At 37.3% G+C, this 121566-nt stretch overlaps 7 protein-coding genes across 10 annotated transcripts; 4 read left to right on the top strand and 3 right to left on the bottom strand.

The window, feature by feature from the left end:
• Nucleotides 1-4403: 4403 nt before the first annotated feature.
• Nucleotides 4404-8720, top strand: LOC125275223 (transcription factor Sox-10-like). Its single transcript, XM_048201999.1, is given in 5 exon segments — nt 4404-4844; nt 4847-5006; nt 5998-6260; nt 6705-6769; nt 6772-8720. Coding segments are annotated over 5 exon segments (1458 nt in total). The 5' UTR covers nt 4404-4567; the 3' UTR covers nt 7465-8720.
• A 6779-nt stretch (nt 8721-15499) lies between these two features.
• On the bottom strand, nt 15500-34009 carry LOC125275212 (GTPase IMAP family member 8-like). Of its 2 annotated transcripts, none has more exons than XM_048201979.1 (7): nt 33908-34009; nt 33588-33623; nt 29072-29107; nt 28176-28901; nt 26937-26978; nt 26230-26835; nt 15500-16744 (listed from the first exon to the last, which is right to left on the bottom strand). In XM_048201979.1, the coding sequence occupies exons 1-7, from the start codon at nt 33921-33923 to the stop codon at nt 15510-15512; spliced, it is 2697 nt and encodes an 898-aa protein (XP_048057936.1). In that variant the 5' UTR covers nt 33924-34009; the 3' UTR covers nt 15500-15509. The 2 variants fall into 2 exon arrangements, with proteins under 2 accessions (XP_048057936.1, XP_048057944.1); XM_048201987.1 differs by having other exon boundaries at nt 15500-16741.
• Nucleotides 34010-36328: 2319 nt separating this feature from the next.
• On the bottom strand, nt 36329-38802 carry LOC125275209 (DNA-directed RNA polymerases I, II, and III subunit RPABC2). Its single transcript, XM_048201964.1, has 5 exons — nt 38616-38802; nt 38297-38366; nt 37749-37879; nt 37257-37328; nt 36329-36660 (listed from the first exon to the last, which is right to left on the bottom strand). The coding sequence occupies exons 1-5, from the start codon at nt 38633-38635 to the stop codon at nt 36570-36572; spliced, it is 384 nt and encodes a 127-aa protein (XP_048057921.1). The 5' UTR covers nt 38636-38802; the 3' UTR covers nt 36329-36569.
• Nucleotides 38803-45482: 6680 nt separating this feature from the next.
• Nucleotides 45483-51354, top strand: LOC125250186 (verrucotoxin subunit beta-like). Its single transcript, XM_048162639.1, has 2 exons — nt 45483-45576; nt 49115-51354. The coding sequence occupies exons 1-2, from the start codon at nt 45540-45542 to the stop codon at nt 50803-50805; spliced, it is 1728 nt and encodes a 575-aa protein (XP_048018596.1). The 5' UTR covers nt 45483-45539; the 3' UTR covers nt 50806-51354.
• Nucleotides 51355-55793: 4439 nt separating this feature from the next.
• LOC125275198 (GTPase IMAP family member 8-like) lies at nt 55794-68540 on the top strand. Of its 3 annotated transcripts, XM_048201950.1 has the most exons (5): nt 55794-55845; nt 58155-58245; nt 58492-59079; nt 59161-59228; nt 68323-68459. In XM_048201950.1, the coding sequence occupies exons 2-5, from the start codon at nt 58224-58226 to the stop codon at nt 68347-68349; spliced, it is 705 nt and encodes a 234-aa protein (XP_048057907.1). In that variant the 5' UTR covers nt 55794-55845; nt 58155-58223; the 3' UTR covers nt 68350-68459. The 3 variants fall into 3 exon arrangements, with proteins under 3 accessions (XP_048057907.1, XP_048057887.1, XP_048057897.1); XM_048201930.1 differs by lacking the exon at nt 59161-59228 and having other exon boundaries at nt 68323-68540; XM_048201940.1 differs by lacking the exon at nt 68323-68459 and having other exon boundaries at nt 59161-59358.
• Nucleotides 68521-74607, top strand: LOC125270721 (glutamic acid-rich protein-like). Its single transcript, XM_048194651.1, has 3 exons — nt 68521-69599; nt 72320-73975; nt 74093-74607. Exons 1-3 carry the CDS (start codon nt 68582-68584, stop codon nt 74605-74607), a joined length of 3189 nt encoding a protein of 1062 aa, XP_048050608.1. The 5' UTR covers nt 68521-68581.
• Nucleotides 74608-87773: 13166 nt separating this feature from the next.
• LOC125275193 (DLA class I histocompatibility antigen, A9/A9 alpha chain-like) lies at nt 87774-102963 on the bottom strand. Its single transcript, XM_048201917.1, has 8 exons — nt 102581-102963; nt 92374-92607; nt 91458-91736; nt 90677-90970; nt 89894-90007; nt 89283-89300; nt 88956-89022; nt 87774-88872 (listed from the first exon to the last, which is right to left on the bottom strand). Exons 1-7 carry the CDS (start codon nt 102630-102632, stop codon nt 88973-88975), a joined length of 1041 nt encoding a protein of 346 aa, XP_048057874.1. The 5' UTR covers nt 102633-102963; the 3' UTR covers nt 87774-88872; nt 88956-88972.
• Nucleotides 102964-121566: the final 18603 nt, after the last annotated feature.

The following is a 121566-nucleotide window of genomic DNA, read 5'->3' as shown; positions in this document are numbered from 1 at the left end:
ATGACTGGCTTAAAATGAACTAAAAATCAGACACAATTTTTAGAGGCAACATTAATAATCAAAACGTGAAAATGTATTAATAAGAAATTTAATAAATGTTTATTGTTTAATTATCCATTAAATGTAATAAATGTTAATTTATTAAACATTAATACATGTTCATTCCCAACATATTTTGGGTTCATTTTAAGCAACCAATACAATCATTTTTAAACAATAATTGAGTCAAATAAAACTACCCAGCAGGTTGGGCAAACATTTAACCCAATCGTTGAGTTTGTCCATCTTGGGTTGTTTTTAACCCAGTATTTTTATAGAGTGTAAAATAAAGGGTTTTTTCCTCAGTGATGCCACAGAAGAACCATTTTTGGTTCCCCAAAGAACATTTCAGTCATCAGTTCCAATAAGAACCATTTTTTCTTAATGTGGAGAACATTTTAATATTCTAAAGAACGTTTAGAACCTTTTTTTTTTCCCACAATAAAGAACTTTTTGTGGTTCCATGGATGTAAAAACGTTCTTCACTGAGCCATTTGTGCCAATGAAGAGCCTTTATTTTTAGGGAAAAGATGTTTAAATGTTCTTCACACTAAGAAAGAACTGTTCTTTGGGGAACCAAAAAGGACTATTATTTGGCATCGCATTGGAGCCTTTATTTTTTGTAGGTTCCATGTAGCTACCTATATTAGTACACGAATGTATGTATATAGTAAATTCCGTTTAATTGGGACATATTTTGCCTTTGAGATGAGGTGGAAAAAGTTTCCCAATTAACCTTAATTCACCTCTACATATTTTGAAGGGGTACCGCCCCCGGTGGCAGCTTACACATACATGAATTCGACGTACATGAAAATCATAATAGATCGGCTATTCTGCACAACCCTTGACCGCGCCACGCGCTGAAGTAAGAAGGAAGACGTTATTGCGCACAGCAGGTGCGCAGAATCCCGTCAGGCTATGGTGCGCGAGCTGCTGACGGGTCCGGTGGCGCGCGGCGGGGTGGAAGGACCTCTGATTCACCCTGAGGCACAACCAGGCCAACAAACAGGGCAGTGTGATCGGAAAGAGGTGAAAGAGAAACCCCCGGGACACGACGACACTAATGAACGACCACCTGTGAAAGTAGTTTAAAATCATGAAATTGCATCAAATATAGACGAACGTAATGGTATTGAAATGTTACAAATTAGTATAACTAATGTGAGATCTAGGCTACTTATACTATTGCAGTGCTTCCCAAACAACTTTGAGACAAAATATTTTTGACGTCTCCCTGAAATCTTTAGTTAATATTTCAATAATTTAACATGTTCAAGGTTCTCTGATGACGTTAATGCTCACGTGAGATGCAGATAAACAAATAAAATAGCTTAGTATTTTCCATAGGCCTAAGAGTTTTATTTTGATTGTTTTTTTTGTTTTTTTTTTTTCAATTAGTTATGTATTTTAATCTCACCTTTTTACGATGTAATCAGCTAGTAATTAACTCAGCCCCTTAATTGAAATACAAAATAATTAATGTGATCGCACATTATTGTATGTCAGAAAGTAAATATCTTGAAATAAACTGTCTGAATAATAAGGAATAAGATTAATAAAAATTTTAAAGTGACAGATAGATTCCACCTAGAATTTGGTTTATTATATAATGGCAAAGACATACAGAACTAAATCAAGAATATTAAGTTTTAAATATATAGATACATGTATATAAAAAAAAGTTTAAAATCACAAATAAAGGAGGCCGAATATTACTGCCGTTGATTTGCAGCAGAAATCGCCGCCCTCTGCAGAGAAACTTCAGGGCGAAATCCAGCAGCCAATCAGAGAAGGACCCGATGGGCCTCTGCTGCTCCTTTAAGAGATTTTTTTCCATGAATTGATTTTTTTCTCGCTCTTCACACAACGAGGCTCTTTAAGCCCCGGCGCGCGACACAGAGCAGGCATTCAGAGCGCGAGCGAGGGGGCTGAACCGACGGACTCTCGCGCTGGGCGGGCGACCTGCTTTCAGTGCAGTAAGACGCTTGACATTATTACCTCTCTCTGTCTATCACTTACTCTGTGTGCATGGGAATATACGGCATTGCAATGTCTAAACGGAGAAATTCTTCTACTTATTACTATTTTTGGAAACAATAAATATACATCGAATTGAACTTATTCGCTGTATACTCATTTGAATTCGTTTTCTGTTCGGTTCATGTCTGCTGTAGTTTGAGGGATAATTGTAAAAAAAGAAAGTTTCTCATCGAAATAGATTAAAATACACGCGATTATTTAAAAAACCTTTAAAACTAAGTTGGTGTCACGGGGTGTACATTTCGAGATTTGCGTTAATGTGTAGATCAGTGTTGGGTTAATCTGTCTTAATTTGGTAAAACGGCTTAATCTATCCTAATCGAAATATATACACTTCGATATTTTAGTAAAATTACGGCTGGATTTGAATACTTTGATTTGATACGTGTGCATAATCTTTGTCCAGTAGCCTATTTTATGTATTTGCAGTTATATTATCAATGTTTTTGTTTGTTTGTTTGTTTTGTTTTTATTCTGTTTTACTTGCGTGTTTGTGAGCAATAATTGCAATCTTTGGCCAAAATGCTCGTAATACAAGCACTTAAGTACAAAATCCTTTAAGTCTGTTATATTCCAACAATATTGAAAATTCTGAAGAAAACACGTTTATTGATCAAACGATTCCGTATAAACGAATCAAATCAATGGCGCTTTCAAATTAGTGGAAGTTCGAATCTAATTTTTTTGTCACATTTGTTTAATTGTGCCATTTAGGAAATGTTTTTGGCATGAGTGAATTAGGGGCAAATTATTGCCAAACCAGGCGTTATGATCCGCCCTACTCTAGCCAAAGACGAACTGAATCAAATTTGAGCAAATAAGTGGCGGAAATAAAACCGATCTGCAGTAAATAGTTGAGTGGTTGATAATAATGAACAGAAAGTTTCTTAAGTTCTCTTACTTTGTACGAGAAATGTGTTGAATGGAAAACAGCAAACTCAGAAGCGCAATTAGCCTGCTATGAAATGGACCGTGTTGCTAAAAACAAATTGCTTTATATTTTTGTCCCAACGAAACTACTTCATAGAAAAGTAAATAAGACACAAATGATTAAACATTTGTATTCCCGTGACCCTAACAAATGGGACTGAATATTAAATCATTCTGGTACTGTTGAAGTGAAGTCACCTGTGTCTTATCTTAATTAATACTGGTGTCGGATGGGTTGTTCTTCTGAGATTCGATCCGCAGTAATTCAAGCTCAGCTCTGGCTACAGACTTTTTGCCGTATATATAAATCAATATCTGGTGTTGATCTTCTGTAATTAGGCCTGTAGTAAGCCATATACGCAAAATGAATTATTTCGCGTATATTCACTGTGCCGGTTGCTTGAGTTTTCATAAACACACTGCTCTGACTTTCTGTATTTTCCTGCTGGTTATGAGTCGTCGCTTGTGCTTTCACCAACAAACACTGTGTAATTCAGCTGCCCACAGCAGCGCCGCTCCGTGTTTATCCAGCAGCAGGGCGGAATGAAGCCGGTATTATTCCAGCACTCTCTCTCCCGGGAGCTTGAACAAACCGCCAAACCTTCAACAGTAGCTTGTTAGCAGGAGTGAAGCTAAAATAACACACACGCAGACCGAGGCGAACTGACGCCACCGTATGATTGGCCTGGAAAAAAGACGAATTCTAAATAAAGTCAAAGCCTCAGTGTTTGTAGCCGTTTTTCCTGAACAGGTTTGTGTTGTTCGCGAGGCGTTTGAGTGAACAGCGAAGAGGTTGTGCGGTAGGGAACGTTCCCACAACTTTCAGTAATGTTTGGTAAATGTTAAAGTAAAATTTACAATAAATAACATATTTAGAACGTTCTCAGAATGTTCTTGGAACGTCTTTATGATGAACGTTCTCATAAAGTTAAGAAAATATTTTTCGAAAATCCTTGCTATTTGTATTTAATGAATGTTAACGTTGACATTCTTGGAATATTACAGATAATTATAAATTAAAAATATATTTTGAGTAAAACTAAGTTATAGGACAATGGCTACTAAAGTAACCTTTTACATAACGTTCTAATCTCGACAAGAAAGCTGGACGTTTAAGAAACATTGCAAATCACTGTTTCCACGTTTTTAGAACAATTTATTAGCTGGGATATAGCCTATTAAAACGTAAAAATAATAGCCTATTATTGAACACTGAGAAGAAATGCTTTACAGAAACATGCAAATGTAACACACAAACTCCAGACCACCAATAATATTGAATAAAATTACCTTTGTGTCTACTTTTTTTGCAGGTTTTTCAGCAGATCTATATCCAGAGGAAGACGGCGGATGGATTCATTCTGACAGAACAGAGCGCGCATGAAAAGAAACTTAAAGTTTCACTTGATGACCTATAATTAAAAAAAAAAAAAAAAAAAAAAAACACACTGGCAATTGTTTTAGAGAACATAAAATAGTTTTTAGAGAACAAAGAGGTCCTGTGAGGAAAAACTCACCTACCCAAGACACCTGTGGCCGAAGAGCGAGAGCATCGATGTCGGCGGAGGAGCACAGTATGTCGGAGGTGGAAATGAGTCCTGGGGTCTCGGATGACGGTCACTCTATGTCCCCCGGGCATTCGTCCGGAGCTCCCGGCGGGCCGGACTCCCCTCTTCCCGGTCAGCCGTCTCAGATTCCCGGCGTCGGTGATGATGGAGCCGGAGTCTCTGCAGGTGTTTCGGTGAAGTCCGACGACGACGACGACCGGTTTCCCATCGGCATCCGCGAGGCGGTTAGTCAGGTGCTCAACGGCTACGACTGGACTCTCGTGCCATGCCCGTGCGCGTGAACTCGGGCAGTAAGAGCAAGCCGCACGTGAAGCGGCCGATGAACGCGTTCATGGTGTGGGCGCAGGCCGCGCGCAGGAAACTGGCGGATCAATATCCGCACCTGCACAACGCCGAGCTCAGTAAAACACTTGGAAAACTCTGGAGGTGAGAGCAAAAAAATAATTTAACGTCTACTGGCGCCACCAGCTGTGCATATCAGATGCCATGGCACTACAAATTTGCCATGTCATGCTCTAATTAATATCATATAGTCACAAATAGGCCAAAGCTTTATTTATAGGCTACAGATTGAAGAAAAATCAGAATAATTGCATCTCCATTAAACCATGGCGATCAAACTGAGCATTTCCAATCATAAACCACTCAAGAAACAGCCACCATCAATTCATTACTGTAATTCTATTAGTTAATAATTGATGCTCCAGTTTAATGTGTTCTGCTGTAGATCTAGTCAAATCTGATGGCCACACCTCACTGTAACCTTCATATTAACTGCACACTGCTCACTCGGCCTCTGGCTTTGAGTTTCTCAAGGGCTTTAGCTGAGAATAATCATTCCTTCAACATGCCAGATTAGAGGGACAAATCCCTTCAGGAGCTGCTGTGGAAAAGACATGCTGTAAACAGCACCATTAACCTGAGCTAGTATGCCAACAGCAGCTATTACGTAGTGCATTTATCTAAAAAGGTTTATTTTCATGAGGGAGTGAGTGTTTGGTTCTGCTGGGTTTCTAGATGCTCAAATAAACTAATGAAAGCGTCTTGGTCTACAGATGACTGCATATATAACAGGTGGAGAATAAAACCGCAGAGTTGGTTCATACACCAGCTGGAAACTGATCGTCTGCTCGTGTTAAACTCTCAGAGGAGAAATCTGAGCCAGTCTCAGTATTTAACAGTTCAATAATCATAGTTCATTCGACACTTAACTTGATAAACTGCAGATATTCTCTAGATTTAAATAAGATTTTATTGTCATATTGATGGTATGTTTGTTATTTGTCCAGTGATTAGGTTACAGGACCTACTTCTCTCTATCTGTCACATTTGTTTCAGTATTAAATATTTTGGTATTTTACACATTTTGCATATCATATTGTGCAGAAGATTAAATTTTTTTGCATGTGTGTTTCAGGCTGCTGAACGAGACGGATAAGAGGCCGTTCATCGAGGAAGCTGAGCGTTTGAGGAAGCAGCATAAGAAAGACTATCCTGAGTACAAATACCAGCCACGTCGACGCAAGAACGGCAAACCTGGATCCAACTCTGAGGCCGACGCCCACTCCGAGGGCGAGGTCAGTCACAGCCAATCACATTACAAGAGCCTGCACCTGGAGGTGGCGCACGGCGGGGCCGCAGGGTCGCCATTGGCCGACGGACACCACCCTCACGCTACAGGTGAGTTACACCTGCCTACACTAAGAACTTATTTTGAAAGAAATTAATGTTTATTTAGAGAGGACAGGATTCATCTGAAGTCATTTATAAAGATTTCCATTTCAAATTGAACCTTCTATTCATCAGGGAATCCTTGATAAACCAAATTTTGTTAACACAAAAATATGAAGTACAACTGCATGTTTCAAATGTTTTTTGAGAAGCAATCAGCATTTTAGATTGATTTCTGAAGGATCATGTGACACTGAAGACTGCAAAAAATTCAGCATTGCCATCACAGGAATAAATTCCATTTTAAAGTATATGCACATGGAAAACATATTATATAATTTTTTTATAATAATATTTCACTATTTTTACTGCATATATTTGGTCAAATAAACGCGGTCTTCTTTCAAAAATGACCACAAATGTCCTCTAAAACTCTTCCATTTGTTCCCTCAGGTCAGAGTCACAGTCCTCCGACGCCCCCTACCACTCCTAAGACGGAACTGCAGGGGGGAAATCTGGGGAGGGGAAGCGTGAGGGCGGAGCCTCCAGGAGCGGTTTGGGGGTGGGAGCAGATGGAAGCTCCGCTTCCTCATCCGCCAGCGGTAAACCGCACATCGACTTCGGTAACGTGGACATTGGCGAGATCAGCCATGATGTAATGGCCAACATGGAGCCGTTCGACGTGAACGAGTTCGACCAGTACCTTCCACCCAACGGGCACCCGCAGGCGTCGGGCGGCGCAAGTGCCGGGTCTTCGGCTTCTCCGTATGCTTACGGCATCTCCAGCGCTCTGGCGGCCGCTAGTGGTCACTCAACCGCCTGGCTTTCCAAGCAACAGCTGCCGTCCCAGCAGCACTTGGGCTCGGATGGCGGGAAAACACAGATTAAGAGTGAGACGCACTTCTCCAGCGACGCGGCCGCTGCGGCTAGCGGGTCACACGTCACGTACACGCCTCTCAGCCTGCCGCACTACAGCTCCGCCTTCCCCTCACTGGCGTCACGTGCACAGTTCGCAGAATACGCCGAGCACCAGGCGTCCGGCTCGTACTACGCCCACTCCAGCCAAACCTCCGGCCTCTACTCCGCCTTCTCCTACATGGGCCCCTCGCAGAGGCCCCTGTACACAGCCATTCCGGATCCCGGTTCTGTGCCGCAGTCGCACAGCCCGACTCACTGGGAGCAGCCCGTCTACACCACCTTATCTCGACCGTGACATGCGTTACGGAGGTGACGCGATGCTCTCGTTTCATTTCCAGTCACTGAAGGTGACCGAAAATCATCAAAACACTCGCCTGCACCACAATCTACACAGACATAAATCTGCGAGAAAGGGTGTGTGGAGATCTGCAGGGAAAATATTCTCACGTTGCCTCTCAGGCTGATAAAATCCATCGCGACCCGTTTCACAGAGATCTGCTCGTCCGCCAATTTGACACAAGTGGTATTTCATGAGACTTATTACCAAAGTACTGAGACCAAAACATTAAAATGAGCAAAATGGGCGTAGTTTCTGAACTCTGTATGGTTTGGCAAACTTCTTCCAACACATTCACACAAACTTACACCTGATGTTATTACCTGTACATCCACATGTTTTTTTTTTTTTTTTGTATGTATGAATAATCTCTTTTTATTAACCAAAATAAGGCCATATTGTTTTTATCTTGGAAAAATAATGACGTGTTTTTATTGTTGTAATCTTTTCTATTGTTGTTACTCTTGTGTTGCCATAACTACACTGAAAAGTCTTCACCACTGTCTAGTGTTTGTTAATGACATTTGTGTTTTATGACTTTCAGCGTGTGTAAATATCAGTGCCAGGGCGCAATAAACGCGTCTTATTACTCCAAACACACAAACGGAGTACTGTAATGCAATATGTTTCCGTCACATCGGAATTAACGTGATTATGAGTTTCTGGTATAAAATTACCTTCTTTTTTTATTGTTTTAGCTAACACCGCTAGTGCCTCAGTCCATCGGAAACGGTTCGTAATCGCTGATAAATTCAAATTAAATCACGTGAACTCTTTTCAGGGCGCGAACTTTCAGCCGTTTGCCAATTCGATTTTTTGCCCAACATATACGAGTTTGAAATAGTGCCGATTTATATTTTGTGGAAATAATGTCCGTTTCAGAACATTACCCTTGGTTTTATTTCGTAAAGAGAGTCTAGTTAAAAGACGTTTAGTTGTTCACCGTTTTTCTCCCTTTGTTATAGTTTTCGCCCTTTTTATTAGAACTATTCTGAAACAACGGAAACAAACAACATTCTTGTTATATATTACAAAATATTATTTATATTTGTTGTTTTTGTTCGTTTTTTTATCAGTAGCGTTTTATTCTGACTTTGGAAACTTTTGTCGTGTAATTCTGTGGTGGGTAAAAGTGTTGTTGTTTTACTTTATCAGTGTAAATAGAAGAGAGCAGTGACTAACTTCCCTCACTCTAAATAAAGCTGCAGTCTGTACAAACGAGTCCTCGTCTTCATACACAATCACCTGATTATTAATCTTCCTCTTCTTCTGATCTGCTCTATACCAGATCTTAACATATCACCCACAATATATTCATTTTCTACACTCAATATATGATGAACAGCAGGGTAAATGATATCGGAATAAAGAAGTTGAGGGAACATTCTGGGAACGTTAGGCGAATGTTAGTGGAACGTTCTTTAGTTCTAAAAAAGAACATTATCTTTTTGTAAATAAAACTTTCCTGGTTAAAACTAACGTCATAAATGCATGTTTTGGGAACGTTCTGAGAACATTCTGGGAACCAAAATTCGCTAGCCGTACATTTGTTAAACTCCAGTACACACTGCATAAGATATTGTGATATAATAATGCAATATTTGACTATTTCCATACTTGGACATGTGACAACAATATAGCCTAGTATTAATGTTTAAAATATTCACTATGCTTATTATCCCTAAAGAAACCAGTATGTTTTTTTGATGTGTATCTGAGCTTGTAGGTTCATTCTGATTGGCTGAAACCATTATCATGACAGCGCACATCTCTACATCCTCTGCATTAATATATATGTGTGTGTGTGTGTGAATGCTGCCCTGCATATCTGCATGTGTGTGTGTGTGTGCTGAGAGCTGAAGCTGATTTCTAATTCCCCTGATTTAATCATCTGTGTGATACTTTGGTTAAACAAAGAGACTCATTCAGCTCCGGCTGAGCGAAGGGAGGGAGGGGGTCTGGCCTGCAGTTTCACTGGATACAAAGAGACTCACACACACACACACACACACACACACACACACACACACACTGCAGGTCTCACTGCAACAGGATTTGCACATTCCTAAACAGTGTGCATGAGAGAGAGAGAGAGACATCTGAAAACATGGTTAGTTTTCTGTCTCTGTATCACCATACGACTGTGTCTACACGTATCATGAGGGCAGGACTCATTTCCCATCAGCCACTGCGAATCTGTGGTCAGAAGTTTGTTTATTTATTTATTTTTTAATTATGATTGCAAACTTTACAAAGATGACAATAACATTATACAGTTTTGTATAGAGTACACAACATATATCAACAATATGTCTTCTGTCATCTGAACATACAGAACAGAAAAAAAAAACAGTAATTGCTGAAAGAGAAAGATCAAGAAGAGTAAAATAGTTAAAACATGAGGGTAAGATATTAATTTACATTTCAATTAGAGTGTGCAAATTAAAGTCATTACAAATTTAGGTTGTTATTCTCACTTTCTTATTACGGAGGATGAAATAGTGTTAAGGTACATTTTAAATTCTTTAAAATAATAATAATAATAATAATAATAATAATAATAATGGTTTGTTGTTGGTGAATTTACATTTATAGATATACAATTTGCCAAGGAAATAAATTAAATTTATAACAAAGCAAGCTTTGTTTTTAATAGGGTCAGAATCAAAATAAAATCTTTAAAAGTTAAACTTATATCTTGTTGGATATTATTTTTAATAAATGTTTCAATATTTTTCTATAGATGTTTAGTAGAAACATGACCAAAATTGACAGCTGACAGTCGACAAATGAGTTTCTGTGTGAACTTGGCAGAATGAGCATCTTGTATCAATATTTGTTTTATATTTAATCATAAAATATTTAACAGGGTAAAATGTATTTAATGTTTTGAAAGACACTTCTTTAACTTTATTAGTAAGAAAATATTTTTTTTGTAAGGACCAAATCTTATTCCAATTTAAATTTTTTAATAAATTATTCCAGTAAAAGATTGCAGGAGATATCAAGATAATATCTTCAAGAAACAATGATCTAACTTTATTGTTTCTACTATCCTTTATTTCTTTTTCTCTGTAAAAAACATATTTTGGAGTGTCTATTGGCTCAGGGAAAGTAGTGTTTATATTTGGAGGGTGAACGTAATTTTTAAAAAGCATACAGATAACCATTGGTATCGCTTCCATAACTATAGTAAATTCTTTGGCAGTAATATTGTATTCTGAAAGAAATTATGTGTAAGTCATTAGTAGACCTTTGTTGTTAAATAGCTGACAAACTAAAATAAACCATTATTAAACCATTGATCAAAAAATAAAGTTCTATTTTTGTATTAAATATTTTGATTGTTCCAAAGAAATAATTTATGGGGAGTGAAATTATGTTTATATATTAAAGCCCATGCCAAAAGTACCTGTTGGTGGAAATTTAAAAGTTTGATAGGAATTTTTGATAAGTTGTATTTGCACATCAATAAAAATTGTATACCTCCAATATATGAAAAAGCTTGTTTTGGGAAAATATTGCAGATGAAATTTTGATTTTTCAAATATTGATGAAGCCAATTTATTTTGAAAATGTAATTTAAAGAACTTAATCTGTGGTCAGAAGTGAATCTGTATACCAATAGACACCCAATTACTTGACAACTTGATTACTTGATATCATAACAACCAAAACATAATTATAACATTTATGACGTTTAAAAATGTAAATTATGGAGAAAAACTTAAAACTCTAGTTCTTCAGAAACAGGTCAAATGCAGATATGAGGAAGGACAACACCCATCAACTGCAGCAAAATTAATTTTTCATCTGCACACCCTCAAACACCACATGCTGTCTTCATTAATATAACCAAATACTCTCCATGTACATACATTACAGTATTTAGTTGTTTTCCTTGGTACTAGCTGGAGTGCCCAGAGTTACCACTAGAGGGCACTCCTTCCCTCACAATTGCCATGCTGTTATGAACTTCAATTCCCATTATCCTTTGTACTTACATTTGAAAGTATAGCTTGTGGAAGATTTTCCCCCATGCACCTGACTTAAGTTTACCTGGGTCAACTTCCAATCGACACACCTATACTTCTCCTAATCGACACTTAAATAATTTATACTACGTCTCATAATTGACGTCGACTGAGTCGGTCAAGGTCTTGACCCTTTTGAACACTATCACTTGGCAATAAGGTCTTTAGTGTTCCTTAACTTTCTGCTCAGAAATAACCAGACAATGCCTCAGAATATGCTTTAATCATGGCTGGAGGATCACAACCACAGAGAATCCCACCGGCAAAAACAATACAACAGTTTATATAGGAGAAAGGCAAAGCATTCTACAATATGATTGGTTCTTTGTATGTCAAACCCTTCTGTCAACCTAAAAAATTACCCTTACATACAGAGACAAAAGCATAAAAAGTCTATTCAATATCCATAATATTATCTGCAGTTCTGGTTGAATTGCATGATAAACTATTTTGTTTCTGGTATTTCAGAAACAAAAACTTGTGTTACATGAGAAAATCATCATTAGTTTTTGGAAATGAATCATACAAATATGTACAAAGATAAAAAAAACAAAAACATCACAATACAATCAGAACAAAGCATTATGTTTACAGTAGATTACAACATATCTTGTGTATCATCTCTAATTCCCTTTAAAAGACATGCTATTGCTATTTACATGGAGGAATATAGACAACCTCTGTCACACCACGGTCTGTCCAGCAGAGGGGGACAGAGAGCACAAGACCTTTTTTTTTTTTTTTTTTTTTTTTATTAAGTCATTTCAAATAACAAACAGGCATTAACATATTATCAATGATAGACATTAACAATAAGACCAAGCAGCATACTGTAAACAAGATAATAGTAACACAAACAAACAAACAAACAAAAAACTAAACAAACAAAAAAACAACAACAAACAAACATGAAAAGCAAATTCAAGGGAGTTAATCCATATATATTGCCAGTAATTTAGAAAGCTTTAAGGCACTCCTCATTTTTAGCTGTTTTAAGGATTTAAATAAAATTTTAAAGTCATTTTTAAATGCCTCAAAACATGGAGAAACTTTAACAAATCTACATTTGTGTAGGTAAAATTTGGCTACAATCAACACATTATTACACAAAAATTCAATGTCTTTGTTGTCCAAAAAGACACCAAATTTAACAATATGATAGTCAAAGGCAGGTATTACATTTTTTGTCTCCAACCACTCATACAATCTGTTCCAAAAAGAGTTAACAATCGTACAATTATAAAAAAGATGTTCCTGAGATTCAATATCTTTTCGACAAAATGTACACACATTGCAATCCAAATTAAACCTCATTCTTAGAAATTCGTTACATGGATAAATGTCGTTAATTGTTTTGAAATGTACTTCTTTCATTTTAGGAAACAAAGGAAATGACAAGTATCTGGTTCTAACTTTGATAGTGTCAATTTTGGAAAAACTTGGAGATAGATTTTTCCTTTCAACAGGAAGAGGAAAATACTCTTTTGTGATAAGTGATCTCAAAACCGTTGTTATTACATTTTTCATCCAAAAAATTATACTTGTCAATAAACAAATCCAAAGGTGTGGGTATTACAGAAGAATATTGTAATATACCTTTAATTAGATTTCTCAAAGCTACAGGAATAGCTTTGACAACTATAGAATATTGCCTATATGAACAATCCAAATTAAACTTTGTCTTAAGATTATCATAACTTAACATATTACCATCTTCATCCATTAAATGTATTACAGCCCAAACTCCTTTTTCCATCCAGTCTTTATAAAATAAAGATTTCCTCTTATGTAAAATACATCTGTTATTCCAAATTATAGCCTTATGTGGAGTAGAATTATGCTTGTATAGCATTTTCCAGTATAGTAACGCCTGCATATGAAAATTAGATCACTTAAAAGGCAGTTTTAATGGTTCAAATTCCCCTATACCCGTTGGAAAAGATGAAAAGGAAGACTAAACCATAAAGATTTTTCATCTTTTACAAATGTTTGTAGCCATCTTGACTTATAACTCCATTCATTGCCCCAAAATCAATTACATTCATCCCTCCTTCTTCAGCCAATTTTACAATCACCTTTTCGAATCATATGTTGCTTATTATTCCAAATAAAATTATAATTAATTCGGTTTATTTCTTAGCACCTTTCTGAAAACAAATTAACCTTGTGAACATGTGGCAGTCATTTCAAAGTGCCACACTTCCTGCTGGACCAACAGGTGGCGCTTTGACTGTAACTGAATATTGCCATGTAGATGTCTTCAGGCCTGGACTATTATCAAACATGTAAAGTTTGATGTGAAACATTAGCACTTAGCCAAGTGTTTCATGATTTAACTAATAATTTTACCTATACCACTTTTAAGTGTTTACTAGTATGGCCTTTGGCATATTGAAATGTGTTTCAGGTAGTGAATTACAGTGTAAAGCATACCATTTCCTGTTGCCAGCAGGTGGCGCTATGACTAACTGAATATGTCTTTAGGCCAGGACTCTTATCACACATGTGAAGTTTGGGGCAGATTTTCTCACTTTATATTTAAAAAAATCCCACTTCTTTCCACATGGACATTGAATGTCTGAGTTACAACAGCTTCATCGTTCATGGCATCGCAATTTAACATCATCATTAAGATCCATAGACTGACCAAATATGATGTTGATCTGCTCAAATCTCTACAAGGAGTTAATCACAGTGTAAAACATGTCATTTTCTGTTACCTATAGGTAGCGCTATTACTGGCTAAACAAAATAACTGAATACTGGCATGTAGATGTGATCAGATCAGGACTCTAATAAAACATGTGAAGTTTAGACCAGATCGGACATTGAGTTATAACATCTTCCTGTTTCATGGTGAAACATAAAATTTTGTCAGGCCACCACAGACACGCCCTTCAGCAAAAACTCTAGATCTATATAACTTTGCAAAGGCCTTTAAATTAGACTGACCAAATATGACATTGATCTGATTAAAGCTCTTGGAGGAGTTTGTTATAGTACGTCTGGAAATGGCAAAAATTGCACAAGTTTTGCAAAGTTAATTAAAAATATCTGACTTCCTGTCGTTTTTCAGATTATGCTTTTTTGTAGGTATTAGACTGTTAGATGTGTTTACCAAATTTCATACATGTACGTGAGACGTAGCATCTGGGGCACTTCGTTGAAGTTTTGTAGGTGGCGCAATTGAGCCATTTTGCCACACCTAATTCTGAAAACAATAACAGATGTAAACTTTCACCACTTCTGATGCATCTGCAGAGTTTCATGAGTTTTGAGCATGTTTAGGCCCTCAAAATGTGATTCCCTTTTCTTGGCGAAACATCAGACTTTGTCAGTCGCCACCTACACGTCCTTCAATGAAAACTCAAGATCTTTGCAATTTAACATCCCGAAGGCCTTAAGATTAGACTGACCAAATATGATGTGCTTCTTGTTAAATCTCTATGAGGATTTAATCACAGTGTAAAACATGTCATTTCCTGTTGCCCGCAGGCGGCGATATGACTATAACTGAATACTGACATGTACACACGCCCTTCAGCGAAAACTCAAGATCTTCGCAATTTAACGTCACTAAGGCCTTTAGATTAGACTGACCAAATATGATGTTGATCTGATTAAAGCTTTTGGAGGAATTTGTTAAAGTACAACATCTGAAAATGGCAAAAATGCCAAAATTTTGCAGAGAAAAACCTAAATATTTCACTTCCTGTTGGGTTTACAGATTTTGAACCCAGGGGCTGTTACATGTGTATACTGAATTTCATAACTGTACATGAAACGTAGTGCGAAGGCCATATCAGAAACTTTCACCACTTCTGACGTGTGTGCAAAGTTTCATGAGTTTTCAAGCATATTTAGGCCCTCAAAAATGCGATTAATTTCAGACAAGAATATTTGGCTGTGCAATTACAATAGGGTCCTCACACCATCAGTACTTATGTGCCTTCAAAAGATTTACCTGATTCAACCTTCAGTTTGACTTTGGGCTTGACGTTTAAATTTAATTTTGCCAAAGAACTGCACAATGTCTTCAACACCACCAACAGCTCCTCCAGCAGCTCCTCCAAGAATAGGAACATAGCGATTCCAGTCACGAGCTCGTTTGGCTGTATATGGTAGTTTCGCTTCAGCGTCTTCTAAAGCTTTATTCACTTCTTTCATAAGTTTTTCACTAAATTCACATTCTGCTTGTTCTCTAGCTTCACATTGAATTTTCTCCTGAAGTTTGTGCTTGTCCTTCTCATGTTTTTCTTCCAGGAGTTTAATGAAGCTCTGTTGCATTTCTCCTAAAGATTTTTCCTTTCTTTCATTCTCCTCTTCAATTTGTTTCTTGTGCTCCTCCAGTTTTCTCTTCATCTCGTCTCGAAGGGTTTCATTGGTCTCTTTCTTGATCTCCTCCTCTCTCTTTTTGAATTCCTCTTCAGTTCTTCTCAGTTCATTCTGCATCTCTTGTCTTTCTCTCTCTTTTTCTTTCTTCATGTGTTCCATTTCAGCTTCATATTTGGTTTTCAGCTCTTCTTCATTTCTCTTGATCTCTTCTTCTTTCTCTTTCATGATTCTCTCTTGTTCATCTTTGATGTTCTTCTCCACCTGCTGGAACATCACATTGGTGTAGAAACTCCCTCCATTTACTGTCAACATCCAGTCAATCTTATCCAGAAGATCAGAAACTTGTGTGTAATCTTTATTCTCCATGTTATTGAACACATGGTATCTGTCTCCAAACTGATGGACGAGGTTCTTTAAGCTGTCATTTCGTTGAACATAATCTTCAATTGTTGTTCCTCTAAGTTCATCTCCTCTGGTGAACAGTACTATGGTGTACATTCTGGATTTGTCTCCAAAAGTCTCCAGGATCATCTTCACTGCATCTTTCTCCTCTTGAGTGAATCGTCCCAGTTGAAGCACCAGCAGAAACACATGTGGACCAGGTGCTGCCATTGAGACGCACTTCACAATCTCCTTCCAGATCTCATCATTATCAACTCCAGTATCAAACAGTCCTGGAGTGTCAATCACAGTTATTCGTCTTCTGTTGAACTCAGATGTTTCTTTCTGACACTCTCTGGTCACTGAGGATGGATTAGGTATTGATTCAAACATGTCTCTTCTCAGTATGGTGTTTCCTGTTGCACTTTTCCCCACACCCGTCTTTCCCAGCAGCACAATCCTCAGATCTTCATCATGTCTTACACCTGCTAACCACAAAAGAAACTGTCATTACATTTACATTTAGTCATTTAGCAGACGCTTTTATCCAAAACGACTTAGAAATGAGAATAGTAGAAGCAATTTGGACCTACAAGGAACCACTTGGAAGGCGATCATTTGTTTATATAAAGCATATACATTTAATTTTTTTTTTTTTTAAATGACTGATCGTTTCGCTAGATAAGACCCTTATTCCTCGTCTGGTATTGTTTAAAGCCCTTTGAAGCTGCACTGAAACTGTAATTTTGACCTTCAACCGTTTGGAGGCCATTCAAGTCCACTATAAGGAGAAAATCCTGGAATGTTTTCATCAAAAACCTTAATTTCTTTTTAACTGAAGAAAGAAAGACATGGGCATCTTGGATGACATGGGGGTGAGTAAATTATCAGGAAAATTGTATATAATTTATATAAAATAGCGCCATCTTTTGACAAAAGTGGAGGGTTAGTTTAACTTACAGTCACCAAACTCGGTACATATTGTTTTCATTCTGCCAAACAACTTTCTCATTTACAGTCATTAGCTCTGACCAACAGGAAGTCAGATATTTTGGTTTGAATGTGGATTTTTTAAACCCTCTCTGTCCCTCTCTCACTCCTCCAGTCTTTGTGTGTGTGTGTCAAATTTATTAAAAATCCCTATTATCCCTATAAGTAAATTTCACTTCATTTTATAAAAGTGGCTGTTATGTTTACCCATTTTAAATGCCTATTGCCTGCTGTGCACAGTTGCCCTGAAGCCAGTATGGCTTTGCCACCAGGCTTTGGCCCGTCATCGCTGCTTGCAGCTATATATTTGTTTTTAATTTCTTTTATATGAAAATCACTTTGAATTAGTGCTGGGCAGTATACCGGTTCATATAGTATACCAGTTCAATTTCGAGACCGATATGAATTTTTCAAAAACCGCTATATGCAAATACCATGTAGAGCCAATGATTTCTGCGATGCAGAAAAATCACGGATGAAATCACGGAATCTAGTTACAAACGTTCTGTATAAAGCAGAACATCACAGAATTTAGCAATTTTTGGATGAATAAATCAAAAGTCGGGCTGTACAATGAATCAGATATTGATACAGACTAGTGTCTGTGAATATTAAAGCTAAAAATGACTGCTATTGAAATCTGAAGTCTGTATGAAAGAGCACCGCATTTTCATCTACTACTACACATACTGACCAGTGGCGGCTGGTGCAAAAATTTTTGGTGGGGCGCAATTTTTTTTTTTTTTAAAGAAATGCAGGAATGAATAGGCTAATTGTTAAATAATCATTTAACAAGTGATATAATAATGTATCATTACTGCTTATCTAAAAAATGGAAAATTCAGTATTTAAAGCATGCCATAGGGCTGGGATCTAAAAAGAATATATCTGTTTTTAATTAAAAAAATATATATTTCACATTCTGCCCAATATTGTCCTAGAAACAATGTTCATATTGAAGGCTATAAAAAACAAACATGAATGTAACTGTGTAGTATACGCTATATTATGTGCAAAAAAAAGGGGTCAAATCACATTAGGCCTAGGCTACATTCTAAAATTGTAACTTTACAATCTAAAAACAAAATGTTTTTAAAGCAGAAGTTAAATACACTAAACTAAAAATGAAAATAAATAAAAACAAAAGAAACTAATTATTATTATTTTGATTACCCTATTAACAGTCACTTTACACAGTTACTGCTATCATACAAATACACTTAGTTGTATTTTCGAAATTCTACATATGGCATAATTATGTTTTCCAACAAAAACAAATTTTCAACAACAAATATTTTTAGCAAAATGTATTTGACTCAGATTGAACGCCATCTGTTTGGCGCGCATGCTCGCGGCGGTGCTCGTTCACGGAAGTTTGTCTTGCTGAAGGCTCGTCCACGCCTGGCTGCAAAATGGAAATATTTTCTCGACTTTCTAACATTTGCAGATGGAGAATATACCTGTGAAATGTAAATATGCACTGAGGAAATTATTGGATGTCACTTCAGCTTAAAAAAAATATTAATAGAGGTCTGTTTGTTTCCACCAATTGCTGCACAGGTTAAGGTTACGTATGATGACGAAAGCACGTTAGTGCGAGCCCTCCCGGAACCCATAGAGATTGCATTGCAGTGCCTGCAGTTCGAAAAAAAAGTTCTTTGAATGGAAGTCTATGGGAGCAGTCGGGGCAAATCTCTGCCAGACTGAAATGCCCAAAAAGAGGCGGTACTCCACAGAGCGTGACTCGACGCTGATTGGACTATATCCAGAGGCAGAACAAACAGCCTAGCAGTGACAGCTAGCGTAACTCTGTGGTTGAATGTGATTGAAAAATCCGTCCCTTTCTCACTTTGGTGGTGCGTCGCCCTATAGGCGGATCTTTTGTGACGTCATTGTTTATGTTTGTCGCGTTGCATCATGGGAGTCGTGTGGCAAGAAACACCGCTAGATACCTGTAATTTGATTGTTTTGCACGTTTGGAGGAGGATTTAGAGAAGAGGATGGTTCACTCTTGCTGTGTGGTCGATTGTACGGCTCGTTGGGGGCCTGATAAAAAGTTTTTTCGAATTCCCTCCGAAAAGGATAGCGAAAAACGAAAAAAATGGTTGCGTGCAATTAGGCGATTGAACCTGGACGCTCCGAAGAAAGCCTGGATTCCTGCAGCTTCTGATCGAGTTTGTGAGGCACATTTTGTTCATGGTAAGTCTTAGTGACTATGTATTTATAGAAGATTAAATAAAAAATAAATAAAACTGAGTCAAATCAACCAAGTCATATGTTTTCGCGGACCAACGTTTTTTGTCATCCCAGATCTCATATGGGCTTTGAATAACTTCAATTTTGTCACCAATACAAATTTTGAGCTTCTCTCCAAACCTCCTCAGGAACGTCTTCAGATGTTAAAGTGCTTATATATTGTGGATTTCGCCCGCTAACTCTCTTGAAAGTGCTCGTCGCGTCTTTATAGCCCGCCATACTGTTTGTTTTGTTGCCACACAACCACTCGCGCATGCGTACAAAGATGTCAACAAAGATCCTCCTATTGCCCTAATGAAGAAACCGCTCCTGATACTGACGCACGCGTACTCGTGATGATTTCAGTGTCTGCTGTATCACTCACTAGGCTATACATGAACTTCATCTACAAAGCTGCTCTTAGTCATTTTATGAACATTTCACCATTTAATTTGATAAAACTATCGACATTTGTCTCATCATATACACAGGAAGTCAAACGTTGTCTTCTTCTTGATTTTTATGGTGGTTGGCAAACAACTTCAAGGTGCATTACCGCCACCTGCTGGTTAGGAGTGTGGACCAAGAACGCAAGGACCTTTATCTAACACCTTCTAAACACCTATAATTTTTTATCTAAATCAGACATTTTTAAATATAGTATTACAAAATCAATACGTGGGTACGGAACGTATTCAGACCCCCTAAATTTTTCACTCTTTGTTATATTGCAGCCATTTACTAAAATCATTTAAGTTCATTTTTTTTCCTCATTAATGTACACACAGGACCCCATATTGACAGAAAAACACAGAATTGTTGACATTTTTGCAGATTTATTTAAAAAAGAAAAACTGAAATATCACTTGGTCCTAAGTATTCAGACCCTTTGCTCAGTATTTAGTAGAAGCACCCTTTTGATCTAGTACAGCCATGAATCTTTTTGGGAAAGATGCAACAAGTTTTTCACACCTGGATTTGGGGATCCTCTTCCATTCCTCCTTGCAGATCATCTCCAGTTCTGTCAGGTTGGATGGTAAACGTTGGTGGACAGCCATTTTTAGGTCTCTCCAGAGATGCTCAATTTGGTTTAAGTCAGGGCTGGGCCATTCAAGAACAGTCACAGAGTTGTTGTGAAGCCACCCCTTCGTTATTTTAGCTGTGTGCTTAGGGTCACTGTCTTGTTGGAAGTTAAACCTTCAGCCCAGTCTGAGGTCCTGAGCACTCTGGAGAAGGTTTTCGTCCAGCATATCCCTGTACTTGCAACAGTCATCCTGTCCCTGCAGCTGAAAAACACCCCCACAGCATGATGCTGCCACCACCATGCTTCACTGTTGGGACTGTATTGGACAGGTGATGAGCAGTGCCTGGCTTTCATGTGTCTTGCACTGAGGAGAGGCTTCCGTCGGGCCACTCTGCCATAAAGCCCCGACTGGTGGAGGGCTGCAGTGATGGTTGACTTTCTACAACTTTCTCCCATCTCCCGACTGCATCTCTGGAGCTCAGCCACAGTGATCTTTTGGTTCTTCTTTACCTCTCTCACCGAGGCTCTTCTCCCCCGATAGCTCAGTTTGGCCGGACGGCCAGCTCTAGGAAGGGTTCTGGTCGTCCCAAACGTCTTCCATTTAAGGATTATGGAGGCCACTGTGCTCTTAGGAACCTTAAGTGCAACAGAATTTTTTTTGTAACTTTGGCCAGATCTGTGCCTTGCCACAATTCTGTCTCTGAGCTCTTCAGGCAGTTCATTTGACCTCATGATTCTCATTTGCTCTGACATGCACTGTGAGCTGTAAGGTCTTATATAGACAGGTGTGTGGCTTTCCTAATCAAGTCCAGTCAGTATAATCAAACACAGCTGGACTCAAATGAAGGTGTAGAACCATCTCAAGGATGATCAGAAGAAATGGACAGCACCTGAGTTAAATATATGAGTGTCACAGCAAAGGGTCTGAATACTTAGGACCATGTGATATTTCAGTTTTTCTTTTTTAATAAATCTGCAAAAATGTCAACAATTCTCTGTTTTTCTGTCAATATGGGGTGCTGTGTGTACATTAATGAGGAAAAAATTGAACTTATACTTAATTTTCTCAATATGCATTTTAAATGTAAGTTTCTCATCAAACCATACCCCCAAAAACTTAAAACAAGAAACTCTTTCTGTCTTGGGCATATAATTTGAATTTTATCCCACAGTTAACTCTCCGTTTTGAAAAATCACTGTTCTTGTTTTTTCAACAGAAAATCTAAAGGCAAGGCAAGTTTATTTGTATAGCACATTTCATACCCAATGATAATTAAAAGTGATTTACATAAAGAAGAATGATAAAAATAAAACATAAGGAATAACAATAAAAACAGAGAATTTTGCTATCTGGATAGAAGAGCTAGGAAGTCTTAGGGAGTTTTTTTTTTGTTGTTGTTGTCCATCAGAGTGGATCTAAACCTCACACGACAGGACCGCTGTCTAGCAACCTGTTAAGGCACTTAATACTGATAAACAAAGACACCTCAAACTGAGCCACACTTCCCTAATCCCCCTTCCGGAGATATCTTATCTATGCAGCACAGTTCAAATTTCCCCTTTGGAAATTTCCCTTTTGAAAGTGTCCTGACTGTAAACCAGAGATATCTTAACCATGCACCACAGCTCAAATTTCCCCATGGTTTGTCCCCTTATCCAAATTTACCAAATTTTAACCTAATCACAAATGCTTAATCATAATGATAAATAATAAGGGACTAATTATGCTTCCTTGTGGTGTACCGTTCCCTACAATCATGGTCTTAGAAAAGTTTTGCCCAACTTTGACTTGAATAGTTCTGCCAAATAGAAAATCCTTAATCCATCTTATCATTTTTCCATTAACTCCTGCTTTTCTTAATTATCAGACCTTCTCTCCACATCATATCATAAGCATTCTCAATGTCTAAAAATATAGCCACAACACTTTCTCTATTAATCTCTGCTCTCCTTATTTCATACTCTAAACATACTGTAGAATCCATTGTACTTCTTCCTTTCTAAATCCACTTTGATAATTTAAAATATACCCTTTTGTTTCCAAGTAATATGTTAATCTTTTATTAATCATTTTCTCCATAACCTTACAAATATGAGAAGTCAAAGCAATTGGTCTATAATCACTTGGACTGTTTCCTTCCTTCCCTGCTTTACGTATTGGTACTATTACAGCCTCTTTCCATTTGTTAGGTAATTTCCCACTCTCCCAAACCCTGTTATATAATTCCAGAAGTATATTTTTAGATTAATCACTTAAATTTAGACATCATTATATAGCATACCTGATCTTTACCTGGTGCAGATACTCTAGTGTTCCTTAAAGCACTATTTAATTAATTTATAGTAAAAGGTAAATTCAATGCATCATCCACATTTCCATAATCTAAATCTATATTAAAATCTCTGTGTTTAATATTGTTTCCTCTCGCCCTCTTTTCCCTTCTTCACTGATATTGTCTGAACTATGAATTTTGACAAATGTTTCCACAATCATTTCAGCCTTTTCTATCTCTGTAATTGCTGTACTCCCATTAATTGTTAATGTTAGATACCTATGCTCTCTTCTAATCCCGTTCATTTTCCTTACCATACCCCTTGACTTTATCAATATCCGTTTCTCTACCCACTGTATTACAGATCATCCTCCAATATTCTTTTTTTTTGCTGTTTTCACTGTTCTTCTAACACATGCTTGCTCCTTTCTGTACCTGATTAAGTCCCCAAAATTAAGTGTTCTTTTAAGTCTTTTAAATGCTTTGTTTCTCTCTTTGACTACTCTTCCACATTCTTCTGTCCACCATGGAATCCTCTTTTTCTTACTTCCTGTGCGCCTTGGAATTGACTGGACTGCAGCTTCAATTATAGCTCCACTAATACACTGATTTAACTCCTCTGTCTCTTGATTAATATTAATTACACCCATTATCCCCTCCCATACTTCTCTAAATTTATCCCGATCTGCTCTGTCAAAAACCCACCAAAGACTATAGAATAACACAAGACGTGTCACTCGTATTGTTTTGAATGGGAGAAAGTGAAACGCGCAATATGACGGAATAAGTCCCGCCTTCTAAAGCCCCGGGTATACTTCACTTTCCGTGCCCGGACACGTCACTCACGCAGTCACGTCCGCGCGTCTTTTAAAGTATACTACACCATGGATGCGCATGGATGACCGCGTTCGTCACATGCGCAGTACAGTTTTTTCGGAGGGCAGCACTGAGTCGTGTCATCAACGTGACATTCACTGGGCATAATTGGAGAAGAAAAGAAGTGCATCCTTTCCCATATTTTACTTATCCCCCTCCATGAACTTGCCGCCCTAAACTTGCATTGTACACTTTCAAACATGAATTGTACAAATGTGGTTACTTTCTAATCTCTTTGCACAAACGCTGGTCAAGTTCGCTGTCCATTGTCATATTTTTCTCTTTTTTCAAGTGTGTTGTTTTTAAACCAGTCTTTTCACACTCTTCTTTGACGGCTGAACACTGTGCTCAATACTGTGCGTATTGCAACCTAGTGGACTCTTCTATACTGTTTGCGCATGCGCTGTTGCACGCGGACTGTCCACGCGGTCTCGAAATTTGGCCTGCACATGGCCAGGGTGTGCGGCCAGCCGCAAGCCCTCCGCATGACGAAAATTACGTCATGCGGACGGTGCACGAACGCGGACGGCCGAAGTATACCTCGGTCTGCTGCAGTGACGCGACGACTTTACCAGTTGGCGATTAGCCCTTATTTAAGCCCCGGGTATACTTCGGCCGCATACCCTGGCCAAACACCAGTGCAGGACAAATTTCGAGACCGCGTGGACAGTCCGCGTGCAACAGCGCATGCGCAAGCAGTATAGAAGAGTCCACTAGGTGGCAATACGCAAAGTATTGAGCAATGTGGTCAGCCGTCGAAGTAGAGTGTGAAAAGACCGGTTTAAAAACACGCTTGAAAAAAGGAAAAAATACGACAATGGACGGCGAACTTGACCAGCGTTTGTGCGAAGAGATTAGAAAGTACCCACATTTGTACAATTCATGTTTGAAAGTGTACAAAGCAAGTATAGGGCGGCAAGTTCATGGAGGGAGATAAGTAAAAATATGGGAAAGGATGCACTTCTTTTCTTCTCCAATTATGCCCAGTCAATGTCACGTTGATGACACGACTCAGTGCTGCCCTCCGATGTCTGGTAGAGCATAGAAAAAAAACTGTACTGCGCATGTGATGAACGCGGTCCTCCGCGCGCAACCATGGTGTAGTATACTTTAAACGTGACTGCATGCGTGACGTGTCCGGGCGCGGAAAGTGAAGTATACCCGGGGCTTTAGAAGCACTGGTTTCTATACAAACAGTCAGACGCGCGCCTCTGAAATGAGGCACAGGAGACGCGCATTTACATCTGCGTATGCGCATTAGCTTGATCCAGCCTAAAAAATACAGTTTTTTTTTTTTTGTCTTGATTCGAGCGTTTGGAAAAAAAAATATGAGACTGTTGTTGTTAGATTTGATTGGTGATTACAAATATGAAATTTTTGCAGAATTTGATGTTTCCCCATTCAAAGAGCTGCATGATGCCCAGGATGCCCGAGAGGCGTTTCAAAGATGGCCGCCGAGTGAAATGACTTGTCTTAAAGGAACTTTGAACCCACCCTCCTGATCTATTTATCTCATTCATTTCTACTCTTGCCCCTACTTCAACAAAAATAAGATAATGGTCACTCCCCATCGTGCTTTCTTTCTTAACCTCCCACCAACATATCCCTGCTATTGACTCAGACACAAGTGAAATATCCACCGCTGTCTCCTTCCCATTTATAACATTTATTCTGGTACCATTTCCATTGTTACTACAAACTACATTTTTTATATCCATAAATTCTTCTATAACCTCTCCATTAATATCATTATAAGTATCCCACAATGTATTACGACCATTGAAATCTCCACAACAAATAACCTTACCCTTTAAGTGAATTAATAATTCCTCCAAAATCCCCAAGGTTAATCTCTGGCATGGATTATAATAATTTGCTATTTAAATATTACCCTCCTCTGTCCATACCTCCATTATAATAAATTCCAGTTCTTTCCCTCTAGCTGTTACCCTATACTGAATATCTTGTTTAATAAATATTGCACAACCTCCACTATTACCGTTGTCTCTGTCTCTCCGAATACTATCATAACCTGTAATTATAAAATCTAATGATGGTTTTAACCAAGTTTCCTGTATGCAAATTATATCTGGCTTTGCTTCTAACTCATTAATAAATCCTTTGAATTACTGTCCATTAGCTATTAAACTTCTAGCATTCCACTGAATAATAAGAATTAATAAAATATATGCAAGTAAGTGGCTGGTGAACTGGAGGAATAACAGAGTAAACTTTATAGTTACCATTGTGTGTGTCTGATATGATTAAGTCGGTAAATTATATTTGAATTCACTGTTATTGCTGCTTCCACTGATGTCTGACATCAGTGTGTATTTTATAAACTCCAAATGTATTGTTTTACTGGTACTTAAACCTTAAAAAAAACATTATTTGGCTGAAAACACTGCATAGCTGTGATATATGACAAGAGCTGAGCACGTCCGTCTCGTAGCCAGAGCGCGAAAGCACAGTTTGAATCTGGCAGTTATGTGACGTCGCTGAACGTTTGAAATCCCATATGTGGAACCGTACCGATCAAAGGGTTAATACAGCACACACTTTTATGAACTCATACCTGCTGTTGATTGAGTCTTCATCACATATTTTCTCAGTTCCTCTATTTCAGCTCTGTGTTTGTTTCTCTCCAGTTCTACTCGATCCTGAAGGTACATGAATGTTGTGTAGGAACTTCCTTTGTTCTCCTGTACCATATTCTCTACATCCTGCAGTAGATCTGGAACCTGTGAGCTGTTCTCCAGAACAAAATGATGACCTCCAAGTGTCTGGATAGATGTCTTAGTAACTGAAGTGTGAAGTATATTCAGATTGCTAATCATGCTCTCCTCTTGGATTATGAGAACCATGAGGTGTTTGTTGATTCTTGAGCTGAATATCTTCTGGATGTTCTCCATTTCTGCTTTGTCTTCATTATTAAGTGGACCAGCAGGAATAACTAGGAGGAAAACATGAACTCCAGGATCACAGCGAGACACACAGCGATGAGCGTGAGACATCGCTTCCTCCTCTGAGAGCCGATTGAGAGCTGGAAGCTCCACCAGACTGATCCGAAGTTTTTTCTTTTTTTCTTTTCTTATATAGTTGGATACAGAGGCCTTCAGTGTTTCATCACTTCCACACAGCACCATGTTCAGCCTCTGTTGTCTTGTGTCACTTACAACTCCTTAAACACAACAACAACAAAGTATTTTACTTGCTCTTTTTAAGAATCACATTTTATTATTTGTAGAATCAAATGGAAACTTCCATAGATTATGAACTTACCCCTTGGCTGATTTTGCTTTGGACTTTGTTCTGTGTAACCCACTGTTATTAAGAAAAGAAAGAAAAAATCTATTTAATGATCTTAAACTCATGGTATACAACACTGCAGTACAAATGTCATGATTCAGTACACAATAAGGCATCATGACTGAAACCTTCTTTTTACTCCTGTCCAATATCTATCGACAAGCATCTCATAGGAGCATAAGACCACACTAAAAATTAAAGGATTAGTTCACTTTCTAATTAAAATTTCCTGATAATTTACCAATGTTCATGTCTTTTCTATCTTCAGTCGAAAAGAAATTAAGGTTTTTGATGAAAACATTCCAGGATTTTTCTCCATATAGTGGACTTCAATGTTCTCCAAACAGTTGAAGGTCAAAATTACAGTTTCATTGCAGCTTCAAAGCGTTCTACATGATCCCAGATGAGGAATAAGGGTCTTATCTAGAGAAACCATTGCTTATTTTCTAAATAAATAAATAAATTATATACATTTTAACCATAAATACTAATCTTTGCTGGAATTCTAATAGAGAAGAAGAGTTAGTTCAAGATGAGCATTTATGGTTAAAATGTATATAATTTATTTATTTATTTAGAAAATGAGTGGTTTCTCTAGATAAGACTCTTATTCCTCGTCTGGTATCATTTAAAGCTCTTTGAAGCTGCACTGAAACTGTAATTTTGACCTTCAACAGTTTGGAGACCATTGAACTCCACTATAAGGAGAAAAATCAAAAAAAAAATCAAATCGAATGTTTTCATTAAAAACCTTAATTTCTTTTCAACTGATGAAAGAAAGACAGGAACATCTTGGATGACATGGGGGTGAGTAAATTATCAGGACATTTTGATTCGAAAGTGAACTAATCCTTTAAAATGACTGAAATTTAGCTGTCTATTTATATGACATGCTTTTACATTATTTAAACTGTGAGAAATTATAAGTATACTGTTTACATTACACTGCCAAAAATGAATTTTTTGTCTTGTTTCCAGTCCAAATGTATAAAAAGAAGCATTTTCAAGACAAGTAAAAAAAAAAATCTTGTTTTCAGAAAAATAATTCAAAACTAAGTGAGTTTTTGCTTAAATCAAGCAAAATAATCTTTTCAGTTTGCTTGTTTTAAAAAAAAAAAAAACTCTTTTGCTGTGTAAAAACATAATGTTTTTATGAAGATGTTCAATAACCTGGTAAAAAGGTTATGAATATGTTGTTTTGTTTTAACTTACAAAAGGCACTTAATGGCATAAAACGAGCAAATCTTTTTGATTTCTTCATCTCTGTATGAGTGTCTTGGTGTTGTTCATCATCCTTTGAATCAGGATCTTCCTTTGTTCTGGGAGAAGCAGAAGTTGTGTTCGGATCTTTATCCACTGATGATCCTTCTGCATAATCATAATCACACTTGAGAAATTCTTCACTGTTGTCTCTGAGTATCTTCTCTATCCATTGATCTATGTCAGACAGCCATTTCTCTGTCTCATTATTAAGTTGAACATGTCTTCCTTCACAATCTGTAGATAATCGAATTAATTCACTTTCCAACGTAACTTTCCAAGATGCCCGTTTACTACGTGTTGCTTCATCAGTCGTGATCAAGATGGTGCGTTTAATCGCGTCTTTACTGAATTCTTTCAGGACAATTTTCACTCTTTTCAGGTGCTTCTTAGTGAAGTCATTATACTGCAGTACGAGTATGAAGACATGAGGTCCTGGATCAGACAGAGACACACACTCTCTCACTGTCTGTGTGATCTGATCATCTGAGATGTTTGTCTGGAGCAACTGAGGACTGTTGATGATCATCACATGTCTGTCCTTCAATCTTCCTCTGAGTCTCTCTACAACATCTGGATGAGCTTCACTGTCAAACGCTGCTCGTCCCAACAGGAAGTTTCCCACACGACTGTTTTCTGACACGCTCTTCCCCAGAAGAACAATCCTCACATCACTCACTAAAACACACAACACACACAAAGACACACACACGTAATTTGTCAGTGTATGAGTTGTCTTGTTTAGCATTAATAGCATTGTATAGCTCAACAGATTTATCAGTACTGAAACAGACACAGCAAGAGTCACAGCTCTCACACTTTGATGTTAAATCATTTAATTGACTTACTGCTGGGGCGTTTCTTATCAAAGCTACCTCTGCGCACTGCAAGATACAAGAATACAAACTGTCAGTGAATCTGGCGGACATTATTGTGTGCACTACATGACTTTAAAAAGTTTCATAAAGATAATACTTCCCAGTATTCTAGGGGAATAGGGAGTGACACAGAAAGTTTTTGGAGAGACACTGAGGATTTCCCAACTTCCAGCTCCAGAGTTACACAAAACCAGACTTTGCAGATTTTGTTCAATTTGGCCTGTAAGGTTTATTATTATTATTGTTGTTAATATTTTATTATTTACTAATGAACGCAGTTGTAGAACCAAAGAAAAGAAAACATTACCTCAGGAGGATCCCAAGAAAAATAAAAAACAAATGTAACCTCTAACTGGAGTTGAAAACTACGCTAACAGACTTTTCAGAAAACTATCTTACCAGTAAGGATAGATCTTACTATCCTTACTCCCTTACTTATCACTCAAAAGGAGAAAAAAGGATGTAGGTGTCCACCTCCCTACATTACCTTCAAACTACAACAATATCCCAGATAACAGAATTTTGTTATAAGAACGTATATAAAGAATATTTATAATTCTCTAAATATTCAGTGTTGGTTCTGGGAATGTAAAAAATGTCCAGATTTCTTGATGTTAGAGGAATGTTTTTTAGAAGGTATGATGTTCCTCAAACGTTCTTTCAACTTAATTTTGATTTAAAATTCAACATTCTAGGATTTGTAACCCTCCAAGAACATAAAAATCCAGTTTCCTTAATGTTAATAGAATGTTATTAACCCTTTAAGACCTGAAGTCTTTTTTAGAGTTTTTTTTTCTTTTTTTTTTCTGAGCGACACACACAAAAGTAAAGACTCATAACTCTGAAACTGTAGCAAGGAGAGTCAAAAGGTAGGTATCATTTGATAGAACACTTTTTAAATTTTAGAAAATATAAATTACATTACATTTGTACATTTCCTTGCTGAGAAACAGCTGATACAATATATATATATATATATATATATATATATATATATATATATATTTTTTTTTTTTTTTTAATATTTTTTCTTTTTTTTTCATTTGACATGGAATAGGCTAACTCAGGAACGCAATAAGATCGGTTAAATCGGTAAGATCGGTTCTTTTTTGGTGATGCTCTCTTACAAGTGATCTGCATCTGGTTCAAATTTTGTGGTGATAGCATAAAGAATAGTTTAATAAATTGTTATTCATTTTTCCGCAGCCAGGTGGTGGTTTAGAGGCACCTCTCAGCAGTCGTTAGGAGTTTTTCAAAATGGTTAAATGCATTTAAAAGATGAGATTAAAATGATATCTATTTTGTTGGAAAACGAACATGGATGGGTCCAAGAACATTGGATACACACTTCATCCCAGAAGGATGAGAGACATGTTTTTAGCCAAGTATGTTAAATCATTCCGTGAGTAATATCTTGTGATCAACGCAATATATTATGTTGATTTTGGGTTCATTTTAATCTTGAGAATCTGCTTTAAATATTGATTTGATCATTTTTTATGATCTGTGCATTTTTCATGAAGTTATGAGCATGTGAAATATACATATTTGTTTTCAGTTAGCGGCTGTGCTATTTTTGTTGTAAACGCATATTACTCAGACTCATTAGAGGGTGAAAACAACGCAACAGAAACATGTTGGAGGCTTTATATGAAAGTTTAAAGTCTCTGGGTTTGTATGCAAAAAGAATTTTTGTGCTACCTATATGGATTCAATTTTTATTTGTTTTTAAAGAGAGACACGTAAATGGGAGCGCCAACGCTCCAGCCGGTCTGTTAGTTTGATGAAGTCCACTATAAGGCGAAAAATCCTGGAATGTTTTCATTAAAAACCTTAATTTCTTTTTGACTGAAGAAAGAAAGACATGAACATCTTGGATGACATGGAGGTGAGTAAATTATCAGGAAATTTTAATTTGAAAGTGAACTAATCCTTTAATGATTCTCTAAGGGAGTTCCCTTTCAAAAGCTAATCTCAAGCTGCGCTGAGTGCTGTGGGAATATGACCGAGTCGTAACCAGCAGTGAATGTGTGTAAAACAACATCAATGAAATTGACCTATATTTATACAGGTCACAACGCCAGTCTCTCCCTTTCTTTGAGGACCTCCATGACGAATTATCAAAGTCATGGAGAAAACCATACACCTCTTGTGTTTTTGTGCCCTCAACGTCAATTTATTCGACTATCGTGGTTGCTGAAGCACAGGGGTATACAATCATCATTTAAAAAACCTCCCCACCAAAAATATTCTTGTTGCGTTATAATATTAATATTGAACCACTGTACTATTGAACCGATTTAAATATGTTTTTAGTACATTAATGGATCTTGAGAGAGGAAATGTCATTGCTGGCTATGAAGGCCTCACAGAGCCATCGGATTTCAACTAAAATATCTTTATTTGTGTTCTGAAGATAAACGAAGGTCTTACGGGTGTGGAATGGCATGAGGGTAAGTATGACAGAATTTTCTTTTTTGAGTGAACTAACCCTTTAATGTAACTTCAGTTGAGTTGAAATGCAAGTTGCGTGATGTCTCCTCAGATAACTTTTCTGCATCCACTGTTGGTTATACACTTGTGTGTTTTTGGTTTTCTAGGTTTGTGCAAAGTTACACAATATCACTGAAAGCGGCATTCGTCAAGATTTCAGAGACTCTGTGTGACATTTTAAATGTTAATGATCTTCAGGTGAGTTGAAATTTGTCAACACTTACTACCGCCATCACCATTGCTTGCTTGTTTAACATTTTAATTTTTGCGTGACTTTGAAATTATATCAACATGAAATGTAGCGCCTCAGTGTACCTGTGAGGAGGACCCACAATTCTTCATGACTTGAAATGTGTGAATGAAATTCAGTGCATTAACAGAATTGCTAATATTGGTGAATAAAGTTGCAGTTACAATTGTACCCTCTATGCTTATTTCAGGAGGTGTTGGGAGAGCCAGACATGACTGATTCTGTCATTGTGGTCAACGAAAGCACAAGTCCATCAAGCACTGCAGTTGTGATAGAACATGATCTTCAGTTTTGGCATGTTCAGAAGCACTTGTTCACACAGTGCAGGGCTTTAAAAAGACTAATTTAAAAATCATCAATTATACATCTGAAAGTCCTGCAGAGGTGCCTGATCCTGTTCCTGGAGATTTCAGAGTTCAGCTAATTATTTTGCAATGTGTTAAACTGCAGAACTTTCTCCATTACCAATGTGTTTATTTAAAACAAGTTTAAGTTTGTCTATACTTATTACAGTCTGTATATAAGTAGCCTAACTACAAGTGTATTTTTTCCAAAATGTGGTAAATATTTTATTTACAGTACTGCAATTTGTATAACAACTGCTGTTATTTTATGTAATATAAGTACATTTACATTTATTCATTTAGCAGACGCTTTTATCCAAAGCGACTTACAAGTGAGGAATACAACAAGCGAGTCATCATGACGAGGCAAATAGACACAAGAAGTGCTCACAATACAAGTTTTAGGCAGTGCTCAGAGTATCATAAACTACAATATAGAGGGATTAGAGGAAGTGAAAGGATAGGTATAAGAAGTTTTTTTTTTTTTAAAGTACAATGTAAGTAATGTTATTTATGTATTATAGCTTATTTAATTAAAATGTAAGTAAACGTTTTCGCTGCGTATCAAATTTAAATGGAAAAATGACTGAACAGTAGGCCTAACCTAACCTACAGTAGATATATATAAACGGGGCCGGCCCGTGTCGGGCGCGCTGTGCGCATTAGTGACGACCCGATACCCGCTTGATTGCGGCAGTGTCGCGTCTGGCCCGGTTGATTCGTGAGTGCAGAAGCATCTGGCCCGATCGCAGAAGCGGGCCGAGGGGTAAGGCAAGAATCTAACAGGAGCTGGCCCGAATGTATTGTGCTACTTGGGCGTTGCCTGAGGCTATTAATATGTTTTGTTAGTTTGTTTGTTTTTTAAATAAAACGAAAAGAGGAGGAGTGGTGTTTTATAACACATTTCAATTTATTGTTGGATAAAATATCCATAAACGGAGAAGCCAGAGAGATCTGAGTGACGTTATCAAGCAGGCTACGCTGCTGTTCCATTTGCACAATCACCGGACATTATCAAATCCTGCCGTTCACAGGAATCAGTTCTCCTGAGACGAGCTTGCTAAGTCCGAACTACCATGGACACAAGTCTGAACTTGGTATTGAGAAACGCCTTTGGTTAAAACAGCTTTTATAATAGCAAACATTTAAAATAGCATTTTCTCACGATTTACAAATAGTTGGAAACATTTGGGATATTGTAAGCCTACGGAACAAAATATATAACGTTTGCCTGTTTTGGGATATTTTGCTGCAATAATCTTATAAACTGCAGCTTTAAAAAAAGCCAAATGTATCAATGAAATAATATAGGATAAATATGTCTGAGTAACATTCACAGCACTCAGGACTTTAAATAAAAAATACTTTTCTGTTCCTGCCAAACAATTGAGTGACTTACTGTTTGGGCGATTTAATTCAGGACTTTCTCTTCCCGCTACAAAACACAGAAGAACACAAACTGTTAAGGTGAATCATGAAAGATTCAGAATTCGCTGTGATTCCTGAACTCATAGTAATGACAGAAAACGGTACACGATTTTATGATTTTTACTATACTTTACATCTAAATTGTAGACTTATGTTTTATTTACTTTGCTACCTTTGAATGGCCACCTAAAGTATCTCCAGCGTTACATGATCAAAGTGAGACGCTTAGTTGCTTAAGACTATATTAATATGGATCATTAAAGACATTAACATATTTTATTCAAATCTTACCTGAACTGCACGCCATTTGTCACTGCGTTGGTGATATTTCCTAAATTGAAAGTACAAATACGATTGAAGTGCTCCGTTACACACTTAGGAAACTCAACTATGGCCCCTTGTGGAGACTTTAAGATTTTTTTTTTTTTTTTTGACTGATTAGGTGGAATAGTTTCTTTCCAATTCCATATATTAAATTATAATTTATTTTAGTGATTGTAATCAATTTCATTTTGTGGCTGTCTTGAGGTTTTCAGCTGATCTGCAGTGGGGGAGAGTGGGGTAAGATGAGCCAGTGGGTAAGTTAACTCACCCCCTGTATCTTGGCAACCATACCATTTTATTGTCATGTGACCATATATTTTGGAACCACCCATCCTTTCTGCCAGATTCTGAAAAGGAGAAGCACATGTGAAGAGTGGAAGTCCCTTATTTACTTTAAAAACTGTTTTTGGCTTGTCCAAGTAAGATTTTAACACAACAATGGCTGTTTCATCAAAGCAAATTTGTCCAGGTCTAAAAATGTTTTATGATGCATACTGGTGATTTAGAAACATATAAAACCATACAAGTCATTTAGCTAAATATTATTCTGAATTGGTAAGCTAGCTAGCTTTTCCTTAAATGGCAGCTATGGGGCAAAGTGAGCCAAATGCTGTGGGGTAAATTGAGCCAGTGTTTTAACTTACTCCACCATAAAGCACTGAATTTAAGTTAAATCTGAAGTATAAACTGGTGTCATTTCAATGTAATATTATGCAACTGGTTTAGTTTATCTTTATTTTCGAGTTTATTTGATAGGAACTGTGTACAAGTACAACAAATCCTTCTCTGATACGAACCAGAGGATGTTTAATCATATATATCTTTCCACCTGTAGTCTCTAATGGCCTAACATGGTCGACATTGCAGAAAAACTGCCATGTCAAGAACCTTTTGACTAAAATGTTTATTAGTTTCAGTGACATTTATTCATTCTTACTTAGTTTTAATTTTACTCAACAAACTCTCAGTTTAGTCTGTTTATGGTAAGGTTACATTTTTGATGTTCAACATATTGTTTCAGAAATGCAAACAATTAAAGATATTGAAATTTCAACTTCATTTGGTTGGTTTTATGTTGTTAAATTTAACTTTAAAAAATAAATATTTGTAAAATATTTTTACAAAGAATATTTGTAAAAGGAAATTTGATTATTAAATTGCTTTTTAGAATAAGTACATTAACTTTAAAATTTCACATGGATTTGATTCAGATTCAGTTAGATGGTCAATTTACACCCACTTACTGACTCGGCTCAACTTACCCCTAACCTGGGGTAAACTGTGCCAGAGGAACACTTTTTTTTTTTTTAAGAAGCCATATTTTTAGAACCCTTTGTCTTAGATTTATTCTGATCATTTAAAATGATAGAAAACATCCTGAAATTAACTTTAAATACTTTCATCGTACTTCTGCCTCGTTTCCCCAGTAAAAAATGGCTCATCTTAACCCACTCTTCCCTATATAGGCCCAATTTTTATGGGCTGGTATCTAGAGAAAAAAAATGCACAGATGGTTTATGTATTGATTTTTAAGATTATCTCAGCATAAAAATAATAATAATGAATGACTAATGCTACTACTGCACTTTCAACAAAATTGAACATTTGGAGTTCTTCTGCTTCAGACATCACATCAGAGAGTCAATAATAATAATAATAAACAGGAAGTAACACGACACAGCTGTGTTTGAGGTTTAATATGTGTCTCACCTGTAACTCACTCATAGAGGAACTCATGTTTGCATCAGCATTTCAGTCTCTCAGGAAATATCAGAAAACAGAAACCAAAGTGCTACTTTAAAACTGCAGGTATTTACTATGGTAAATCAGTCCAGTTAACCACATGAGAGTGCATAACAGATCTTTAAGGCATATTATATGGTTCATCCGGCTGTAGAATGCGATTGTCACTCTGGAATTACAGAAGTGTGTGTGAACAGAACCGGATTAAGCACTCAAAGGTGAATCGGCAACCAAATTAAGGTGTGTATGTGGCTATACAGGGTATAAATTATTGACATATATATATATATATATAAATCCACTCATGTTGATGAATACCAAACTTGTGTATAAAGGAATTGCTGATCTTTGCTGGTTAAATAGCTTAAACCTGTTCCTGATTCACAGATGTCTATTAATGATTGTCATTTCTGCAAAGAGTCTGAAACAAAAACAGCAACATTTAATTTAATGATTGCTTTCCTAAAAATGTCAAGTGCATCAAGATTAATTTCAATATCATAAAGACAGCGTGTTATATATTGAGTTCAAACTGTATTTAATCCATTTATAACCCTTCGTTTCAACTTCAAACAACGAAGCAATTCACTGTGAATCGACTGACATCACAGTATTTTCACAACAACAAAGAGAAACACACAGGGATATCATTAAGTACAAAAAGGTTTAATTATGCATGAATAAAACAGTCAAATAAACATTAAATAAGGATTCAGAGTCTGGGTGTTTATGGTGTGTTAGTGCTGCCCTCATGTGGACAAACACCAGAACTGCAGGATGAACCTCCACACTATAAACCAGAGCAGAGCAGATGTAAACACTGCTGTAACACACAGATCTGACTTCTGACAGCGATGATCACGTGATCAGAGTGAGTGTGTGGACGTCAGTCGGTGATGATGAGCTCGTCGCAGCCCCAGTCCTCGTAACTGCCGTCAGGAAGATACCGGCGGATGATGATGGGGATCTTCCTGCTCCTGATGAACACACATTGATAACAGCAAAATATTAGAACACAATTATTCTGAGAAATTTCTGTTTTTATCCATACAAGGGTGGAAGAATGATTAACAAGCTGCGAAAATGGTTTAACATGTTGATAGCTTGAATTAGTATGATTAAACATACTTGCCATGATTCGACATGTTGAAAGGACGATTTAACATGATGTTAGCATGCTTTAACAGATTGCTAGTATGATTCAGCACGTTGCTAACATGATTTAGCATGTTGCTAGCATTATTTAACATATTGCAAACATAATTTAAAACATTGCTAGTGTGATTTCACACACTGCCAACATCAATTAACATGTTGCTGCCACATATGAACGTTGAAAGCAAGATTATTATTGAAAGCAAGATTATTATTATAAGATTATTTTCATTTAACAGTAGATAGATATATATTGTGAGAGATGTACAGATGTTTTCAGCTGTTCTCATCCATGATCTCTCACCATGATCAACACATTTATTCATTCAGCTGATGCTTTTATACCACAAGTAATCAATGTTAAAAGGTCCTGGAGTGAGAAATGTTGAGAGTCACTGATAAAATGTGTGTGTCGTACTTGAGCTCTTTCATGGCGATCTGCAGCGGATCTGTCTCTCCTTCCAGCTCCACCATCACCGGCGCACACATCCTGTCACACAGGAAGTGATGTCACTGATCATCAATGCAGCATTAGCATAGCAAATCTCAGCTCTATCCACAAGTTTCCTTCCCTCTTGTAGTCATGCAGCAGCACTTTAGTGGAAGGCTAGTAAAGGGCAATTAAGAGCATGAAAACTGTTTATTGTATTGTGATATTATTAACTAATAATTGTACTAAACTGAAATGTTGTCCCTGAGCGCCGCAACGATATCTCTCATAAAGGTTTGCAACTTTAAAAAGTAAACAATGATCCGAAAGACACTTGGCCTCTTCGCTAATTAGCACATAAAATACCATTGGTATGCTATTTCCGCCACTTCACCGGAAGTTTCCCAGTGGAAACAGGTGGATAGTGCTCGATGTGATATATCAGAAATATCTCCTGTGAGGGGGTCAGAGGTCACTCACGCAATCTGCAGCGCTCGCGTACCCAGCACTCGCGCGCGCTCGTATTTGGTCATGTAAGGAGTGGTGATCCTCTTCTGATTGGCCTGCTGTCCTTCTCCCGCCGGCAGGATCTGGACGTTCTCCTGATCCTCCTGAACAAACAGAGACAAAACTGTCAGGACAGACTGGAACTGATCAGCAATCAACAGGGATAAATGAAAGAAACGATACTATTCTTGTTACAAATAGAAAAATTCACAGTGACAATGAACTGTTATACAACAGTGAGCATCAACCTGTCTAAGAGCAGTGCTTTTTAATGTGAATTTTACAATTTGAGTGTTATTAAGTGTGCATTAAAGTAATAAAAAACGGGAGTTTTTATACAAAAATATCACAGTGTAGTAAATGAAATCATAATGGTGCTTAAATAGATTACATGAATATGAATATGAAGACTTTATTCTACTACAACAGAATATAGTGTATTAGTTCGCCTATTATTATGTCTAGTCAGAACACAAAACTATCAGCAGGAATCAGTTTAAAAACAGCAGGTTTGTTCTCACATCCTCCGCATTCTCCAGATCATCCAGAGGCTCTTCATCTTCAACATCATCAAAATCTCCGTCATCAAAACTGAACAAACAAACATCGAAATGAATGAACAAACAAACACACGATCAATCTCACAGTGTGAGCTAATTTCCTAAAGGCTGTCCTGAATCATGATGAAGTAACTCGTGTCATTATACTTCCCAGTGTTAAACTTTCTGAGCTGTAAAACAGATAAACTACAGATTCATCATCATCTCATAGTGTTGTTTACCCTGACGAGCTTTAAACTAGTAAACATCTCAAAACGACTGTAACGCACTCGGAACTCACTTGTCTTCGTTGTCAGACATTATTAGTGTCTCGTATGTCGTAAAAACGATTAAATTCTTTGATATCTTCTGTTTATTGTGGCGTCTCGCGCCTGACCGTCTCGAAGCATGGAACGAACTTCCGGCTGTGCACCAGTTTCACAGTCCGTGCAGAAACACGAGCGCAATAACAGTGTCGTTCCCAAAATACACCCATCGCGTTTAAAAGCGAAAAACACTAAGTTGAACAGTTATAGAAATTGACAGTGAACCATTTGACACCTTTTAATTGCATGTATTACATACAATAGCATTTAATACATGTACGTTAAGCATAACTATAATGCGAACTTCTTCCGACACTTTTGTTTCAAATCAATGCCGCTACTAATTTAATCACATTTAAGTAGTTTCGACGAAGGGTTGAACAATGAGCTAGTATTTAACTGTAAGACTATGCTGATGTTACTGCAAACTTTTGTTTTTGCTGAAGAGCTACAGAAAGATAAGGTTTGCAGTTCACGTCATTGCAGATATTTTTAGGTGCATTTACTATTTAACCAGCAGATGGCGATAACCATCAGCATCTGTCTCAAATTACTTCATGAACGTCCTGTTTTGCAGCCTATACATGGGTTTCAAAGACGTCACTTCCGCTATGCCCGCCGCCATATTTGGGACCGGTCACAGCTGCGCGCCCTGTTTAAGTCTATGGTGACAGCAGCTACAACTACCAGAGGAAGGCCAACGAAACTTGATTTTGTGCAAATATAAGTTGTAATTTTATGTATATCTTGTATAAATATATATGAATTACTCTATATAGGATTGAGTTAATTAACCTTCTAGCAAAGCGCTTCAGTTTACGGGTGTTCATTTAGCGCGTGCAGCTCAAATAATACTGTTATCAAAATGAGATGATTTGAGAAAAAAATCTGTTATTCTTCGTGATCCTTATTAATCAAACTATGTGTTGATGAAAATAATACTAGAACAATATAAGAGCTAGTTATTAAAAATAATGCATTCATTTTCTAAAAGAAATATTAAAGTTTTAATATTACTGTGTAGTAACGTTTAAACATTTTAATGACTTAATCATTGCTGTTTGAGCTGCGCACGCTGAAGCTGAAGAGAATAAAAAACCCATAAACTGAAAGTTAATTAACTCAACGGAACACATCCTATATAAAATAATCCAGATATTAATACAAAATTAAAATAATATTACAACTAGTATTTGCACAAAATCACGCACAGATGAACTTGAAGTAACATCATTGAAACTCCGAAACACAGCAAATAAGCCCAAATAATTCACAACGTTATTTTACAAGTATATACGATTATAATATCATGTATAAGAAGACAGTCCCAATCATATTAATGTTTTGTCTTACTTGTTGAGCGCTCACGCTGAAGCTATGTGATCATCAGCTCTGTGGGTTGTTTACCTCAACGAAACACATCCTTTATGAGAATAATCAGATATTTATACTTAATAAAATTAATAAGTTTTATCTGTACAAAATGACCAGAATGCACAAGTGAAGTTTGAACAAGTTATGTAATCATTGTAATCAAACTCAGTCGACGCGCTCTTACCACAACAACACGCTGAAACAACAACATAGAGAATTCACAACATTTTATTACAATAGTGTTCTCGTTATAAATGTAAATTACATTCCCAGCAGTTATTAATGTTGTGCGTTGCTGTTTGGCTGCCAGTGGTGTGGTCCTTTCTGAATGAAGCCAATAATTGTGCCGATCTAACTACTTTGGGATCAAATAAATTTGTAGTTCTGACAACTGTTGAAACGGCTAACAGCACCATATGGGTCAATATATAATTGTGGGAGATTTTGAGTTTGAATAATTCTGGGAAAAAAATATATTTATTTACAAAATATTATTATCTTCCCTGATAAATCATCCCTGAAATATTTTGTTTTTAGTAATTGCCAAGCTCAGGCATAATTGATTTCAGATATTTAGTTTTAAAAACAAGAAGTTTACTCATTATTTGGTCAACTATGTTACGGACAAAACCTATAAGTTTTAACTTTATGTAAATGGCAGACATTTAAAAAAATCATTACTCTTGGAAGAATATGTGTCTATTTACCTACTTTTTCAATTAAAATACCCAATTAATTAAGAAAATACACATTTTGTTCAATTGAAACCCCAAATTTCAAGTACTGAAGTAACCAGTCTGTATATTTTGTTTCCAAACTGCTTGATTCATGATAATTTTCTTGATTAAATTATGCTGAGGTATATATTTGACAGCTACTCAGTTTCTAAATATTTACTTGGAGATTAAGGAACCATTGAAATACATATATTTTTTAAAAAAACATAATGGTAACTTAATTGACAGCCCAGTATCATAGTTGACAAAAGTAACATAGTTGACTGGACATGACAAAGTAGGATGATGTATTTAACAAACACAATCCTAAACTATATCAATTATTATATGTTAGCTAATCTTTTATTGCATTTAATCAAGACCTGTTGAATATTTCATGACATAAAGGAGAAATACAGACGCACATCAGTTTAAACTGTTTGTGTCAAAACTAAATTTCCTTCTCATTTAAACAGTCGGTGCCCCCAAAATGCTTAGTTCCTTTGGCATTGTGTAAGCACTGCAAGTCAAAATGTTTAGATGTTTTGTCACTATGGCAAATATCCCTCATGTCCACCTTTCAGTCTTAGTCCAGTCCTTCACTGACAATGGTTACTGTACAGTTTTTGTCTAGCTAACAGAATACAATTGTGTATAAAACTGAAAAAAGACAGGATTTTAGGGTAAGAGTAGCCTCCAAGGTTTGACATCATATATTGCACTCATACTGCCAAGGAAATTGTAACCATTATCATTCACACACATAAAGTAACTTCCATACATCAGAGTAAAAAGAAAATGTATACAGCATAATATACTGTAATATAAACACACAAACAAAAAATAATGAAAATTATATGCAGCCTACAGTGCTGTAAATAAAGCTGGAGTTTCACAACTAACAGTTCTTCACTGGTCGCTCGTTTCCTTCCAATGCCATTATTCTCTACAATAGCGTAAAAAAAGAAAACATCAAATCAGTCATACAGAAGAGTCATACACTACATTACAGACAATTACATAGGAATGTTCTACGTTCTCCACAAGTTCAGTACACTACTGGCCACCACTCCAGTGGTTCCAAACCTGAGGTACATGTACCCCTATGCAGAGGTACTACAGGGGGTATTTGACAGAAAGGGGAGGGGGAAATCATCAATGACTAGACTTACTGAAATGTTACAGTAAAACCCACAGTATTAGATTTACATGGGAGGCACTAATTGCAGCTCTTTGACCCTTTTTCTTATTGTATGTTATATTCTTCAAAATAAGGATTATAATGATAATTGCATCATACAGTAAGCTGCAGTTTTTAGGCAAAATGTTGAAGTCAGATAAGTCAAATACTTTCATACCTGGATTACCTGGATACACAAATGAGGTAAAGTGGGTACTGAAGCCAAACAAGTTTGGGAACAACTGCTTAATTGTAAAAAAGTTATAATGATGGACAACCAGTAACTGACTTACATGTTACATGTTAGTCAAGTTCTAGTTTCACCTGATTGTCAATTGCTGTAATAATTTATCAAATGTTCCAAGGATTCATATATGGTATTCATGGTATTATGTTCTTGACTAATTTTGACAATTGAACAAACTATTGTGCATGTGATGACTTATACAATGAAATGACGCTGACACGTTTTGGAGCAAACAACCATTAGACTGAGAATCGACAATCAGTTTAGATCATCAAGATCTATTCACTTGGAAATTGTGCTAAATGTAGGCTACCTGTACTTAATCATTCGCAAAGATGTACTGAGACATTGAGACATGTACTTAGACATTTGCAATTTGCAAAATGAATGAGAAATTCAATTCTGTTGTGAACAATTGCCAAGTGGTTTAGAGGTTTGTCCATGTAGTTTTGAGAATGTAATTTCTGTTTCAAGAAATGAGCCAAACCAATGGAGAAAAACTGTAAGATATGATTTGGCAATATCTTCCCACACATCTCTTTTTATTTCAACATGACGTGCTGTCACGTGCTGTGGGGCAGGAATCAACCTGAGCACATCTTTTCTGCAGCAGATAATCGTGGCATTTGCCTGAAAACAAGTTTACTTTTATAATATTTATTGCAAAGTATTTTATAGTTACTGTACAATTAGAATATTAAATGAACTCCTGAAAACTATAAGAACATGTCATGAATGTCAACTATGTTACTCTTGGTCAACTAAGTTACCTTTGCAGAGTAACATAGGTGACTGGTAACCTAGTTGACATTTTTGCTGTTTATAGGGATAAAATCAAAATGGTTGCCTAGCACCAGACACCACATGGCATTTTACGGAGAGGTTCTTCTAAATATTATATGTACAACTGAGTGGAATTGAAATTCAAAGTTATTTATGAATTCATTGTAGTAACATTGTTGACATATGATAAGTACACATTTGCCCTAAGCACTACTTTAGGTGAAATAACTGAAAATGTGGAGGGAGAACATACCTTGGAGTCTTGCTAGTTTTCTTTTCAGGAGGAAATGACATCATGTGGAGCAGGTCATGTGATTTGGAAAACACACTCTTCCTTGAGGGGTGTATTTGCTATGGGTAACTTAGATGACAGCGACTTCTCGGACATATATTCAATTTGTCAATTTCTATTGAAAATGTGACATATTGCCCAAAAAGACACATTGTTCACAATTACTTCAACTTAATGTAAATAATATAATTAAAACTGTTTTTAAATAAGTTTTTTAAATGTTTTTTTAGGTAATGAGATTGTGGTTGTAATTCATTTCGGACGGTTATTTAGTTGACATTTTAGGGATATCTAGTAAATTTTTTTAAATATATGATTATTTCCATAATAATTAACTATGAAATTTGTAAAGACAAGATCATGAAGAACACTGAAGACTTTTAAAATTTTATTTTAATAATCATGTTTGCGAGATAAATCTCATGGACATGAAAACTCCCTCAATTATATATTGACCCATATATCCAAGATATATTATAAACTTGTTGTGAACCTTCTGAGAGTGTTTTGTTGGCCTTCCTCTGCTAGTTGTAGCTGCTGTCACCATAGACTTAAACAGGGCGCGCAGCTGTGACCGGTCCCAAATATGGCGGCGATAAAATACAGTGACGTCACATGAAACCCATGTATAATAAATATTAGGCGACATATTATCATCGTTTACGCCTTAAAAACTTTATCTTAGTTAAGTGTAGGCTACTCTAAATCGATTTAAAAACTGAAATTTGAAGTGCATGTTCATTAATCTCATGAAGTATATCAATGATTTTAACTGCACAGGCAAATCTACTTAGATTTAAAAAATGTATGTCTGTCATGGTTTAAATGGGAGGAGTTTGAACCAAATTAAAAAGGCCTGTGAAAGACAATCTCAGCACAGGCTAAATCAAATGAGAAAGGTTGAAGCAACGTCTTGTACAAGACGTTGTAAAAGACAACTTAAAGTTGCGGCTAAACTAAAAAACTAAGAAGAACAGAGAAGGTAAGTGAACAATCATGCTAACAAAAAATGTAAACAATATATAAACAATAAAATAAGTATAGTATAATTATGAATATGTTAAACTATGTTATTTAACTAAACTATCAGTACATCTATACTGTAATATAGAAAAACATAGTTGTAAACTAGTTGTGTACTCAAAGTTTACTACACTCTAAAAATGCTGGGTTAAAATCAACCTAAGTAGGGTTGAAAATGGATAAATCCAGTGATTGGGTTAATGTTTGCCCAACCTGCTGAGTAGTTTTATTTAACCCAACTAGTGTTTAAAATGTATTGTATTGCTGGCTTAAAATGAACCCAAAGTATGTTGGAAATTATTAATATGTTTAATAAATGAACATTTATTAATAAGCTTAATAATAATTAAACAATAAACATTTATTAAACTGATTATTAATAAATGTTCACCTTTTGATTATTAATGTTACCTCTAGAAATTTTGGGTTCATTTTAAGCCAGCAATACAGTAAATTTTAAACAATAGTTGGGTTAAATAAAACTGCCCAGCAGGTTAGTCAAACATTTAACCCAACCGCTGGGTTTGTCTATTTTCAACCCAACTTGGGTTGTTTTTAACCCAGCATATTTTAGAGTGTACTGTTACATTAAGTATACTTTTATACAGTAAAAGTGGGCCAATTTAGCCCCAAGTAGTACTAAAATAGTACACTTGTACATTGATATCAGTATACTTACTACATAAAGTTTAAATGTACTTGATGTTTACTTAATAAAATAAACCTGGTGTACAATTATTTTTTGTAAGGGTAGGGCACATTTTACCTACACTTCCTTTGGCTTTGAGTTGTGAAATGGCTCCATTCAAACAACATACTAGTTTTCATTGTCTGAGATCTCAGAATTATCATATTGGTTTGAAATGAGCAGGTAGTTGCATTATATTTTACCTAAAAAATTAAACCTGATAAATAATAATAATAAAAAAAATCTGCCTATAATCTTAGTAAACCTGAAGACAAAAAAAAGTTGGAGAAAATCTCTGCAGGATAGCTGCCCTCCAGGACAGATGTATGATTTAATGTAATACAAGTTAAAATAAATAACAAACCAAACCATCTGATCACACCTCTTGTTATATGGTAAACAGCCAAAGAAACAGTTGGATTGTCAGCTGCTTTGTAGCTGTTGTTTAGCTGTTCTACCTGCTTTGTTTTGTTTTTTTGTTAAAAAAATAAATGCATTTGAATATTTTCCCTCCTCTGATGTTTGCCTTTAGTATGGGTTCAGTGGGAGCGAATGTGATTGAAACAGCAGCTCTTGGGAGACCCTTCCAGCTCGGGATGCTGTATGACTGCAGAAAAGATGCATTAATACCAGGTATATTTTTTTGAAAATATGTCAAAGTCAAGTTTATTTCTAGAGCACATTTAAAACAACAGAGGTATGTGCTTAATCAAATAAATATTTAAAACTGGGAACTAATAGCAAATAGTATATAAAAAACTTCATTTGTGCTTTTCCACTGAGTGGTACGACTAGGCTTGGCTCGCTTTACTTGACTCACCCTGCGTTCCATTTGGAAGGGCTCATCCCTATGCCCTAATCCAGGGCTGGGCAAACTCGGTCCTGGAGGGCCGCTGTCCCTGCAGAGTTTAGCTGCAACCCTGATAAAACTCACCTGCATGTAATCCTGAAGACCTTGATTAGCTGGTTCAGGTGTGTTTGATTAGGGTTGGAGCAAAACTCTCCAGGGACATCGGCCCTCCAGGACCGAGTTTGCCCAGCCCTGCCCTATTCCCTTCAGAGGGTTTACCCTCCGGAGTGAGAGCTTCGAAGGAATGAAGGGTGTAATGGACAAAAAAAACTAATTTTTTGGAATGCACTTCTGCGTCATCTTAACGACACAATCAAGGAGGAGTAGATTGTGCAAGCTGCTCCCCTTGTTTAAGGTTATATATTTATTTATTTTTGGTTTCCCGCACCATAATGTATATTGTATCTATGTATTTGAAACATTTTAATGGACTGATAAAGGGAGCTGTAAAGTATTTTTGTTGAAGTACAATGTCATTTTGACCATAATATCAAAATCACCTGTGATGTCTGAAGCCTCAGGCTTGTTCGACTTGAAGCAGTGCAGAATTTTTTTCCGACTTGAGACAAAGCAGATGCTACGTCAATGTGACATATGCCATCAAAGTACAGCAAGAATAGGCTTGTTTGAGACGCACCTAGCCTCAACTGAAGTTCAGCTGAGAGTAGGCGGCTGCAGTGAGGGGAGGAGTGAAAAAAGTGCAGGTAAGACGGACAGTTTTCTGTTCTCCTAGTGGATCAGAACCTACGAGATCAAAGGTGGATATCGCGGGATTCACACTCGTGCGTTGTGTTGCTGATAAACTGGATGTAATTTAAGTTCTGTTGCTTTTATATGAAAATAAACAAAATGAACAACACCCAAAGTACTTGTTATTTATTTCCATTCAAAAGATGTATGTATCACTCATTTTAACTTTAATTATAGATGTTTTTATATATATATTTTATAAATGATAACAATCACATAACTTACAGAGAGATCACACTGTCAGAGACTTTAGGAATATTCACACATAATTTATACATATAAAATCATGCTATTAGAGTTTTAAAATCAAACATTTAAAAGAGATCAATACATCACAGTTGTTCAAACCAATAAGCTTTAAGCTGTGTCGTCAGCAAGTCGTTTCCCATCGTGCTTTTGGTCAGCGCAGTCGGTGGAGAGCAACTGTGCTCGACTGCAGAATCTGAATCCGCGGTCTCAAAAATCGGGCTGCATGCAGATGGGGTGTTGGAAGTATAGTCTTTTAGCTTTTAGTATGAATATGTTAGCCATAGGGTTTTGAATAAGCTGGTGTTTTCCAAAACAATGGCAAAATTCGCATTTAGGAGATATAAGCATTCAAAACTTACAGTCTCTCACTTCCCCTGAAATGGATCACATATTTTCATGACAGCTTCTCATCAAATCTTCTGTCCAATTAAATGCTCTCTAGAAGTCCCGCCCCCTCTTACACAATAAACAGACACTGAAGACGGCTGAAATCGGTCATTTGTTCACACATTTACTTGTTTCCAAATGGTGAATGGCACATAGTGCACTATATAGAGCTGGGCTGTCCAACCCTGCTCCTGGAGAGCTACCATCCTGCAGATTTCAGCTCTAACTCCAATAAAACACACCTAAACCAGCTAATCAAGTTGTGCAGGGTTGTTACTCCCCTCGAGTTCAATTAAAGGCTCAGGTCGTTCTTGATTTTAACAGACATTTATTCGGACACAAGTCCTTAACATGTCTTGTACATTTTAGTCTTGCAGCCCTTTTATGTCCCAACAATGCCGTCAGAACTACGAAAGGAAATACGTAAAACTTAAATTAACCCTCTAAAAGTGGTGTTTTACACATACTAATAAACAAAAAATACATACAAAACGAATAAATAAAATGCACATTCAACACGTAAGAAAATACACTTAATTGACAAATTATACATTAACACACGGTCACATACGGCGGAGCAATTAACACGATAAAATACACATACCTCATTGGCCTCTCTAACTCAAGAGGAATAAACTTGGAGGGTTACAGTTTCTTCTTCTTAAACAAAAAGACAATATAACTTCTTAGCACTTCTAAAAAAATATCCTGATAGCAGCAATTAAATAATTCTTACTGCAGCAGCTGATGCTCCTGTGATCACAAACCACAACAGCCACATCCATGAGATCATTTAAATTGAGATGACTTTCATGTCATAGAATGTCATAAGTCAATTTCAAATGAGTGCAGAATATCATCAGGATTTTTCTCCATATAGTGGACTTCATTGGCCTCCAAATGGTTGAAGGTCAAAATTACAGTTTCAGTGCAGCTTCAAAGGGCTTTAAACGATACCAGACGAGGAATAAGGGACTTATCTAGTGAAACGATCTGTCATTTTTGAAAAAAAAAAAAGCAACTGTATTTTTCTTTATAAACACAAAATGTTGCCTTGAACATACTTCTGCTTTCCACAACACTTAAACTGTATGTTCTACAGCTTCCCTATTCTACTTACGGAAAAAAACAAAACTGGTGCCACTTAAGTAGAATAGGAAAGGAGTAGGACATACAGAGTAAGCGTTTTGAAGAATGCGGAAAGCGGAAGTATGTTCTAGGTGATATTTTGTCTTTATAAAGCATATACGGTTGTATTTTTTTTTCGATAATGATAGATTGTTAGATAACAAATGACATCAAAGTACCGCAAGAGCGATTCAAAAGCATAAGGAGTTATTTGCGCTCCAATCGCTTTTGTAGTACTTTGCTGATGCACCTCGAACAAGCCTAATCTCGCAAATCCAATGACGCTGGTCATTTCCAGTGTAATTGGATTTGGATTGGATTGGATTGGATTTCTGAGGTGGAAAACCCCCCAAAAGTGAGGCATACCAAGCCGTTCCATGCAATGGAACAGCAACATAAAGGTCCTTTAAGACAGAATTCAGCAAAAATGTTTGCCGTGATGATGCTTTTGAATCAAAACAAAAAGGAGAATTTGTTGAATAAAGTTATTTCTGTTTTGTTTTTGTGCAGAAGTAGAATTCTCATTGCTTTATAAAATCAAGGTTGAACCACTGTAGTCACTTTTCTCATTGGTGTAATAGGTCCTTTATTTGGTGCCTTGCTTTTTCGCATTAAGACCATGTACTGCTAGTTTAGGTACGGTTAAGTGTACAGCGATTTGGTTCTTTCAGATTTTTTTTTTTTTTCGGTCACATCAGGCTTGAAATAAACATGAATGTTTGTAGTTTTGCTGAAATTAATATTCATCAGCATTAGTTGCAGATATGAAATGTGATTGTAATTAATTCATATTTTTTTCTATTACAGGAATCAGACTTTGGAGTAAAGAACAGCTGGAGCAGAATATGTGCTCCTATACCCAAATAAATACAGATTTCAATGTCACAGCTTCAGACTCCATTCAGGACAAAACTAAATTACTGAATATTGAAGGTAGACTCAAACTTAGTATTTTAGGTGATCTCATTGATGTTAGTGGAGCAGGAAAGTATCTAAAAGACATCAAAAAGTCTTTCAAACAGCAGAGACTGACTCTACATTATCATTCAACCAGCAAGTTTGAAGAACTGACTGTGAATCATTTGCCTTCTGAAAATCTTCCTGAGGATGATAATGATATTGCCACACATGTAGTGACAGGAATAATGTATGGAGCAGATGCCAACTTTGTGTTTGACAGAGAAGTTTCTTCAAATGAGGATATAAAAACTGTAAAAGGAGAAGTAAAAGTGGCTCTTGAGAAACTACGAGGCATTTCAGTGGATGCAAATGCTGATCTAAATGTAAATCGTAATAAGGAATCTGCAGTCAAAAAATTCACGTGTACTTTTTATGGTGACTTCCAGCTACAGTCTAACCCAGCCTCTTTTGAAGATGCGATGAAGGTTTTAGCTGATCTTCCAAAACTGCTGAAAGAAAACCCACATCTGGCGGTTCCTCTGAGAGTTTGGCTTTATCCTCTGGACAAACTTCACTCAAGATCTTCAAAACTTCAGAAGGAGATCAGCATGGATCTAATCATGACGACTGAATCAGTGATTGAAAGTTTAAATACAGCAGAGATGAAATGCAGTGATCTTCTAGAAGACTCTCCTGCTCAGATGTTTGCTGAATTTCATGATAAAATTCAGCAAATGAAGCAAAACTGCTACACATATAAGTTGAGACTTGTGAAGAAACTCAGCTCTCTGCTGCCAGACATCCATGGAGAAGTGATGAAGGAAACCGTACTGTATGATCTTCTACAAGAACATGATGAATCTCCATTCAGAGAAAGTGACCTTTCAGAATGGTTGACAGAGAGAGAAAGAGAGTCTGGGATCATTAAATCAGTCCTCACATGGCTGGAGGCTTATGGGGCACAGGTGGAAGACAACATAGATGCCATTTTGATTAATCTAGAAGATGGGAATCTGGTCAGCTACACGTTCACATCATTGAACTGCTCAGATGTGCTTCTTCAACAACAAACTGCCTATCTGAGTCCTTCAACACAAGGAGAAACTGATCAGAAGAGCCCTAACATCAAGCAAAGGTCTTGGCTAACTCCTGAGATCCAAAAGATCATGAGGAGCAACTTGAAGATATTTAAGAACTTGATCAATTCAGACAGTTGTAAACAAGACAGGTTCATTGTGTCATCAAATGATATGGAGAATCATCCTGGTTCCTGCATTCTCATGTATGAAAGTGAATGTGATGAAGCTGTTTGCTTTACTCCTCCATCCAAACCAGCCTGTCCAATCACTGAAGAGGTCAAAGGTCAGAATGTGGTTCTGAAGGTTCCTCCATCAGGTCCTGCTACAGTGGAGCTCAGATTACTGTATAAAGCGAAGCAGGACACAGTCTGGACATCTGAACCTGTGCTGAAGGATCAACACACAGTTACTCTGACTGATCTGAGAGCAGGAACTGAGTATGAGATCAAATGTGCAGCGCTGGGGAAACTCAACTACACCATAGACAGTGACATGATCAGAGTCATCACAGAGGTATGATCAAATTTAAATGATTGATTAGAAATATATGCAGCTTTATGACAGTGAGTTTTGAATGCTTTAAAGATAATTTCTCCCTGTATTGCCAATTTCATGATTTAATTAGTTGTTAATTTAGAAATGTGCCTTTCAGCAAAGTACAAGGAAACAAGCTGTTAAAGATAAGTACAGGAAACAGTAATACGATAACTGTATAATCTGGGTTTTGTCTATTACACAGAGAGAAAACAAGGACATTGGAAGAAAACAAAAAATAGTGCATTTATTTGACATACTTCATCTTGAGGGTAGGCATAAACTGAGAGCTGCCTATGTTCTTCAGATAACTGAACATTCATTACAGTCCCATGAATCTTGTGCTGAAGAAGAGCTGATTCAGACTTTCCTACAAAAAATACTGATGATGAACTACAGAGCAAGATGCATTAAAACTAAAAAGAACAACAAGGAAGATCACACACAACAAACTGACAATTACCCTTCTGACGATGAGAGTGATATTTTTGATGAAATGTTTTTATCTAATGACAAAACAAGTCAATCTGATCTTATTCATCCAATGGATGTCCAGATGGCCGTGTTTCATTGTGCCGATAGTTTCCTGAAGCAGCTGATGGTCACTAAACTGTCCCAGTGTCAGTACGCTCTGCCTCTGCTTGTTTCTGATTCATTCACACAACAGATTGAGTTTCCACTCTGGACATTCAGACAAATCAACAAGAGCTGGAAGATCAGAACCCCCAACAATGAAACCATCAGTCGAACCCAGTCGATCTACAAGGCAGAAACTCCAATGGTGTTTTTCTTCAGGTTTGGTTCTGTGTCTTCATCCAAGTCTGAGCTGATGAACAGTCTGATCAATGAGAAACACAACATGTTCTTCCACAGGAACTGCCCCGGCAGCAGCAGAACCAGAGTCCTGATGGATGGAGTGGTGGAGATTGCCTGGTTCTGCCCCTCTGGATCAGATGATGATAAATTCACTGACTGTGTTGCGTTCTGTAATCTACACGGAGATGCAGGAGACCATGAGAAACAGCTGCAGATCCTCACTGAAGTGGCCTCAGTCAGTGTTGTTCTGCTATCTCAACTGGACAGGAATGACAAAAGTGCAGCAATAATACAAAACATGTACAGGAACTCAAAGCCACTCATTTGTCTTTTTACTGAGAATGAATCTGCTGTAACTGAAATAAAGAAAAGAAAATACAAAATTGGTTTGAAAGACAGAAATCAGTTGGATGTATCTGAAGAACTCAGAAGAGCTATAAATGATTGTCTCTCAGAATCATCTTCCACTTTCAGACTTGAAGATGTGTCCAAACACTCAGACATCAGAGTAGATGAGGAAGATGATGATGACTGCAGGAGAGGAAGAGAAGCAGCACAGCAGATGATGAGTTTACTGGAGAAGAAAGATCTGACAGAAATCAAAGAATCAGTTCTGCCTCATCAGGGGAAACTGTGGCATCAGTGGAGTCAGAAGAACAAAGAACTACATCGACCTAAAGCAGATGAGACAGAAATGGACATCAGTAGAAAACAAGCAGAGATGAAGAGAATTCGTGAACAGCAGCATGAATCTGACATCAGTGAGTTTATTAAGCTCTTTATTAAAGAAATGAATTCACATGCTGCAAACCAGATGTTTTTCATTAAATGGCTCAGAATCCTCCTGGATGAACAAACTTCAGCGGACCTTTCTTATCTAAATCACAAATATTGTGAAAAGTGGTCAACAGTCTTACAACTGAAATATAATGATAAATCTGAACAACTCAAAGCTGAACAAACTAAACTTGAGAAAATATCTGAGAATCTTCAAGCTGCAGCCTTTGGTCTGGAGCACATCATGAGGGAGATCGGTCAGATCTATGAATCATGTTCATCTGTGCAGAAGAACAAGAAAGACCTGCAGTTTCACTTCTCTTCTCTCCCGAGTCTTGCAGCGGAGATGATGATCTCTGGATTTCCACTGGAGCTGATGGATGGAGATGCTGCTCATGTTCCTGTGATCTGGATCTCTGCTGTTCTAGATGAACTCATCCAGAAACTGGGAGACCAGAGAGTCTTTGTGCTGTCAGTTTTAGGGCTTCAGAGCTCTGGGAAATCCACTATGCTGAATGGCATGTTTGGACTCCAGTTTGCCGTCAGTGCTGGCAGGTGCACCAGAGGAGCTTTCATGCAGCTGGTCAAAGTGTCTGACGAGATGAAAACACAGATGAACTTTAGCTATATTCTGGTTGTTGATACTGAGGGTCTTCATGCTCCAGAACTGACTGGAAGATCAACAAGAGATCATGACAATGAATTGGCCACATTTGTTGTTGGTCTTGCAAATCTGACACTGATCAACATCTTTGGAGAAAACCCATGTGAGATGCAGGACATTCTTCAGATCGTTGTTCAGGCCTTCCTGAGGATGAAGAAGGTCAGACTGAATCCCAGATGCGTGTTTGTGCATCAGAACGTTTCAGAAGTCACAGCTGGAAGGAAAAACATGGAGGAAAGGAGACGACTGCAGGAGAAACTGGATGAGATGACAAAACTCGCTGCTGAAGATGAAGTTTGTGATGCCGAATGTTTCAGTGATGTCATTGAATTTGATGTTCAGAATGATGTAAAGTATTTTGCTCAGCTTTGGGAGAGAAACCCACCCATGGCACCACCAAACCCAAAGTACTGTGAGAATATTCAAGAACTAAAGATATCTATCATTTTCCATGCATCAAGATCACATGGAATGATGCTGATAGACTTGAAACATCGTATTAAAGATCTCTGGGAGGCTTTACTGAATGAACGATTTGTCTTCAGCTCCAGAAATTCTCTCGAGTTTTCAGCCTACAGGAAACTGGAGACCAAATACAACAAGTGGTCCTGGAGTCTTTGTGGTGAAAATAAGTGAAGAAGTTAAAAAATCAATGTCAGAATTCTTTTGAGAAAGGCAAAGATAAAGATTTACTAATTCACTAGAAAACATCAACTGAAAACAAAATCAAAGTACTTCAGGAAAACATTGTGAGAGAAACAAAGAAGAAGTTAAAAGAGATTCTTCAGCAGTAAGACCTGAAGGAAATGGACAAATGATGAGGAAATGCTGAAGAAATATATTGATTTGTTTTGGCAACAGACAGAGAATAGATCATCAGAGACACTCCTGCAATCAGAGACTCTGACATACAGTATTGAGATAAGACCTCTCAATGACATATATCACTGGAAACAGTTTATTCGTCAATTCAACAATATTTTCACCATGATGAGTTGATTCTGAATACTATTTTTATGCATTTACAAAAGGTCAACCAGAACAGAACAGTTAAAGGATTAGTTCACTTTCAAAAGAAAATGACCCCAATCTTTACTCACCCTCAAGCCATTCTAGGTGTATATGACTTTCTTCTTTCTGATGAACACAACTGGAGATATATTAATAAATATCCTGACGCATCTGAGGTTTAAAACGGCAGTGAATGGGATTGTAGGAACAAATCAGCTCAAATGAAATAATTAATTGATAGGGAATTATAAAGAGTCACTTAGTTTACGACCGAGCAACTGAATCGTCCAGCGTTCATCTGCTCGGGCCGTAATAAGCTCTTGTTCTGGATATGAATATCCAACTATTGTGAAAACACTAAGTAGTAGCACAGTAACCTTAAGATCAACAGTTTAAGACATTAAATTTACAAGTACATAAAACAAGACACTTCTTTTAAAAATCTACTGGAGACTTTGATTATTGACAAATGAATCTAACACAAACGCACACACACACAAACATTCATACACGTTGCAGAAAGAAAGGAAATGAGAGAGAAAGAGTTTTAAGAGAGAGTGAAATGAGCATTTCTAGCAAAATATGCGTTTCTTAAGACCTGACCTGAACAAACCATGAATCACAGTAGCTTAATTTAATGCGCCAGTTCAGCTTTAGAATCCGGAGGTACTTGCTTGTCATCTTTGAATGGGGATCCCCTTTTCGGTGTCCTTGGCTTGAGAAGCGGGATTAGTTGGTTTGTTGTAGGTCCTTTGTGCTGGTCATCCAATATATCCTTGATTTTCAGAGCTCTCTCCATTTGCCCTGCATCAGCACATTTTACCAATAAATTACCACCATTAAGGATTTTCGCAAACACAATTTCCCCTACCTGTCCTTTCGGAAACCTACAGTAAAGTAAAAAAAATTATCGCCATAAAATAATTCCCAATAAACAGGTGTAAATATCAAACAAAAATATGTTTAATTAAAATTGTTTTAATCACTGTTTGTAAACTGCATGTGCAACTGAGAATGTTAGTTTTTGTAAGTTTGTGAGAGCTATTTTTGTTTAACTTGGATTGCTAATATAGCAGAGGTATTTTTTTTTAGTTATTTATTATTTTTATTTTTTTTAATACAGAAGAGACATTATTTCTATCATTATTTCATTCGTTATTTTTGAAACTTCATAATAAAACATGTTGAGTAACCTCTGAGAAGCCTATCTGAATTTGTGTCTTTAGTTATAGATAGTATTTTGTAATATAACAATTTTCTATCCATACAGAGGAGACATACTTTAAATGTATTGGAATTATAAGGCATCTTTGAGTGGTTTTCGGTAATCAAAATATGGTCACCCTAACGTTACCAAAACAAACGAATCAAAAATTATCGTTCAGTGAAAAAAAAAAAAAAAAAAAAAAAAAAGCAACAGAAGCGAAACTTATAAATATATTTAATATGACACTTTTAAAACCGCGTTTGATAGAATATTGGCATAACTAGTGCTGACTGCTTCACGAAGCTTCACAACCTTTTATTTAGAATCAGAGCTTCGAAGTACATTCGAAGTGCGGACTGATCAAATTAATTTTGAATGATTAGAATGAATTTATCGTTTGATTAAAATAAGTTGAGTGTCATTGCTACAAAGTTCTTGTTTGTCTATAAAAGTGTTGTAGCCAGAGAAAAATATTAGCGAACGTCACAAACCCCGCCCACACAAGTTTCTTCTTGCTTTCATAAAGGGAATGACAAACATCGACATGCAGGTATCAATTTTACTTTAAAGACACTCGCTGTGTGGCGTAGTATTAAAATGTAAATATGATACAACACAAAATGATGATTTAGGTTAAATAAGCAGTGTAGTTGTAACTTTATAAGATGCAGAAATCATTGGTTTCACTTTCATGTGTGTCAGAGAAAGGCCTTGGCACAATTCGCATGAGAAATTTCCGCACATTAAAAAATAAATTCGACCTCACGCTATGTCAATCACGTTTACACACTGCCTCCAAAACTTTAGTCCGTCATAAAAAAATCGGATCAGGTTCGATTCTCTGCGTTTTTCGCATCCATCGCACGCATTTTGAGAGAAGTTTGAGCCACCGTACGCGAACGCAAAAATCCTGAATGCCATCTGACAAGTTGATCCACGTCAGAAGCAGCGCTGTATGACAAACAAAGTGTGGAATACAAAGAGACAGAATATAAAGACAGATTGTGCCAGTAGCAAAGCATCAAACTGGGCTGGGTTTCCCAATAACGATGTATCTTAGCTCTTAATAGCGCTTTCTACGTGCGAGGTTACGAACGCTCGCTGCAATTCCACGTGCGTTTCCCAAAAATGCACTTAACATGAACGCGCGAGAACGCGTTCTACGTGCTACTTAAGAGTCGCTGTCCATTTCTCAAGTGCTGAATATTACCTTATAGAATCGTATCATTTAACGTTTAACCTAATAATCGTCACCTGATGTGGATTAGAATAAATAAATAAAGATTAAATTAATGTTCTTCTGGAGGAGGTAGAGCTAAACACGATTTCTTTAAGCTATATATATATATATATATATATATATATATATATATATATATATATATATATATATATACAGTCAAACCACAATTTATTCAGACACCTTGAACATTTCATTCATTTTTTTTTTAATGGTAATAAAATATGACAAGACCTCAAATAACACTTTAGCAAAACATGGTCAGGTCTGAATAATTTTTGGTTCCAATTTTTGGTTACTAGTAGTCCACTGTATGAAGAATTTTTGGTTATAATATGTCACAGTTTACTTTATGTTATCCTCACTTACATACATTATATTTATAATATGTGTGTGTGTGTGTGTGATAAATCAAACTGTGATTCAGTGTTTTTGATGTCCATGTGTTTGCTGAACCACCCAAGGCCTAAGGCCCTATGAAATACTATAGGAATTTTTAAGGGTTCTTCCAAGTGTTTCTGAAGTGACTGACTTTTTTTCAACCATAAACTAAATTTAAAAACATAAACATGCAAGTTTAGATATTAATAGGCCTATATAAAGGGTATATATTAAGGGTGACAGTAGCACAAATTACTGTACTTCATCTAGCCAATTTCTCCAGGTGTACAGACAAAATTTTTATTGCAGACATGTTCTATCAGCACTATTTATGACATCATGTGTATTTTTTTCTTCTTTTTTTTTTTCTTCCCTTTTCTCTTAATATTAAACAACAAAGAGTATTTAAGAGGAATACAGTCAAAACCTTAGCTATGTTATACACATTGCACTTGAATAAAGGTGTAACCTGAGAAACTTTGCATTCGCTCGCAAAGAACTTTTGACTGGTTCATCTCTAATGATTGTGCCAAACAGTGATTAAAACAATTTTAATTAAACATATTTTTGTTTTATATTTACACCTGTTTAATGGGAATTATTTTATGGCGATAATTTTTTTACTTCACTATAGGTTTCCGAAAGGCTAAATATGTAGCCTAATGATCTACTTCCAATTTATTACTTTAACAGTTAAACTAATCAATAATACAATCAATAATACATTTAAAATATAGATTTTTAAGTAGGCTATTACATGATAAAAAATGTTATATACACTTTATTTTAAAGTGTCTTTGTTACACTCTAATTATACACTTAAGTACTGAGTAAGAGGGTTTGGTTTGATAATTATGCATAATTTAAAGTTATTACTATTGTAACTACATGTAATGCCACTGTGAAATAAAGTGTTACCAAATGTAAAGTTTTATTACATGTTTGTTCCTGAAATCCTTCCTTTTGCTGGATCAAATGTATCCCAATCTTACTAAAAAGTTCTGAACAACACAAACTGATGATTTAATCCAGATCAAAAACAAGATTGGATTTTGTAATCTAAACCAATTTCAGAATCCTTTTTTCTTCTTCTTTTGAACAACCCATTTTTAAGATATTCTCCAGTCCAATATCTGCAATCCCACCAGATTACTTCTGAACAACTGGGCCCAGGATAGTAAAATAAACTTGTGAGTAAATCTCTGTTAATGAAGTAAAATGAGTGTAATCTCTGACAGGCTGATGAACAGACAGTTGTAAGGAATCACAGAAGATGATGGACTGAAGACTGAAGAACAAATATCAACATGTCCAGCAGAGAAAGCAGAGGTGAGATGATCTCTGAAACTTATCGATAGTTGAATAAACAGTTATTTCTTTTAAATAAAAGGCTTTAAAAGAAAACAACAGTTTTATTTGTTTGTCAATATAAATATATTTCCCTTCCAAATGTGCATTCTGAATGTTAACTAAATGTTCTCTTCTATCAGTTTCAGAGTGTGTGATTTTCAATCTGGTTGTGTGTGGGAGTGATGTGACATTAATAAAGGTTTTTACATGTTCTTCTACTGTCAGTTTCTGAGGGTGTGAAGCTGAATCTGGTTGTGTGTGGGAGTGATGGGGCATTAAAATCCTCCATATCAGAGCAGATCTTGAGAGATGTGGATCTTCATGGACGTCAGATCAGTCTGGTGGATCTTCCAGCTCTGTTCAACACTCGTCTCTCAGAGGAGGAAGTGATGCGTCAGACTCTCCACTGTGTGTCTCTCTGTGATCCTGGAGTTCATGTTTTCCTCCACATTATTCCTGATGCTCCTCTCAATAATGAAGATAAAGCAGAAATGGAGGAAATCCAGAGGATCTTCAGCTCCAGAATCAACAAACACATGATGATCCTCATAATGCACAGTTCAGAGCATCAGACAGCAGAACTCGATGAAGAAACACAGTCTGTCATTGAGAGTTTTGGAGGTCGACATCATTTCTTTGGTCCCAACACACAAGTGTCCACATTGATGGAGAACATTGAGAAGATGCTGGAAGAAAACAGAGGAGAGTTTTTCTCCAAAGAGACATTTCTGGAGGCGCAGATGAAAAAACTGATGAGATATGAAGAGATGAAGAAGAAAATGTATTCACTAGAGGCAAATTTACTGCCACAAGGTAATGACCAGAAAATCTGAAACTTTATTGCATGAAAAGTGACAAAAAACATATTTTAAAATTTTGTATTCTACCATGGAGTTTTTACAGTGGCTGAGAGGTGCAAAACAAATCAGCATGACAGAAAAACAACAAGAAAAATGGAAAAGGTACATATTTGTGTATGGACAAAAATCTGATTGCACAAGACATCTGTCAATCAAGACATCCAGAAAGTACAGCGGGCTGTGGTAAGAGTTAAAAAATTTAAATGTAAATATACAGTACAGTCCAAAAGTTTGGAACCACTAAGATTTTTAATGTTTTAAAAGAAGTTTCGTCTGCTCACCAAGGCTACATTTATTTAATTAAAAATACAGTAAAAACAGTAATATTGTGAAATATTATTACAATTTAAAATAACTGTGTACTATTTAAATATATTTGACAAAGTAATTTATTCCTGTGATCAAAGCTGAATTTTCAGCATCGTTACTCCAGTCTTCAGTGTCACATGATCCTTCAGAAATCATTCTAATATGCTGATCTGCTGCTCAAGAAACATTTATGATTATTTTCAATGTTGAAAACAGTTGTGTACTTTTTTTTTCAGGATTCCTTGATGAATAGAAAGTTCAAAAGAACAGCTTTTATCTGAAATACAAAGCTTCTGTAGCATTATACACTACCGTTCAAAAGTTTGGGGTCAGTAAGAATTTTTATTTTTATTTTTTTTTAAAAGAAATTAAAGAAATGAATACTTTTATTCAGCAAGGATGCATTAAATCAATCAAAAGTGGCAGTAAAGACATTTATAATGTTACAAAAGATTAGATTTCAGATAAACACTGTTCTTTTGAACTTTCTATTCATCAAATAATCCTGAAAAAAAATATTGTACACAAATATTTTGTACAATTGTACACATTAAATGTTTCTTGAGCAGCAGATCAGCATATTAGAATGATTTCTGAAGGATCATGTGACACTGAAGACTGGAGTAATGATGCTGAAAATTCAGCTTTGCATCACAGGAATAAATTACTTTGTGAAATATATTCAAATAGAAAACAGTTATTTTAAATTGTAATAATATTTCACAATATTACTGTTTTTTACTGTATTTTTAATTAAATAAATGTAGCCTTGGTGAGCAGACGAAACTTCTTTCATTAAAACATTAAAAATCTTAGTGGTTCCAAACTTTTGGACTGTACTGTAAATCTTAAAAAAATTAAATAAAGTGCCTAACGGGTATTAGACTTAGGCCCAATCCCAATTCTACCCCTTACCCCATCCCCTTTCCCTTACCCCTTCGTTTTGCGCGTTCACGTGAAGGGGTAGGGGTGTCTCGATTCTCTTTTGGCTGGAGTGGTAGGGGTAAGAAGAAGGGCCAGATAGCCCTTCAAACGAAGATTTTGCAGGACCACACGTCGAACAAAGGGTTATGAGAAATTTCCCTCCATACACCGAGTATTGTGTCGCTAGAATGCGTGTAGTGATCATGGTAGTTATATTTCCACTCAGGATCGATCACTTATGTGTTACCTGGCTGCCAGTTTCTCTGTAGCTTGCTAACCGCGCTATTTAAATGACGTGAACACAAATGAGTGATACAGTTAAAAGAAATATCTGGTCATCCTTCACAGCGCAGTCGCTATTTGCATCTCGTATCGTCTGTAAACTCTTGCGTTACCAAGGCAACAGCTGACTCGTTTGTATTGCAGCAATAACTGAAGTGGAAAACGAAACCATATCTGTACCGGCCGGCTCGGCACGAAATGCAACGGTTAAACAAACAGCTTGGCCCGATGGAAAAGCGGCTTCACCAGTCTTGGGAAACTCGAAGGCTCATACGTTTTCGAATTGAAACCGAGCGCCGTCCAAAAACAGCGTAAAACAATGTTGTGAGTGAGTAATCTGTTAAACATGCTCGCGCCTGATTTCTGTTGATATGTGCACTTCATTGCTGTTCATACTGGTGTAGCGCCCCACTCCCTTAAACTTATGTGAAAGGGGCCCTGGATTCGCTTGTGGTTAGATCTCTCTAAATATTCTCGGATTATTATTAGCTTTGTTTCAGTAAACATTTTCTCTGCTTTTGGTATGCTTATTAACTGATTAAAATAACCACATCGTCTGTTAAATGAAATAGAACTTTGATTAGTTTAAGGCAAATATAATAAATAATAAATATAACAGAAAATAAATGTCAAGTTTTCCCCTTTACAGATGCAGAATAATAAGGTCTGCCCTCAAAATCAACAAATTACAGATACTTTGTAGTTGTTCAATATAATGAGGAAAGTTGGACAACAAATGCAAAAATGTCTCAAATATCTCTCAATATAATATAAAAGTGGTGCTTAATACTCCAGTCCAACTATTCACCCAAATTAGTTCAACCAAATATCCAAAAGAATATTCAGAAACTAATTTTCAATGTTCAAAATAGCCATAAACAAATGATGTACCCCATTGCAGGCCTGATACGTTGCTGGGGTTCATTGAGGCACAAAACAACTTGCCGCTTCGCTCAATGAGCAAATATAACAACAGCAGTTTTACCAGCACTAGTCAGCGACCGCTCTCGTGTGATGCAGTTTCTCCATGAGGAAATACAGTCCGGGAAGAAGGGAATGCTGATCGAAGAACTTGTCCATCGATGCCAGAGGAACCACTGAGAAGTCCTGGTATCTCAGGGCGCTATCTGGGAAGTCTCCAGTGAATTCAGTTAGTAAAAGAGGCGATACGCGATGGTTTTCCACCATCGCGAGTCTCTCACGTGCTGATGAGCGCTGTTTCTTTAGAATCAGCCACGCAGCTGTGTTATCCGATGATCCGAAGGGAAATTTCTATCCCCTCATGCACAAACAACATTACACCAAACTTAAAACAGTTCTCTTTTGGACAACTGCCGTAGAATGGTATTTTTAATACTTTAGTTAAACTTAGATGCTCGATCATACAGCCATCACCTCTTCTTCCCCGTCGTCTCTCTGTCTCCACCCACCTGTGCGTTCAACCAATCCCGCTGCACAACAACCACTAAGTACTTATAACAAATGAACATACATTTTTACAGTCGTAAACTCCCTCAAAGCATTTCGTCAAAGTAGAAGAGAGGGGAAAAAATAACAAAGAAGATTGTAGGCCAAATTGGCGACCCAGTACTCTCACAAGTTCTGCATGCTGGAAGAAAACTGTTAATAACAAGCAAACACCATGCAAAATGCACAAACAATGGCGGTCGAGCTAATCCTGCCGATATCATGATCCATTGGTGGCACAATTTAATGGGCCAGTCTCAAGTGGCTTGTACAAGCAGTCCCAAAAACTATCTTAATACCACAGTCCAATCTCCAGTCATCAGCAATGGCAAACAAGCGTAGACAGCAGACATCCACTCAGAAATTGAAAGTGAAAACCAAGCCCGCTGCAACGTCTCTTGGACCTTAGCTGTTAAATATAACACACACACACAAATAATGAACTAAATTGATATTAAGCCACCAAACCCATAATAAAAACAATGTACCTATTAAATGATGACTCTTGTACCGCAAAGAATTCTATAATCTAGAATGCGTTCACATAGAGACAGCATTCAACCCATATAAGACTCCTCATTCCGTAACCTTACAAAATGCAAACATACGGCCTGCAGTATAATCGTGGCTGAATCTGCTTACCTCTCGGGCATTCACATGGTGTGCTGGAAATGCATTCTCTTTGTCTCTGACGCAAGACAGATGCACATCCACATGACGTTGGTACGGTCGCCTTTATATATTCCAAAATAAAAGCCCAATTAAATCCCGTCCCACATCAGACAAGAAAAATACTTGACCACACTGCTACAATCTATCCCCCCCCACCCCCACCCCACCCCTAATGTCTGGAGGGTATTACCCAACCAAGACCTAATTCTATGGCCTAAAAAGCATTAGCCCCCCAAAAGGGAAGTCAGAGGTTACTGAAAATCCGTAGCCTGTAGCCGTTTTAGAGCACCCTCGATAGGGACCTGTAACCGTGCCTGATGTTCCTCCACCCACCCGTGAACTTTACCCGCCACGGGCTCCTGAACACGGCCATACAAAAAATCTGTAGGCCTGGTGGGGAGTGGTGTTGTAACAAAACAACACCTGTGCTATGCAGGATGCCCCATGTAACTGCGGGCAACCGGCACCACATCCTTGGCTTGCTGGCACCATTTGCACTCCTGAACCCGTGGGCCACATCAGCTGACTTTTCTGGCTGGTGGCACCTCTGGAGTACCAACTCAAGAGTACGTTCAGAACCTTGATGTCCATGTCCATGTTGCTGATATAGCTGTGTTAATACCTTAGGCTGCAATACTGTTGGCAACACTAACTGAAGCACCACTTCCCCTCCATTGTGGCGCTGAACCTTATAATACGAAAGGCCCTCTTGCTCTGCTAACCGATCCCACTGCCAGAGCAGCGTTGCTGCCAGAACTTCAGGGGTCCCCGTATAACTGGATCTTTCTCTTGCGATGCAATGAGGTCAGACACAGAGCGACACAGCAAAATTTGCATAGCACTCAGTGTAGTGGCCCACACCGGTTCTGTAGCCACAGCATGTATCAGCAGCTCTGGTACTGCCACTTCCAATAGACCATTCCCATCAAATGGATGTCCTGCAGAGTGTAACTGTAACAGTGCATCTGCCTTTTGGTTTGTTCTTCCTAACCGATACTGATTCTCAAAATCAAAGGACTCCAATTCAGAAGTCCACCTCTGCTCAGTAGCCCCGATCTTGGCCGTGGCCAGGTGTGTACAATACACCTGTGTTTTAACCAGTGGTGTAGTCCTAAAAAAATAAGTGGTGTACTATTACCCCCCCCCCCCCCCCCCAAAAAAATACAAAAACACAACAGTACATGTATTTTATGTTGTTGTTCACTAGTAACATGTTTCATTAAAAACAAATAAATACCGTGCATTCTAAAATTGGTTGACATTTTTAATGCTTTACAGTTTGACTATTATTTAAACATGCTGCTTTGGAATTGTATTCACTGTGAAAAGTGATATCTGAAATTAAAGTTTCATTGTATTCAAAAGGGTGTTAAAAAAGCCAATTATTCGAAATCTAATTTATTAACATTATAAAAATGTGGTCACAAACAAACAAAAACAGTAATCAGGCTGAATGAAAATTTAAACCACTCTCTGTCAGTAGGTGGTGCTTATGGAGCAGCAGAAATAGAGCTGTTTCCCTGGTAACCTCTGTAAACTCAGTTTTATATTATTTACCACTATGTAAGCTTATCAGTTTGACAGAATTTTCTACTTCATTGTGTTATAAGAAGTAATCATTTTCCATTATCAAAGCATTTGTTATGAAAAATAGCAACCTACACATAGCCTATAGAAACAACAGAAGATGTCACAGGTGTAATATAGCCTAAATCTAGTGAATTCCCTTAATAGGTTATAAATTATACAAGTTATCCAAATTTACCATAATTACTACAATAAAACTATATAAATTCTAGTAAGGGTGGGTCATGAATAGTTTAAAAAGCTCCCTAATAATTGTTGGCGCAAGATTTGTTGTCCTCTTTTCAGTCTTTTGTTCATTTTGTCCATCAGTCTAGATCACGTTTTACTTTCTCTATAGCGTTTCAAAGTGTTTAACTCTCAATAGAATTCAAATGGATCGCACATTTTATCATCAGTGTCGGGATGGCTCGTGGAAATCTTATCACACTTTTGGAGCTTAATAAGATTCAGAGTAGCAGCCTAGTATGTTTCACTTTTGATTCGCGCACAAATGCATTAAATAAACAAGGCTTCATTTGCGCTGATGGTCTTTTCAGTTTGTACGGGAACTTAGCGCTTATAAAAGCTCTGAACGCATGATGTAGGCTATATAAATAATTAATAGTCTTATATCTTCACCACCATATTTCTCACGCCGTGACCGCTGCAGTGAGAGAAGTGCGCTCAATGCACCGCTCAAAACACCGATCGGAGATCTCTCACTGCAGCGCGAACACGCACTGTGATGAAGCCTGGTTTTTAGCCGATGATGAGCGGGAAAAGGTAGAATGACAGAAGTGCTCATGCACCAATTACAACAAATAATCGCGAGTTTACACAACAGCATTGGACACACAGTTAAAGGAGATGCTAACAGGACATTATTTTATGGACTTTCGAAGCAAAAAACAAGTGGGTATACGCAAATACTGATCCTTAGAAGTTGTAATACGCAAACAGCCCTGAGCAAAAAGTAAGCATACGGCATATGCGTGCGTATCGCCCCGACTACACCACTGGTTTTAACAGGTATTCACTGAATTTTTCGGCCATGGCCCATTCAAGTTCCGAAAACTCAAATCACATGGTGCTTTACATAGCAGTGTTATGCTTAGCTGGCCAAAGGCTACGGCTAGCATTAACAACAGACCTAACCATACCATGAACCTTCTGCAAAAGTACAGCTCCAAGTCCTGAAGTCAGCAATGGCAAACAAGCGTAGACAGCAGACATCCACTCAGCAATTGAAAGTGAAAATCAAGCCCGCTGCAACGTTTCGTGGACCTTAGCTGTTAAATATAATACACACACACACACACACAAATAATGAACTAAATTGATATTAAGCCACCAAACCCATAATAAAAACAATGTACCTATTAAATGATGACTCTTGTACCACAAATAATTCTATAATCTAGAATGCGTTCCCATAGAGACAGCATTCATCCCATATAAGACTCATTCCGTAACCTTACAAAACGCAAACATACGGCCTGCAATACGATCGTGGCTGAATCTGCTTACCTCTTGGGCATTCACATGGTGTGCTGGAAATGTGTTCTCTTTGTCTCTGATGCAAGACAGATGCACATCCGCATGACGTACTGAGCTCCAAGTCCTGAATAACTGGCATCAACTTTCAGTATGAATTAACTTCCATGACGCGTGGTCGGCTTACGTTTTAAAGTCTGAAAATTGTCCTCAAATTGGTGGGACCATACCGCTGCCAAGTACAGACTATGCTTACCTGACTTACCTCTGGTTAAACTGGCTATGATTTTGTGCAGTGGGGTCGCAAAGCTAGCGGACACCTTCACTAAATGCCGATAATAGCTTGCAAAGCCCAAAAAAGGTCCGCAGCTCTGATACCGTCCTAGGAGGAGGCCACTGAGCTACCGCCTCAACCTTACTTGGGTCTGTTGCTACACCCTGAGAGGAAATTACATGGCCAAATTACCTTACTTCTTCATGAAAGAATGCACACTTCCCTAGTTTTACCTTAAGGCCTGCAGCTCGTAGACGACCAAGCATCATCTTATTGGTAAAAATTATTTTATTAATTATTAGGCTTAAATGAAAATATCATCACAGTAAGACTTGGTAACCACACGCAAAACCATACATGGCTACTCACTACCACTGTCAAATGATATTATATAATGATATGTTATATAGGTCTATAAAAACACCTAAACACAGGTAAAAACTATACACACCTTCACAAAGAAATTAATTATATATTCCCCTACCCACCTGATAAATATATTGCGATTATAAATGGCTATAACATAGCTTTCAATATAAACATTCAACATTTCCACAAACCATGGTAATTTACTACAGTACTACAGTGGTGATTTTGGGATTTAAAAGTCTGGGGGATCATGGACCAGTATCGCATAATTTAATACACTACCGCATAATTCAATATCTAACTCGATATACCCAATATATGGGATTTGGAGTTCATGGGCTGCTCGCAGTTGTAGCCAATGACACGATTGCATGCGATCCTGGCCCCATGGCTCAAACCTTACACAAAACAGCTCTCTGTAATGGTTGACACCATGGAACTAGTATCTATCAAACAGAATACTGGAACACTCCCAATATTAACAACAAGATGAGGACATGAGGAGGCCAAACGGGATACAGACTCATCACCATTAAAAACCTGGGAGCCATGCGTACCCCATACCGAGCTATGGCTCTACCATATAAGACTCCTCATTTCACACTGAAAAATAAACCCACATAACCTCACAAAATGCAAACATACGGCCTACAATATGATCGTGGCTGAATCGCCTTACCTCTTGGGTATTTACACGGTATGCTGGAAATGCATTCTCTCCATCTCTGTCCCACCTCAGAAAAGAAAAATGCAATAATGATTGCAGAAAAAAGTAACTAATGGCCAGAAATCAATTTCAATTTTTGAGTTTAATTGATCGTAGAGTAACTATTTAATGTTTATCATTGTCATCGTTAAATCAGTCCTGTGCTTCGTCCATGTACATGAAATAAATACATAGATTCACCACTCTTACTTCTGTGTCCTATTTTACTTGTGCGTCCAGAAACAAATTTGTGTACATTGTATTTTGTTATTTCACCAGAATGAATAAAGAGTCTCTGCAACTGCATTAAGCGACATATTGAAGCATTCGTCCGTGTGACTGCACGAGTCACTGATAACGGCAGCAACGAACACTCAGCATGATTTCAGAAACAATACATTCCAGCGCCAGATCACCTTTATTTAACAAATTAATAATATGAATGCTTTGCTAGTCAACTGGAGATAGACATTTATTTTATTAGGTACATATGTGCCGCGAGATGTTTCAAGAAATGGTGGGACACCTGGCCCACCCACAAATTAAGCCTGGTAGATGATACAGTTCTTATATTTACACATGCATGCGAATCGACTTTATACTACCGCAGCAAGCTGTACTTTCTGTATGTCTTGATTGACAGATGTCTCATCCAGTCAGCGGTAAGTATTCCATTTGCAAAATATATCTACCTTATTTTGTCATTGTGTTTTCTCTTGCTATTTTGTTTTTGGATTTGTCATTTTGTTTTCTGACTTGATATTTTGTTTTTAGATTTGCCATTGGGGTTATAATTCTGTTTTTGGATTTGTTCATGTGTTTTCATAATTGTGATTTGTTTTGCACTTCTCGGCCACCATAAATTTTATAGTATTAATACATTTCAATTTTTAAACAGCAAGAGTTAACATTCTAAAGTTCGGAAATTCAAAATTAAGAAATGTAAAAGTTCAAAACTCCAACAATCCATTTGTATAAAAACAAAAGTCAAGCATCACTGCATTTCAGAGTTTGTAAAAATATGACAAAGAACTGATTTAACATCAAAATAATGAAATTTGAAAAGTGCCTCATCTTTATCTTGTCACTTGAATTAATAATTTGTTCCATTTTTAATCTTGAATATAATTCAGGATCAAACGAGAGTAAAGATAAACTGAGGATTGTGCTGCTGGGAAAAACTGGAGTTGGAAAAAGTGCAACTGGAAACACAATCTCAGGAAGAAACACTTTTAAAGCACAAGCATCTTTTGAGTCAGTGACTAAAGAGAGTCAGAGAGAAACATCTGAAATCAACGGCCGACACGGTTACTGTGATCGACACTCCAGGACTTGTTTGATACTGAACTGAGTAATGAGGAGATCCAGAGAGAAATCAGACACTGCATCTCCATGATCCTGCCTGGACCACATGTGTTTCTCCTACTGATTCCTCTGGGACGATTCACTAAACATGAGGAAACATCAGTCAAGATCATCCAAGAGACGTTTGGTGAGAAATCTTTAAAGTACACCATGGTGCTCTTCACCAGAGGAGACGATCTCAAGGACCAAACCATTGAACAGTGTTTGGGAAAACCTGGATCTCCTTTGATGAATCTGATTGAAGCGTGTGGAAACAGATTCCATGTGTTCAATAATAATCAGACTGGAGACCGAACACAGGTGTCTGATCTACTGGAGAAGATAGACAACATGGTGACAGCGAACGGAGGGAGTTTCTACTCATGTAAGATGTTCAGAGAGATGGAGAGAGAGAAACAAGAACAACAGATGAAGATCCTGATGGACAGAGTCAGAGAAAGAGAAGAACTGATGGACAAACTAGAAGAAGAGATGAGGCAAGAACGACAGACATTTAAAAATGAAATTGATCAAATTAGGCAAGGAAAAGAGAAAATAAAAACAGAAGAAGAGTTTAATAAGAGAGAAGAGCAATATAAAAGAGACATGAAAGAGAAAGAAGAACTGATGAAGAAACAAGAAGAAGAGATAGAAAGAATGAAGACAAGGATTGAGGAAGAACGACAGAATCAAGACAAAGAGAGAACAAGAATGGAAGAACTCAAAAGAGAAATAAGAGAACAAGTAAAACATCAGAGAGAGATACGAGACGAGATGAGACGAGAACGAGAGATATTTAAACATGAAATGGAGGAAATAAGACAAGAAACAGAAAAACTTCAGATCAAATATGAATCAGAAATAGACAGACTGATGAACAGAACAGAGAATGAAAGGAAGAAAAGAGAAGAAGAATTCAGAGAGAGAGAAGAACGATACCAAACACTAATGAAAGAGAAAGAAGAGAGTGAGGAAAAGATGCGTGAGGAGATGAAGAGAGAACGAGATGAATGGGAGAAACAGAAACTAGAGAAAAAGACAAGAAGAGAGGAAGAGACACAAAAAGGTAAACAATAAAAATCATTGTGCTGAAATCATTGATCTTGTGCTGCACTGACTGACAGCTGCTGTGATTATAAATCTAGTTATTTTATAATGTTTAATATTTAGTCAAAAACGAAGTGAAAAACGATTAGAGGAAATGGCTGATATATGCGCAAATAAATGCTACTCTGCCGCCACCTGCTGGTTAAAGTGGTAATTACTGTCTTTTTTATTTTTAAATAAGTGTTTTCTATCAAATGTTAAATTTCCTACATTTTTAAACGTTCGGTTTTACAATGGGGACAATCTCAGAAGGATGAACAAGTAATGTTTGTGGTCATCACATTAAAAATAACAATGTGTGTGTGTCTAATTACAGACACAACGTTTTTTTTAAAACGGTCCCAATAGCTTCGTCTTTATTGCAATCAATAAAACGGGTTTATTGGCAAATTAGGTAAATGTGATAACTGCATTAAAATATAAATACAACATTAAAAAGTCAACCATAGATGGTTTTGTGTTGATGTACAACGACTACAGAATGAACAGCTGAACAGTTCACCGGAAGTGCCCGAGCTGGCTTAACGACAACCAGGAAGTAACCCGTGCATATAGTCCATTCAGTATTTACAATCATCCAGCAGCTCTTGATGGTCTGAGAATATGAACACTGATAAATGAGTCTCCAAACGCTTCATTCACTGAATCTTTTACAAGCTAAAAACACTGATAAACTGCTGAACTTAAAGCCCAAAATATACTTCAGTTTGTATGCATTTGCTAGGATTTGAGTACAGTGTGAGTGACGTCAGTTTCATCATTAAAATAAGTTTGTCATCAGAATCCTCAATCAGGCGACACTGGATCTGACTGTGGTTTTTACAGTCAAAGAAGAAACAGAAAAGATGGAACAACAACAAACTACTGGAGATGAAACAACAGACACCTGCAAAGAGATTAAACTCTAGTTGAAAAGAATAAAGTGTAACAAATCTTTAGCGATATTACAAGTATTTAATCAATTGGGTGAAATATATGAACATAATAAATCATAAAGCCTTATGATTAATTATGATACATATATCGACCCAAGAGGGAATTATGCACATATATTGTGAATTAATTACAAGGAATTATAATCAATTACATATATGATTAGTTCTAGTTTAATAGTTGTTTAGAGAAACTATCCTAGTTTGTCCAGCAAACTGTTAATTTTCTCACAGACTATTATAAAAGGAATGTTATTCTCTGGCCATGAGAATACGTTCCTATTATAGCATCAAAGCGTAAAGCAATGTTGCCGGATCGACAACGAAGAAGTGACTTGGTTTTTCTGAATGAGCAGCAGAACAATCGAGCATGAATATAATGTATTTAATATATGAAATTGATAATACAAAGGTTATACGACTAAATATACACAAAGGATATACATATATACAGAAGCGAAAGTAAAGAAAGGGAAAGAAAGAAGACAAGTAGCAAAACTTACTAACAGTCCTTGAGAGCCAGCAAAGAAATCAGTTTCATTGGCTTATTCCGTTTCCGCGCGAAGATTTGAACTGAGGACTTGAAAGTTTGTTTCGCCAGAGATGGTGGTCCCGAAGATGAGCGCGTGATGGAAGCGCGGTCGCCTGAGAAGTCTGGGAGAGACGTGCACGAGGTGGCGATGGACAATTTAGAGACAATCGAGAGACAAAGGAAAAATTGCGTGTTGTTGTCTTTTATGGAAAACCAAGTCAACACGCCTCCTTGGGTGAGACAGCCAATATATGCGTGGGCAATCCTGGCAGGCAAAACTTTTCTTTGTCTTGTCTTGTGGCTCGATTTGCATAATTTATGAAGCCTCAGATCGGAGTGTATTTTCTCCAAAGTACCATTAAAAATAGAACAATGCATTTTACAGCAATGTGACATACCTTGTTGAATGAGGCATAAAGAGAGCTTTACAAAGAAACCAAACTTGTCAGGGGGGAAAAGCATACAAGAGAAATTATAGTTTACAGTCAAATTTTATCGTTAGAAGTGACACTAGCACAACTACAGTCCTAGCTAAACTTATACAGTAGGGATACCTATATGCAATTTGAAATACAACGGCGGGTACACTTTGGCACAGTCATATTTTGAGAATAACTGTACATCCAATCTCTAAGCATGTTTGTGTGTGTCTGTGTGTGTGTGTGTGTGTGTGGTGTGTGTATTGGGATTTGGCTGTTCTGGAATGTAGCCACATGGCTTGCAGTAATTCGATCCGAGTTGACCACGCTCGTTTGAAGTCGCAAGCGAGATGTTCAGGAATCTATCGAAATACCCATAAAATGTGTCCGGTGAGCTGTTAGTATCCGCCAGGCCGGAGCCAATGCGAGATTTATAAACAAAAGATTTAAACACAGTTTATGGTGGGCCTGCTAAATGTTTGATCCTGTGCAGACCTTACAAAAGAGACATGTTAATTAGATATAACTTCTGGAGAGAAAAATACAGAAACTGCACAAGGATTAAACATGTTTGGCTAAGCGTTTGCATCAAACTTAAAGTATACTTTGGGCTTGTGTTTTAGGGATTTTTAGTTAGTTTAAAACTGCTCACCAGACCACACTGGCACAGGCCACTTCCATATCTTCACACTGTAAAATTGCTCAGTTTGATCTTCTTTCTATCTCTGTATGAAGGGGCAGAAAGAACAAGGCATTATAGACTGGTGGAGTCACAATATTTCAACATGATTTTCAGGTGAAGCAGATGAAGTTGAAGCATATAACGTTGAAGAAGATGAAGTTGAAGCATACAACATTGAAGCAGATGAATTTGAAGAAGATGAATTTGAAGCATATAATGTTGAAGAAGATGAAGCTGAAGAAGATGAATTTGAAGAAGATGAAGTTAAAGCATACAACATTGAAGCAGTTGAATTTGAAGAAGATGAAGCTGAAGAAGATGAAGTTGAAGATGATGAAGCTGAAGAAGATGAAGTTGAAGATGATGAAGCTGAAGAAGATGAAGTTGAAGCATACAACATTGAAGCAGTTAAATTTGAAGATGAAGCTGAAGAAGATGAAGTTGAAGATGATGAAGCTGAAGAAGATGAAGTTGAAGATGATGAAGCAGAAGAAGATGAAGTTGAAGATGATGAAGCTGAAGAAGATGAAGTTGAAGCATATAATGTTGAAGATGTAGTTGAAGCATACAACATTGAAGCAGTTAAATTTGAAGAAAATGAAGCTGAAAAAGATGAAGTTGAAGATGATGAAGCTGAAGAAGATGAAGTTGAAGATGATGAAGCAGAAGACGAAGTTGAAAATGATGAAGCTGAAGAAGATGAAGTTGAAGCATATAATGTTGAAGATGAAGTTGAAGCATATAATGTTGAAGAAGATGAAGTTGAAGCATACAACATTGAAGCAGTTGAATTTGCAGAAGATGAAGCTGAAGAAGATGAAGTTGAAGCATATAATGTTGAAGAAGATGAAGCTGAAGAAGTTGAAGATGAAGCTGAAGATGAAGTTGAAGCATATAATGTTGAAGAAGATGAAGTTGAAGCATACAACATTGAAGCAGTTGAATTTGAAGATGAAGATGAAGCTGTAGAAGACGAAGTTGAAGTACATAATGTTGAAGAAGTTGAAGCTGAAGAAGAAGTTGAAGATGAAGCTGAAGATGAAGTTGAAGTATATAATGTTGAAGAAGTTGAAGTTGAAGCATACAACATTGAAGCAGTTGAATTTGAAGATGAAGATGAAGATGAAGCTGTAGAAGATGAAGTTGAATTATATAATGCTGAAGAAGTTGAAGCTGAAGAAGATGAAGTTGAATTATATAATGTTGAAGAAGCTGAAGATGTTGAAGCTAAAGAAGATGAAGTTGAATTATATAATGCTGAAGAAGTTGAAGCTGAAGAAGATGAAGTTGAAGCATATAATGTTGAAGAAAATGAAGCTGAAGAAGAAGTTGAAGATGAAGCTGAAGATGAAGTTGAAGCATACAACATTGAAGCAGTTGAATTTGAAGATGAAGATGAAGCTGTAGAAGATGAAGTTGAAGTATATAATGTTGAAGAAGTTGAAGCTGAAGAAGATGAAGTTGAAGTATATAATGCTGAAGAAGTTGAAGCTGAAGAAGATGAAGTTGAATTATATAATGCTGAAGAAGTTAAAGCTGAAGAAGATGAAGTTGAATTATATAATGCTGAAGAAGTTAAAGCTGTAGAAGATGAAGTTGAATTATGTAGTGCTGAAGAAGTTGAAGCTAAAGAAGATGAAGTTGAATTATATAATGTTGAAGAAGTTGAAGCTGAAGAAGATGAAGTTGAAGTATATAATGTTGAAGAAGTTGAAGCTGAAGAAGGTGAAGTTGAAGTATATAATGTTGAAGAAGTTGAAGCTGAAGAAGGTGAAGTTGAAGCGTATATAAGAAAATGTTGAAGAAGAAGTTGAAGATGAAGCTGAAGATGAAGTTGAAGCATACAACATTGAAGCAGTTGAATTTGAAGATGAAGATAAGCTGTAGAAGATGAAGTTGAAGTATATAATGTTGAAGAAGTTGAAGCTGAAGAAGATGAAGTTGAAGTATATAATGCTGAAGAAGTTGAAGCTGAAGAAGATGAAGTTGAATTATATAATGCTGAAGAAGTTAAAGCTGAAGAAGATGAAGTTGAATTATATAATGCTGAAGAAGTTAAAGCTGTAGAAGATGAAGTTGAATTATGTAGTGCTGAAGAAGTTGAAGCTAAAGAAGATGAAGTTGAATTATATAATGTTGAAGAAGTTGAAGCTGAAGAAGATGAAGTTGAAGTATATAATGTTGAAGAAGTTGAAGCTGAAGAAGATAAAGTTGAAGTATACAGTGTTGAAGAAGTTAAAGCTGAAGAAGATGAAGTTGAAGTATACAGTGTTGAAGAAGTTAAAGCTGAAGAAGATGAAGTTGAATTATATAATGTTGAAGAAGTTGAAGCTGAAGAAGATGAAGTTGAAGTTGAAGAAGTTGAAGCTGAAGAAGATGAAGTTGAAGATGAAGCAAGATGAAGTTGAAGCATGAAGCAGATGAATGTGAAGCATATTGGAGCGGTTTCCCAGACAGAGATTAAGCCTAGTCCTAGAATAAATTGGCCCTTTAAACTAGATTAACTGAAATATGCTTTCTCTGTCATGGTTTTGAATAGTCCTAGGCCAGAGTTTAATAAGCGAGTGAGGCTTAAATTAAGTGAGGCTGTTACGCCCCGGTAGTTGTTTGTGCCTCTGTGTGTATTTTTGGTCTATTTTGTAGGCACGCCTACACAGGATGGCTATTGTTTCGGGAAGCTGTCAATCCTGATTAGTTTGCGTAACGGCATGTTTTCCACTGCCAGTCCTGTCTGGCTCCAGGGTTTAAAAGAAAGTCATTAAGGAACACGAACACAGCTTTACTTTCCTGTTCTTTTGTGTTTATTTAATCCCTTTAGTTAATTTTGTTTTGTTTAATGACACTTATGTTGTACAGTTTTGAATGGTCATTTTGTTTCCTTTTGCTATTTGATTTCTTATCATTTCTTACTTCGATTATGTTATGCTCTTCGCCCTATGGGAAAATGGACAGGTAATATGTCACGTGACGTACATGTTGAAACACCCAGTGACTTCAATGTATACACATCAGTTTAGAAGTGAGCGGCACTTTTGTATGTTTTGTTTGGTGAGAAATACGCTGAAGACTTGCTTTTCTTATTTTTCTTTTCATTAGTTAGGTTAGATATTGAACTTGAGTTAGATCGAAGTTTTGTTTTGTTTTGTTCTTTTCTTTTCTTTGGCACCTCTTTTGTCCTTTCCCACGGTTTATTATTTTTGTTTATGTAAATATTGTATATATTTTTCCTTATATATTTGTTATTCTGTTACTTTTTTATTATTTCTATTATTGTCATTATTATCTCACACCTTATTTTTCCTGATTGTGAAATAAATTACGTTTATTGGCAGTTTGTGTAGCGTTTTGTCTTTTGCCACCATTTACCACTTCAGATTAAATTAATTGAAAATTGAATTTACCTTGGCATAGTTAAATAATTATAGTTCTGTACATGGAAATGACATACAGTGAGTCTCAAACACCATTGTTTCCTTCTTCTTATGTACATATAATGCGTGAAACACACCATGGAAAAACAAGCGAATCTCAACATAACACCAACTGTGACGCAGTCTGGATCATTAAATATGTACGCCCCCAATATTTGCATATGCCAGCCCATGTTCAAGGCATTAGACAAGCCAGTATTAACATCTGGAGCAGCACAGATGAATCATCAGACTTTATGCAGGTAAGCAAGCAAGGACAATAGTGAAAAATGGCAGATGGAGCAATAATAACTGACATGATCCATGATATCATGATATTTTTAGTGATATTTGTAAATTGTCTTTCTAAATGTTTCACTAGCATGTTGCTAATGTACTGTTAAATGTGGTTAAAGTTACCATCGTTTCTTACTGTATTCACGGAGACAAGAGAGCTGTCGTTATTTTCATTTTTAAACACGTGACGAACACTTTGTAAAGATTCATTTTGAGGGTTATATTAGCTGTGTGAACTTTGTTCATGCAATGTATTATAGAGTTGCGAGCTGGGGGGCATAGGCAGTTAAAAAATTGGATAATAAAAATCTATGGGGTATTTTGAGCTGAAACTTCACAGACACATTCAGGGGACACCTTAGACTTATATTACATCTTGTGAAATAGTGTTGTAGGGCACCTTTAATATTAGCAGTTGTTTGCATTTTTTTTTCTGAAAAAATTAAGATTAATATTTACTTTATCTGAATGTCCTGCTCCAATGGCGCCCATGTTGGATTTAGGTCAGGATGACTAATTGATCACAGAAAACTTGAAACAAATTATGTGACTAGCATACTCAAGACAGACCAGGCTGATAAAGGATGAAAGGATTTAATGTAAAAATCTTTCTTATGCCCCAAACAAGACACTGAAGAGTATGTGTATCTGGCTCCCCTTAATAAGACATGGGCTCCCCTAAAAAGTGATTTGTGAAATTTTGGGGGGTCTCAATAAATATTGACAATGTGTTATTTTGACGTGCAATTTCAGTTTTGTGTAATGTGATCATCGTGGATTATTATGTGTAAAACTGCAAAAATATCATTCATTCATTCATTACGGCGATTAAGATAACTATACATGCTATTCTTGTCATGAGCATCAAGGTGTGGGGGCGCTGCGGTGCAAATTCCACTCATGTTTAGTACATGTTAACTCGAACAGCAAAGGAAGCTGACCCCAGACCTGTGTTAAGGTGAGGCATGTTATTCACAATAATGTGTTGTGGCTGAGTTGTTAATGTTATAGCTCTACGTGATTTTCGATGTATTAGACCTAATTTAACGGAGGAATTTTGGTATTCTTCTGTAGCCTGACGAGTAACTTTAACCGTTGCTCTTGTGAACTCAAAGACAGCCTGATGCTTTACTATTTGTGGGTGCCTGTTTGTTTCACCTATCACTTTGTGTCGATAATGTAACATGGGGTAAATCCTGTATAGTGATTTGTCCTCTATAGTGCTTGCATAAAACAAGTAATGTAAGTAACTGTAACTCATTGTTAAAAAAAAAAAAAATCAAGCGGGCTCCCCCAAAGTCCACGGTATAGTTCGAACACTGCCAAGAATCAAACTCACAACTTTACAGAAGCCCAAGTCTTTGGGAGGATAAACGCACCACATTTCTATTATTACTACTACTTTATCAGTGTGGTGGAAAAAAAATGGAAACTAACATTTTTTATTTCACCTCCTCAACATCCAGTTTGACTCCATCATGGAACAACAACAAGTTCACTATCAACTAAAAATCTTTACAAAAGAAATACAATGTTCTATATAACACATGCTACCAATAATTAAAGGAAGCTATAAAAATATACCTTTGTGTAATTTTAATCATGAACTCTTTGAAAAAAGATCTTTTAACAAATAACTATCACAAATATATATGCTAGCTCAAGGATAATTTCTCTACCAACAAATAAATGGAATAATGATCTTTATTCTGAATGAACTGATCTATACTTTTTAGAACTTTTAGAATTCCAGAATACAGTTGCTACAATACAAAATAATACATTTTGTGTATTTCGCCCAAAGTAAATTGATTCAGATGTGTTAATGCTAATTCTGTAACGCGTGTGAACAGGCAGACAGATAAAGAAAAAGATGAATAAAGTTCCAAAATAAGGTTTAATATGATCCAAACCGGTCGAGGTACATACACACATAACCGAAACGTGACCGGACAAAGACACATTGACTGAACTGAAATTATATACACAGACGATTAACTCAAATGACAGACAGCTGTGATGATTAGTGCAGTGTCCATGGTGACTGATTGTGGCGGGAAAACAGAACAAAGGAGCACATGTGACTAATGAAAACAAACAAACTGAAAGTCCATGTGGTGTAAGGGTGTGACAAATACATGTACATACTGTCAAAATAGTTAAGATGATTATATTCACTCCTTACATACTGTACTGTACATACATAAAGAAACTCTGATCAGAAGTCATATATAAACTTGAAGTGCTTTAAGTCCCCTTCAGTATTTTTTTAGGAGATCTTTCTCCCATTAAAGCTTCAAAAGAAACAAAAACATTTATGTTTACCTCCTCTATATTAGCTAAAAAAGTAATACATAGGATAGAATAAAAATAACTATTACCCAATGGTTCAATCTATTGACAAACACATTAACACTTGACAAAATGACTTAGAAACAAAATGACTGCTTCTGAAATTATATGGAGCCCTCTTGATGAAACATGAAATAATATATATAATCAAAGGTGTGGATAAATTAGGTGTTTGGTGACCTGCGTCTAAGACTACGTGTATCGTTTTTTTTTTTTTTTTACTTGTTTGTTTGCCCTGTACTTGTATCCTGTAATGTACAGTATAACTGTGTATATGTGTTTTAAAGTCGAATATGTATGTGTTTCCATAAGTATAGGGTTTAACGTGTATGTATTCTGTGTACTCTGTGTATTTACAAAAAAATAATAATAATAATAATGAAATAATAATAAAAAATCTCTATTATTATTATTATAATAGTGTTGGATATATACAGTGTTATTATAGTGTTATTATACAGGCTCTGCTTGATGTATTTCCTGATTAAGAAACCTGATTCTCTTCTCAATATCCATTGGACTACTGCGTCTTTACTACATTGTAAGGACCTCTGTTAAATCGAACTGCTCTTAACTTAAGCAGATAATTATTTGTTTTACTCTGGTTCACAGTTTCCCCTATTAAAAGTCATGTTGCAGGATGTTTTGCCACTATGTCCGGCTGAGGGGACATGTGCCAGATGGACGTCAGAGGTGTCCAGTCCTGCTCCTGGAGGGACACTGAGTTCAGCTCCAACCCCAGTTAAACACACCCGAACCAGCTAATAGACAGGTGTGTTGAGGAAAGTTGGAGCTAAACTCTGCAGGACAGTGACCCTCCAGGACTGATCTGGACACCCCTGATATACAGACATGTTAATCTACTGGAAATGATACAATCTATTCCAACACAAACAAGAGTGGGGAAAAAATTACAGAATGAGATCCTAAAGTATTGTGCATCTGGTCACTTTCACTGACTAGTCTTGCTCTTCTCTCAGTCTCCTCTTGTCTTTGTTTCTCCACTTGTAGTTGTCTCCTCTTTTCTTCCTCTCGTCTAGTCTCTGAGCATCTTCAAACATCTGATTACTGTAGTGTCCTCCTCCATTCTGCTCTATCATTGTGTCAATCTTCTGCAGTAGATCATTCACCTGCTCTCTGTTATTCTGATCTTTATTGTTGAAGACGTGAAATCTGCCTCCACACTGATCAACTAGACCTCTTAATCTACTGTTCTCTTTAATGAGTTTCTCCACAGATTTTCCTTCTAGCAGATCTCCATGAGTGAAGAGAATGATGGAGTATTTTAACACCTCCTGACCAAACATCATCTCCATGATCTGAGGAATCTGCTGATCAAGTGAATCTGTCAATGACTCTGAACACAATGAGAAAAGCATGAGGTCCAGGACTGGATAAATAAACACTTCTTGCTATCTCTGTCACTAACTCTTCATGTTTTTAATGTGTGTGTCAAATAATGGAGTATCAACTACAGACACAGATCTGCCTGAAACAGTGGCGTGAACATCTGAATATTCACGGGTTAATGAACATGCACTCATCTCAGAGTTAAACTCTTTCTGTCCCAGTATTGTGTTTCTAGATGCACTCTTCCCAACTTCACCTTTACCACCAGAAGAACAATCCGTCTGGATGGGAGACTGTCGACAGGAATATCCTGGATGTTGATGGGAATCCTTTGCTGTGGTTATTTTGACACTGTATGAACAAATAAAACCAAAAGAAGAATTACATACTTTAATACAACATGTACAAATTTTTATAGTTTCCTACAGTTAACATACAGTATCGATTCTGTCATCTCCACACTGGTTACCCCATTTAAGTTTTGCTATAATGTCATGAACAGTAGCTACACTAATTATTCTCCATTAGCTCTTCTGTCTCTGTAACTAGAGATTATTCCAGCTCATTTGATCTTAAAGACTTCAGATGACACGACATCTGTGAAGAGATGATGCCAACCCCTGCGAGGACTTCAGATCGTAATGTAGAAACATTCATTCTCTGTAAAGCTGCTTTGAAACTATATGTATTATGAAAAGTGATATACAAATAATTGTGCATTGAATTGTATTCTGTCTCCAGATCAGTTACTGCTGCTTAAACAAACTCTTTTAGTTTGTTACATTTTCACATTAGTTTTGTTAACAGAGTAGGCTACGCGCAAATAAGACACAAACAACTGTGTACTCTTTCCCATACCTCCAGTCGCTCCGACTGGCACACTTTTATTAATCATAAGCACGTGTAATCATTCAATCAATGATTAGGTCACATGACATACTCGCACTGTGATTGGAATGCCTGTTACAAGGGAAAAAACAAAGCTGGGAAAATAAGTTACAAATAAAATACAAATGAATACAAATGAGAGCATAAATCATATAAATCTTAACACCCCCACTTGCTCGAACATTTGTCATTTCATCATCTTAACATAAGTACACAATTCATACACCGAACATAAACAAATAAAATTTCATTAACTTAAGTTTTGTTGCTGGTTTTGTTAGTACATCTGCAACCATATCATCAGTTGGACAGTACTCCAGACTAATTCTGCCTTCATTTATCACCGATCTTACAAAATGGTATTTAATGTCCACATGTTTACATCTCTGTCTATGCACAGGATTTTTTGCTAAAGCTATAGCACCCTGATTGTCTTCATAGACTCTAGACTCATACTTCATACCATCAATGTTTTCTAGCAATTGTTGCAAGTATAAACACTCCTGTACAGTTGCGGCTAAAGCCATATACTCAGCTTCACAAGTGGACAGTGCAACAGTAGGCTGCCTTTTGGTCTTCCATGAGACCAATGGACCATTTTTGTTTAAGCTAATGCAGTAACCCGTAGTGCTTCGTCTATCACTTACATCAGCTGCCCAATTCGCATCACTATATGCATGTATCAAGTTCTCATTTGCACCTTTTCTGTAGCACAGTTCTTTGTCTTGGGTGCCTTTCAAATATCTTAAAACATGCTTGACAGTATTCCACTGTCCTATGGTTGGCTTTGTAAAGTATTGTGACAGTTTACTTACTACAAAACTTAGGTCTGGTCTTGTACATGTTGCCAGGTAGATTAAGCTACCTACTGCCTCCCTGTATTTTCTGACATCATTCATTATCTCAGCATCATCAGGATAGTCTAGTTTTTGTTCGCATGGAGTAGCTCTGGACTTACAATTTTTCATGTCAAATCTCTCAAGTATTTTCTCAATATACCCATGTTGTGACATTTTAACACAATCAACATCTTGTACATAATCAATGCCAAGAAAATGTGTCAACTTCCCCAAGTCCTTCATTTTAAACTTTGACATGAGCATCTCTTTCACATTTTTAAGCACATTCAGATCACTGGCAGCAATAATCAAGTCATCAACCCATATGATTATAACCCATATGAAAACTTTCTCAGTTTCTGTAACCTTTGTGTAAACACAGTGATCAGCTGGATTTTGAACAAAGTTGATTTCACATAAATACTCATGCAACATTCTGTTCCAATTCCTGCCCGACTGTTTAAGTCCATACAGTGATTTCTCCAGTTTATACACCAGTTTTTCATTGTCTTTAGATTTTACCTCATAACCCTCTGGCTGTTCAATATATATTTCACATTCTATTGGTGCATGTAAATATGCCGTCTTCACATCCATCTGATGAACAATCAAATTTTCCTGCACTGCTTTTTGTATCAACACTCTGATGCTAGTCATACTGGCAGTTGGAGAAAAAGTCTCATCATAGTTCACACCTCTTTCTTGACTGTACCCTTTGGCAACATATCGTGCTTTGTATTTGTCTGATCCATCACTATTCTTCTTAATTGCATAAACCCATTTACCCCCCACTAATTCTTTACCTTCAGGTAGATTGGTCAGGGTAAAGGTCACATTCTCTTTTAATGATTGCATCTCCTCATCCATCGCTTTAACCCAGTTATTCACGTTCACTGATGCAACAGCTTCTCTGTATGTTTGGGGTACATTACATACAAGTCTGTAACAATAATCAATGTAAGTTACATCACCTTCAAAACCACAAACATAATCATCTAAATAACCTGGCCTTTTCCTCTCCCTGGCAGGATTTCTCCTTCGTTCAGGTTCATCATCATCTTTTTGTGTTTGGTTATTGCACACTTCTGGTTCTTTTACTGTGACCTGTTCCTGTGTACTTTGCAAATTTACTTCAGGGCTTTTTCTGGATTCTCTAGGATTATACATAACCCAAAATCATCATCAATCGATATGTCTGCCTCAATACTCTTTTTGGGTACAAACTCAACTAGTCTGTTTCTCTGTATTTTATTGCTAGTAGGATAGTAGATCATGTATGCTGGACTATTCTTGTCGTAACCAACAAAAATACCTTTCTCACACCTTGAGTCCAACTTTCCTTTGTCATGTCTGTAAGCATAACATGCTAATCCGAATTTCTGCATTCTAGAAATGTTAGGTTGTTTGCCTGTTAACATGAAGTAAGCTGTCTGTTTAGTGCGATTGTTGAAACATCGGTTTCTCACTACAGCAGCTGTCTGGACTGCATAGGTCCACAACATTTTTGGTAATCCACTTTCTATTAGCATGCACCTAGCCATGTCAAATAAAGTTCTCCAATTTCGTTCAGCTGTGCCATTTTGGTGTGGCGAGTATGGTGCTGAGGTCTCATGTCTGATACCACTTCTACTTAATAATGCTTGGTACTCTCTTCCTGTGAACTCTGTACCATTGTCAGACCTAATGCACTTAACCTTTCCATATGGAGCCATGTCAGCAAAGAATTTTTCTGTGGCTGTCACTGTATCACTCTTATTTTTCAAGAAATATACAAACACAGCACTAGAATAATCATCTGTAAAAGATTATGCATACCTATGACCATCTCTGGACACTGGGTCTATAGGCCCGGCTAAATCTGTGTGTACCATTTCTAGAGGTGCTTTGGCTCTTGCATCTGGCCCTCTGTTCCTAGTTTGAACAAACTTTCCTTGTGTGCAAATTTCACAAAGTGGGATAGTTTTATCACCTCTACTCTTAATTTCCATACCATCAACAACCTTCTCTAGTTTAATTATATCTTCATAATTGCAATGACCTAATATCTCATGCCACATCTGCAAGTCATAACACTTCTTACATTGGTCACCACATTCATTGTCTATTGTGTGCAAATAGTACAGTTTGTTGTGCACGTGTATGGGGAATTTGGTACCGTCTCTATGTAGCAGAACGTTCTTCCCTTCTCTGAAGATCACCGTTGCTCCGTTCGAGGTGGCTGCCTTCACAGAGAAGATGTCTTGAGGATATGTTGGGATGTATAGCGCGTTTCGTAGCATTGCTTTGAAGCGTCGTCCTCTGCTGTCAATCAAACATACTTCCGCGTCCCCTCTGTGTTTGGCGACCCCGTTGCACCGAGTGCCATCAGCCAGTTCCACGCAGTGTGTGCTGGCTTGGAAACTGCTGTCGAACCTCTGAAACTTCGCGATGTCCGTGATGATATGTGAAGTTGCACCCGCATCCACCATTAGGCCTCTCCTCTTGACATCATGACCCCGCATTTCAGCGTCGCTTGCCCGAAAAGCATACTCTTTGTTACCAGCCTCCTCGGAAACTTTTCTCACGTTGTCTCTCTGCTTTCTCCGTCTGCAGGTTGCATCTCGGTGAGTGGTACTTTTACACTGACTGCACCACTGTTTACGTTGGCATGCCCTTGCTTTGTGGCCTTTTGTCCCACACCTGTAGCAGACAATGTCAACACTTGTAGCCCCACAATCAGTTGAAGCGGTTTTCGTTCCAGGCTGCGCTCGTGCTTTCATTACGTTGTCCCCGGATGCAGTTGTTCGCATATTTTCAATGTCCTCATAACTTCGGAGTCTTGTCTTAAATTCGGCAAAAGTCATTTTATCATCGGAACAGAGTAACATGAATAGAAAATGGCTTAAATGTCTCTGGAAGTCCTTTCAGAACCATTGCTATTAAAAGTCCGTCACTCAGATTCTCACCTGCATTTCTCAAAGCAGTGATTGCAGTCTCAGCTCTGATGACATATTCCGTAACACTCTCACTGGACGACTTCTGCAGTGAAGTTAGCTCTGTATACAAACTTATTACCCGGGGCTTCCCCTTTCCAGCATAATATTCACGCAGAATCTTCAGCGCCTCTCGTCCGTCGTCTGCTGCTTCTCTCATGACCAACGATAAACTTTTATCATCCAGAAACTGTATAAGCTCCGCGTAGGCTTCGGCGTTTTTCGCTGTATCTTCCTCATCTTCGTCAGATGGTTCATTTAAAATAGTCTCTTTCAATCCTTGTAAACAAAGGTGGCCCAAAAATTTCGTCTCCCATAACTCATAATTCTTTTCATCACCGTCGAAGACAAGTCTTGACCAGCGGCTTGTTGTGGTCGCTTCCTTTTCCCTTCTACTCATGTTGTAGGCCTTGTCTCGGGTTAAACTCAGGTGCACGCAGTAACCATTGCGACCTTCACACCATATCATATTACGTTATCTGGGCCCATAACCTGTTAACAGAGTAGGCTACGCGCAAATAAGACACAAACAACTGTGTACTCTTTCCCATACCTCCAGTCGCTCTGACTGGCACACTTTTATTAATCATAAGCACGTGTAATCATTCAATCAATGATTAGGTCACATGACATACTCGCACTGTGATTGGAATGCCTGTTACAAGGGAAAAAACAAAGCTGGGAAAATAAGTTACAAATAAAATACAAATGAATACAAATGAGAGCATAAATCATATAAATCTTAACAAGTGGTAGTGGTAACATTTTCCAATAATGTTCATTAGTTAAACATTAATGTATTAACTAACGTGATCTAATCATAAGCAATACATTTGTTACTGTATTTACTAGTCTTTGCTAAAGTTAATGAAAATAGTTCATGTTAGTTCACAGTGCATTAACCAATGTTAACACGATTTAATAATGTATTAGTAAATTTTGAAATTAACATTACCAAAGATTAATAAATGCTGTAGAAGTGCAGTTCATTAATTAATGTATATGTTAACTAATGAACCTTATTGTAAAGTGTTTTACGCCTTTTTAGATTTCTAAAAAGCTATCTTTTACTGCTAATCTTCCTTTGGAAACTGGCAAATACTAAACATGGATTTTGCATCACCGTTGTTATTTTCTCAATTTTCATTCAACATCCTCAACATGATGTAAGAGGGGAAAAAATAATAAAACGTGCAATATTTTCCCACGGAAACAGTAATATACAGTAACAGTAATATACTGTTTTTAGCCTACAGTATTTATTATACTGTTATTAGCCTCTGATATTTTTCTTTGTTTTTATTATGGCTACCAGTCACACACTTTTTTTTTTTTTTTTTTTTTAAAGATTGTATGTATTTATTACAGCGACAGTTAACTAAAACTCAATAGATCGGTGCTTTATGTTTGTGTCCATATGTTTAGTTTAAAGTCTCTTTCTCAGTTCCTCATCCTCACTGAACGCTAGGTGGCGGATGTTAATAAATCTCGCAGAACAAGATACATTGAAGTTATGATTTTTTTTTACCAAATGTACCTATATCTGACAGTTTTAAACGAATTAAAAAACAAACAAACTGCGATGCAGCATTAGCTACTGCTTCCTTGATACGCAACTCGTACACAAGTACAGCCTACTTACAGCCGATATGTTTTTACACGGAAATGTTTTGTGTTAAGTCATTGCTTTAGTTTGATTGTGTTTGACTGTGATATATATCATTACGTGTCTAGCATGAAAATGTACATATTTTTGTTGTTAATCAAAGATTACCTGCACTGTGCGCCATTTTATGCTCAACACATTTTTTTTAATGCAAAAAATATACAAAGATTTTATGCTCAACACATTCACGAAACCGAAAGTAAAACGGTGACGTCACGATGACGCGAGCGCGAAACACGGACAATGAACAGATCTTTTGCTGTTTATTTACAATCCGAATCACGTTACTTCGTTTAAAAATATCATATGAAAAGACAAATTAATTTATGTAAGTGATTCTTGTTTCAAAAGAAATTTTGAAATAAGAAGCATAAATACATTATCTTACCTTACAGATGCCTATCATATATTTATTTCTACTATTTCTAAGCACCAGCACACCAAAACAAATTCCCTGTAGGCCTACGTGTAAACCCACATTACTTGGCATATTAAAAAAGTACTTATTACTACATATTTACATAACACACTTCTTACAGGAAATCTATATTAATTTTTTAATAGACAAAATGTCCATATTTTTTATTCCAGCAGCACTGAGAAACTCTTCCTCCAACACCTGCTTTTAGTTTCATGATAATATGAGATCCCTCATTCAGCTCTTCTACACTGTTTTCTCTCTCTCACTGTTTGTTATTTAAAACACACTGACTATATTCAGAAAGATGATGAGAATGATGATGTATTTCACTGCACTGCAAATTTCAATGTTATTATATCTGCAATTATAGCTTGTTGTCTTCCTCATGTCTTGTAATAAACATACTCACTGTAATGTCGATCTTCAGACACATAAACCATCTTTACTGGAGTTAAACTCTTCTGAACAATCACAGATTCATAAACTCTTCAGATTTTATTCACTCCACACACCAGAGGAAAGAGCTCAGAAAGGACATTTACTGAATACAAGAGATGATTTAAATCACATGAAAATGTTGTATTTCTGCAAAATATCAGAGAACAGTCTGTGTGTGTGTGTGTGTCTGTGTGTGTGTGTGTGTGTGTGTCTGTGTGTGTGTGTGTGTGTGTGTGTGTGTGTGTGTGTCATGACCATAATGATGGCTTGATATTAACCTGTACACATGAATAAACAGAAGACATCAGTGTGGAAGACACATCAAAACCCAAGAACCCAGGCCTGTATGTTCATGTGTGTTCACACCGAGAGAGTTAAATTAACACTGAAACAGTGCTGAAGTTACTGAGAAAATGAAATGATGATTGAACTTTAATGATGAACACGTGAAAAATAAATTAGGATTCTTATAAACCAAGACCAACATTATGTGAAGAGATCAAACATGACTGACCTCAGGAACAGACCATGAGATGTTTTAAACCCTTTCTGAATTAACAGAAATACTGTGATGTATATAATAAGATTTCAATCTGTTCTCAGTTGTTTTCCAAGAGCAACTTTATCTCATCAACATTCATCATTTTTTGGCAGATGGCAAACCAGCTGTTATTAATAGCTTGTGTAGGGGAATTTAAAGTTAAAGACATAAAGACCAGATATGATGAATGAAGACCGGAGTCAGTTTAAAAAAAAAAATAAGCTGAAGAAATTTTACTGAAGAATAGTTTGCAGAAATCATCTTCAAATCTCTCAAGGAGTTTGTATGTTGCTCTGTGTTTACATTCAACACAGCAGCAATTCTTCAGTGCTTCAGGTTAAATGATTCTGACTGGCTAAAAATAGAGAACAATAAGAAATTGTCCGTACATGGATTGATAGACATAAGCATGTCTCCATTTATTATACAGATGACACCAGGTTTAGGCACAGAGTGACCCTCTGAGGACACAGAACTGCTCTTCTAGGAGCCAACATGAGGAAACACAGGAGAACAGCACACATACACAGATACACTGATAATTCAAGGCTGATGTTGAACAGGACACTTCCCCAAAACATATTGATATGTCTCGCAGTGAGAGGTACAGACAATATTCATCATTATTCTCTAGTGTTTGAAGACGACAAAGTAAAATAAATTCTAAAGTGCAGTGTGCAAAATTTGGGAGGAACTCTTGACAGAAATGCAATATAATATACATAACTATGTTTTCAGTGCTGTATACAGACCTTACATATTGAACCGTTATGTTTTTATGAGCTATTTCTATCTATATACACCACGGGTCCATGTCAAGTCGCCATTTTGCGCCGCCGTGTTTCTACAGTAGCCCTAAATGGACAAACTGCTCTACAGAGCGTGTTTCGTCACTATGTTGTTCTTCTTCTAAAACATTCATGTTTTTAGTGGCAGCTTGCATCGTCACTACATTGAATACGCACGAAGCAGTAGCAGTAGTGGTCGTCTGGTTCATTAGAAGCAGAGACCGTTCTTTGTTAGAAGTAAGAAGAAACCTCATGGCTTGTCTGGCTAACATCTGTCTTGAGTCGGCCAGACGGCCACCGTAGCTTCTCTATTTTGCTTAGAAAGGGAGAGGTGAGCGCTGTTGGTTATTGATTATTAACTTGATTATAAAAAGACTCAAAAGATATTTGTTTATTGATATGTTGCTTTAATATACATATCAATAAACAGTAACATATAAGCACATATTGACAGCAAGGCTAAATGAATAAATCACAGTTATGAAAAGCCCTCGGTAACCCTGTTAGATAAAGTTATATACATATTACATTTTATAATAAAAGGTAATTTGTTAAAAATATATCCAAGAAAAAGACATGATAAAAATAAACAGTACATCGATATTCATAAAGTGAATAAATGATGTGATGAATGAGGGAAACAGAAGATGATAGTAGATATATGAGTGAGATCTGATGATTCTCCTCGAACATTCGTCTGATCTCCTGAAATGATCAAAATCACACATTAAATCAGCTTCACCTCATCTGCTCCAGACGGCTGCAGTGATCAATAAACCATAACTCACGTCTCAAGATTCATGTCTCACGCCACTATTGATGAATGACTTGAGCTTTCAGAGCCACTGGGAGACGCTGCAACAGAAAATAAACTATTAAAAATACATTCAAAAATTTCTTCTGGATTTGCAGAGATCTTATTTATACAATGTTTACAGAACTATTAATTAATGATTTATTGTATAATACTATAATCTTTATTTACTTTGTCAAATTATTTTACATTACCAAAACATTTTAAGTTTAAATATATAAATATAATACATTATTGTGTAGAGAGACAGCTCGTCCACCTCTGATACTGTTACACCAAACACAGATTACAGGATACTCACGTTTAGCAGGAACATATCCTGAAAAACAATCAAAATGAAATCTAAGTTCAATAATCAAGAAAAATGGTCTTGAAAAATAAAATGTCACCAACATTTTAATTATCAAAAGGCTTTAGTTATGAATTTCTGTTGTTCATAAACCAGATTTAGATAAATAGTTGCTTTAAAGTCAAATCATCTTCATTTATATTGGTACACATATTGTTTCAAAGCAGCTTCACAGAGACAATAGGAAAATTCTTATCGAGCTAAAGTTGGTTTTTGATTGAATCACTTCAGTTGTAAAAATTGTTAATTATTACTTTAGAGGCCGCTTAAATGACACCTTTCCTACTGAAAATCGAATACCTTTAATGCATGCTGTTCATTTACATGTTTAGTCTATAGGCTTATATCTTAATTTGTGTTCTGAATATGAACGAAGGTCTTACGGGTATAGAACGACATGAGGGAGAGTAAATAATATATTTGGGTGAACTAACCCTTTAAGGGAGGAGATGATGAATGAACAATTGAAACAGAAACTGGTTCTGAACTACTAATTCAAATAATACTACATAATATGACTATCAGTACTAAGATAATAATCATGAAATATTATTGTTTCTCACCTGACTTCAATTTCCTCTGATATACCAAATACACAATGACAGAAATGATGAGCAACAGTGACAGAGTCACCACAGGAACAACAACAACAGTGACGTCAACCGGAGCAGCTGTTTCTGTTTATAGAAAACATACATCAGATTGCTGAAAGATTCGATGTTAAGAAGTGGTTCTGAAGTTCTGAAGACACAAAAACTAATTATACAATACAATACTTATTTATAAAGCACATTTAAAAACAACCAAGGTTGACCAAAGTGCTGAAAAGAAACATTAATAAATAAATAATAAGAAAAAAAGAAGACTACCAAATGTAAGGAACACAGCAGTAATAAAACAATCACACCATGATCAAGAAATATTGAAAGACAAAGAGAGTAAACATGTCTTTATAGCAGATTTAAAGGTGGAAACAGAGGGAGCAAATCTAATGCGAAGAGGAAAACTGTTCCAGAGATTCAGACCTGCAGTTGTAAAGGTGTGATCACTTAGTTTTTTAACAGTAAGCAGACAGAGATCACTGGATCTCTAACCTCTAGAAGGAGTGTGCGGGTGAAGCAGGTTAGTCAGGTACTGAGGGGTCGAAATGTTGAGGGTTTTATATAAACAAATAGTAGAATTAAATTAAAACCACTGCTATATTTAACAGTAACCAGTGCAGTGCAGAAACAACAGGAGTTACAAGCTCATACTTGTGGGTCTGTATTGTGGTTCATTGGTATCTTCTGGTCTCTCTGACAGTGGTCTGAGTAAACATTCATTGACTTCTACTAAAAGACTCTTACCATTATTAGTCCTGATTTCCTTCTCTGTCAGAGTCTTTCTGAAGGTTTTGCTCTGGTGTTCAACCACACAGCTGAACTCATTCTTCCTCCACTCTTCAGGTTCAGTCTGGAGGATCACAGTCTTCTGGAAGGTGCCGTCTTCATTGGGAAGAAGTTTCCCAACCTTCACATCCTTATAAAGCTCTTGTCCGTTTCTCATCCAGGTGATTGTAATATCACTGGGATAAAAGTGTGTGACATGACACAATACTGGAGAGGAGGAGTTCGTCTGTAACAGAGACACCTGAGGAGAGACTAGAGAGAGACAGAGAGAGACCGTAATCTTAAGGTTATTTTTTGCATATCTAGATATTATCCAAATCTTATTTGATCACTAGTGCTGACAGTCTGCCTGAAAAGGTCTGATTTGAGGAAAAATCCAGTTTTGCCTGCAGTCTGAACACAGCCTTGAAGTCACTTATTTTACCATCATATCAAGCATTTTAAATCCGATATCAATACTTAATAAAAACGAAATGAATACAATACAACTTTTAGATCAATATCGATTTCATTAACATTGAAAAATTCAACACAAATGATCTAAAATATTTGCATGCTCTCAAGGTGCAAATTACGGGAAGTTTCATGTATCATCATGAATGTGTATCTTATATATATGCATAAAAATGACACTTTAAAATCAGTCAGAGCAATAGAAATATATATATATATATATATTATATATAGCTCTGACTGATTTTAAAAGTGTCATTTCTATGCAATGATAATATTCATATACCTGTTTTCTCCAGGCTGCTCTTCCCAAGCTTCAGGAGCTTCTTCAATGTATCGATACAATCCATTTCAAGGTAGTTTTTCCAATAATTAAAACGGATGGTTTCATTGTCACACCTCTTATGCAAGCTGAATCCTTGCCTCATTGGAGATATCCATTTATCCCTCTTCATATCCATAAACAAGAAATCCTCTCCATCGTATCCATACTGACGGAACACATTTGTTTTCCCAGTTTCATCGTTCCATTCACAGCCGTAGGTTATCTGGTATGTGTGCTCACCTGAGGAGATAGGATGATATGAATGATATGAACAACATACACTCTACCCGAACAAACAAGTGTGATATTCTGTTTATACAACAGTTTGATGGCACAAACGTGTAAGTAAATAAGAAACAACAACGGATTGTTTTTTAAAAATGCACGACTTTATAGAATCTGAAGAGATCATTATGAAAAAAATAAAAAATAATGAACCGAAATGCATTTACAAGGCAGGAATAAACACTTCTGCATTATGTAGCAAGAGAAACAGGGCTCTACTGCATCAAATATGTGTCACTTTTCTCAGAGCTGATTGGTCCAGTTTTGGTTTGTGATCTCTAACCCAGAACCCACCCTACCACCAAACATTGTCCCTAAGATTACCCGACTCCCATGCCAGAGACCCGGGTTCGAGTCCTGATTAGAGCGGGCGGTTCGAACAGCAGGGATTACACATGCAGCTCTAAAAGAAACTTACAATCGTTACCTGAGGTGAAACACAACATCCGCATATCATGGCAGCATAATGTGTAAATGTGACATTTTATTCAACAACATGTGCTAAATTCCTGTGGGATTTTTCATTCTGGGTCATGTTATCAGAAGCCAGACATTATGTGTGAATGTACTTGTGATAGTGTGTCCAGCGTACCTGCTGACTCTGTCCAGATGGTGCTTAAAATCCACTGATGTTGTTCTTTTAATGAACGTGTCTGAAAGCCCCAGTAATCTGATTCTTCGTTCTGTTTCACCCATTCTGTTTTTGGTGAAGCTTTCTTTGTGTTGATATCAAAGTACATAAACTGTACGTCATCAACCAGTCCAGTTGAAGCAAAATTCTTGTCTCCAGACACAGAAGTGTAGATATATTTTAGAGAGTGTTTTCCTGTGGACAGAAATCATCCATATTGAATTAGCATATACAGGTGCTGGTCATTTATTTCACTAATTTGATTCAAAAAGTGAAACTTGTATATTATATTCATTCATTAAACACAGACTGATATATTTCAAATGTTTATTTCTTTAAATTTTGATGATTATAACTGACAACTAAGGAAAATCCCAAATTCAGTATCTCAGAAAATTAGAATATTGTGAAAAGGTTCATAATAATAATAATAATAATAATAATAATAATAATAATAATAATTAATAATGCATTTTATTTTAGGCGCCTTTCAAATCACTCAAGGTCACCATACAACAAGAAATAGTAACAAGAACAATATTAAAATAATAAATAACAGTAAATGCCAACAACTTAAGTAAAAAAGCAGCAATTACAAAACATGACAGCTATAAGAATAACAAAAAACAAAAGTGCTAGACTTGAGTGCAAACAGTAATCATGAAGGATAAGCTGTTCAGAATAAATGAGTCTTAAGTTTAACTTTAAATTGAGATAATGAGTCTGAATCACAGATGTTGGCTGGGCGAAAATTACAAAGGCGAGGAGAAACACGGCTAAAGAACAAGAAAATGAAACAAAGAAATGAAATGAACAAGAATAGCAGAACAGTGTGGAGTAAGAAATGGACGGAGACGAGCAATATTACGGAGATGAAAATAACAAGACCTGGTTATATTATTAATGTGAGCTTCAAATGAAAGCGTGCTGTCAAAGATAACCCCCAAGTTCCTAACCTGGCGAGAAGGGAAAAATGGAAGAACCATCAATGGATAAAGAAAAATTGCCAAACCCAGAGAGAATGGATTTAATGCCAATAAGGAGTACTTCAGAAAGTTGGCAGAAAACCAGACTTTAATTTTGTGAAGGCAGTTGGTAAGACAGGCAGGTGGAAAAGTGGAATCAGGGTTTGTGGATACATAAAGCTGTGCATCATCAGCGTAACAGTGGAATTTAATGCCATATTTTGAGAAAATATCACCAAGTGGGAGAAGATAAATAAGGAACAATAGGGGACCTAGGACAGAACCTTGGGGGACACAACAGCTAACAGAAGAAGGTTGAGATTGAAATCTTTTTAGTTGTACAAACTGTGTACGGTTTGAAAGGTATGAAGTGAACCAGGCATGAGGAATACCAGTAATACCAATGGTGGACAAACGGTGCAAGAGAATATTGTGTAAAATGGTGTCAAAAGCTGCACTCAAATCAAGCAAAACAAGAATGGATAATGATCCGCCATCAGCAGCCATTAACAGATCATTAGTCACTCGCAATAATGCAGTCTCCGTACTATGCTTAAGGCGAAACCCTGACTGAAAACATTCATATAACTTATTGTTAATAAGGTGAGCATGGACCTGTGCTGCTACTGCTTTTTCAAGAACTTTGGAAATAAAAAGGAAGATTTGAGATGGGATGGAAATTATCCAAATTGTTGAGGTAATAGCAGCTATTTTAAAAGATGAGGGAACAATGCTGGAGCTAAGAGAAGTGTGAATAATTTTTATGAGAGAAGAAAGAGAAGGAAATCAGGCCTTTACCAAATTAGTTGGTATAGGATCAAGTAAACGTGGAAGAATTAGATTTGTGAATGAGATGAAAAAGGTCTTGTTCAGATGGCAAGTCAAAGGAAGAAAGAAGAGTAAGAGGAAAATCAATTGAGTCACTGTTTGGTGAACTACAGTGAGCAGTATAGCTAAAGAGGCCAGCTGTTGGTGGATGGCGGTTATTTTATCATTGAAAAAAAGACAAATTTATCACATTGAGCAGTGCAGTACAGGTGTGCAGGAGGTGTATCAGGAGGTTTCAGAATACGATTTACAGTGGAGAATAAAGCTTTAGAATTACCGTCTCCGGACTCAATTAAATGTGAATAAAAATCATTTTTTGCAGCAGAAAGAGCATCTTTATAAAGATGTACATGTTCACTATGCAACTCTTTATGCCCCCATTAGTCCAGTACGTTTATAAAGACATCCAGGCGCAGTCCTCTAGTTTTGAGCTGGCGAAGTTCAGGAGTGAACCATGGCACAGAGTGAGTAAATAATACAGTCCGAACTTTGAGAGGTGCAAAAGTGTCAAGAAGCTGCTGTAATTCAAAGTTATAAAAGGAGACCAGATCCTCAGGAGAAGTGATATGGTCACTATGTGGAAGATCAGTAATTGCAGCAGTAAAGACTGAAAGGTTGATCTTTTTTATATTCGGAAATATCATCAAGCGTTGTTGTTTCAATTTAGAGAGTGTAACATTAGCATTAAAAGAAAGCAATTTATGATCAGATATGGGTATTGCAGCTGCAGTACAGTTCATGGGTGTAACACCTGAAAAACAGACAAGGTCCAGAGTGTGACCTTTACAGTGGGTTGGAAAGTCCACATATTGCTGGAGACCAAAACTGTCCAGACAAGAAATGACACTGTCTGTTGTTCAAGAGTGGCTTGACACAAGGAATGCGACAGCTGAAACCCATGTCTTGCATACGTCTGTGCATAGTGGTTCTTGAAGCACTGACTCCAGGTTCAATATTGAAGAAACCTGGTGCCACACTCTAATCAGCTAATTAACTCAAAACACCTGCAAAGACCTTTAATGGTCTCTCAGTCTAGTTCTGTAGGCTACACAATCATGGGGAAGACTGCTGACTTGACAGTTGTCCAAAAGACGACCATTGACACCTTGCACAAGGAGGGCAAGACACAAAAGGTCATTGCAAAAGAGGCTGGCTGTTCACAGAGCTCTGTGTCCAAGCACATTAATAGAGAGGCGAAGGGAAGGAAAAGATGTGGTAGAAAAAAAAGTGTACAAGCAATAGGGACAACCGCACCTTGGAGAGGATTGTGAAACAAAGCCCATTCAAAAATGTGGGGGAGATTCACAAAGAGTGGACTGCAGCTGGAGTCAGTGCTTCAAGAACCACTACGCACAGAAGTATGCAAGACACAGGTTTCAGCTGTCGCATTCCTTGTGTCAAGCCACTCTTGAACAACAGACAGCGTCAGAAGCGTCTCACCTGGGCTAAAGACAAAAAGGACTGGACTGCTGCTGAGTGGTCCAAAGTTATGTTCTCTGATGAAAGTAAATTTTGCTCAATCAAATCAAGGTCCCAGAGTCTGGAGGAAGAGAGGAGAGGCACACAATCCACGTTGCTTGAGGTCCAGTGTAAAGTTTCCAGAGTCAGTGATGGTTTGGGGTGCCATGTCATCTGCTGGTGTTGGTCCACTGTGTTTTCTGAGGTGCAAGGTCAACGCAGCCGTATACCAGGAAGTTTTAGAGCACTTCATGCTTCCTGCTGCTGACCAACTTTATGGAGATGCAGATTTCATTTTCCAACAGGACTTGGCACCTGCACACAGTGCCAAAGCTAAAGCCATGGTATCCCTGTTCTTAATTGGCCAGCAAACTCACCTGACCTTAACCCCATAGAAAATCTATGGGGTATTGTGAAGAGGTAGATGCGATATGCCAGACCCAACAATGCAGAAGAGCTGAAGGCCACTATCAGAGCAACCTGGGCTCTCATAACACCTGAGCAGTGCCACAGACTGATCGACTCCATGCCACGCCGCATTGCTGCAGTAATTCAGGCAAAAGGAGCCCCAACTAAGTATTGAGTGCTGTACATGCTCATACTTTTCATGTTCATACTTTTCAGTTGGCCAAGATTTCTAAAAATCCTTTCTTTGTACTGGTCTTAAGTAATATTCTAATTTTCTGAGATACTGAATTTGGGATTTTCCTTAGTTGTCAGTTATAATCATCAAAATTAAAAGAAATAAACATTTGAAATATATCAGTCTGTGTGTAATGAATGAATATAATATACAAGTTTTCATTTCTCCATATGTGCGAGAGACTGTTTCTGAGAGTGGTACGAAAACATAGTGGACGTTATTGAGTGGACTCAATCTCACAATACACCGCAAAAACAAGTGTACAACTGATGAACGCTCAATGGCTAGAGAATACCCATAATGCGCTGTGAGAGCCGAATGAATTCCTGCATCTCGCCAGAAGATGGCGCCTGCACACAGTCCCTGCGTTCCATTCGGAAGGGCTCATCCCTATGTCCTAATCCCTTCAAGGGGTTTAACCTCCAGAGTGAGAGCTTCAAAGGGATGAAGGGTGTAGGATTCAAAAACACTTCTGCGTTATCTTAATGACACAATAAATGAGGAGTAGATTGTGCAAGCTGTATTTTAAACATTTGAATGGACTGATAAAGAGAGCTGTAAAGTAATTTTTGAAGTACAAAGTGTCCATCAGTTGTGCCCTTCAAAATCCTTCATTCTGAAGGGCCCTTTGAAGTGGCCAGTTTTGAGCACTTCGGTTTGGAACGACCCTTCAATATGGCGACCATGATTATTCGGATAGTTCATATTACTATCCACTATCAATCGCCACTGAAGCTAAATGAATCATTCTTGTGTTTTGGTTGTTATTGACATTTTAATCAAGCCACTTATCTGGTCAGGCAAGTAAAATTCTTTTTCACATCAAAAAATCCACTTGTCCCCCAGTCCCGGACAAGCGTATGTCGAGCCTTGGTAAGCCTATGTGCCGGGGCTCAGCCCCGGACGGCCCCGGCCCAATTTAACCCCTGCCTTTATGGATGTTTCAAGCACACCGAACCGATACTAAATGTGACGTTTAAACACTGCCGTGGTCAGAGAGAATCGTCATTGCCAGCATCATTGGTTTTGTAACACGAGACACCAAACCCACTAGATTTAGATAGTTAGTGACAGCCACCCCAGTGTCATTTGTTCACATGACTTTTCTTAAACGACTCACTTTAAACAACCATCACACACACAAAACTTGAAAAAAGAAATGACTGTATCGTGGTCAGTAGATGAGGTGCAGACTCTTTGGTAGAAGAGCAGTGCATCTGCGGCAGTTCAGATGTGCAGCAAATGATTGTGAAGCTCAACAAAATAGAAAGTGGCTGTAAGAAAATAGCTAAAGCACTGATCAGGGCAATAATTAAGAAGTTCCAATCAACTAAAAATGTTACAAATCTGTCTGGAAGAGGACATGTGTCTATAGCATCCTAATGCACAGTAAGGAGGAGAGTTTGAGTGGACAAAGACTTTCCAAGGATCACAGCTGGATAATTGCAGAGATTAGTTGAGTCTTGAGTCTCAGAAAGCCTAAAAAAAATGATCAAACAGCATCTACATCACCACAAGTTGTTCGGGAGGGTTTCTATAAAAATCCTCTGCTCTCATCCAAAAACATCTCCAGCATACTCAGTTGTCAGACAAGACTGGAACTTCAAAAGCGACAGGCTTCTATGGTCAGATGAAACTGAAAAAAAAGAGCTTTTTGGCAGCAAACCCCAGATGGGTTTGGTGCACACATGGATAAAAAGTACTCCATGTCCACAGTTAAATAAATACTGCTGGATCTTTAATGTTGTGGGCCTATTTTTCTGCTGGAGGTCCTGGACATCTTGTTCAGATACATGGTATCATGGATTCTATCAAATAACAACAGCTAAATAATCAAAACCTGACCACTTCTGCTAGAAATCCAATAATGGGCCATGGTGGGATCTTCCATCAGGGGCCCGTTTCAGAAAGGAGGTTAAGGGAGAACTCTGAGTATCTTAACCCTGAAATGAGGGAAACTCTGGGTTTTCCATTTCAGAATGAGAGGTATGTCAAACCCGAGAAAGCAGGGTAAGTCAAGCCGTTTCTGAAAGAGAGGTAACTTATACTCAGTCGGTTACCATGGTCAAGTAAAGTCAAATTTTATTTATATAGCACAAATCTAACTATAGTTGATCAAAAGTGTTTCACAGAAAATCAGAAAATAAAATAGAAAAGGAGGGAGGAAAAAAAAAAAAAAAAAAAAAAAAAAAAAAAGGAGATAAAAGTCAAGTATCAAAATTGATCAAACAAATTGTATATACATAAAATGGAACACCAACATAAAAAAAAAAAAAAAAAAAAAAAAAATTATATATATATATATATATATATATATATATATATATATATATATATATATATATACACACACACACACACACACACAGCATCACTCGAAAGCTAAAGAGTAAAAATAAGTCTTTAAACTGGTTTTAAAAAGGAGAGGCCCTGATACCCAAAGGTAGACTGTTCCAGAGCTTTGGGGCAGCTACAGAGAAAGCATGATCACCTTTTGATTAGCGACGAGAGCGAGGGACAGATAAAAGTAACTGATCACAAGATCTTAATGACCTAACAGCTGTGTATGGTTTAATAAGTTTACAAATATAATCTCTTCTCCGACCACCCTAGTTGATGCCCAGGATAATTTTCCATGCTACAGGTGTACTTCTTGCACAAAATATGTCACTTGTCAATCATTTGTACATCCTTGTACACAAAAAACATATAAGATCAAACAATTGATAACTTGCAAGAGTATATATGTGATTTATATTATCATTTGTCCATGTTCTCTGTTATATGTTGGTAAAACCACACGTGCTTTACGCACTAGAATGATTGAACATACAAGTTCAATTCGTAAACGGGATGATACATCTCCTATTCATCGTCACTTCAATCTTGCTAAACATTCTTCAAGTTCCAGGGCATCGAGAGGATTTTACCTCATAGAAGAGGCGGAGATAGAGACAAGAAATTGTTGCAAAGGGAGGCATTTTGGATTTTTGAACTTAAATCTTTATTTCCTGATGGCATGAATTAAGAACTTTTTTTTTTTAACACTTATTTTTTTAACACATTGTTTTCATTGCTTTGAATGTATATTTCATGTAGTTTTTACTATGTGCATTGCTTTTCAGACTCTCTTGCTGTGACACTTGCTGTGAGAAAGAGGGTGATTGTTTGTTGCATTTTGAGCACATTTTAAGCAATCTGCTGAAACGTTTGCTCATGCTCCTCTGTTTTTAACTCACTAGCACTTTGCACTTTATTGCACCATGAAATTGACAAAATAAATTTTGTATTTTCCTAGACTTCAGTCTATTTGGATTCAGTGTGTGGCCAGCCATTTTTTTCTGTTTTGCTCAAGTTTAACTTTTTTGGTTCTACGCACCTGAAGGAAAAGAGAATTTTTCCAACTGAGAGTGCAACAACTTTCTTTGAAGTAAAAATACCTAAAAATTCTTAAATCAAGATGGATTTTCTATATAAGAAAATTATATAAGATATTTAGTCTTGTTTCCTGAGATGATCTAAATGAAGTGCATTTTACTTAAGTACAATTATCAATATCTGCCAGTGTGGTAATAAAAATAATCTTAATGCAAACGGAAAACAAGATTTCTTGGAGTGTCTAGAGCAAATGTACAGTAGCCCCGCCCACCAAGGTTAAAAACAACGCATATGATTGATGGCTTCAGTGGTGTAGGCAATAACGCGTTGGGTGCGCAGAATTAACTAGTAACGCGATTAACAAGGTTCGAATCTTTTGCCGAGCTCGCTCTTCTCCCTTCACAGCTTGTATAACACAACTAACATTACCATTTTGCCAACGAATGCAGCTTTACCATTAAAGCCACAACATAATTAAAACGTTTTTGTGTGTGTGTGTGTGTGTGTACTTTTTCACACACAAGATATTCTGAGAATGTTTATGCATTTTTTTTTACAACATGGTAATTTTTGACCAAAGAGATTCAAGGAGAATGATAAATTACTGATTGAAGCACAAATAAGGTTCACTTTTATGGAACCTGCCCAGTTTTTAGAAGTGTAATATTTATGATTTACATGTCAATCTCTGTCACAGCGAGCATGTAACATTTCTAAAAGAGAAAAGTGTGACGCTGAAAGAATAAATAACCAAGAACCTTTAATAAACACAGAGATATACAGTTACAACACATACCTTTAACTTTCACCACCAGTGTTTTTGAGAGAGAGAGAGAGAGGAGAGAGAGAGAGAAGAAGTTGGCAGCTTTTTTTACAGGCATCCTTCACAATCAACACCTGAACACTGATGGAGAATCTACTCTGAAACTGGTCTGACAAGCTACTCTTTAAACTAGTTAGACAACTTTCAAACTACTCTTCTGAAAAAGTAGTAAGTTGTAATGTAAGCAAACTATCAAAACGTAGCCATCTCCATTGAAACTATTTTTTACAATGACATTGTATATTACAAATAACTGAATAATTGATCGTTTTGATGAAGATTGTTTTAAGCAACTTCAAAATCATCAGTACTCATCTTGCTGGATCTGTCTGCTGCTTTTGACACAGTTAACCACCAGATCCTCCTGTCAACACTCAAGTCAAAGGGCATCTCGGGAACTGCACTCCAGTGGTTCAAGTCTTACCTCTCAGGTAGGTCTTTCAGGGTATCTTGGAGAGGTGAGGTGTCCAAGTCACATCATCTTGCTACTGGGGTTCCTCAGGGCTCAGTGCTTGGACCACTTCTCTTCTACATCTACATGTCATCACTAGGATCTCTCATTCAGGATCATGGTTTCTCCTATCACTGTTATGCTGATGACACACAACTCTACCTCTCATTCCAACCAGATGATCTGACGGTTGCTGGTCGTATCGCAGCCTGCCTGACAGCCATTTCTGCCTGGATGAAGGACCACCACCTTCAACTCAACCTTGCAAAAACGGAACTGCTTGTGGTTGGTGCCAACCCAACACTTCATCATAACCTTTCAATTCAAATTGGGTCGTCAACCATTACTCCTTCCAGGACAGCCAGGAACCTTGGAGTGGTGCTGGATGATTGTTTAAGCTTCACAGATCATATTGCTACAACAGTTCGGTCCTGCAGATTTGCCTTGTATAACATCAGGAAGATTAGACCCTTCCTATCGGAGCATTCCACACAAATTCTTGTCCAAGCTCTTGTTCTATCCAGACTGGACTACTGTAATGCTCTTTTGGCTGGACTTCCAGCATGCACTGTCTAGCCTCTACAACTGATCCAGAATGCTGCAGCAAGACTGGTCTTCAACGAGCCGAAGAGAGTGCATGTCACACCTCTCTTCATCAGTCTGCATTGGCTGCCAGTAGCTGCTCGCATCCAATTCAAGGCTCTGATGTTTGCCTACAGAACGACCGCTGGCTCTGCACCGCCATACCTTAACTCGCTACTTCAGACTTATGCGCCCTTCAGAAACTTGTGGTGCCATCACATAGGGGCACAAAATCGCTCTCACGAACCTTCTCCGGGTCTATTCCTGGCTGGTGGAATGACCTGCCGTGCTCTATCAGAGCAGCTGAATCTTTAGCCACTTTCAAAAAAAATGCTAAAGACGTATCTTTTTCATCAGCACTTGACCCAGTAATAGTAGCACTTGCCTTGATTTCTATTTTCATTCCATCGATTTGTGTAAAAAAAAAAAAAAAAAAAAAAAAAAAAAAAATCCCTGCTACGAGCACTTTACTGTCATAACTGTGACTTCACACAGCACTTATATACTGTTGTTCTCATGTTGATTTGATTGATTCTACTGTTCTCATTTGTAAGTCACTTTGAATAAAAGCGTCTGCTAAATGACTAAATGTAAATGTTAAGTAAAACTGTGGGGTTAAAATACCGTAATGCAACACAATTGTGATGTCAAGAGTGTTTTATTATGTAAACTGTCTAAATGATACACACAAAACTCCCATATCACAGTCTGTCAATGTGCAAAACTGCTACAAATGTAATTTTGCTCAGCATTTTAATTTGTCCGACATGTTGACGGGTTATTTAAAACAAAAATGAAAGTAAAAATACCAGCAGACGAACGATATTGGTCTTTATTGCTTAAATACACAACTGGCCACATAAATATATTGATCACAGTAAATAAACAGTTATTTAATGATAAAAGTTACTTACAACGTTAAAGATATATGCAAATAGATAAAAACAGTAGATATGCTCCGTTCTTGCCAAACCGGTTCTGAGCGTTAGTTTTTAAACGTCAAAAGTAAAATGAATCTAAACCAAAAATAAACTACTCACCAGCAAATGAGAGAGAAATCCCGACGAGTAGTAGAAGCACAGAGGATCGCATGTTTGTTTTAACATGTAGACACAACAGTCTTATTTTTAAATCATCTTTCTAGAAAGCCAGTTGAAGCCGATGTCTTTTCTTCTTAACACACCTTTCTGAACGCACCTGAACTAAACTACAGAAGCCCCGCCCACTCAATCATCGAGTCATCAGTCACTATGCTGAACTACTGTGTTGTGTTATTATTCTGTTAAGTGGACTGAAGCCATCATCAAGTCGTGTACAGATTACGGAGCTAATCACTTTTTTTTTTTCGGGGGTCTGCAAAATTATCACCCCCTCGTTGAAGTCACTACCTGAATTCGGCACAAAACCTGATCGCAAGAAAAAGTTCTGGTACAATAAAAGCGAGCACTGGTCAGAAATGTAACCTCCCAGATGCTGTACAGGTGTAATAACGTTCACGTGATCAGACTGATGAAGACTGTATGAACGCGTCTCACCTGTTTCACTTCATCAGTTTGGATGGAGATTCGGCGCCATCTGCTGGACACTCAACAAACATCAACACTGGATAGTACTCTGAAATACTGTATAATAAAATGTGAAATGTCTTTTGTTAAGTTGGATTGATGACAGATTTAACTATTCATTACCTCTCTAGCTCTGCTTGAGATCCCAGTGAGCTCCTTCACTACACAGACAGCACAAGAGCAGAAGATATGACTGCGTTAAGATGAGAAACAGCATCTGTGATCCACTGACACCTTCATCTGTACAGAGACTCTCACTAAACACATCACAACACTCGCTGAACAAACTATAATCATCAGTCAGCTTTATTTCTACAGCGCTTTATTCAGTACAGACTGATTCAAAGCAGATTCACAAACAGGACAATAACAGTGATAACCTCACAAAGAATCAAAAGTTTGTACTATTTTATGTTTATTTTGATAAATAAAATAAATAATTTTTGTTCAATAAATATATTGTCATTAAAATAGGCCTATGTTAATATAAAAATATATTTTAAAAAATACATTATTTTTTAAAAGTAATCATTCTTTAAGCATTAAAGGTGATCCAATAATATTAATATAGATTTACAGTAGTAACTAGATAAAAAAGTTTGAAGACAAACTTTAAGTTGGCTTGAAAAAGCCAGTCCAGAAAGTTTGAAATAGTTTTTAAAAGTTTAAAGTTTTCAGTTTGAAAGTTTGAAAGTTTTCAGTTTGAAAGTTTAAGTTTAGTAGTTTAGATAGATAGATTTAGTTTGATAGATAGATAGATTTAGTTTGATAGATAGATAGATTTAGTTAGATAGATACATAGATAGATAGATAGATAGTTGTCACAGATGGTTACTATGGAGATTTTATAGAGTTATTAGCATGTTCTTAGCCTACTTTAGCACTTAGCTAATCAATATTAGCACGTAGCTATTCATTGCTAGCATGTGTAGCATGTTGGAAGTCCAGATTGCTAGCATGAGTCAAAAAGCCAACCGCCATGTCTCTACGATGTACTGATGCAGAGATATAGATTTTGCAAAACGGTTGCTGGGGTACTCTGTTTGGTTGCTAGGGAGTGGCTTGGCAGCTACCAGTGATGATACTCCAAAGGCTGCTTGACAATATAAACCAACCCCCATGTCTGTATGATGTTCTGATGCAGAGATATAGATTTTGCAAAATGGTTGCTAGGGTACTCTATTTGGTTGCTAGGGAGTGGCTTGGCAGCTACCAGTGATGATACTCCAAAGGCTGCTTGACAATATAAACCAACCCCCATGTCTGTACGATGTTCTGATGCAGAGATATAGATTTTGCAAAACGGTTGCTAGGGTACTCTGTTTGGTTGCTAGGGAGTGGCTTGCCAGCTACCAATGATGATACTCCAAAGGCTGCTTGACAATATAAACCAATCCCCATGTCTGGACGATGTTCTGATGCAGAGATACAGATTTTGCAAAACGGTTACTAGGGTACTGTTTGGTTGCTAGGGAGTGACTTGCCAGCTACCAATGATGATACTCCAAAGGCTGCTTGACAATATAAACCAACCCCCATGTATGTACGATGTTCTGATGCAGAGATATAGATTTTGCAAAATGGTTGCTAGGGCACTCTGTTTGGTTGCTATGGTGTTGCTATGCGGTTGCTAGGGTACTCGGGGTGGTTGCTAAGGTGTTGCTATGGTACTTGGGGTGGTTGCTAAGGTGTTGCTATGCGGTTGCTAGGGGTGGTTGCTAAGGTGTTGCTATGGTACTCGGGGTGGTTGCTAAGGTGTTGCTATGCGGTTGCTAGGGTACTCGGGGTGGTTGCTAGGGTGTTGCCATGCGGTTGCTAGGGTACTCGGGGTGGTTGCTAGGGTGTTGCCATGCGGTTGCTAGGTACTCGGGTGGTTGCTAGGTGTTGCTGTCGGTTGCTAGGGTACTCGGGGTGGTTGCTAAGGTGTTGCTATACGGTTGCTAAGGTACTCGGGGTGGTTGCTAAGGTGTTGCTATACGGTTGCTAGGTACTCGGGGTGGTTGCTATGGTGTTGCTATGAGGTTGCTAGGGTACTCAGGGTGGTTGCCATGGTGTTGCTATTGTATCCAGGCTGGTTGCTAGGATGATGCCAGGGTGATTTGTGTGGTTGCTATGCAGTTGCCATGGTGTTCTGGGTGGTTGCTAGGTTGTTTTGGGACAGTGGCAAAATCGCCACTCGGTTGCTAGGCGGTTGCTAAGGTACTTGGGGTGGTTGCTAATGTGTTGCTAGGCGGTTGCTAGGGTGTTCTGGGTGGTTGCTAGGCGGTTGCTATGGTAACCTGGGTGGTTGCTAGGGTGTTGCTAGGCAGTTGCTAAGGTACTTGGGGTGGTTGCTAAGGTGTTGCTAGGGTGTTCTGGGTGGTTGCTAGGCGATTGCTATGGTAACCTGGGTGGTTGCTAGGGTGTTGCTAGGCAGTTGCTAAGGTACTTGGGGTGGTTGATAAGGTGTTGCTAAACGGTTGCTAGGGTGTTCTGGGTGGTTGCTAGGCGATTGCTATGGTAACCTGGGTGGTTGCTAGGGTGTTGCTAGGCAGTTGCTAAGGTACTTGGGGTGGTTGCTAAGGTGTTGCTAGGCGGTTGCTAGGATGTTCTGGGTGGTTGCTAGGCGGTTGCTAGGGGGTTGCTATGGTAACCAGGGTGGTTGCTAGGGTGTTGCTAGGCAGTTGCTAAGGTAATTGGGGTGGTTGCTAGGCTGTTGCTAGGCGGTTGCTATGGTACCTGGAGTGGTCACTATGGTGTTGCTAGGCGGTTGCTAGGGTGTTCTTAATAATAATAAGTATGCAGAAGCTTAAGAATGGAGCTTTGCCTTTGGCAAGCACCATTAATAACTAGATAAAAAAGTTTGAAGACAAACTTTAAGTTGGCTTGAAAAAGCCAGTCCAGAAAGTTTGAAATAGTTTTAAAAGTTTAAAGTTTTCAGTTTGAAAGTTTGAAAGTTTTCAGTTTGAAAGTTTAAGTTTAGCAGTTTAGATAGATAGATTTAGTTTGATAGATAGATAGATTTAGTTTGATAGATAGATAGATTTAGTTAGATAGATACATAGATAGATAGATAGATAGTTGTCACAGATGGTTACTATGGAGATTTTATAGAGTTATTAGCATGTTCTTAGCCTACTTTAGCACTTAGCTAATCAATATTAGCACGTAGCTATTCATTGCTAGCATGTGTAGCATGTTGGAAGTCCAGATTGCTAGCATGAGTCAAAAAGCCAACCGCCATGTCTCTACGATGTACTGATGCAGAGATATAGATTTTGCAAAACGGTTGCTAGGGTACTCTGTTTGGTTGCTAGGGAGTGGCTTGGCAGCTACCAGTGATGATACTCCAAAGGCTGCTTGACAATATAAACCAACCCCATGTCTGTATGATGTTCTGATGCAGAGATATAGATTTGCAAATGGTTGCTAGGGTACTCTATTTGGTTGCTAGGGAGTGGCTTGGCAGCTACCAGTGATGATACTCCAAAGGCTGCTTGACAATATAAACCAACCCCCATGTCTGTACGATGTTCTGATGCAGAGATATAGATTTTGCAAAACGGTTGCTAGGGTACTCTGTTTGGTTGCTAGGGAGTGGCTTGCCAGCTACCAATGATGATACTCCAAAGGCTGCTTGACAATATAAACCAATCCCCATGTCTGGACGATGTTCTGATGCAGAGATACAGATTTTGCAAAACGGTTACTAGGGTCCTGTTTGATTGCTAGGGAGTGACTTGCCAGCTACCAATGATGATACTCCAAAGGCTGCTTGACAATATAAACCAACCCCCATGTCTGTACGATGTTCTGATGCAGAGATATAGATTTTGCAAAATGGTTGCTAGGGCACTCTGTTTGGTTGCTATGGTGTTGCTATGTGGTTGCTAGGGTACTCGGGGTGGTTGCTAAGGTGTTGCTATGCGGTTGCTATGGTACTTGGGGTGGTTGCTAAGGTGTTGCTATGCGGTTGCTAGGGTGGTTGCTAAGGTGTTGCTATGCGGTTGCTAGGGTACTCGGGGTGGTTGCTAGGGTGTTGCCATGCGGTTGCTAGGGTACTCGGGGTGGTTGCTAGGGTGTTGCCATGCGGTTGCTAGGGTACTCGGGGTGGTTGCTAGGGTGTTGCTATGCGGTTGCTAGGGTACTCGGGGTGGTTGCTAGGGTGTTGCTATACGGTTGCTAAGGTACTCGGGGTGGTTGCTATGGTGTTGCTATGAGGTTGCTAGGGTAATCAGGGTGGTTGCCATGGTGTTGCTATTGTATCCAGGCTGGTTGCTAGGATGATGCCAGGGTGATTTGTGTGGTTGCTATGCAGTTGCCATGGTGTTCTGGGTGGTTGCTAGGTTGTTTTGGGTGGTTGCTATGAGAGTTGATCATAGATAGATAGAGTTTATGAATTTGAATGAGTTGATAGATAGATGATAGATAGAGAGATAGAGAGATAGATGAGAAGAGAGATAGATGAGAAGTGATAGATGAGAAGATAGATAGATAGATGAGAAGTGATAGATGAGAAGATAGATTGATAGATGAGAAGTGATAGATAGATAGATAGATAGATAGATAGATAGATTAGAAAGAGAAATAGATAGATTTAGTTTGATAGATAGATAGATTAGAAAGATAAATAGATAGATTTAGTTTGATAGATAGATAGATTTAGTTTGATAGATAGATTAGAAAGAGAAATAGATAGATAGATAAATAGCTAGATTTAGTTTGATAGATAGATAGATAGATAGATAGATGGATAGATAGATAAATAGCTAGATTTAGTTTGATAGATAGATAGATAGATTTAGTTTGATAGATAGATAGATAGATAGATAGATAGATAGATAGATAGATAGATAGATAAGACATATTAGATAGAATGGAAGTTTGAATGAGTCTCAATGGATTAGAAATAGTACATAGAATGGCAGCTAATAGAGTCTGATGAGCCTCTCCAACTGTCAAAATTTGAATTTTGACAGTTGGAGTTTGAATAGTCTTGGCTCATTTGAACATTCCGTCAATGAAAGTCAATGGGATTTTTCCAAGTTTTAATCAGCTTTTTTAGGAAAACCGTAAGTCTGATCAGTCTGAAAATATATAGCACACTAAGCTTTTTCAAAGCCAACTTAATAATAATAGTAATAATAAGTATGCAGAAGATTAAGAATGGAGCTTTGCCTTTGGCAAGCACCATTAATAAGTATGCAGAAGATTAAGAATGGAGCTTTGCCTTTGGCAAGCACCATTAATAATAATAAGTATGCAGAAGATTAAGAATGGAGCTTTGCCTTTGGCAAGCACCATTAATAAGTATGCAGGAGAATAAGAATGGAGCTTTGCCTTTGGCAAGCACCATTAATAAGTATGCAGAAGATTAAGAATGGAGCTTTGCCTTTGGCAAGCACCATTAATAAGTATGCAGAAGAATAAGAATGGAGCTTTGCCTTTGGCAAGCACCATTAATAAGTATGCAGAAGATTAAGAATGGAGCTTTGCCTTTGGCAAGCACCATTAATAAGTATGCAGAAGATTAAGAATGGAGCTTTGCCTTTGGCAAGCACCATTAACTAGAATGTACATTTCCTGAAGAAAATGTGAATGGTGCTTGCAGTGGCAAAATCGCCACTCGGTTGCTAGGCGGTTGCTAAGGTACTTGGCGTGGTTGCTAAGGTGTTGCTAGGCGGTTGATAGGGTGTTCTGGGCGGTTGCTAGGTGGTTGCTAGGCGGTTGCTATGGTAACCTGGGTGGTTGCTAGGGTGTTGCTAGGCAGTTGCTAAGGTACTTGGGGTGGTTGCTAAGGTGTTGCTAGGCGGTTGCTAGGGTGTTCTGGGCGATTGCTAGGCGGTTGCTATGGTAACCTGGGTGGTTGCTAGGGTGTTGCTAGGGAGTTGCTAAGGTACTTGGGGTGGTTGCTAAGGTGTTGCTAGGCGGTTGCTAGGCGGTTGCTAGGGTGTTCTGGGTGGTTGCTAGGTGGTTTTTTCAAAGCCAACTTAATAATAATAAGTATGCGGAAGAATAAGAATGGAGCTTTGCCTTTGGCAAGCACCATTAATAATAAGTATGCAGGAGAATAAGAATGGAGCTTTGCCTTTGGCAAGCACCATTAATAATAATAAGTTTAAATAGGATTACAGTAAGTTGGCTTTTTCAAGCCAACTTAATAATAAGTATGCAGGAGAATAAGAATGGAGCTTTGCCAGAGGCAAGCACCATTAATAATAATAAGTATGCAGGAGAATAAGAATGGAGCTTTGCCTTTGGCAAGCACCATTAATAATAATAAGTATGCGGGAGAATAAGAATGGAGCTTTGCCTTTGGCAAGCACCATTAATAATAAGTATGCAGGAGAATAAGAATGGAGCTTTGCCTTTGGCAAGCACCATTAATAATAAGTATGCAGGAGAATAAGAATGGAGCTTTGCCTTTGGCAAACACCATTAATAATAAGTATGCAGGAGAATAAGAATGGAGCTTTGCCTTTGGCAAGCACCATTAATAAGTATTTAGAATAACAATAGTGATGCTTTGCCTTTGGCAAGCACCACTAATAAGTATGCAGGAGAATAAGAATGGAGCTTTGCCTTTGGCAAGCAGCATTAATAATAATAAGTTTAAATAGCATTACAGTAAGTTGGCTTTTTCAAGCCAACTTAATAAGTTTAAATAGCTTTACAGTAAGTTTGCTTTTTCAAGCCAACTTAATAAGTATGCAGGAGAACTATATTGATGCTTTGCCTTTGGCAAGCACCAATAATAAGTATGCGGGAGAATAAGAATGGAGCTTTGTCTTTGGCAAGCACCATTAATAAGTATTTCGAATAATAATAATGGATGCTTTGCCTTTGGCAAGGACCATTAATAAGTATTTCGAATAATAATAATGGATGCTTTGCCTTTGGCAAGCACCATTAATAATAAGTATGCGGGAGAATAAGAATGGAGCTTTGCCTTTGGCAAGCACCATTAATAAGTATGGAGGAGAACAATAATGATGCTTTGCAAGCACCATTAATAAGTTTAAGAAGCATTTCAGTAAGTTGGCTTTTTCAAGCCAACTTAATAAGTTTAATAAGCTTTACAGTAAGTTGGCTTTTTCAAGCCAACTTAATTAAGTAATGCATCCACTCTACTAGCTTTTTTTAAATTATTATTGGAGCCTATATAGCCTATTTCCTATTCCCATGCAGGCTCGTGCATAATTGATATTTCAAAATACATTCAAAGCTTTTTACTTTTTTTTTTTAATGTATCCAAACCTAAATAGTATTTTCTTAAAGGTGCTACAGAGGATGTTTTGTTTTATACATTTTTGCAATATTACTTGAAACTGTCTTTACTAACTGATAAAAGACTATTTATTAGGTGCACTGAAAGGAATAATATTAATATACATCATCTGTGCACGAGGTAGGGCCTTAAAAACATCAGCCAATCGCGTAAACGATTGGCCCTCTGGCTTGTCAATCACTGCCGTGACATTCCTTGTGAGAGACGTGCGCGGATTGGCCCTCTGGCTTGTCAATTACTGCCATGACCTTCCTTGTGAGAGACGAGCGCGGCTGCGCGCTTCAGTAACTTTCCACACTCCACAGGCGCCGCATGTGATGTTTTTGTCCGGAGACAGGAGTAACAACTGCAGATTATGAGTTACCTGCGGTGAGTCCGACATAATGAATCCACTAACACGATACAGCGAATGCCGGTGGTAAACACTTGTGTTCCAATACTCGTGCACAAATTTTGGCAGGCGTTCCCTCGAAAGGAAGGGGGGTTGTTCTTACGCATGCGCTCATTTCAAAAACTCAGTAACAGTCTTTGGTTTCTCAGTCGACGAAAAGATCCTCTTTATCACCTTTAATATCCTTTAAGGATGTTAAAAGCTAGGCCTATGTAGCCTATCTATTAATGTGATTTTCTCTGATGAAAATTACTTAATCTAATTTAATAATAGCTTAAATTACTGTTCGAACAGTGTCTCAAAAAAGACAAGTCCATTCAATTCAGTTCAATTCAAATTTAGGCTGTAGCACTTTTCACAATACATATTGTTTCAAAGCAGCTTTACAGAAAATGCATTTCAGAAATGTAGCCTACATATAAAAATACAGTTAGTTAGTTAGTCATTTATTAATCCATCATACAAGCATAAAAGTAGGAGCGCTATTTTTAAATTAGCCAAGGCACGTTAAATATTGCGTTCAGATGGGCAGACGTTCAGACGTGCAGACGTTCAGACGGGCAGACGTTCTCCACACGCACGTTAACACGTCTTTTAGCTTGGTTAGGAAAGAAATGACACAAAGGTGTGGGAGGCCAAACGTGCCACTTCGAAGGCTAAGCAGGCGAAGGATAAGGCGCAGTCTACCCTTACGTCGCCGTCAGACCGTGTCAAATTTTGAATGGGATTGATAGGGAGGGCAGACGATAGACCCGCGGCGACGTCACGGCGACGTCACTGTAAAACTAATCGTAGGCGGCGACGTGACGGCGGCGTACGTGAGAAATTTGCATAAAAAATGATGTGTGATTGGTACGTCTGAAATATGTACGTCGCATCATATGACGCCTGATCATCATACGTCGCATCATATGACGCCTGATCATCATACTTCGCATCATATGACGCCTTTAAACGCATTTAAAAATTTCCATTAGTAGATGTAGGCTATTTGTTATAGACTATTGATTTTACAATAATTAGTTAACTAACTAGTGGCAACAGTGCATAAGAATTCTAAATTTATTTCATGTATTATGAGTGTGTGTGTGTCTTTGTGTGTATTGGCTGTTACGTTAGTGTTGAAGTGAACAAATTAAACATGTTTTGAAAATTTAAAGGCATTATTTTAACTTGGATGACATAGCCCTAAAACCTTACCCACACAGCAAAAGGACTCCGTGGCGGATCCACCGCGGAGGTATCGCGCAGAGGTGGAAAGTCCAGGGCTCAAAAAGTAAAAGTCCTGCCATATTTTTTTTTCCACCCACTGAAGCGGTGTTATGCTGTGTTCACACCAAACGCGAATAGAGCGTCTGGCGCGAATGATTTCAATGTTAAGTCAATGTAAAGACGCGTTTACGCGCGTCTGGAGGTCTCGCGGCGTGAATGGAGCGTTACGCGCGAATGGTGCTTTTTGTGCATTTAGCGTTTGACGCGAATTCGCGTCTGACGCCCGAGTTGAAAAATTTGAACTTTTGGCGTAAATTCGCGCCGCGTTAAGCAATCAGGAGCCTGCTTGCTGCTGTGGCGGCAGGCCCGCCCGGAGTCACTCATTCAAAATGGAGGAACGACTATTATCAGTGAGCAGTCACCCAGAGATTTATGACACAAGTTCATACTTCAGACAGGAATAAAAAGGACCTCGCTTGGAAGAGTGTCGGTGAGGAGATTGGGCTACCTGGTAAGTTGTAAATACACATTTCACTTTTGAGTCACGTACACGTTTATCGACCCGCAGCCTTCCCGCGACGCTGACCTCTATGCCGCTGTTCTGCTCTCCAGAGCAAATACAAAGCGGTAGCTCTCTCGATGAACGCACAACATCAGCCATCTTGCAAACAGACAACCGCCAGCACTTGCCCCTCCCACAAGAAGCGGATTTCGCCTCGGACGCGCGTCAATTTCGCTTCAAACGCTTGTTTTTTACGCGCGTCTATTTCGCTCTAGACGCGCGAATGCATTCAAAATGTTCAAGCGGCAAACTAGACGCGGTAGACGCGAATTTGGCGCTCTATTCGCGTTTGGTGTGAACGCAGCATTAAAGTTAATGAGAGAATTAAGTAATTAATTGAGTGATGATTGAGCATTATTGAAGACACCTGATGATAACAAGCAGAATCACCAAAGGAGAAAATCACAATTTTTAAGACACCATCACAGAGGTCAGGGTTTGCTTTAGTTGAGCTCTTGACCCTTGACTTTTTAATATTAAAATTTATTTGGGCAGTTTTAACTGCATTAAAACCAACCAGACAAGCAAAGTTAAAAGATGATCAGGTGTTGTTGGTTATGTTTTCACATAATCATTATTTGATCTGAATCACTGAACTCATTTAGAGTCCAATCTCTGAGTTAGATTTACGTTATTGATTACAGCAGCACTGTGATTCCACAGCACAAGATCCAGTTTTTTTTTTCAAAATAATTCAATCATCAAAAGTTGTTCTTAGAAAAAAAAAAAAAAAAAAAGGCTTTCATTTAGACACAGACATCAAGAATCAGCCTGTGAATCTCAACAATGGTGAGAATAATAAAGCATGTTGCAGTGCATTCTGGGTGCCACCAATCAAAACTCATCCACGGCTTCCATCATGCATTGCTGCATGAATAAATTATGAGCTGAATTGTCTTAGTAATTTCTTTATTCTCACTATTAAAATTTTGCTGTTTTTCTGTGACTTTTTAGTAGCTTGTTTTCTAATGTTCAGAGTTGATCAGTTTATCAGAATATGTTGCTTGTCACCGTCGTTGAGATTCACAGGCTGATTCTTGATGTCTGTGTGTGCCTAATAAAAGTTTTTTTTTTTTTTTTTTTTGATCAGAACAACTTTTAAGAAATCCTTCATATTTTATTGATAAAACTGATCTTCTGTATAATCACAGTGCTGCTGTAATCAATAATGTAAATCTAACTCAGAGATTGGGCTCTAAATGAGCTCAGATCAAATAATGATTATGTGAAAACAACCAACACCATCTCTATCAAAACGAATGTGACAGTCACGCGGATTTGGCGACTTGAATGCGGATCCGCCTAGGAGTCCCCTGCTGTGTGGGTATGCTCAATTTTTCTATGTCTCTTTTTGTTCTTTCGTGATCTTGCCTGAATTTTCTTTGTCATTTAACATTTTCTTCAACATGAGGTGGAGAACAAGTTATCCTAGAAAACATTCTTGGTTTCATGGATATAGTTTGTCTATTTGGGAAAATAAGAAGTTACAAAAAGTATAAACAGTAAAAAGATGATGGTAGAAAGGATTCTTCTTATTATATTATTATTATTATTATTATTACATTTGTTACAACGAAGGAATACTAACATGGTAACTTCTGACCAAAAAGAGGAGCAGTTATAATAGATGTATGAATTTCTGATGCTCAGGAGAACAGCAAATTCTAAACCAGGGGTTGTCAGCTATGGTCTTTAAGGTCCATTTTACTGCAGAGTTTAGCTCCAACCCTATTCAGCTGAGAACTCCTGGTTTAGAATTTGCTGTTCTCACCCTGAACTATTATAATTTTATGTTTGGTATTATAACCACTGCTCTAAATCATCAGCAATTTCATCTGCAACCCGAAGGCTTGGATATTAACCTTGTCCACTAGATGGAGCTATAAGATAAGGAATCATTTTAGACTTATATTATTAATTTGTTTTCTATCCCTTTGAATAGAAATAAATGCATTTATTTATCTAAATAATTTGTGTAACTTGTGTATTGACAGTATATTTCATTTACATGTAAGTTTGTGAAATGTGAAACAGTAATAGCCTATTTGATGGTGGAAAAATATATATTTTAATATTATTAATTTTAAATCATATACATGATGAGATGTGTTAACACCTGCATTTTTCCATATTTTGTTTTTTTTATTATTTATAATTTATTATTAATTTAGTAAAGTTTTATTTAACAGGCGGTGATTTCAATAAATATTAGTAGTAGCAAGTAGGCTATTGCTTTGAAAATAACAAAATCAAGTCCATCACTTGAAGAAAATGCATTCCTCCCTTCACTGTAAAGAAAAATGGTTTTAAACGGTACCAAATTATGGTTCTTCAGCTTGTAGCAATAGCAGAACCCGTTTTGGTGCTAAATAGATTCAAGGATCCATAAAGAAATAAACTTCTAATTTTTTATCCTTTGAAAGTGGTATAAAGGACGCTGGTGTTGTAAATAATGTGTTTAATAATAGTTTATTTTCAGTACGATTAGTATATTATTATCTTTAAATTATAAAACTGTAGTTTGATGGTTGAGCTCCAGAAAACCATTAATGAGGTGGCTATGACGATTACAGCTTTGAAAAACAAAAAAAGCAGGAATAAAGAAATGCATATAAAGGGGTTATTCATGAGAGCGATGCAGTTCTAAATAGAACTGTTACTATAATCATATTTTTGAGGGACATAGAAAAGTCTTCCATAAGTCTACTTTTAATTTTTATTTTCCAGAGAAGAAAGAAAAAGAAATACGTGTTTGGGACAACCATAGACAGTAAAAGAAAGGGGACAACATACACATCTCTATCCCTTTAACCCCCTGGTAGGGACATTCTAAAACGCTTAATGTGAAAAAGGCTTAACGTGGCTTAATGTACTAAGACAGTGATTTTAACAGACCAAACTTACTAAATATCATGCTAATAAAGTATACTATGTGCAAAAAAATCATATGAGCCCAAAATATGATCTTAACACGTTTTTGCACGTTTTACTTTATTAGCATGATATTTAGTAAGTTTGGTCAGTTAAAATCAATGTCTTAGTACATTAAGCCACGTTAAGCCTTTTCTTATAACGGTTTTCTATTGGAAAAAAAGCTTAACGTGTTATAAATCGTGTTAAGATCATATTTTGGGCTCATCTGATTTTTTGCATATAGTATACTTCATTAGCATGATATTTAGTGAGTTTGGTCTGTTAAAATCACTGTCTTAGTACATTGTCACGTTAAGCCTTTTCTTATAACGGTTTTCTATGGGAGAAAAAAGCTTAACGTGGCATAGACGCTCTTGAGTATGGTCTCACATGTACTCCCAGGAGAGTTAATTTAACACTGCAGTTTTTGCTGTGAATGACATATCCCAGAATATTATGTTTCTAGATTATAATTATAAATTTTACGTGCTTGAATTTGAAGTTGGTAATAGTCGTGAACATAACATAAAATTGCGACTTTGGTGGTGTATAATTTGTACAGTCATTAATCTCAAAGAGAAAGTGAATTATTTTTTTTTTTATTATTATTAGGTTTTTAAACAGTAGGCTATACAACTTTGTATGCAATGCACCATTTGTATCTAGGATATATCCAGTGTCATCAGAACACAGAAAAGTAAAAGAAAAAAAAGTGATTGATAAAGAAAATACGAACACATAGGAAAAAACATGAGGGTAAGATATTAATTTATTGTGGTGGCAACGTGCCCCTTCTCCGGCGTTGGTCTCACGCGTCTATGTTGCGACGTAACCTTTCTCCGGCGTTAGTGTCACGCGTCGGTGATACGACGTAGCCTACCCTTTCTCCGGCGTTGGTCTCACGCGTCTGGTTGCGACGTACCCCTTCTCACACGTAAAAAGTACACGACTGTTTCCTTTGGTTGGTAATCAATGGCACGAGTCTACTCTCATACAAAGGGACCCAGCCAGCAGAGCCATGTGGGGCCCAAATGGGTTTGATCTGGGCTATCTAACTGGGACCCAGCCAGTTTTGCACCCAGTTTCCATGTAGGCCCCAAATGGATTTGCCCAGATGAAATGAACACTGCTTAGTGTGCACACTACAGGCTGTTTAATGACACTTAATCAGTGTTGGAGGTAATGAGATAATTAAGTGATTGAATAATGATTTTGTATTAGTGAAGAACACCTGCTGTTAACAAGCATAATCACTGAAGGAAAGAGAAACACAAGAACTACTTCCAGCCACAGCCTTGGATGAAATCAACTGAAGATAAAATACATTACATCTCTCAAGATCTGATTAAACAACTCCACAAACAACATTAGCTTCACTTATTACTAACCAGACTGACTTTATTTCTGTCAGACATCTACAGAAGTTCGTATTAAGAATTAAGAAGAGGCTTAGATGTTGATTACTTATTTGAAAGTAATAGTTTGATTTGATGTTACCATTGTGGCGATCAGTGTGTGCTTTAGTCAGGCTCTTGACTTTTTAACATTAGTTTTTCTCTTGACAGCTGTGTCTGTTTGTTATGGCGAGAACAGCAAGAGAAAATATAGTCAGATGCTGTAAGCTGATTGATGATAAGAATATAATCATCATATATTGGCTTTACTCATTGATATTATGTGGGAGGTTTATACGGGTAGTATGTTATTAATTCTGTTTTATTGTTATGATTCTACAGCAAAAGAATAATAGAATTTAATCAGAACATCAAACGATTTATAACACACCATTTACATATTTTGGGCTCCTGTGAGTTTTACTCGCACACAGACATCAAGAATCAGCATATGAATCTCAACAATGGTGACATGCTTCAATGGTGCAATGCATTCTGGGTGCATCATACGAAACTCATCCATGGCTCCCAGAATGCATTGCAGCATGAAGCATGTCACCATTGTTGAGAATCATACGCTGATTCTTGATGTCTGTGTAAGTCAATCTTACAGGAGGTTTGAAGTGTTTAGTGAACAATGTGCTTTTCAAACTTTCTGATTAAAACATTTTTATTGTTGTAATTCTAGAGATCCAGCACAAATTTAAACACATTTTGCTCATAAAAAGCTCAGTCATTAGATCAGTGAATTAAGCCATTAAACGATGACTATATTTTTATCATTTAGCAGCCGAACACATTGTCGCTTGTTTTTCTTGCCATAACAAACAGCCAGAGAAAAAATTAAAAGTTATAGTTAAGAGTCAAACTGCCTAACTGAAGTAAGCGCTGACCTCGATCACGGTGACATTAAACCAAACTTATTTTCAACAAATCATCAACATCTAAACCTCTGGTAATTCTCAATAACAACTTTTGTAGATGAATGTCAGAAATAAAGTCAGTCTGGTTAGTGATAAGTGAAGCTGGTAATGCTGTTTGTGGAGTTGTTTAATCAGATCTTCAGAGATTTAATGTCTTTTATCTTCAGTTGATTTCATTGAAGGCTGTGGCTGAAGTCGTAGTTCTTGTTGTTTCTCTGTCCTTCAGTGATTCTGCTTGTTATCACCTAATTATCTCATTAACTCCAGCATGTTTCTGTGTTTCATTTAACAGCCTGTAGTGTGCACACTGAGCAGTGTTCAGTTCATCTGGGCAAATCCATGTGGGGCCTACATGGAAACTGGGTGCAAAACTGGCTGGGTCCCAGTTAGATAGCCCAGGTCAAACCCATTTGGGCCCCACATGGCTCTGCTGGCTGGGGAGCGCCATGAGCACCATAGCGCTGACGCTCTAAAGTAAGATATGCCCGCGCTGAAGCGCTCAGGCTCAGCTGTCAAGTCATCATACACTCTCAGAAATAAAAGTACAAAATTGTACCTTTAGGGGTACAATGGTACAAAGGTACAAATTTGTACCCTTGTGATTTGTACCTTAAGAGACCATTTTTGTACCTTTAGTGACAATTTTGTACCTTTATTTAACAGTACAAAAATTGACCCTACAAAATTGGCTTTGACAGCGTACAATTGTTGACTATAATGAGATATATATATTTTACACACTGAAGAAGTAACATTGAAGTGAAAAAGTAACACTGAAGCAGTGTTAAAGTTAATGAGATAATTGATTGATGATTGACAATTAGTGGAGACACCTGATGATGATAAGCAGAATCATTGAAGAAACAACAAGAGAAAAAGAGAGAGACACAACAACTACAACTGACTCCCAGCCATTAAACATTATTACACTTATTATTAACCAGTTTGATTTGATTTCTGTCATACATCAACAAAAGATCTTATTGAGAATTAACAGATGTTTAGATGTTAATGTTTTAATGAAAGTTTAGTTTGAAGTCACCATGATGGTGAAAAGCATTTCCTTTAGTTGGGCTCTTGACTCTATTTATTAACATTAAATTATCTCTGGCTGCTCCGCCTTTGTGTTTGTAGAGCACATTTGTTATGGCCAGAGAAATTATGATCTGAGCTGTGTTTCCCAAAAGTGCTGTGAGCCAAAGTTGATCAATTTAGGTTTACAATGCTTTGGGGAGCACAGTCATAATGGTTGTGTTTTCTCATTGTGAAATGGTCAGATTCATTGGTGACATCCAGCATTAACTGGTGATATAGATGTTATATTATTTCTTTATAGTAAATCGGTTACCGCTTGAGATCCAGCAGAGCTTTTATGATCTGAAGGGTTTTTTTTGAAACACACACAGACATCAAGAATCAGCATATGACCCTCAACAATGGTGACAATCAAACAAAGTGCTTCATGTTGCAGTACATGATGGGAGCCACCAATCAAAACTCATCCATGGCTCCCATCATGCATTGCTGCATGAATAAATTATGCAGCTGAATTGTCCTGTAATTTTCGTAGATTGTTCATGTTTGCTTTTATTTTTCTGTTGTTTTGTTGTGACAGTAGCTTGTTTTGTGATGTTCAGAGTTGATCTGTTTGTCAGTATTTTGTATTTATTTATCGTCACCGTTCTTGAGAATCATATGCTGATTCTTGATGTCTGTGTGTGTTTAAACTCTGAAGCTTCAGTTCATAATGTATTATTCTTAAAAGAAAAAGAAATCATACTATTGTCAGATCTCAAGCTGTAAAATCACAGGATTACAATCATTAATACTAAAACTACACAAACACACAGTCAGATATTTAGACTATAAATGACATCATGCCATCACATGATGATTATATCATCAAATTATATTGTGACTAGATCCTATTTTCTCTGACTATTACAAATGTGTTTTACAAACACAAAGTTGGAGCAATCAGAGAAAAACTAATAACAAAAGGTAAAGAGTCAAGAGCCCAACTAAAGCAAACGCTGACCTCTTTCATGGTGACTTGAAATGAAACATTCCATAAAACATCAATTAAGACGTTTTTTTCTCTCTTTCCTTCAATGATTCTGCTTATTAACATCAGGTGTCTCCACTAATTGTTAATCATCAATCAATTATCTCATTAACTTTAACACTGCTTCAGTGTTACTTTTTAACACTCGGTAAGATGGACTCATATGGAATGTTTAAAAATGTGTTTAAAATGAAATGTTGTAAAATGTGAAAATGAAAAGGATTTAATAAATTCTGGTTTTAATTCAGTGTATGTGTGTGTGTGTGTGTAAAATATATATATATCTCATTATAGTCAATGATTGTACGCTGTCAAAGCCAATTTTGTACCCTTTTTGAAGGGTCAATTTTTGTACTGTTAAATAAAGGTACAAAATTGTCACCAAAGGTACAAAACTGGTCTCTTAAGGTACAAAACTGGTCTCTTAAGGTACAAATCACAAGGGTACAAATTTGTACCTTTAAGGGTACAGCCCCAGTGACAAGCTATTGTACCCCTGAAGGTACAATTATGTACTTTATTTTCTGAGAGAGTACAAAATTGTCACCAAAGGTACAAAACTGGTCTCTTAAGGTACAATCACAAGGGTACAAATTTGTACCTTAGTACCATTGTACCCCTAAAGGTACAATTTTGTACTTTTATTTCTGAGAGTGTACCCACACAGCAAGGGACTCCTAGGCGGATCCGCATTCAAGTCGCCAAATCCGCGTGACTGTCACATCCGTTTTGGCGCCGTCCAGAGGATCAGGCCCGCATCCGGGCGGCGCCATAAATTCTACTGTCAATCAGCGGATCCTGAGTGGACCCATGTCGGATCCGCGGACGCGCACGCGCCTTTACTGTAACGGTTGTATCAATTTGCGGGTCCAAACGGACCCGCCGCGGAGGTAAGGTTTTAATCGCGGATGCGGAGCGGATGCAGCGCGGAGCCAAGGCGGGTCCGTGATCCGCCTTCGTTACGGATCCGTCACTGCGAGCAAGTGGACTCCGATACGGGTCCGTTCGCGGCAGAGGTGGAAAGTCCAGGGCTCAGAAAGTAAAAGTCCTGCCATATTTTTTTTTCCACCCGCTGAAGCGCTGTTAAAGTTAATGAGGTAAATAAGTGATTAATTGAGTGATGATTGAGCATTATTGAAGACACCTGATGATAACAAGCAGAATCACCAAAGGAGAAAATCACAATTTTTAAGATACCATCTCCACGATCAAGGGTCAAGAGCCCAACTAAAACAAACCCTCATCTCCACGATGAGGGTTTGTTTTAGTTGGGCTCTTGACTCTTGATTTTTTTAATATTAGAACTTGTTTGGGCTGCTGTAACTGAATTATAACAGCCAGACAAGCAAAGAGAAAAGATGGTCAGGTAACGTTGGTTATGTTAACACATAATCATTATTTAATCTGATTCACTTAACTCATCTAGAGCCCAATCTCTGAGTTAGATTTACATTATTGATTACAGCAGCACTGAGATTCTACAGCACAAGATCAGCTTTATCAATAAAATAATTTTTTAAAAAGTTGTTCTGACAAAAAAAAAGAAAAGTCTGTCTTCTAGGCACACACAGACATCAAGAATCACCCTGTGAATCTCAATGACGGTGACAAGCAACATTCTGATCAACAGATCAACTCTGAACATTAGAAAACAAGCTACTAAAAAGTCGCATAAACAGAACAAAATAAAATATGAGAATAAAGGAAATTACTAAAACAATTCAGCTCATAATT

This window comes from Megalobrama amblycephala, linkage group LG1, assembly GCF_018812025.1.
Source record: "Megalobrama amblycephala isolate DHTTF-2021 linkage group LG1, ASM1881202v1, whole genome shotgun sequence".
NCBI classification, from domain to species: domain Eukaryota; kingdom Metazoa; phylum Chordata; class Actinopteri; order Cypriniformes; family Xenocyprididae; genus Megalobrama; species Megalobrama amblycephala.
Note: the sequence above shows the minus strand (reverse complement) of the source record. Positions and strands in the feature narration are given on the sequence as shown.

Excerpts from the sequence above, each read along its gene's own strand:
- LOC125275212 (XM_048201979.1), bottom strand. Across the intron at positions 28,902-29,071 it reads TGATAAGAAACGCCCCAGCA|TGAGTGATGTGAGGATTGTT; the intron begins GTAAGTCAATTA and ends TGTGTGTTTTAG. Across the intron at positions 26,836-26,936 it reads AAAGCAAAATCAGCCAAGGG|GAGTTGTAAGTGACACAAGA; the intron begins GTAAGTTCATAA and ends GTTGTGTTTAAG.
- LOC125275209 (XM_048201964.1), bottom strand. The coding sequence starts at position 38,635 with ATGTCTGACAACGAAGACAA. Across the intron at positions 38,367-38,615 it reads ATGTCTGACAACGAAGACAA|TTTTGATGACGGAGATTTTG; the intron begins GTGAGTTCCGAG and ends TTGTTTGTTCAG. Across the intron at positions 37,880-38,296 it reads ATCTGGAGAATGCGGAGGAT|GAGGATCAGGAGAACGTCCA; the intron begins GTGAGAACAAAC and ends CTGTTTGTTCAG.
- LOC125250186 (XM_048162639.1), top strand. The coding sequence starts at position 45,540 with ATGCTGTATGACTGCAGAAAAGATGCATTAATACCAG. Across the intron at positions 45,577-49,114 it reads AAAAGATGCATTAATACCAG|GAATCAGACTTTGGAGTAAA; the intron begins GTATATTTTTTT and ends TTTCTATTACAG.
- LOC125275198 (XM_048201930.1), top strand. The coding sequence starts at position 58,224 with ATGTCCAGCAGAGAAAGCAGAG. Across the intron at positions 58,246-58,491 it reads GTCCAGCAGAGAAAGCAGAG|TTTCTGAGGGTGTGAAGCTG; the intron begins GTGAGATGATCT and ends TTCTACTGTCAG. Across the intron at positions 59,080-68,322 it reads GGCAAATTTACTGCCACAAG|GATCAAACGAGAGTAAAGAT; the intron begins GTAATGACCAGA and ends AATATAATTCAG.
- LOC125270721 (XM_048194651.1), top strand. The coding sequence starts at position 68,582 with ATGATCCTGCCTGGACCACATGTGTTTCTCCTACTGATTCCTCTGGGA. Across the intron at positions 69,600-72,319 it reads AGAGGAAGAGACACAAAAAG|GTGAAGCAGATGAAGTTGAA; the intron begins GTAAACAATAAA and ends CATGATTTTCAG. Across the intron at positions 73,976-74,092 it reads AGAAGTTGAAGCTGAAGAAG|AAGATGAAGTTGAAGTATAT; the intron begins GTGAAGTTGAAG and ends GATAAGCTGTAG.
- LOC125275193 (XM_048201917.1), bottom strand. The coding sequence starts at position 102,632 with ATGCGATCCTCTGTGCTTCTACTACTCGTCGGGATTTCTCTCTCATTT. Across the intron at positions 90,971-91,457 it reads GAGCAGCCTGGAGAAAACAG|TCTCTCCTCAGGTGTCTCTG; the intron begins GTATATGAATAT and ends GTCTCTCTCTAG. Across the intron at positions 90,008-90,676 it reads GGAAATCAGGACTAATAATG|AAACAGCTGCTCCGGTTGAC; the intron begins GTAAGAGTCTTT and ends TTCTATAAACAG.